Source organism: Corvus hawaiiensis, chromosome 5 (assembly GCF_020740725.1).
Source record: "Corvus hawaiiensis isolate bCorHaw1 chromosome 5, bCorHaw1.pri.cur, whole genome shotgun sequence".
NCBI lineage: Eukaryota > Metazoa > Chordata > Aves > Passeriformes > Corvidae > Corvus > Corvus hawaiiensis.
Genome location: NC_063217.1, coordinates 44,493,064 through 44,603,313, shown reverse-complemented (window position 1 = coordinate 44,603,313; position 110,250 = coordinate 44,493,064). Strand labels below are relative to the sequence as shown.

Below are 110,250 nucleotides of genomic sequence, written 5' to 3'. Positions count from 1 at the left end.
TTTAAGCCGATGATTAGGAATATGGATTCCCTTCTTTCAGGATGCAGTCCATGCCACACAAGAGGTAGAGGCCTGAAGTTAAATTTCTTATAGCTGTATAAATTATCCCACAGCCAGGGACTGAAGCTGGCTGCAGAATCAGCTGTGGAAGACCTGGTTTCATGGTCTGAGATCCAGAGTCAGCATGGCCTGCCTACTGCCAATGGTGCCTGGGAGATGCTCCTGCCATAGCAAGCAGCACAGCTGCCTCACTTCTACTAAGGAACTTAAAAAAACCAGACACCGGAGGCATAGGTAAACTAGTCCACTGATTTGTGAGTGTAAAAGAAATATTATGAACTGCACATTGAATCATCATGCCTTGTATTGCAGCTCACAAATCTTGTTTGGTGTGAGACTGGACTGAGTCAAGCTTAAGCTACAAGAAATGACATAGGTCAGTTACTGCCTAAGGAAGCTTTGGAATTGGATTGTTTATAAATGACCCTTTAACTCTGTTGCATAAGAAATTTCATAATTAAAAATGTTATAAAACAGCTTCCTCTTAAACCAGCGTGCACTGCATGCATGCCCAGTTTTAAGGCTGTAACCAGCATATTAGTTCTTGCAATACTTATTTCTAGCAACTAGTGATTATGTTAAAAAAGAAGAAAAACAAGTGACCAGGCTCTCAGATGGCAGGAGAAAATATCTCTTGAGAGAACAGCAACTGTATACTGGAATTTTGCAAGACTTGGCTATGTTTCCATTCAATTATCCCAGCCTTTGCTGGAAACCTGTCTGGCTTTTGGTTCGGGGTTTGGTTTTGTTTTTTAAAGGGGAAAAAAGGCAAGTACTTAGTGCAGTAATTGCTCTAAATCAAGGATTACTGCAGTGAGATCTGCAAATTACATGTTCCAAAGACAACAGTTCTTTTTAGGACTTTATAAAACATGACTACTCTGTTTAGATTTTTTAATGGCTATTTAAAAAGCCATTTACCCATTCTGAAAAATTGTTCCCAATAGAAGTCTTGGCTTCATGTAGCACATTGTCCCAAATACACTGTTGTGAACACTTGCCTGTCTTAAAGACGAAAGGTCTTTCAGCTCTAATAGCAAAGAAAAAGAATTTGGGAGCTAAAAATAATATCTCTGCTGTTAACATACAGTGAACACGCACCACGTGTTGGACTCATTCATAGATCAAAGACCTTTCACATGCAGCAGCTATGGGAAAGGTTAACTAATATGCAAGGCTTAGGATGCTGACATGAGAGCACCTGAAACAGAGTAACCTCGCTGTCCTGTAATATCCCCTGTGACTTGGGTCTGTGTCCACTCCTGCCCTCCCCTGCTAATTGGCATTTGTTCCTGTGGGACCGAAAGAGCAAATTGATGTGGGCCCTCACTGTTCTGTGCCAGCTTGTCAGTGGAGACAGAGGAGCCAGTAAAGATGGCCAAGCGATGATGTTGCTACCCTGGCAGTAAGACTAGGTTTAAATCCTTGTGACACAGAACAAATTATTTCAGGTGAGACTCAAAACCAGCACCAAAATTCCTGATGTGCAATTTAGGCAGAAATTAGAATTTAACCATGTCTCTTTTGGGTGCCTGAGGAGATGAATAACCTGTATTTCCCCCAGAAAATATCTTCAAGGATTCAAATGCTCCTACCTAATAGCTGAGTTAATTATCCAGACACTTCTGTACAAGCATTCACAAACCACTCTCTGCCCCCACACTTGGTTCTGTGCATGTGCTAAAAGCAGTTCTTGTATGGATCACAGCACGGGTAGTCTAGTTCATAAACAGAGCTCTCCCAGTACCTAGGAAACACACAGCCTTCCCCCTCTCCTCACCAAAAACAGCAGACACAGAACAGGGGAGTTGAGCCAGGATTATTTACAGCTGATCCGGCCAACATCACAGGATGGTCTGGCTCCTTAGGCTTCTGGATCACCTGGACCAGAGCCATTTTCCCTGCATTACATAAAAGAACAATCCTTCAGCTAACTTTGGCTTCTTACGCAGCAAGTGATGACAGGTTCACTAATTGTGCTTATAGGGACTCACCAGCTCTACAGAATTATCTTCAGTTGTAGTTTCCACTTTGGATTAGCCAACAGAAAAGGCAGTAACTTGGTTGTACAAGGGACAGCTTGATGGCTGGGCCAATTTGCAGTAGGACCTTAAGGACCCAATCCTTGCTCCAGGCTCTAGGACAGCAGAATCCACAGCATCAGTTGTCTGCACTCCTTTGAAACCACTGCAGCGCACAAGGCTTTGAAGCAACCATTCTGTTTCCTGGTGGCCTCCTGCTCTGATCTGCATGGCAGCTAATTAGGCTAAAGCAAGACTGGCAGAAAATGAAGAACACTACTGAGACTAAGAAATGCCCTGTAACCTGTCCCATCAGGCAGCTGCAGTTTGTTCCCTTCATTTGCAAGGGGACAAACATGCAAAGCCGCCTCTCCTCCAGCACAAGGGACTAACACAAAGTAGAACATTAGAGGGGAAAGAAGTAAGTCCACAAATAGCCAGAAGTCTGTCAGCTATGAATACATTTCTTCTAAGTCAAGTCAGTGAAAAACTACTGGGCTAAAAATGAAGTCAGCCAAAAGGAGAGCAGCTGTAACAGGAAAATGATTGGCTGTAAACACATTCTGAGATGAAACCAAAAACCTAGAAAGTATGCCCCAACGCATTCACTTTTCCACGACACATCAGGAAGAGAAACTCTGGATTAATGTATGAATTTACCCTTTGAGTCTCCTCACAGATACGAAGCTCAGCTTTAGAAAGCCAAGCAAGCAAATGGGCATCTGCCCAGGAATAGGGGTGTATCTGCCAGAAACAGGGGAAACAAACCTCTTAATCACCAGGCTTTGGCCAGGTCAAAACAAGGACTGAAATACAGCTTCCCATCCTCCCAGATAAACAGTCATACCTTCAGGCCATGGGATTTAAATTATATCTTCTCTTTGGCTGGGACACTCCTGAACAACCATGCCTTCACCGAATCACAGATGTCTGCTCAGCTGAGATAACAGTCTCTGAATACCTGGTCTGGGAACCTTAGAAAACTAAGGTTTTCTTCTTGTGAATGATGTTCTACAAAACACATTTTGATAAACTCACCCATCCCACCTTCCAGAAACCCAGCACATACAAATAAGCAACAGGTTCATTAACCTGTCAGCTATGGAAACCAGCATAGACCACCAGAGCTAGGAGAAACATTTGTTTCACACTAGAAGAACTCACCCAAGAAGTGCTCTGTCCTGTTCACTGTGCTGAGAAAAGGTAACTGACATAATAAAATCTTCAGCAGAATAAGAAAAATAACATACTTCGAAACTTAATGATGGTCAAGAGATTTATTTGGAGAGGCCATTCTTTGAATTCGTATGAATTTCCTACAGCTAAGAAAAGCGGCTAAAAAAACCTACAGGATATCTATCCGGCTGAGTTAGGACATCTCTGTCTAAGAGAGAAAAAGCCACAGAAACAAGGACTCAGATCTTGACAAAGGAAAATACTATAGAAGGATTAAGTTTTCTTGGCATCTGCCTGTGAAAGCAAAGTGCTGGGTAACAAAAGAGGAGACAGCACATGGCACAACATGGGAGTGACTACAGCCCTTGACTAAAAAAAGCCTGAGATGGACAAGATTCTTACATTCTAGTTGCTGCTTTTGCTACCCTGAAATATGTTTCCTTTTTACTCTTCTCTGTGAAATGTTTAATTTTGTCATGACTAACATCAGCAGCAACAACTTCTTTCATTCTACACTCTATTAATGCTAAATTAATGGGCAGTAATCATATTTGCAAACAAATCATGTTCCAGAACAGTCACTACTTTTTTCCTGTAAAGACCTGCTAGCTTCAAACTGCACTCAACTTTTTATGACAATATCCTGAAAGAATTCACAGTCAAAACACCTTAATCTAATAACCCTCAATAAATTTAACCATGAATGGTTTTAGTCACTGTTTGAAAATTCTAATTTTATAAGGAAGATTTCACGGATGGTCTAAGTTTCCCTTTGTGTGGGACAGGTATAACTGCGTGACCCAGAAAGCAAACCACCCACAGCACTCAGTTAATCACTGAGCAGCCTAATTCTGCCAATACTAGTACTCTAAAGCAGGGACTACCCATATTTAATTGTTTAGTAAATGTGAATTTACTGAAATTACATACTGAAACTGAATACCACATAGTTTCTCAATATTCAAGTAGTTTATTCCCTTCTTCCTCTAGTCCATTTGATTTCACTTCTACTCTAGGGTTTCTCTCTCCTCCTCCTTCTCTCTTGTATTTGACTGACTCCTCTGCTCTTGGCCTGTCCTCACTGGCAGGAAGAGTTCCCTGATGATGGAACAGCATTGCTAACTGCTCTTGCCCATTCAGCAGCAGTTTCCTCTTTCCAATGACCTAATGCTGGATCTCCTATGAACCTAAAAAAATAGACTTAAATCTAGCACAGGTCTAACACCTATACTGTATTTTCATTCTGTCCAGTTTGGAAATAAATACAATTTGAAGGAAGAAAGGGGAGAAAGACTCTTTTCTAGACAATTGAAGGAAGAATTTCCCTGCATATCTGCTCCCCAAGCACATTTGAAGGATGGTACTTCCTTAGCTCCCCGGTATGTTGTGAGGATCAGATACAATTATATGTAACTCATGTAAACCACAGACAGAAGAATTAAGGGATATTTTAAATGAGATGCATACAGCTACACTACAGGTATAGTTATGGTAACAGCTACCACACAATTATATAAACATGGAATATACTGTATTTATCAACCAAAATTCAAAGAATTCTTCAGATCACCTTACTCCAGCAGTTGTCTCACTAGCTTAACCCTTTGCCATTTTTGGGCGGGAGTTAGCTCACTTTCAGAGGCAATGGCAAGGAAACTGAGACAGAACAAAGCACAGAGAAAGCTGATGGGCGCGGACTTAAGGGTTTCACCTGAACTATTTTATCTTGGGTTCCTACTGCTAGTGTAGCATTACCCTGCCACAACCCCAGGGAAGTGTGGAGAGACCCACGCTCAGGCGGAGGGTGTAACTAAGCAGAAATAACAGCTCACAAAAAGATGAAATGGAAAAGTGCAAACACCAGTTCCAACTACCCATCACTTCCAGCTGAACCATGAAGACTAGGCAGGACTTTCTCACCTGTCCCTTTACCAGATTTCATCCAGTTTCTTTTAGACATTGTGGCCAATACTTGATTAAATTAAGTGACTTGCAGATGACATCTCCTAACCAGGAAAAGCCTGCCACATTCTTTGCAGCATGGAGTAGTTGGGGTTGAAGGATGTCCTTGCTAATTCACATTTTGAAATCACTTCTAGTCAAAGGTATCTAAAATCCTCTAACACATGCTGGATTTCCAGCTGCCAAATATCAAACTTTGTTACTTCTCTCTCCATTCCCTGGCAGATTCAGCAAGTTCTTCAAAAAAACTTCCTTGCATGCAGAAGGTAGAGAACATGGCACTCCTTTTAGATTGATTTTTAGATTTTATTTCCCAATTTCAATATAAATCAGTTGTAAGCTGAGCTATGTGCCTGTGGACTAGCACTACTCTCATAATATGAATTACATGAAATTCTAAGTCAAACTGATACCAGCAATAGCCAAGCCCAGTCTTACCTGTCACTAAAACAGTTAATTCCCTAAAATACAATAAAATGTATGAAAAACTTGCTAGAAAAGCTAACTGCACTGTAGAAAAGCTCTGCCCTTTGCTAAAAAGCAATGAGCCTGGGGGTGAAGATAGTGCCTATTGTACAATCATTTGACATATTCATCACTGTTTGCCATTATTTTCCCCTTCCACTGCTACTTCAAATATCACATGTCAATAGGCTAAGCAATGGTTTCAGCTGTAAACACGTGCAAATAGCCTTTAGAATATAACTCTGGTCTTTGAGGTAAACTATATGTTCATCTTTTAATCTATGACAACCAAATGTCCTTACAAATTTAGATCCAAGTAACAATACTGGCTTCAGTTCATAGATTTGCCAGTTTAATGTCAACTTAGGCAACAATAGCTTTCAGTCTTGGCCAAAAATAAAATGTTAAGTCTCTAAGAAAGAGAAAGACTTCTTCCTCAGTTTTAAGTAATGCTTTTGTTTAAAGCAAAAAAAAAAATGGTATCAGGAAAACCACTCGTGAAATTCACAGCATCTTCTCCCTGTCCCCTATATTCTCTCCTATTAAATGAAAAATTTTTAGTTTTAAAACCCTCATCTCTCTAGTACTAAATAAACTAAATTCTCCCAGTATCTTGTCTCTTACTCAAAAGTAAGCTATTTAAATGCCCATCATCAATGTCACACTTCAGACACACTGCCATTTTCCCAAAAGCCCCCTGACTGGTTTTAGAATCCACAGCCTCATTCAAATCAGCTCCCTCTCAGCGAAACATTTCCCTGAAGTCTATTTCACCCATGCTCCTCCTCAAAGGACTCACAGAAGTTTTTTAGGGCACTTAAAACATTATTTGGGTGTCCACTGCTCACTCTCTGACACTGATGTCACAAAAGCACTCAGATCCATCCGTAAGCAGATGGGATAGCCCTTTGACTCCAAAGAAAGTGAAAGGAGAAGGTGAAGAAATCAGGAAGCAGTATTTTTTTCAGATGGTTAAAAGCACAGTCTGATTGCTACTGTCTGAAGTTACTAATTAGCAAGAGCAGAATTTTGTTCCTGCAAGTAATTGTGCACAAGAATGTAGACAAAGAGGAAACAGAGGAAGAAAAGTATTAAAGTTGCTCTTTTCTTTCATGTTCTCCCAAGAATTGATGGCAGGTGGGAGAACTTGCCATTAAAATCCATGCCAGTTCTTTTCTAATATCCCCCATTATTTTGGGAATTAAGTTCAAGATTTAAAAATAAACTAGGACCCCCAAAATCAGGCTCTTCAATAAATACTTTTTTCAAGTTCTTAGAGGGATTTCAGTGCTGAGAAGAAATCATAGGAAGCTAGATGCCTCATTTGTTTAGATGTTCTGGAAAACATCACTAGGCTTCCAGCTGAAATAAAAGGCTTTTAGAAATTTCACCCTAAATTGCAATGAAGAAAGAATTGCAACATCAGCCGTAAGGAACCCATTAGCTCTCTTGACATCTTCAGAGAAATAAAGCAGTTGTCAGAAACAGTTTACCTTCCACAACCTCTTTAGAGAAAACCAACAACTAAAAAGCCTGTGAAATACAAATGCAGTGTATCTTACACCTGCTTATGCTTGTGGCTTTGTAGGAGTCAAAGCAGCAGAAAGTTAATGTAAAGTAGGTGAAGATTCTGAGTTGAAGCAAGGGCTTCCTTCCAATGACTGCAGTGCTCCCATCCAACTCAGGGCACCACTGTATGCCAAGGAGTCAGGGAAGAGTGGTCCCTTCATTGGATTGTGCATTATCTACATAGGTCCTGCCATGAACAGAGCAGAGAAATGTCAGCCTGTGCCCAGCCAAGATCCACTTACTGTAAATGTGTGGTTTTATCAATTTCTATTGCACAAATGTTTAATAGATCCATTTGAGTATGCAAGGATAATTAAGAAAAAAAGGGGGATTTTATTTGGTGCTAATTCACCACGTGCAAATTCCAGCTGTTTACTGTAGACCTACCACCAAGCATACACTTCTTCCCACAGCTCATCAGAAAGCCTCTTGCTGGTGAAAGTGGTTAATCCACAACATTTTTGTTGCTGAAGCCAAGACTCCCAAATGGGGGGTTTAAGTTACTAATGACAAAAAACTTGCATTCTTTAACTAGTGAATACTGTAAGCGTTTGTCCATTTACAGAAAACCACCCTAGAAGTGGTTGCTGGCAGAAAAATTGGACCAGAATAGAAGAAGCTGTTACTAGGCAGGACAGAGATGCATGAAGCAAAGCAGCAGCAAACAACAGGCTAGGAAAAAATCCTGTTATCTGGCAGCATGGGACAGCCAAAGTAAGCGACAAGTTCCTTAGTGCCCGCCAAGCAAAAGCCTTGTGCTAAAATATCCTCCTGTGCCTTGGCCAACTTGCTGCATCTGACCCCAGGCTGGAAACAAAGCCTGGCCTTACGCCTCAGTGTGATGCCTCATGCCACCACACCACAAAAGAAATGGCTCCTTTAATAACTAGGCTTGAGGTTTTGTATTATTCCTGCCCCAGAAGCAACCAAAACTTCCAGCCAGCATTAGAGCTTTATGGTGCTGGTTTCTCTGCAAAGAATGCACTGCCGTGAGTTATTTGCAATTTATGGAAAACCAAATAGAAAAACTCCAGGGGAAAAAAAGAGAAGAGTGAATTGAGCAAGTGCAAAGCTGCTCCATGGGCATACAAACCTGAATCTGACTAATATATCATCAGTAAGATCTGACATCATCATAGACTGTTCTGTGATCTCATTTAATTTAAGACTCTGCATAGCATTGCATTTATGAACTAGTTTACTGGATAGTAAATGGTATATAAAGAGTGATTTCAGTTTTGACGTGAACTTTTGAGAAGATGATAAAGCTCAGGGCAGATCAGTCTACAAATCATCTTTACAGTTACCAGATTGTGGCTCTACTTAACCCTTCTCTATCACAATTCAGTAGAAGCACATTCCTCTGGCTGTGAACAACAGGAAAAGCTACTGAAGGAACATATAACATGAAAAGATCTAGCTCTCAAAAGAATCACAGCATTTGCTTTTGCTCCTGGTCTCAGCTCGTCCAAAAAGCACACGGAAAAGGCATTATTCAGGTCAGTTTTATAATTGCTCACATGGCTACAAACTGTAGTGAATGAAAATACTGAGACGTGGGTCACTGCTGTGGTACTAGTTGGTAAAATAAGAGTGTGCCTCTACAGGTGCAGCTACAGGCGCCTCTCTTGAAAAAATGAGCTCCAAAACTGTCAGCAGTAAATTTCTAGGGAAAGTTGGTCTCTACAAACTACAGAAGCTGCTTCTGGTTTGCCCACATCTTTAAAGTCACTTGGTACTGTAAAGCTTTCTCTAGATGCAAGAATAACAATGCATTAAACAACATAGATTGTCTGCCAGTACCTCCGTCCTCTAGCACTCGCCTTCTAGCACCACACCTGGCCACAGGAATACACTGCATTGCATTAGCTTACACCTAACTCACAGCCTTTACTGACCAAAGCTTGGCACAAAGTCAGGAACACACAGGACCTTTTCACACCAAAATCACCTTTTGGGCAGGATAACGAAACACCTCTTTTTCAGATGCCCTCCTCTTTCTAGTAACAGATACAGATTTAACAAGACAATCATATCTCACTACACTTTATACATCAAATTTCTTATTTTTTGCTTCTTCACCCTGATAAACATTCACTAATTTATAGTAAGTGGATCTCCAGAAGAGATTGACTGATGAATCTCAAAAGTTTCACAGATACCTGGAGGTGTGTAAAAGTCCTATCCACAAAACAAGCCACCAAATATGGCATTAAGAAAACAAACCCAAATCACAACCAAATCTCATTCAGAAGTCTTCCACTACCTTGCTTTTCAGAGACCTGATTCACTGCTGGAATACAGGGCTGGTAGTACCTGATCTCATGGCTCTGAAGAGCCAATGTTATATGCTGGAGTTAACTCCTGTTAATCGGTTTTTGAAGGACATTTGCATTGTCACCTCAAAACCCCTGGGTTAGATGGCTTGGGGGACAAATCCAATTCATCCATGAAAGAAAAAAAGATAAATTTCCAAGTTATTTTATGCAATTGCTCAGTCAGTCATTCTTTCTACTTTGTAAAATAAGGCATTGGTTCACAAAACTCTCATCTGGATAGAGCTGAGCGATTCACTTCAAGACAGCTATTCATTTTCAGGGGCTAAACTTCCATCAACAGACAATCACTATAATTAAATAATCTGGCAGTGCTACTTCCCCAGATAAGCTCCTACCAAGGTGATGCTCTGCAAGGAACAAACTCCACTTTCCATTCCAGATTCAAATCCATACTGCAAGCTGGTACCTGTATCTTCCAAGAAAACTAGTCTCCTACAGTAGTATACTGGAAAAGCTCAATGACTTGCAAACACAGATGCAGATTTAGAACTTCAGGACATCTGCACTTGACCCACATATAAGTAGTATTGTGTTCAGTGCCATTAATGAAGAATATTTTGTTTGTTAAAACAACGCCAAATTTCAACTTCTACACTCTTCAGATCAAACTTCACCGCCACCTCTTGCACTTTATACTCCGTAAGCCACTCCTGCAGAGCACCCTCCTCTGTCCAAGATTCTGCTTTCAAGTCCCTGTTTAAAATTTGCTGTGCTCCCGTTTTCTCCCCCGCCATGTCAGCAGCTAGGTTGACCACAGATGGAGCACATTTGGCAGCTGAAATGACCCAGATGCTGAATCTGGAGCCATCTTCCCAGCTGCAGTCTCTGGGCTCACGTCCGACTCCTCAGCTGTTGGCTGTAAAGCTGCCCTTGAGCTGTGCCAAGCATACATCCCAAAGCTTTGACCAAAGTGGGGCAAATGCTCTAAATCTGTGAGGCCTGCTGACAGAAAGGATAACAAAGACTAAAGGTTTTAAAAGTAGGCAGTAAGGGAAATTAGACACCCTTCCCCCCTTTCTCTTCTATCCCTCATATTTTTCCACAATCTCTTTTCCACTATTAATAAAAATTCAAGGAGAGCTGGATGGTGAGAACAGGTCTAATGTACCACATCCTAGTCTAGCAGCAATCTCTAGCAGGAGATTCCCCTTCATCAACACTATGTGCAGTGGAAGGTGGCTCGTGTACCTCTGCTTCGAGTCACAGCCACAGCCAGGGCTGGGAAATAATCTTTACTGAGGAAAAGGTGGCAATAGACAATTCCTTTATTTCATTACGTATTCTTTAAGCTCTCTAGAAATCTTTAAACTATCAACGCCATGGAAATTCTTGTAAAATTCAGGAGTATTTAATATCCTACCTCTGGCTAATTTCCTCATGACCCTGAACCTTAAAAGGGACTTCTACATCCTCCATGCCTCCCATTGATGAGCAAAAGAAAAGGCTTACCTTGTTTCAATGGCTACAGTCATTCAATTACCACTACGCATTCTGATCTAGATTTAAGAGGGAGTATTTGAAGTTTTCACCCTTCACCTCATCTCTACTCATCCTGGCACAGCACTCCACATGCTGATAAAATAAACTATCCCCACCCACCATTAAAGTACCTTCACAGGGCCTATTCTGCTAAAAAGAGAAGTTTCTTCTCAAATAGCAAGTTCAACTTACAAATGCCTCTTTTTCAGGTTTCTTCTATTTATTACTTATACATATACTGTACCTGTTAGAGCTCCTGAAAGGAAAACACTGTTTTAGAGAAAGTTTATTTTTCTAAAATATCACATTTAATAGTGAATATTATTTTGCACATTTTACATTAAGTAGCCTATGCCTTGCTATAAACCTACCCCTCTCCAAATCAAATCATCCAAGTAAAGGGAGCAGTAGCAAATTACTTCTACCTAATGTTTTCGTAAAAAACAAATTGCATTTTTTAAGACACAAGAGTAATACACATTCCCACTTTTAATTACTACTGAAAACAGTAGTACTGAAGCTAACTTCACCCTGCAGTACTTAAAAGTCACTAAACTGAGCTATGAGCATTAAGAACCTTCAATGAAACAGATTTCATATGTAAGAAGTGGACTGTATTTTAGTAAAACCAAGTCAATTTAACAATATATTAGTAAAGGAAAGAGACTGTCTATAGTACTGTTTCTTTCCTTTAACCCTTTCCTTTCAAGACAAGTGGCCCAAAATCAGATGACAAGTAATTAAGAACCAGGATCCAATAAACCAAGAATTTTGTTCCCTACTCAGAGATTTCTTGTGTGATTGTGTACAAGGAAATTAACATCTGTCATCCTCAGTTTCTTTATATGCAATCTGAATTAATGATGGAAGAAGGAGGAAGAGGCAACTTGGCATTAAATAATTATTCATAATTTCTGTACTTAAAAATATACATATAAGCACTTAGTACAGAAAGTAAAGGAACACTACTACCGAGTTGAACTGGAACACCAATCCTCACGCCTACTTGCTCTGCAATACTAGGAGAAAAGGTAGGATTTGATGCACTCCCACCATGGACAAATTCAACTCTGCTAAAACCCAAGGAAATCAAGTTGCAAAACAGAAGTTGCCTCACACAGCCAGACACACTTATTTATTTACACAGCACAAACTCCCAACTGCAATCCTGAAAGTACTCAACTACAGTAGTAGTGTATTGTGTAAAAATGACACTTTAAATAGAGTCAATTTACAGGACTCTAGAAAACATTCAGAAGCGTTCACCAGTGTCCTAGCTTATGCCCTGAGAACATAAATCACCTAGAAATCTTCATTATGTTCCTACAGCACCTAGCAAAAGTAGGCCCCCAACCACTAATTGAAAATGCTAGAAAACCCCAAGACAAATCATGAGCTCTGCTTTTAAATGCTTTATTGGGAACCTTCTGCTATGGGAAACAGCCTGCCATTGCGGGATTCTTTATTTATTTTTAAATATGTCCTTCAAAACATTATTGTTCGAGGCACTGTAATTTACACCTACAGATTAGCGGTGCACTTAAAAAAATCCTAACAAAACATCCAACTGCCTGTCCAGGCTGCGTTTGCCAGCGTGGGAAGAGACTGCCACCCTGTGGGCTCCATCCAAGACACAACTGCAAGCCCTCAGACTCAATACAGAATTGCTGAAAATTTTATTTTTAAGAAAGGGAGGTTATTTTTAGGATTTTCCCCATCAATATAATAATGTTTCAAATACATAAATTCACTTGTCATTCTGTACTGCACCTGAGAAAAATCAACATTTCATGAAGGCACTGTACATAGAAAGATTTTCAGAATTACAAGAAATAAACAATCTACCAAATCAAGCTTTGACCACAGTTAACTAGTGCAATCACTCAGCTCACAAGTGAGTTATGTTCTAAACGCAGCTTGTGCCACCCTTGGGAAGGTTTAAACACCTGTATTATGGCAACACTGAATAGCATATACAGATAGTTTAACACCTCTTGAGGTCTGGAGTTCATTTGTATTTGTAAAATCCTTCTCCAGTCTTTTTACCCAGCTTCTTTTCTTCTACCAGTTTATTCAGGAGTGGGCTGGGTGCAAAAAGAGGATTGTTGGGCTCTAATGAATGCCATCCTGGAAAGGAAGGGAAGTGGATGAATTAGTAACAGTTCTGTTTATATGCAAAGACAACAGAGATCTGCATCTCCTTAGAAAACCATTAGAAGGTCAGAAAAGTGAAGAAAGACTGGAACTTATTCTAGGCTCTCTGAGACCCTTCAGTACAGCTTCATAAAGCCCAGATCAGTATTGACAATTATGCACAAATCTAACAATTAGTCTTCAAGCTCAGTGTTCTCCAAACACCTTATAATCTCCACCACTGAGGATTTTTTAAAAGAATTAAGGAGAACTTTTGAAACATATTTAAGTACAAAGAAATAAAATAAAGGCTCTGCTGAGAAGAAATTCAAGTGCAAAGAAATTCCAAATTGAGTTTCTACCTTTGAAACACACAGTTACTTAGAACAATGTAACACTACTCCACAGTACTGACTAAAAGCAAAAGAAGTTCCACTGAAAATGCCATCTTCAAAGTGACATTCTGGCTCAGAGGATGTTTAAGCTGCTCATTCAAAAAAACACAACAACCATCAATGAGCTGTCACCAATTATGTATGTTTTTGTTACTGTACTGACATTTACCCACTTACTAAATGAAGTGAGAGGGAGATGGTTCACTTATGTCCTTTGAAGTATTTACTGGGTTTCTTATTAATTAAGAATGAAAATATATGGCTGGTAGAAAAAGGATAGGGGGTTTCAACATTTGCTGCTTTTCAACAGAATTTCCCACCTCCAGTAGATGTCACTGATCCTTTTTAGTTATATAAAGTACCATTAACGTTAATACTATTACTTTCCAGTAGCACCTGATGAAGTCAGCAAAGCCACCACTGTTCTGTCCCCATGTACAAAGGGTACAGGCACGCAGTACAAATGCTGCACTCACACAGCATTCTGAGCTGAATTCTAACTCCTTTCTCCTCAACAGTTCAAAGGCTATACCATAAACATTCAGTTTAAATAATTAAGAGTCACATTTGCATTAGAACATCTACAATTTAGCTAAAAAGGGGAAAAGCAGAAAAAAATAAGCATGCAGTACCATCTACAATGTATTTACTGGTATCCAACCCAACATAGTCCAGCAGTTCAAATGGACCCATGGGATAGCCAGCCCCAAGCTTCATAGCAACATCAATATCTTCCTTTGATGCATCTCCTAGAGAAAAGATTGACAGTTTGATGAACAGAGAAGATTCCACATCTCCTTGGCACCACTTATAAATAATTAACATGGTGTTATTTCACCCTGGTGCAGCTCTTCACAGAAATCTCTGCTTGTTTCACAGCCACAAAAACTGGAGTCAGCATACACATGCTGAAGCATAAAGCTGAACCTCTCACAAAAGAAAATTTTAAAAAAAGCAAGCCCTGCAGGCCTGCTTTCCATTTTCCTGGCTTCCTCTTGCATTTAAATACAGAGCACTGCACTACTGATGGAGCCACAGCTACTGTGCTGAACCTATCAGAATGACTAAAGGAAGGACTGGTCACTGAAGAAACAAGAGCTTCTTTTAGAGGCAGCAGAACAGAGTAAGTAAGGAAACAACTCAATTTCAGCTTCGTCAGATCAGCAGCAGCTTTTGAATGATGCACAGGATGGAGCTACCCTTACACTACAACTTCCAGAACACAAGTGATATCCAGCTGATGGGTAAGGCAGGCACGGAGAGGGGAGCAGGAGCAGCTGAGTAACATGTTTAGCTACAGCACCTATCACCAGGGGATATCTGTTGGGATCAGAGATGGCAGATAGGAAAGACCTGAAATGACTGTGCAAGTGCAGTTGAATTCATTAATTCCAACATTATTTAAAAAGAAATAATCAAAATTATCAGAAATTTGTTACTTCTACTTCAGTCTGTGCCTATAAAAATACAAATCCTGCATTGCCACATTGTCACAGTTAACTGTAACCTCATTCTTTAGCTGCATACATATTTTAGACTGTCATCAAAGCAGATGCATCTCTACTACATACTTCTAACTCATATTTTGATAAAGGCAGTGCATTTTCTCTGCAGATCCTATAAAAAGGATGAAGTTATACAAACCCCAGAGGTACTTGTTAAGTAACCTCCGTGCTCAATGCGTACAGGTATTCAGGGTGTCCGGCAGCTTGGCAGACATAGCCTGTGCAATTTATACACCTAAGATCAGAGAACCTTAGAAATAAATTTACAAAATCTCTTGTAAAGGTAACAACTTCAGTGACAGTTCTGTATGAACTAATAATTTATCTATACCTCCCTTTACTCTTTAAAGCCGACAATGGTTTTTTCAAGCCTCATTTTATTTCTGAGAAGCTGCGGAGAGTAGCCTTACCTAATTCTAACATAATTTCAGCTTCCCAAATTCAAACACAGCTAAATCCTCAGCTCATCTGCAGTTGATGTCAGTATACATACTTGTTCTATCAACAGATTTGTCCCACATTGCTAAACTTGGGACTTGGCCACACTAAAGTTTCATTATAATACAATAAAAAATAATAAAAGGGCAAACAAGGGCTATATCCCTAGTTCATTCTAGTCTCTCCTAGTATAAAGCAGACTTCCACAGAAACTTAGCTGACTGCTTTTTAGTTTTTCCACTAAGAACAGAGAAGTACAGACCACTAGACATTAATATTTACAATATGTCCCCTGTTTAAGTCATTGTTAATATACTAAAGGTATTTTGCGTATGCAAAAGCACACACTTAACAGAATGAGATTTTGTATAAATAAAAACTCAAGGACTAGCCCAATAAAATGGCATTTCAGTGCTCGGGATTACCAGGAAAGAGACACAATTTCATTCTGATGTAGATGACAATCTGGCTCAAGTGTCTACTCTGAGAATAAACACAAAGGATATGATAAAAATTTAACCTGATTCACTGGAACATATGAATTAAAAGACAGCCATCAGCCTTCTCAAGACATCAACCAGCTTTTTAAATAGATTTCATTAGAGTTAAAAATTCACAAATTAACTTTAACAAGTTTGGAAATATCATACTGTGGGACAAAATACAAAAAGAATAAAGATTACATCAAAATATTGCTTTGCTTAGGCAGAAAGCAGTCAGTTTTAACATACAAACTCAGTGACTGTTTTCTTCTGCATTTAATTAAAAGTTCTGTTGTCTCCTGAAATATGCACAACGATACATGTCACTTAACAAAGGCACCTCTTTTAAACACACTGAAACACCCACATACTTTATTTAAAACTGACTTTTTCTAAAAGAATAATGCCCCCTTGCATTCATGCCTTTGCCTTTCAAGTCATTAAATTTGCTCTTTTCTTCCTTTGAGATGTAATTAGGTACATCTGTTGATGGATAAACAAGTAGTGGTGTTGATTTTTTTTTTTTTGGGGAGATCAAACCAAAAGAGATTTTTAATATTTAAAGCATATTTGGTGGAATCCTGAAAATGGAGTGCTTTCATCTGTAATAAAGCAGTGATTTCAAAAACAAAATGTTTCAAATGACATTCTTAGTACCACGAAGCTATGAGCAGAGCACTTGAAATAAAAGCAATTATAGTCTGTAATTTCATCTTTATCTACTACATTCATTATTGGCTTCTTTTCAAAACAAGCATCAATGCTTTGAAAAATTCAGTGGTTCTTTGGGGATTCATGATTATTTCTACCTATGTATTAATGTAAAAGAGACCAGCAGTGAGACTGGAGTTCCTGAAGAACCTATGTCTAAAAAAAAGTACACAGAAGGGGAACAGGAAGTTTTACGTGGCAGTAGCTGAGCCCAAATCACTTCTGTGCCAGTAGTGTGACACTAATATACCACTTACCTCAAAACTGGTGGCTTCTTTCACAAGCCCCATATAAATGAACTCAGGAGAACTTTACTAATAGTCCCATTATGGGATTTTCAATCACTTTTATCAACATCTCCTAGGAGAGAGAGGGAAGTTCCTGAATAGCTGGCAGAGGATATTTTTACAATGGCACTACACTCACCTTGTCACCTCCAAGCCAGAAATATTTTCCACCACCAGGAATTTCACACACAAGTAACTAGTACCTTCCAACTCTGCATAACCTGACATTTCAAAGTGAAGGGAAGGCCTTTCCAGTCGCATATGTTGGCTCATATTTAACATTCTCTATTCACTTCCAGCCTTTAATGTCCGAAAATTTTGAGGGAATCCCAAGACTTTTCTGAAGCAATGTAACATTTAGCAGTGTTAAATGTCAACATTCCCTGAATCCAATATCCCACCAAGTACCTCTCTCAAAAAGTCGAACAGCTTCCATCATATACGGCACTAACAGACGGTTTACAATAAACCCTGGAGTATCCTAGGAAAAATAAAATAGGAATCCTAAGTAAACACGCTTTACCAGAACTATACTCAAAAGCTACATGACAAATGAAACAGGAGGATGAAGACACTTACTGTAGCATTACTTAAGAGACTCTCTGAACTGCATTTTTCATGTCACTTATCCGGTCAGTATTAAAGCATAAAACATTGCGAAATTCAAATAAGGAATGGCACATAAGCAGTCATCATGACTGAGCACAATAAGACTACTACAAGCCCAAAGCAATTAATCTTAAAACAATTTAATGTGGACAGTCTTTTCTTTATCAAGATTCTAATGATACAATTTCCTGAAGGATAGGAGAGAAGCAGTTCTTCCCTAGCAGGTTTTTTTGTGTGTGTGTCCACAACCAGAAACACTCCTGACTAAATAGTCTACTTCTCCCTCACTGCTCACTGGTGACCCATACTTTTGAAAGTTAGGATCATTTTTACAGCAAACATCAACACTAACAATGAAAAGATAAGACACATGCTATCAGAAGGTAACAAATGAATACAAAACTTCTTTTGCACAAGCATTTATCAAAAGCAATAGTACAAACACAAGAGAAAGAGCTTTGCAAATATAGCGTTGTTTTGTATACTACTACTGTTTCAGATGTTTATTATTCATTCCATTTTATCTCAATATTTAATCCAGAGAATTCCAAGCAATGTTTCTTCTATAAGCAAGAATTTAAAGAAAAAAAAGTTCAGGAGTGAATACTGCATTATTCTCTATCCAAGCTAATTTATAACAATTCATCCTATATTCTACACATTGCATACTGCAAAACTGTGACAGAAACAGGATAAAAGTCAACTGGGACCACAGAACAATTTAGCCAGAATTTAGAGAATATAGCCAGAATTAAAGAATACAACCAGAATTAGAGTCCAGCATCCAGATGTTTAACACTGGTAACTACCAGATTGCAGGCCCTTCTTATGAGCAAATGTCTCCTGGGAGCTGTGAATCTCAAGGCAGTAGCTTGCATAAAGCTATCCAGACCACAGCTTAATGGATTCAGAAAAAGTGTGCTTTGGCAGTAGGGTATTCCTCTAGAGAAGAAAACCCAAAGCTGAGAAGCAATGAAGATTAATAGGCTCCTAGTTAGTGTAGTTTTAAGAAAAACTTGCAATGAGTACACACCATGGAGGATTCATCCAACTGTCTCACAGTACAAGAGGCAGCAGTCTTGTCTCTGGCATGGCTAAAGATGAGCTCCTGCTCATGCTCTCCAGTCTAAGTTTTTGCAGAACTTGAAAAAAAAGACTCCATAACAGTAAACCCTGATGCTTGTGAGTTTTGCTGCTCCAGACAAGTTGTCTAAAGTCACTGAACTTTGAAGACTTTGTGGCAAATGTGGGTGTTTTGTCAAACTGCTTTTAAAAGAGATGACAAACTGGACAAGAAACAGCCTGGAAAGTTTTGAAGTGCTCTTACAGCTATTCAAACCCACCTCATTAAAATTACCAGTCTACAAGAACAGACCCTCCAAACACTATACAGTCAAAACCTACTCACCTTACAACTGACAGGACTCTTTCCTACTGCTTTACTGAAATCCACTAGTGATTCAAAAGTCTTTTGGCTGGTCATTGGAGTCTTGATGACCTGGGTAGAGGGAAGGCAGAGAAAGCATAAGCATATTTATGAGCAGAATCTCATTTCCCCATTACAGCAATGTAATCCAGAACACTCTTCCAGACATTCAAAGAATGTTTTGCAAAAAAACCAACTTCAATGGATATATATGTAACAGACACAGAACACTATTTTAACAGCATTTCACAATTACGTGTTTCTTTAAGACACTTTCCCACTCAGCCACTATGGATGGATGGTAAAAGGGACCATTCTTTGTGAGCACACTTAAGAGATTACAGTGTATCAAAACAACTTTAAAAGCTACATAGTCTCTGTTGTCTTGGGAAACACAAAGACATCACTCTAGAGAACCATTTGAACAGATGTAGTTCCTGATATAACAGGTCGCAACAGCTACCCCACCTCACTACAACCTCCTCTCAGGAAATTTTAGGGAGTGATAAGGTTTCCCCTGGGCCTTCTTTTCTCAGGCTAAACACTCTCAGCTCCCTCAGCTGCTCCTCATGTGAGTTACTCTCCAGACTTGTCACCAGCTCTGTTTCCCTTCTCTGAACATGCTCCAGCACCTCAGTGTCTTTCTTGTAGTGAGGGGCCCAGAACTGGACACAAATCTTAAGGTCACCAGTGCCATGTACAGGGAACAATCACTGCCCTTGTCCTGCTGGCCACACTATTTTTGACATAAGCCAGGATGCCATTGGCCTTCTTGGCCACCTGGGCACAGCTGGCTCATGTTCAGCTGCTGTCAGCCAGCACTCCCAGATCCTTTTCCTCTGGTCAGATTTCAGCCGCTCTGTTCCCAGCCTGTAGCACTGGAAACATTGAAACAAACACGACTGACTTTGCTTCAAAAGTCACAAGGCAGTAAGATTTCATCTCCTGGCATTTTCTATCGATTCGTACACTAGTAGCAGCAGTTCTTATGAATAAGCCTGCCTGCCTGAAATGACGGCTATAAACAGCGCCTCTGTTGGCAGTTCAGTGGAGAATTCTGGAGCCTTGAGACTGAAGAAGTTACCTCTGTCTCTTAAACTTGCCCCTCAACAGAGACTGCAGCACCCTCTAATCACTAGAGGTAGCTAATTCCAAATCAGAACAGCTGCAAACTGAGATCAGCTCTGTCGATCTAACAGAAATCCTACTGCTGACAATTGCACTGCTGGGCTGCAGTTGTTACTATGATGGAAGGTGATCATAATATCCCCTGTAAGGTGTGCTCACAAGACACTCACCTCCACAAGCTTCATCATAGGCACAGGATTGAAGAAATGGAGACCACCGAATCGGTCCTGCCTGGTGGTTGCGTTTGCCATCTTTGTGATTTGCAAGGATGAAGTGTTGCTTGCAAATATCGTATGCCTGGAAATAAGAAATATATAGACTGCATCAAGGACAGTAGGAGACTGAGGCACTAAACAGAAATATTGGTTAACCATCCAAGAATTCTCAGAAATATCCCAGCAGTTTATCATGGTCCTTTTGCTGAGGTCTAAGCACAGGAATGACTAAACAACCACTGCAAAGACCGTGTGAGTTTCTGATTCCCGAGGAATTATATTGAATACTTTTATTAGGTGCAAGAAAAAAAGACTGCACAAGTAGAAAATTTTATTTAACTCCCCAGATCCATTCCAGGTAATTCCTTCAGCAATCCTGGAAACCTAAGGGTATTTTTATTTGTTGTTCAACACATTTACACAGTTATTGAAACCCAATCAAATGCCATGTCAAAAATGCACTTCGGAGTCTTACGGGAAATTTGCAATCTACTTTGTTTTAAAATGACCAGTGATAGACATGATGAGCAAACCTACCCACAGAGCAAAGATTTGATGGGAAAAAAACAGAGAAAAGGTAAAATCTGCCATGCATAGGACACTGCAAAGGATACACAAAATGCCAAGAATTTTAAGACATATATGAAGTCTTTTTCCAGACTTAAACCAGATTTACTAACTGCAATTTATAATGGTTTGGGTATTTTGTTTGTTAGGATTTTTCTTCCCAAAAATATCTCAAAACCTCAACAGCTCCACTATAGTGACATCACACCAAAAACTTACAGAAATGGCTTTTTCTTCAAATCACAAAAATCAGAAACTAAATAAGAGATGAACACCTACCTTCCATTCTGGGCTGCATCCTACTATCCCTTCAAAAAGTTATCCTACTAGACTCAACAAATGTTTATCTACATTGATATTTTGCTTACATTGTACTAAGATGTAACTGAGCTTTACAACAGAGCTTTCAGAAAAATTATGTCCAAGCCATGGGGACATCTTATAGTGGCATTAAAAGAAAACATTTCAGGACAAAAACACCCACTTTGTTTTCCATTTTTTATTATGTTTTCTTTTTCATTATAGTGAAGGAAATAAAAAATCCTGAAAGTTCCTGTTTACTCTTCTTACAAATATTCTTTTGTTATCTCTCCAGCATAAAGTGGCTTTACATTGCTCTGAGGTGAGGTACTAGAAGGAGCAGTCTGAGTTTCATAGTTCTGACCTTGCAAGGTCAGTGCATACAGAAGTCACTTATCCTCACCAAAAAATTGCCACTGTACATAAATATTAAAATAGTCATATAAAAATTAAGCACATTGATTTGTGAAATATAATCATTGCTAGGTTTATATCTGAGTTCAGTAAGAGATATTGCCTCAGTAGCTCTTCTGTGGGTGAATACTTGCAGCCTCATACAACATAAAGCCTTGGAAAAAAGAACAGCATTGAATTTGCACTGTGAAGAAGTGCATTTGAGTTACACTTTCTTCTCTGACCAACCAACTGATTTCAGTTGAGTTTAAAATAGAATTTTCATGCCTCTGTGACTTAGAATTACACAATCCATGCTTCAGGTGACAGCCGAGTTAGGAGGCTTTGGAAAGCCAGTACTAGCGAAGCCATAGCGATGGCTTTCCCAGCACCAGTGTGCTTTCTCTTGGTGCCATCTAGTGGCTCAGAGGAAGACGTCAGAAACAGAGCCCAACACAAGAGAAATCGACCATTCCAATAAACCCGACTCATGCAGTCCAGCTGCCTTACACAGCAAACACTGAACAACGCTTCATTTTGGAACAGTTTTATAACATATTCATTCTAACACAGTGAACAGCTGAAAAAATCTGGCCAGGTCCAAGCTGAGTTTCCACATCTAAAGGTAAATCCTAGACCAAGAAATACTGATGGGTATTCCCACATCCCACAAAAAAACAGAAAGCAAGTACCAAAAAGTTCTTAAAGTGGATACCCAAAAGTTCTTTTGTCATATTTGTTATGACCCTGTTCGGAAAAGTGCTGCAGTGTCTACAAAATCCTTGCCTGACCTTTTTCAAAATGAAAATGCAAGACTGACTCCATTCAAGAAAAGGAAAACAAAACTGAAGAGAGGGTAGCAATGCTTTAGTCTGCTCCAAAGATGATGACCATGTAACACAGTAATATATATCAAATATGGTGAGTATAACACTGAGAAGAATAGAACATACACAAGGAATTTTGCAATGTTCCAAGAACATAAACCTGTATGCTCTCAGACTGATGACACCCAAGAAACAGCATCCACTATTTCACCTGGACAGTTACCCAGATGAAAAATACCCTGAGTTTCCGAAGTGCTCTGGGGTTGCCAAATGCTCCTGGCTTATTACATTTGTCTTAAACACTTAAGAGAAATTCTCCCCCCACTCACAAATACAACTTCTCTCAATAAAAAAATAGCTTTCCCATCCCCTACATTTATAGATCCACTTTCAGAGGAATTACAGTTATTTTATAAGAAAAGGAAGAGGAATTAAGTTAACTGTGCTCTGTTTTTTCAATGTAATATTTTAGTTTTTTGCACTCACCAGGCTTATTTATTTTCCCTGGAGATGTATTCATAGTGCAAAAATGGGAGATGAACAAGTACATGTTGCAGCTGAGGAAAAGCATGAGCCATGAAATACAGCACGAAAGAAGAAAAATGCAGGGTTTCACAAAGCTTATGTTTCACAGGCAGAATTCATCATCTTGTCAGAACACCTGTCATACCTAGCCCCTCACATTTCCAGCTGCTATCATCCACCTCTGTGGTAAGTCCTGAGATTTGAATGAAGCCAAGTCCTCCCTCCACAGCAGCCTGGTCTTTCCTGGTCTCTGCCTGTAACCCACACTTCAGAGGGCCATCAATGCCCAGAGCCCCTCAGAAGCAAAGCTCCTCCTGAGCCTCAAAGCTGTCTTTAAACAAATCCTGTCTTTGTTACCAATTAACCACAAGTCTACCACCCCCTACTGAGCTGACAGAACTGTTAGTCCATATAATAGGTTTGTAAATTTCGAACTATTCAGTCTTAGAAAAGGCTGTAGAATGCTTGCACTGACATGGAGAGCTTTCCATTCTAGCACAGTGCCATGTGGGATGACTAAAGCCTATGGCTTTCTTCTAACACATGGAAAAACACTAGACGTTTCTGTCTTTCCCCATATTACTCACATGATCTGCAACTCTATATTCTCTCACAATTACAAGTTCCTTTTTATATCCAATAGCTAATATTTTAAACATCTGACTACTAAGTTCCACTATTTTACAGGTTTTTCATCTAGACCTTCTACACTGCAACCCATTTTCTTCGCCATTCACTTCACTTCCTTTATCCTATACATAAGTTACCTGTATGTTTATAATAATTTCCAAATATCCTCTTAAAAGGAAGGCTTCTTGTCTTAGTCATTTTTCCCAACCCTGCAAAATCAACCCTTTTGCAATGGGCAGGAGCATATTTGAACAATTTCCAGTATCTTTTAACACTGTAATGTAAAATTCAATGTTTTACAGCAGCTATGCTGACGAACAGCTCAGACTTCTGAAAAATAGCCTCAGGTGTTCCAAACACACATATTTTCAAATGAGTCCCTATGTCCAAGTCTCTATGCCCACATTTCCTTGCTGACTGGTTTTAGACAGTTTGCCAGTTACTACAGTCTAATTTGCTCATTAAATACTCGAACAACCAATGGTCTGTTTGCACAAAATAAGCACAATCCAACCATAACAAGGTACTCTCTTAAATGTGAAAGGCAGCTACTTTCTTTTGTGTGTCAGGGCAATGGCAAGTTACCCTGTGCTCAGTACATGGCTGCTTGTGATCATTTATTGTTTTCAAAAACACCAGGTAATTTTAATTACTGACAGTATGAGAAAGCCTGAAAATCTCCCCAGGCTGAAGTCAACTAATGATAACATCGTTTCTCCCCTGACATGATATTCAAGGCACAGCTTGCCCAGTTGACAGGCTAGACAGTCTAGAATACCTCTTAGCCAATACCCCAGACTTACTTGCACTAGTTAAAATCTCAACTTGCAAGCAGTCAAGGTCTTGTGGTCCTGACTCATCAGTTACAAGGCTCAACTTCCTGAGTCTGCACGCTCACCTTAACACCATTTTTGGATTTGGATAGAATTCAACAGTAGCTTCCAACAGTTACCAAATACAGTTCAAAGACATTTCCAGGGACTTTAAGTAACTAAATGAGTGTTTACTAAAATACTATTTACCCTTTTACACCACACACAATAACCAGCAATGAGCAGTTTCCAAACTCTTGTAATACAAAGTAAACTTAGTTCATTTAAGACACTATTGAGCTGAGACTTCTTAAAACCCGATTATGTCAGGTGTGCTGAAAAGAAATTTTTTATCACCCCAATTCCCTATTTAAGTATGGGAACACAACATTAACCATAACCCACAACAAGTATTGTACTGGAACAAGTTCATTTTACGGTTCTGCATTTGCAGTTGGATTTAGATTTGAACTTGCCAAGTAGATGGGCAACCTTAATGACTAAACACACCTGGAACAACAAATGAAGCAATGCAACAAGCAAATGAAGCAATGCAACACACCTGAGAGTGTTTGGAACTGCACCTAGCACAACAAGTATTCCACACCAACATGACAGTCTGGAGCTAGTCTAAGAGAGAAAAACTCATTTTTAAATAAAGCAGCTAAGAAAATAGAGAACTAACTGCAAGTATAAAAACAGAAAATAAAATAGTCTGAGTTTCAAAATGTAACAGGAAAAATACACATACTCTGGGGCAAACTTATCCAGACTCTTGAAGAGTTGATTTTTAACTTCCAGGTTCTCCACAATGGCTTCTATCACCAGATCCGTGCTGTGGACCACTGATGCTGCATCTGTGCTTGTTGTGAGGTTCTTCAAGGTCTTCTTAATGAACTCAGCACCAGCCTGAAACATTTTCAAGACGCTGTAATGTCTGTTTACAGTGATTTAATTTACTTTTATATGAAAATCCCCTTATGTGCTCAGGTGCTTTTGACCCCCCAAAAATGCAGGCAGTCTGTCACATTTCCAAACCAATGAGAAAGTTCTAAGTGTGTACAGGTACAATGCTTTCCACTGAGAAAATTTTCCTAGCCAATCAAATCTGGTTTTGAAGCAAATACAATACTTTTAAACACATTCTTTTAGGAAGACCATTTGCTGCAGTCCAACCTTCAGCACAAGAGGCTGAGTGATCACCTGGTTGGTCAATCAGTAGCTACAGTTTCAGTGCAAAAGTGGGGAAAAAAATGTTTTCTCACTAGTAAATCTGTTGACATAGTTTGTGAGGGCAGAAATCAAACAGAAATGCAAGACTTTCAGCCAAGGGTAAATGGAGACATAGTACCAATAAAAAAACTCTACATGGTAGAATATCATGTCATACTAAAAGTGCAAGTATTATATGGACAGTTTTCTTTTTGATTAAAAGACTCCCCATAATTACATACGTACGCTCTACTTATCCTGGCATTTCCATACTCCTGAAAACAAGCCCTTTTCACTCCCTTTGCCTGCTGCACCATTTCTCTGTGAGTCATCAATATCAGTATACATTGTATATGTTAATATGTATCAAAAGAAGAAATGAAACTGCTGTGGAGTTTAGAGAAACAAGCACAGCAACAAGTAACCCTTAGGACACAATGTTAGACACATCAACAGCTCCACAGTGGCTCGCTGTGTGCAAGTCTTACTCAGCAATGCAAATACAAAGTTAGACATCTAACATGTGTCACTTGAAATGCACTCTCATTTCCTTTGCAGTAATCCTGTGCCCAAGTGCTAGGAGGAAAAAAAATAAAATAAAAAAAGACTCCTTACTCAGGTATTAAGATAATATTGTTACTATTTGCTTTTGGACAAAATGGGTGCATTCCCAGGGAACCACTCAAAAAACTGCTTGCTATCAAGTTAGGATGAATAATTTGACTCCATTTCACACTTAGCATCTGTTTTAAAAGATCACTAAGTTGGTTTAAATCTTTATATCAAAGCTGGAGTTTACTAAGGAAAGGAAACGAGGTAAAACATCTTTCAACCTCCCTGAATTAAAAAAAACCAAACTGAAAATCCAAGTTCTTTAGCACACAGTGAAGAATGTTTTCTTTTTAAGCATGCTCTATAATGCATAACTGCAATATCAGAACTTCAATATGGCAGTTTTTATTCTCCCAAGTTTTCCTAGAGGAATAAAGAAGATGTCAACCTCAGGCTTATCTGCAAACTTCTTCTTTGTCACTCTCTTCAAACTCTCTTCAATTCCTTTTGTGGACTTTTTAAGGATTTCATCTGACTGGTCTACTAATACCACAGTGTGACCACTGGCTGCTGCAACCTGAAAGTTAAAAAAAAAAAAAAAATTCAACATCAATGTCATAAAACAACCAACCATATTGACTTGTGCTGACAGACAAATGCCAGGCAATAATTAGGCAAAAGAGAGCTAAAGAACGTTGAACTAAATGCACTTTACTAGAAAAATCATAAAAACCTGTACACAGCTGGGGTGAAGCTGAAGGGATAAAGGTCTCAAACAGCTTGAGGGAAAAGGAAAAAGAAATCCCTCTTTCCCTCACAATGTCTGCAGAATCTTGTGTCTGAAGGCATCTAAATTATGTGGCCATGACTACAGAACAAACAGCTGTCTTGAAAGGAACAAGCAGCTTAGCTGAGATCCTTGGATCTTGTAAAGAAAAAGGGCTGTGGAAACCAAAACTGGAACGCAGGCAGGGTGAGCAGGTGGCACAAGGGATGACCAACCCTGGGTCCCCAGAACACAGCTCTGCTGTCAGGCCATGAGCATGTCCCTGCAACAACAGGAAGGTGACAGTGGAGCTGGGGAGCAGCAGTGAACATTTGGCATTCCAGAACTCTGCACAGACCGGAGTGGCTGCAAAGCCTCCTTACTACACACCTGGTACAAACACTGGCTCAGCTACAGACAGCCCTATTGGATTGCCTTTTTGGTTGGTATTTAAATTGATTTCAAACGTCTAATATCACTTTCTCACACTGCATCAGCATATTAAAAATCAGCTGTTCATTATCTGTTACTTCACTATTAATTTAATTATGTTCCTCTTGTTAGTGAGCAACAGCCTACCTCCACTTTCAGAATCCCTGAACTAACAGGGTTGTAATTTAGTAACTGTGTAAAACAGATGTTAAACCATGGTTCCACTGATGATTTTAAAGTCACTCAACTTCAGAGCAATCTTTTACCTTGCATTTAACCTTACACCTGGCAACTAAAAACCCTCGTGCACCCACAAGACCTACTCCAACAAAGCTAGCTGAAATGGAAAGTACAGATATCTCACGAAGAAAAGCATGGTGATATTCTCATCCAATTTGCCTACTAATCCAGCAAATAAAGAAATGCCAGATTGCCTCTGGAGAGCAGCAATAGAGCTTTAACAAGTGGTCAGTCTGCACATGGGCATTTCTTTATCCAACTTAGTTTTTTATTTTCACTATGGTTATCCCATAAAAACACCTGAATCATAAAAAAACCACTTAAACCAAGCTTGTATTTCTACTCCTAACACTTCATCTGCTGCTGATTATTTGTAACAGTGAAGCAAGACCCTTCAATGTTCAGATGAAAAATCATTACCAAGCACGTTTATAAGAGATGCTTCACTGAGGATCCATTTATGACACCATCACTGACCAGCTGGTGAAAAATCCTAGAAAAATTAACACCTCCCTTTCCCCACCATATTTACATGGACAGGAAGGAAGAAAATGAGACAAGATCATACCATCTCCTTGCAACTCAAACAACACTTGCCTAGACTCTACCATCCAATGATCTTAAGAATGCTAAAAACATGAGTGCTGAGGAGTCAATTAATGCTTTTCTCATACAGAAAAGCTTTTCACAGGGCAGAATCAAAAATTACAGCTTTCAGCCATACATTTTAGCAGAGGTTTGCTTCACCTGACGGTATGAAAAAGCAAGCAGAGACACAGTTTCTTAAGTGTTCAAAAAGGGATGAAAAGCAGCTTTATCAACAGGGTGCAGGGGAGACACCACTCAGTGTTACAATGACCTCTGCTTTGAGATAATTTTGGATTGATAAATTGGAGGCAGATGGTCAGCAAAACAATCCTGGGTCCTTAACAGTATAGAGGCCTGCAACCCCTGTTACTGTCAAATAGCAGACATGTTTCTCTTGACAAGCTGCTCTCTGAAAAAGTGCAGTCTAACAGAACATGAAGATCAGCTCACTTTCCGTGGAAAACTATAAGCTTTGCATAGTGTGCATCTTCCTCAAACATGAGAACAACTTTTCAAAGTTGTTCTTTGATGCTTCCTTCAGTAGAAGCCTCAAGCTCTACTATCAAGATACAGAGGAGTGTTTTTATCAGATAAGAATAAACAGCTAGTTATTTCCTTAGAAAATAAAATAAAAAAAAAACAACTCTATATTCCTCTTGCTAGAGATTTGCCAGGTATGCAGGAAATCTTCAGTTCTGAGAAGGAAACCTATTAATTCATTAAAATGAAGAACTGCTATTCATGAGCTGCAGCTCCAGTCTCACTATCCATTTCCACTTGGGGATGTCTGCCTACTTCCCTTACTCTTGTGAAGTTTGTGAACTACGCTGGTACCCTGGGCAACAGGCTCTTTCTCTGAATTAACTAAGTACCTAAATTTTAGATCACTGAAAGGACTGTCCAGTTTCATGTCCCAAAGCTATCAAGTTAAAGGTGAACTTGAAAGCCAAAGGCCTGAGATCAAACTTGCAATGGAAAATAAGTCCTATTTAAATATTAACCACTTCATAATTCTGAATATATGATAGATATATGCTCATTTTAGTGCTGCATTCTACTGGGAAAGTGTCACTTGATCTGCTCCCTTGGCAAGTTAGAAGAAGCTTCTTTCTGGACCAACATTTTCCAAATATTATTACACACTGTTTACAACTAGTCCACGCACTGTCTTAAGAACCACCTTAAACAAATTAAACAAGCAGCCTTGGTTCCTCTCGCCAACCCGTCTGAAGACGTGCGGATTAGCAAGAGGAGGAGAAGTGTGCAAGCTGAGCAAGCAGAGAGCAGCAGTACTTTGTACCCCGCCTCGGCAGCAGTCGAGCCCAAACGCGCCGCAGTCCGGCAGCGGAGCGCAGGGGCGCGTCCCGGCCACGGCCGAGCGCCAGCGCAGCCACTGCTTCCCACACGAACACAGCCTGGAAAGGCACAGCGCGAAGGAGTTTGAACACGGACTATAACACATTCAGAGAAGCGCTGGGAGGGTTGTTTTGATTTGTTGTGGGTTTTATTAATGTTGGTCCGCCGGCAGACCGCTCGCCCTCCCTTGCCTCGCCCCTTCCCGCCCGCGGACAGCGCGGAGCGCAGCAGCACGGCCGGGCTCGGCTCCGAGCGAAGAGGCCGAGCGGAGCGCAGGACGCGCAGGAGGCGCAGGAGCAGCAGCTCGGGAGGGACCCGCGCTGGCCGCAGGGCTCGCACCGCGGCCCCGAGCACTCGCCGGGCCTCGGCCGCCCCGCGGCCGCCACGGCGCCTCCGCTCCCCCCCGCCCCGCGGCCGGGCGGCCGCACCGCGCTCACCTGGGCGACGCCCGCGCCCATGAGGCCGCCGCCGATGATCGTGACATGCTTGATGAGCAGCTTCTTGGCGGCCACCGTGGCGGCGTCGGAGGAGGCGGCGCGCACGAAATGGCGGGTGGCGAAGGCCATGGCGAAGGCGCGGAGCGAGCGGCGCGGCCGGGCCGGGAGGGGCGAGGGCCGCGCTCCGCCCCGGGGGGGAGGCGGCAGGTCCCAGCTGCCCGCCGAGGGGAGAAGCGCGTTAGGTCTTTCACCTTCGCTACCTCTGATTCCTTAAGAGCCAAGCGGCAAGGCCAAGGTCAGCACTGCCCACAAGCTGGCGCTGGGCCGGCGGCCGAGGCTCCGCTGATGCCCGCCCTTTGTCTCAGAGGTCACCGCGCTGCCCTCAGCGCTCACCTTCCTGCTGCCGCCGCTCATGCTCACAGAATCGCAGAATTATTGAGGCTGGAAAGACCTCCGAGACCATCGAGTCCAACCCATGACCAGACACCACCATGTCAACTGGACCATGGCACCAAATGCCACATCCAGGCTTTCCTTAAACACCTTCAGTGACGGTAACTCCACCACCTCCCTGGGCAGCCCCTTCCAATGTCAATGTCAAATCACCCTCTCTGTGAGGAGTTCAACCTAAACTTCTCCTGATACAGCTTAAGATTCTGTCCTCTCATCCTGTCACTGGCTGCCTGGGAGAAGAGGCTGACCTCACCTGGCTACACCCTCCTGTCAGGGAACTGTAGAGAGTGATAAAGGTCTCCCCTGAGCCTCCCTTCCTCCCGGCTGAACACCCCCAGCTCCCTCAGGCTCTCCTCGCAGGACTTGTGCTCCAGACCCTTCCCCAGCCTCTTTGCCCTTCTCTGGATACTCTCTAGCACCACGATGTTCTTCCTGTTCACATCATTAGAAGCTCTCTCTCCACAACAAATGTTTCTTGACTAGAAGAGGACATTATTTCCAGTCTAGCACAAGATATATAATAAAACAACAACAACAAAAATTCTTCTGTTACAAACGCTAACAGCTGAATCTTATCAGATGCAGACTGCCCTGATTTTCCATCTAATTTGTTTATCACCAGAAAGACCTGCACTTCAAGTCAGCAACAGCAGCAGCTGACAACACAGCAATTACTACTTGAGTTAGCATCAGGGTAAACATTAAGCAGCTTGTTTTATTCAAATAAAGTAAGTGTTGTATTCTCATATCTCTGCACTTTGTACCACAAACCTACCTCAAAAAAATTCATTTGGATTAGGCAGGAGCAGGAAGTGGCTGTGGAAACAGCTTTACCCAGAGACTCACCCTTACTGAACTTTGTGTATACAAATGACAGCTGAGTGGTAATTAATTAATTTTCCTAAAAAAAAAAAAAAAAACCAAAACCACAAAAACCCAAACAAACCCAAAAAAAATAAACAAAACCAGCAGTATGCCAAGTAACCTGCAACCTGAAGCCAGGGCATAAGACACAAGATTTCCACCGACAGCTGTTGCTCCCGAGTGCCCAGCTCCTGGTTAACACCAATGTTGATACCCATCTCTTCCCCAAAAGCACTTCAGTTGACTCCTGCTCAGCCCACCCCCTTCCATGAGGAAGAATCTCCTGCTTTCCCCTGAGGCCTCTCGGAGGCTCTTTGCCCTCTACTTCAGGCTCCCCCTGGGCACCCCTTTCCCCCTCTGCCCTCCACCTCCCTCTACGCCAGGAGTCCAAAAAATACTACACCTCAACTTCTGCCCAAAATTTTCTTTCCTGCAGACTGCACATCTCCTGCTGACAATTCATATGCTCTTTATCTTCCTGATCTCTACCCTTCCCTCTTCTTTTATTCTGGGTAACAGTGTTTTTAAAACATAATCTATCATTTGATCATAACATGCCTGGCAGTGTTATTTTCCTAATTTCACTTTATTTCCCCACCTCCTTCCTCCTCATCCAAAGCATTTTTAACATTTTCTTGCTCAAAAGCTTTTTCTGCAAGATGTAAGATGCCAAACACCACAAGTTCAGTAAGTGGAACTCATTGAAATGACTACGCAAAGCTGTGAAACACTCACTTGGGAATTACTTTATTCAAAACAAAAACACATTGAAGCAAAGTAATTTTAGAAATAAAGTTAGTTATTTACAGCATTCAGAAACAGTCACTCACTTACATGGACATATATTTTTCAACAAGGAATTTGAGATGCTTCCTCTGCTAAAAAAAGACAGGGGGAGGATACATTTACAAACACAAACCAAATCTGCTACCGCTTTACAGTTTGCCAAAGATGGCAACACATTTTGAAAACCACAGAGATTTTGTTGCCTTTATGCTATTGTTTAGCTATTTTTATGGTATCCTGTGAAAATTTCAGTGCACCTGGAAGGTATGAAAGGCAGGTCTTTATTGTCATTTCCAACAGCATCCTGTATTCTAGCAGACCTTGACATGGTTAGAACTTCTCACCAGTAATTTCAGCTTGTCGCACGATGCAGCATTTGATTACAGGTATCACCAAAAAACACATTCTCAAAGTAGTTTTTGTAGAAGGCTAATTTTTAAAGGATAGTTTTCAAAGGTGACATTTTAAACTAAACTCAGCAGGCAAAACAAGCACTAATATGTACAGTTTCACATACCAAGGGATTACGTGAATAGCATCTTCTTTGGAATCTGTAAAAAAATACTAAAGTGCTTTTCAAATGTGTCCTCATTGATTAAAAGGACAGGTATTTTGTACAAGTCACCAGTTGCACACCAACATCATTATGTTGTTTAAGGAGGCATTTCAACAGAAAGATAAATATTATCAGCACTTAATTTTAGCTTCTCAATTAAGCCTAATTTTAGGATTTCCAGACAAAAATCCTAACTCTATAGAATGTACTTCTTCATTGGAAAATACAAAATTAAATTAAAGAAAGTGCTTAATTCTCCAGTACTGTGACGTTTCAGAGCAAGTTCACTAGCATTGGTATCAAACTCAACTTTATATTGTACTAATTTTTCAAAAATTTCATACCAAAAAACCCCAAACCCATAAGCCTATACAGTCCAAAGCTAACCTATCTAAGAACTGAAAGTTCTCACACAAACAGTGGGAGAACAACCAAATACATAATTCTGAAATTAAGGCACTCTGTTATTCAAAACAGGTAACAGAAAACCTTAATTTAAATGCAAAATAACTATCTTACAGTCTTTGTTAGGCACTACCTGGATTTTAAAACTTCAAGGTTAAAAGTGACAAAACCAGACATTAAAGCTGAAAAGTTGTCTCTTCTTTCACAATTTAGGTTTAGTTTCTGCTATGGAATACCCAATTCTAAATGACATTCAAATTCACATTCCAGTCTTGTAAACTTGACATTAGCAGGGCTCCTGGTATTCTCTAGATCTCCAGTGAGGGGAAAAAACATCTTTAGAAGAGTATGTAAGAACTTAATTTATGTGATATGAAATTCTGATAGATCAAAAGGAGTGCAAAGAGATTTAAGAATGATTAAGAACATCCATTTAAAGGTTAATTGTTACATATTCCCCCCAAAAGATCTCTTTCCATGTTTGAAATACAAGGCAAGACTGAATGCCCTGCTCTGAAACAATTTACATGAGGTTTCCTTGGCAGCTGGTTTGACAGTGGTTACCAGCACTAAGATTCTGCATGTGAAAAGAGTAAGGTACTGATACACTAATACTATATGAACTACAGATATTTTTACTCTATAGGGAAGATAACAGAGAGAGGCATTATATTCAAACCTCAAGTTTGTCAGCTTCCTTCTGTTCATGGTAAATGTGTAAGGCCTTCACCTGTACTGCTGGAGTGACACCGTATTTGAAGACTCCAGTTCCCAAAGCCAGAGGTTGTGGCAGTACTGTCCACACTGCCTGTGGATGAAAAACCTGAGTGCAAGCCTTGACTTCAGGACTACACATGTAGCGTTGTCCCCAGTGAGCAGCTGCTGGCCTCGTCCAGCCTGCAGCCACTGCTGCCATGAGGGAAACACTGAATGCCAAGAGGCAGCACAGATGTCTTGAATATGTTTGGCACCAGAGAGAACAAACTTCTGCTGTTTCTTGTTAGAGAATTCCACTCTAGTTTATAAAACATCTGCATCCAGATACTGCATACTCATTTCCTGTTGAGAATATGGCATATCCAAGGATTCATTTGGCCTTAAATCCTGGGTTTTCAGAGTTGGTACCTGCTTTTTTATAGTGAGCCCTGAATGTCAAGGATGCTTGGATCCAGGAATCCAGACTGATTTGATCCAACCTAGTACACCTATGAGTTACTCGCAAAAAAGAACCCTCCAAGGTTAAAAGTAATGTCATTCATTAATTTCCAAAAAGTATATGTAATTATTTAAGCTCAGTTACAATGTTTCTTTACACAGAAAATGCTAACAATCTCTCATTAATTAATACTCTTAATATTACATGATGTGCTTCATTCCTTTGGTAAATGAAATGTTTATGTGCTGCTTTCAGGATTTTTTACAATTACCATTTGCTAGATATAAATGTTATAAATGTATATTGTTATAAATGTAACAAATGTTTTGGACCATTCTTTCAAATCAACATTTGACTAACTGATAGTAATAGACAAAGCTTAAGCCCACCAAGTTTTAATATCAAATTAAAAACTATGCTGTCAGTTCATTTGTGGAATGCAACAGTTGACAAAAAAAATCTTCTCTTTCCAGAAATCTAAATGGATCATTCTCACTGGCTAGGAAAGCCTACGCAGTTGGGGTTTTTTTCTGGAAAGAAAGTAACAAAATGAGCTGGAAATAAAAAAAAAAGAGCTGCATTTTAAAAGTGCAGTATTTCTGTGCTTAATCTTTGTTGACGTCGCATCATTTCTTCAAAGCTATTATGTTGAATGGACATGGAGCTAAAGTTAGACCAAACCTTCCCTCCATGGATGGTTTTGCAGCATTTTCAGGGTACAGAAAGGTAAAACTTTGCATTAGACTTGCAAAAATCAAGAACAGCTCCATTTTTGCCAACTGCTCTCCCATGCACACACGTTTACCTACAGAACAGTTAGAAGAGATGTATTACTGGCTTTATACAGTTGACCTGTTTGTTAACACACACGTAATTCCTGTGCTACCATAGTCCAAAACAGGCTCAAACTACTATTAAGCTATGAACTCTGAAGCTCTGGCCTCCTGCATTTGAGTCTAAGCTTTGCTCAGCTGTACTACTTCATATTAAGAGTATTTACATCCACAGCAAAAGCAGTATCAAAGGACAATTTATAATTTCTGTCTGGTGACTGGCTATTTAGGAACCCAAACCATTTTGCCAAGCCACCAACTGTGATAATAAATCTACTTCTGTAATTGGTCCTATGTGCAACTTTTACATCTCTTACCCCCAAGGCCCTATGCTTGAAACACCACCACCCGCCCACCCACCCAACTAACGACTTCACGTGGATTGTCTTACCCATTCCAAAAGGAATGAATGACTCTTTTTTTATTAGCTGGCCATTTTCATCCAGAAATCTTGATGGTTGAAATTCATCCGGCTTCTCCCAAATGTTAGGATCTCTGTGTACTGACCACAGGTTGGGCACAATCACACTCCCCTTAGGAATAGTATATCCCTGGAGCACTTTAAACAAAAGCAGAGACAGAGATGTGACAAGTTGCTAGAAGGAAACATGGGAAACATACCATTAAAAAGACAACTAGAAGATGTCACAAAAAATTATATCGATCCCTAGCTGTGGGCTGCAAATCTAGCAAAAGCTTAAGGCAAAGGTGATCTCTGCTACCCTGCTTGAGTCAGAATCACGCCGGCCTGAGGAGCTGGAAAGACATCAAGTTACACCAACAGCTTCTGCAGAGAGAAAGAAGCAGCAATTGTCAGAAATGCACTCTGCAACATGTCAATGCAGTGACCCACTTTCCTCCTGCTCCTGTGCTGTCACAGAGCCCCACCACAGTCAAAGGATGGATTTTGAATTGCTGTCACACAAGGGTTTCAAAATGATTAGTTTCATTTCAGCTTGTTGCACCTCACTGTCCTGCAAAACAAAACATTTTAAAAAGCAGATCAATTCAGTAATGGGTTTAAAAGACAAGTATTGCTATTTCACACTGACTCTAGCCAGTGCTCAGCAATATTTAGAAATCACATTGATGAATTGGAAGAGAATATTTCTTAATGTTTTCTGTACATGTGGAGGTCAACGGTATAAGCCTTTAGCAAACCAACTACTCTAAAGTGATGTTGTCAGACCTCTGTGTCAGAATGCCAAAAACAACTCTGCTGTTTCAGGTACAAAGGTGGAGTCTCAGTTGCCAACTATGACTAAGCACATTAGTCAGTACCAGCTGACCCCCACAGAAGAAATCACTCAAGATTAGAAAAATCCTGCTGGATGTCAGGTCAGACATGCTTCTTACACAGAGGAGTATGTCAAGGCCACCTACTCCCTATACAGAGCATTTTACATATTTGTTTTACAGATATAATATGTAAATGAGATCTTCGTAAGTTATCACTAGCTGTCCCATCAGATCTGCATCCCCAGAGGAAATGGTGTAGTAACAAGTCTCTAGAAAAGCTTACCAGCAGTTTCTGAGGCCATTCGAGGAATTGAAAGGGGAACAACCACAGTCATTCTCTGCACTTCCATAATGGTTGCCTCTGTGAAGGGCATTTGAGCCTTGTGAGCAAGAGAGGGGACTTTGTCACGTCCTAGAACTGCTTCGATTTCTGCATGAACCTTTTCTATTCAAAGGAAGCAAGGAAAATAAAGAAGTCAAAAGACATAATACACGAGAAGACATCATCTCAATTTCATCTGACTATGTTTGCTTCATTGTTTACAAAGATTTCTCAAAGATTACTTCAAGATGTCATTCCCAGTTGAAACAGCTATGCCAAAATTAGCCTTAGGAACAGACTCAGTTAAGATAAAAATGACCAAGCACAATCTTGACAACTGTCAAGAGTAAAGGTACTGAAATGACAGACATTGCTAGCCCTTTAGTATTGGAGAAGTACAGGAAAAGTCCTGCTGCTACTCCAAATGTATTCATAATCTTACTGCAGCAGTTTACCTACATAGTAATTTGAATGATGAAAACATCAAGCTTTCTGCTCTGCAATTAAAAACTTCAACAGTAAGAGAACTGCATGCAGTGTGTGCCTGAGTGTCAGGTGATGGGAAAGTTTTTCACGCAGCTGCTTTAGATACTTCATTCTGGAGCAGGAATTCTGGTGCTGTTACTGCAAGCATTGAAGCTATTTAACTCATTCTTGCCATCTCCTACTTTCTATTTACAGAACCTAAACTCAGCTACGTCCCATTTACCCCAAAGACAGCAGCAGATGCTCCTTTCCCACAAAGTCCTTCTGCAAAGTCAGAAATGTTCATGAGCTTATCTACTTTCTCATTCATGGAAAGCAAAAAATACCAAACTATTTACTTGCCCCTTTCACTTCACTGAAGGCTCAGCATGCAAGTAATTCTCTTCATAGAAGTTTCCAAATTTCAGGATTTGCTTCACCTATGTATATACAGGATGATGTGCCTTTTCTTGCAGGTAACTTGCAATCTGGCTACACCACAAAAGACAATCTTGAAAGAGGAGACCTTGGAACTAACCTTTAATCAAAAATAATAAAAGTCAGTTTTCATTTTCTACCCTTTATATCCTGCATGCGTTGTGGTTGTCCTGCTTGCCTTTTCCAACCAAGCAGCTGATACTCTGAGTTTTTGGTCTTTTCTCCTCTTAGCAGTGATACAAGATTAAATAAAAGCTCAATGAAAAAAACTGCCCCCACTTCCCGAGCAGCATCCACAAGTGCTTCCTGAACTGTGTCTAACGAGCCGCTGCTGCCACCTACTGGGTTTGCCAGAAGAAAAGCTCATGCATTAGGAACATTATAAAATACAAAAAATACAGCAAGGGATGTGCTGACAGCATGGCTCTCCAGTACCTTCTTTGTGGAGGTTTGCTACTTTTATTAGGGAGATACTATAGCCCTATATTCAGGCATGCATGTCCACAGTAATCTAAACAAATAAATAAAGTTTTCAATAGATAACAAAAAATGAAAAAATTAAGCTGTCTCATGCTGAATGTCACACCAATGCTTTAACCCGAACGACTCCTTTCTATACGCTATAATAGAACTGTACAGAGAACTAAGCAGAGGAACTATACAGAGAGCAGCCAAACTGCTGCTCACATTACCAGCCGCAAAATGTAAACTTCAGCAGTCTCTGCAACAGCATGTTATTTGAACTGCTCCACTACTTTTCACATATTTAAAAATCTCACACATCTTCAGAAGCCAAGGACCAAAACAAAGTCAGGGAACAGAACAAACTAAATACGTGCCATGACTTCACCATATTGTCCATACACATCACTCTCTATTTCCCTGTAAAAAGCAAAACTATTTTATAAAGAGAAAAAGACTTTTTTTTTCCTCTGATAGCCCTTAGTTTGCCTTTCCATGTCTGCAAGCAACTTTTGCTACTTTTAAAAGATACATGATTCAGGTATTTTCTCTAGGGAGGAAATACATTTAAGAGAAATGTATTGCTAGAAATAAACAAAAAAGAGGCCCATACGTAACTCCAAGGTAATCAGGATGTAAGGAATGGGATACTAAAGGTGATACACTCTGGACTACTGAGCATATTTAGATTACTTGACAAGAGCCACAACATAAGGAAAGAGGAAATCAGACAGAGGTAATGAAACTGTTAAGAGGTCAGCAGAAAAGTGAAAACTGACCAGCACATACACATACAGTACCAGGCAGAAGAAAAAGAGGTTAAAAAACCACAGAACTCTTCTAGATTCCATTTGTTATCTAATCCATGTAACTGCATATCAAGTCAAGCAGTGATAACACACAACATCAAAACCAGAAGAATAAGCCTATGCAATAAAAGTTTACTTTACATTTGTCCCCAGTGAACTCTCTCTCCCATGTACAGTACTGGTGCCCTGTTTTGCAATCTTTTGTCAACAGTTTGGTTGACTTTGTGCAATAAACCATGATCTTGACCTATTTAAAGAGATTTTTCCAGGCAGATCCAACTGAGTAGATGAGACTACTCAGGGTCATGTCCCACTTAGCTTTGAACCAAAGACAGAGATTCTGTTAACTCTCAGGGCAATCTGTGTCACTCCTTTGCCATGTTCACAGGGCAATTTGTTTTCCAAGTATCTGATTGGAATTTTCTTGTTGTTTCCACTGCTTCCCTTCCCTCCACTGCACACCTCAGGGGAGACTGCCTCCATCTTCTTAGCATCTTTTGATCAGATAGTTGTAGACAGCATAAGGTTTCCCCTCAGTCATCCTTCCCTAACACTGAACAAGACCATTTTGTTCTGCCTCTGTTTTGTGGTCACATGTTCCATGTGTCTTCCCCCCCCCGCCCCTCATCATGCCCCTCATCATCAGCAACCTACCCAACTACCATGACCACTCAAGACTGATGGGGAGAGGCCCTCTAATGACACTGGCAGATGGTGCTGTGCATTTGTGCAAGTCCAGTTTGCTTAAGCTGTCTCTGATTTGATCTTCCTCTACAATAGGTAGTGTTTCACTTCCCCAGACTGTCACTAGACTCAAGAACCTCCCTGCTCAGGGAGGCATAAAAGCAGACCTTACCACTCCGGTCTTCACACATCTTATATCACTACTATATGCCTGGAATGCCACAACTGCCAAAGTTTTTCAAACGTGCTAAAGTTTTTCTGGAACTGCTTGGGAAAGATAAAATTGTCCAAAGACAGAAGAAATTCACAGATTAAAGGGCCATTTAGCACTTAATATATAGCACTAACCTAGAAACCATGCTAGCACAGCAGGATAGAAGATGTCTGATTACACACCAGCCTTCAAATTATATGTACACACAAACCATTGGCACTCCAAATGATTTCTTCACTGCCACTGTTTGCTTCTGTTTCTGAGAATCCATCTGGAGCTTTACAGTCTGGAATAAATCACCTAGAATAAAATAATCTTACCTTGTACTTCAGGGTAAAGAGACATGTAGAGCAGGCACCACAGCAACGTGTTGGAAGTAGTATCTGTGCCTGCGATGAAGAGGTCACCAATGATAAAAAACAGATAATCATCATCAAAACTGCTCTCCTTGTTGTTCTTCTCCTCTTCCGCATGGATGAAGTACATATCAATGAAGTCCCTGGGATTTGCTGCATCCAGTGTATTCCTGTGCTGGGCAATTATTCTCTTCAGAAAAGCAGTAATATCTAACTCAGTTTGCCGAAGCTCCCGGAAAGGCCCAAAGGGAAGGTAGTAGAGCCAAGGGAAGATGTTGACCAGGATCATGTAGCTGTTCACGCTCAGCTCCAGGGCGCGGGCCATGTTCTTCAGCATCGTCTTGAACTCATCATCTTCGTAGTTAAAACGCTTGCCAAAGGCCATGGAACAGATAACATTGGACACTGCATTGCGAATGATTGGGAAGGGATTAAATGAATCCTTTCCATGCTTCAGCATTTCCTCCTTTATAAAGTTCAGCTCCTCAATGATTTTAGGCTCTAAGCTGTGTCTCCCTACTCCAAAATGACGCAGTGTTGAGAGAGAGAATTTCCTCTGTTGCTTCCAGACAGGGCCATAAGGTGCAAAAATAACACCTGAAAGGAAAAGGGAGAGTCTGAAACCAAAATGCCCAGTTTTCAATAAGAAATAGACAGGCCTGCAACCCAAGAGCCAGAAGAGAGGGAAATGGTAACAGCAAATCTCCCCCAAGCACTTGGCTAGGAGCTAAAGGAAGAACACAAGGTTCTTTATAATAGCTTTTGGAAACACTGTCTCTCCTTTTCCTAATCAGTGAAATGAATATCCAAGTTACATCACTAGTTCATTACACTTTGCAAGACACAAATAGATCGAGAAGAGGGAAATGTTAGTCTGGGACATATGTTAGATATAGCCTTTTCTCCTCCACATCCTGAGACATGAACTCCTTCAGCAAGGCACAACAGAAGACATTAAAACACAAACTGATTTGCATTTTTTTCCCCTTCATGTTATACAAACTTCTCAATACTTTTTTCATGTGTTTCTATTACAAGCGAGCTTTTTCTTTATAATAAAAATACAGGATACTCACACTGGGAGAAATACTCACACTGTGAGAAAACTGGGAAGGTGAAGACAGGTTCAGAGACACTTGGCAAAAACCTGCTTGATTTGCATCCCAACAGTTTTGATGGCCCTAGGCAATTGCTCTGCATAATTGTGTCATTATGAAACACCGTTTAAATTAAATCCCTATTACTCACTTACAAACAGAAACATCTCTTTTGTTGAATCAAAAGACCACACCAAAGACACCACAGGGTAACAAATACACAACCTGCTATTTCTAATGTACTCCATGGTTAACCTGAGAAAGTTTAGTCATCAAACATGACCTAGTTCTGGATTTGTTCTTCTAGTAAAGTGACACTACGTTGTTTTTTTTCTGAAAATAAAAAGTTACTTTATAAAAGCAACATCAATTCTTCTGTCAACTGCAAATCTTAATGTTGAATTTAAAAGGAGAAATGGCCATAAGAAAACAGAAGTAGTACGTAAGTACTGGAAGATGCACCATGTTTCAATATTTAACATTACCTACATTCCTATTACAAGTTAATGTTCCTAGCCCCTAATGCTAAAAGAACACAACACATGACCTAGCTTCAAACATCCTAAACAAGAACATTAGGAAGAGTCAAGACAAGCCCAGAATCAGCTGAATTTCATCTTCTCTACATGAAGACATTCCTTAGGCAATCTATTCAAACACCCACTTCCTGGTCCTTCAAAAACAGAACCAAAAACTTTCCAGATTTCCTCTCTCAACTGTTTCCTGTTAGCACTGGTGTCCTCAAGTAGGTTAAGTGAAAAAACAGGTGTATTTAAGGCTGAATTTGGCCATGCACCAACTTGAGTTTCCACGGTTTGTAGCTGGGTTGTGAAAGAAACATGGATTTCTTGGAACAAAACCATTTCTATCCCTAAACAAATATTTCCGAAACACGCTATGCATCCACAACCTCTTCCCTTTTTTGTTGTTAGGAAAATGAGGTTTAGGATCCAAATACTTTCATAAAGAAAACAGACCTATTGTCTTGAAGGTAAAAGAGACTCCCCTAGCCCCACAGAAAAGCTAACACCAACAACACACCGCCCCCCACCCAGTGAGCCTCTCCAGCAGCCCTGCAGAGAGCGTGGGTGTTTTCTGATGTCCCCAAGCCCCAAACTGCTGCACAATACTAATAACTGATTTGTAAACTGGGAAAGAATAACACAGGAGAGAGATTAAGGAAGAAGAAAAGCATAAAGATAGAATAACATAGGTAAGAGAAGAAAGCAAACTCTCAACTGCATCACTACCAAGCTATAATAATGGAACAGTCCTTTGCTGATTTCAGAGAAAATCTGCCTGCCCTAAAAGGTCACGTTAGTCAGCACAGACATCTCTACTTTTAAACCACCCCCCCCCCCCCCAAACAACAAAAAAAACCTCCCCTGCAAACAAACTAAAGCAAAGCAAAACAAACAAACAAAACCAACAAAAAACCCAGAAGGAAATACAATAATAAATTCTCAAGCAACAATAACCAGGACTTCATGCTCACTATAGGGGCTTAATTTCTACGAGCTGATAATGAAACCCTTTCAATACAACCAACAAACTCACATAACCAGAGAGTTCATTTTATTCCCCATTTTAGATGGAAAAGATTAAAATCCTTACAAGACACACATTCTGGCAAAGGCTTACTTCCTCTCCTCCCTCTCCCCCCGTTTTTTACTGCTAGCTCTAGTGTTGCTACAATACTGGGAACATTGACAAATACAGCAGTCATGACACTTAATAACATTCAACTTCTGTATTGTCAGACATCCACATCTGGATATGCACAGGGCAGGGCTATACAGGCAGACAACCACACAGACTCCATCTACTCTGCAGAGTCAGTCTTTGTTGCCTTTCGTAGCTATAGAATACAAAAAACTAAAAATACTAAAACCAAACCACAGAAATCTCTTTTCTCTCCTCAGTCTACTATTTCTCTTCCTGCAGACATATGTGCAGAAGACTTCAATTAAGAATTGACCTCTACCTTCTCCCTTAAGTTCTTATGGCTCTTTTTATCCAGCCAAGAAGGCCTCCCTCCTTTGCTAATCAAGTTGCTGAAATGTAGTATTTGCCATTTCTGATACTTCTACCTGCTCTCCCCCAGGCACAATTATTTTATTTGCATCTTATACGCAATAGAGCCACAAAGCTCAGATAAGCCCCTCTCTTTTCTACCCCATACCTGGCAGGGCAGCTCAGGCTAAAGACAAAACTACATCAGCAAATGTAGCTTACAAGAAAATAGCTCTGTAAGCTCATATCACTTAGCTCACTTACAGAACGAAGGAACCCAAAGACATGTAGGAACCCAAAATGGACACTAAACCTCCCAGAGCTGTAGCACCCAATTTGTGGGTGGTAGACCCGAAGTTACACCTCATCCTGCTTTTACTGCTCCCTTTCCTAGTACATACTAACACAACTGTCACTGTCCTGACCTGCAGCAATGCCTCACCCATGAACTCCTGAAACTATGCTCAGGAGGCTCCCAAACCAATCTTAAGAGGCCTCCAGTTTGAGTGCTGTAACCCATCTACCTCCTTCATGAACCACACACGAAAAAAGCAACACTCATTAGCACAAACGCAGCATCGCAGAGGTTCAGTCATCTCCTCATGCCACCACTAAACCCAAGCCAGCACCTGACAGCACCTGTAACTTCCACTGGCTTTTGGAGAACCAGCCTGCGGGGGCAGTGGCCCTCCACTGCCCATATTCACCGACTCTTCCCTTTGTGCACTCAGAGCACACCATCTCTGAGGTGCACTCTACAGTACTCCTGCATCTGTGGCAATTCAGCGTGCTGCACCAGCTAACACAAGCACTACAGAACAGCTAGGGATGTTTTATGGACAACTGGGCAGAGCACAGCTATGGTGACTTTCCAGATAAAACCAAACCAAGAAGCAACACAGTGTCCCTGCCACAGCGCAACACAGACAGGCACCGTCCATGGGCTTGGTTGCAGCACGCTCTGGCTGTGGACAACACGCTCCTGGTACTTTCAGCTCTCCTGGAGCACCCACTGGTGGAAGCCGCCAACTGCCCGGGCTACTCTGCTTCACCATATTCAAAAAAGTCTGACACAGAACAAGAAACAGATGAAATTCATGGCATTTAAGGAAAAAGAAATCTGCCATGAGCCTGAACATGAGGTTTTACAGCACTGCTAAAATTATCTAACTCCTCTACCCCTTTCCTCCTCCAGTTCTTGCTAAAGTACTGTACCTAAAAATACACATGATAACAATGTGCCAGTAAGATCTGTCTTGGACCAATATCATTAAACCAAGATAATTCATCTTTTTTTTTTTTTATTCTTTACACTGATTTCAGCAATGGTACCTGATAGCATTTTAATAAACATGACCTAGGTCCCTCACTTTCTTCTCCTCTTTACTAAAGCAATTCTGGTACAGGGAAAAAAAAAAAAAAAGAAGACAAATGTTTCAGGTACTTAAAAAATAGATTTATCTAGCCTTAGAAAAAATATAAGTTTCACAACAAGCTAGCACACTAATAAGCCTTCTGTTACCTCCTAAACTGAAAAACACCTTCTAAACTGAAAAAGAGTGAGTAGATTTCCATAAACACTGAGATCCATAATGACTTAAGAACTAAACATGAAGAAATTCTACCTGCAGTATTGCAATCATGTGTTTAAACTCTTCATGCCTTTTTTTTGGCAAAAGCTAGTAACTCTCCTTTGAACTCTTAAAAAAACCAAAAAAAAAAAAAAAAAAAAAAAAAAAAAAAACAACAAACCCAAAAAAAACCCAAATCCAAATACGCTCAGTAAGCTTTGACAAGCAGAATAACACATTCGCAAACATCACAGCAGCAGTAGTTTGCAAGCAGGCAGCCGTATCAAGCAGACCATGTCACCAAGTGCCATGTCTAGTCTTTCCTTAAACACCTCCAGGGATGCTGATTCCACCATCTCCCTGTGCAGTTCACTCCATCGTCAAATCACCCTTTCTTTGAAGAAATTCCTCCTAATGCCCAACCTAAAATTCACCTGGGGCAGTTTAAGGCCATTTCCTCTCGTCCTGTCGCTTGTTACCCAGGAGACCGACCCCCTCCTGGCTGCACCCCCTTTACAGGCAGTTGTAGAGAGCGAGAAGGTCTCCCCTGAGCCTCCTCTCCAACAGTCTAAACCACCCCAGCTCTCTCCGCCGCTCCTCAGTCCTTTTACTGTACACAGATCTAAAGGGATCAGGCATTTCAGCCACCCAAAGGTGCTCTGTGGCGCACAGTACAGCACCGCCAACTTCACGGGGATGCTGCACGTCCACCTCGAGCCAGGGCGAGTTTCTCTCTGAGTGCTTTCTGTCAGCAGCAGGGCGAGGGACACAAGCGAGGAGCAAAAAAGCAAGTAAATGGTTCAGTCCACAATTCGCGGGAGTTATTTATAAATTTCGGCAGAGCAGCCACGGTCCCGAGCAGCTCCCGCTCCGTATCGCTCCTAAGCATCACCGTGGACATCGCCGGGCGTGCGGCAGCTCCCGAGCGGGGCTCGGGGCGCCCCCGGGCGCTTACCCTTGTGGTGGGTGATCATGAGGACGATGGGCACAGAGGGCCGGTCGCTGAACACGTCCGCCTTCTGCACCAGCGCCTCCCGCACCGCCCCGAAGGTGTTGAGGATTATGATGGGGCGGTTGCCCACGAAGAGCCGGAAGACGCTGCCGTACAGCTTGGTGAGGCCGGTGAGGAAGACATGGGGCGAGAAGGCGGGGGAGAGCCGGTCGCCCTGCACCTCCACCGCCCACCTGCGCAGCAGCGGAGGCGGCAGAAGGGCGAAGGCGAAGTTGCCCACGAGCGGCCAGGGCGCGGGGCCCGGCGGCAGCCCCGACAGCTCCCGCGGCCGCCGCCGCAGCAGCCAGTAGCAGCCGAGCCAGCACAGGGCCACCAGCAGCAGCTCGGTGGCCGTGGGCGGCCGCAGCAGCCACGTCCAAGCCGCCGAGCTCGGCACCGCCATCTCCCAGGGCTGCGGGAACGGCGGCCTCGCCTCGCTACCGGCGCGTAGCGGTTTAAGATGGCGGGGGCGGGGGGGAGGCGAGGCCGGCGGCGCCCTGACCCCGGCCTGCCGGGCCTGGGGGCGGGGAGCGGGGCCACGCCCCGACACCGCCCCGCAACAGGGGACAGAGCCGAAGTTTATGGAAGATGAAAGATAAGCACGTATGTCGAGCTCGTGCAAAAAAACCACCAAGAATAAAAAACAACAAAATCCCCCCAGGACTTGCTTTGAAATGCTCCTTACGCAAACAGCTATTTTTTCAGCGGTTTAGAAGGGAAGGAAATACAGATGATCCTTCTGCCCCCTTCCCGAACACAAAAAACTGGCAGTTCGAGGTGATACACCGAAAGTCTCTGTTTTCAGACCCAAGGACGAACCTAGAACCATGTCCCAGCTCTAGGTTCCATAACTGCTTGGCAAATGCAGAACAGCACAGAGACACTTCGAAGAGGGCTACTTACATTTCAGAGGAAAAAGCCGTGCAGCTCTCCTCCTTTGCCCCAAATAAAAAAATAAAAACCCCCAAACACAAAACACACCCAAACACCTCAATCCCCCCGACCCACCCAGAAGTGGTTTTGAGGGTAACTTTCCACACCCTATAGTACACACACCTTAGTGCACTTTTTCCAGCTGATCAGCAATAAAAAATTTAGGCCCTACGAGAGGTAATTAGATGTTGAAAAACACCACTGTATGGTCTTCCCAATAATTTGCTGCAGCATCAGTGGGTTTAGTAAGTGCTCTTGATATCCCCTTGGTAACAGAGAAGAGTATTCATGCTTTACCCACAATGCTCCTTCTTTAAAGTGATCCCCCAAAATAAAAAATACACAGAATAAAGTGCTTATCCATTAAATAGGGTGGTGTTAAAAAAATTATTATTTTAAACAGTTGAACATTCAGTAAAGATACTGACAAGTTGCTCGTAAAATAGTGGCTGAACTGTATTAAAAACGTTTTATTGCAATTATACAGAAGTTACAGCAATTTCAGAAATACATAAAGCTTCAAATGGTCACGGTCAGTTTTCCTCTAAGCAATTAAGGCAACTGTCTCTTTAATCTAAACAGCAAATAGACATTTTCTCAGCCATGAATTAAACAAAAGAGAAAAACTAAGAACAGATTTAAACTGGCAGAACAGAATCCAGCTTTTATTTTGTCCATATTTGGCAGAAATTCAGTGGTTAATTACAATGTGCACCAATAAAATGCATCTATTAGAAAAAATATATAAAACCAGGTGAAAATTTAGCTGAACTAAAGACATTTTAAATCTGAGTCTCAAAAAAAAATTAAATTCTGTAGTGTGAAAATAAGAAGCTAAACTATTCAGCACAGCTGAAACACATTACTGTTTTTGCCTGTTTTCTTTGTACAAGAGTAATTTAGCCTCACTTCCTTCTCAGTCTAGTCAAGAACTAGATTAAAAAAATGCCTTCCTTCCCTATGTATGCAGTTGAAATATTGGTTTCAGTGGCATATAGCCAATTCTAGGGTGTCCAGAGATTAAATTCCACATAAAATGAGATTAATTAAAAAATTTTATCGAAATTAATGTGATAAAATGCAACTTTTGCTCTAAGATACCAGTACATAAGTGGATGTTTCAAATTAAAATAATAGTTGTTGCAACATTAAAATCAGTTTCTCCAATTTAAATTATAACCAAATAGCCTCTTTTTAAAGCATGAAATTAACAGCAAAATATATCCAAGTACTTTACTAATATTCTGCATACCCCAAAAAACAACATATACAAGTTTTAGCACTACAGTGCTTTCCATGGAAATTATTCCTCCTCAGTCCTAGCATCAGTGTAATAAAATGCACACTCCCTTTAATTCTGCACTTAACAAAAAACTATTGTCCCAAACTGAGGAATCAAAGCATTTGGGTACTCCACTTTTAACAGGTCAAAAACCAACTCTATGTAACAAGCAAACAAAAATCCCCACCAGAGAAGAGACTGGCATAAAAATAAGCATAAAAATAGAACAGTTCAAAGGAACTAATTTTTCTTTAAAGATAGCCAAGTTACAGAGTTAAGGCCCAAGCAGAAGCATTGGAAGTTTAATGAACACAGTAAACTCTTGAAAGCAACATAATATTCTTCTCTCAAAATTTATCTTAGTCTTTGAATCCTGTCAATGCTTAGGACTGTTGACTAGCTGTTCTCTGCAGCTGCTGACTTAGCACCCATTCTCTTCAAGTACGGGCTGTGGTTTTATATGCTTTATTTGAGCTTGCAGGCAACTTTTGGAGTTTTATTTCCACAGGCACTTCATTCATAAAAAACACTCTTCTTGTCAAAAGCACATTGAAAATAGCTGAAATTTCTGAGTTACACTAGTGTACTGAAACATGTTTCTGTAACACAGCAGATACTAAAGCTAAAAAAACCTACTTTTGGTCAAGTGCATGTCACATGCTTGCAAAGGTTTTGTTTTTGCAGGGCATGGAAACATGCAGCCATTTGCCTCAGTATTTCCATAAATATTGCACTTTTTTTGTAAATGAAAAAAAATACAGTCCATTTTCTCTGAAGCATCTAGTAATCAAGATAGGAAAGTTATATTTCAATGTGGCTTAGGACTACTATGGATGACTTTGTTCAATCTTTGGCTTTTCCAAGTGTCCTACTCTTAAAGCAGGCACTGAGACAAGTAGGAAGACAATCCAGACTATTGTTACTAGACTATCCACCTTCACTCAAAAACCCCACCCAGCCCTGGTTTTATCCTAGATGGTGGGCTTGTTTCTGCCTTTAACTAAGTTACTCTAAACATGGAATATTCTTTGCACTGACACACAGGTTCCATCAAATAGATCTTAGAGAAGCCCGTTTATTTCTTGAAGTACTAGGTGCAAGTGATTGAAGAGAATTTATTCTAGCATATGAAGGACAGCAGCTTAGTGACCAAAGACTCAGGGTGCAACCACTTCAGAGCAGACAAGTGTGTTGCAGTGTCACCAGTGTACCTGGACATGGCACCCGCTCCACACATTCACGTGTCTGGATGAATTAAGGGCATCATGCTCATTTAAGAGCCAGCTACAGCAGGATTGCCATACCTGTCACAGGCAGATACTTTCACAACTGCAAGCTGGGAAGGAAGGGGCCTTTAACAAGAACTAAAGGCTCGGTATTCTCTGTGGATAGGAAGTCCCAAAAATGCCTCTCTGCAAGATCTGGAAGTGCACTGTCTTTCATTATCTACAATAAAATCATAACCAAAGACAGGAGGGAAGGCAACAATAGCTTCTGCAACAGAAGGCACAAGATAGTTTTTCATCTTAAGAAAAAGTTGCATGTGAAGCTTTCAAACAAAGCTAGAAAGTTACTTTGCTCTTTCACAATATAAACAGTCTAGTTTAAGGTTCTTTCATGTGTTTTTATCATGTCCTACTATGAACTGCCTTGAGAATTATGTTTTCACTTCTGTTCTTTAGATACAGTTACATGGTCATGTTCATCACAAGTTGTTTGAGTTTTTTTAAGTGTCAGCATCTACACTGCATAATCAATGTCCTCCTAATACAGCTTTGTCCATTTCACATCCTTTCCTCATTCTACAAGCCTTCAACAGTGATGAAGCCAGAGAATGATTTTCTTTAAACTAGCCTGTCCCTTAATCCCACCTAGCACAATTCTTACATTTTAGACTGAGTTTCAGAAGATTAGCTATCCTAAAGTGTATGAAAACTTAGAATTGGACATGTAATTTAGAATACTATACACTCCTAATGTTTTCCTGCATTAAAATACCGTTTTTTGCAGTTTTTATATAAAACAGAAATAGAAAAGGGTTGTATTTATATAAAAAGCATTTGGAACAGGCTTAAAATGTAGAGAAATTTAGCTTTATTGAAAAGGTGTCATAACAGCTTTCCTTAGTGTTCATGTGTAATAAGAGAATACCAGCTCTTAACAGTATCTGAGATTATTAGCACCATAAATGGATAGAAGGTTTTTGATTTTTAAAGATCTGGGTGGTCATGTAAATAGTCCAACTGTATTCATTAGTACACAGGCTGACCATAAAAAATTTCAACTTGTATGTGCCAAGTAAACTACGTAGGACAATTTCTTTAACATGTTTTTACCAAATTCACAGTCAACAGTGAAGTGATCATGACAGACAGCACCTTTGAAGAGAAAAGCTACAAGATGCTCCCGTTATTGCTTTTTTTAAAGTACAGCTAGTGCAATAGCTGGTTTTGGTTTGGGTTTAACACAGTGAACAGATTGCAACACAAATCACAGCCTAGCTCTAGTATCTCTTGCACGTATACAGCACACCATAACACTCAGTTATCTAACAAAGTATCAGCTATAAAGTGTCATCCTGGAAGTTTTACAACATGAAAGCCAACTCTTGCTAATTGTTAACAATTCATATGAAATTTGCAGTTTGCAAAGATCAGCAGAAACTACAGCACCGAAGGTCTCTCAATTTGTTATTGTAGTCTGCTGCACAGTGTTTGCAGAACTGGATCCTAAAGCTACAGAACAATGCCATCTTACCAGCTTCTCATCATGCATGCATTACAGCGTTCTTATATTACCATGTAGGGTTCCTCAGCAGCCAACACCCTTTCTTGCCTAGTTCTTCCCCAGTTGAATATACAACTCCAACTGACATACAGAGCTATGGATACACAGGATCCAACCTAGGAGAAGTCATGCAAGAAAAGCTGTCAGCTGATAAGGATGAAACCATGTTGCAGCCAAAGTGAGGTCTTGTGCTGTTTTTGGGGAAGTCTTGAGAGTTCTCAAAGTCCTATGGAAAGCACAAGAACCACAGCCATCAAACTATTATTTCTGCTTTTACTTTCACGTTCCTTGGTACAAACTCTAACCTAAAAACCTAGCAGAACCTTTTTCACATCTCACACATGTTCTCCTGAATCACAAAAATAAACACAAATGAAAATGTGCTAAACGTTTAAGGAGCAAGAATTGATTCCTGAGGGGAAAAAATGTATGTCCTAGCATGTTAGGTTCTGAAACTAGGAGCAAGAATTGATTCCTGAGGGGAAAAAAATGTATGTCCTAGCATGTTAGGTTCTGAAACTAGAAATTATTTTCAAGTACAAATTGTGCAAAGATGTGTCTGACAAGAATGCCTTTCGGCTTTAGGGTTAATTATGAGGCCTTTTCAAATGTTAATCCTACTCTTCCCGTACTGAGCCATTTAGAAAAGACAATTAGCAGGCGTAGTTAGACAGGAGTCCAAAGCAGCACAGGCTTCAGCATAAGCAGCATTTTGAATAGCAACAAACTGTAAAAAAAGTGGAATGCCAACCCAGTTTTACAGAAGTAACAAAACACTGCTAAGTTCCTCAAAATGTAAGAGGGGTTGGAGTTTAACAGTATTGCTTAAGGCTTACACACAAAGACTTCAATGGTAGAGGTGAAAGTAAGCAGAGATAAATCTCCTCTTGATATTCTCAGCGCTCCAGCCATCTTCAATGAAAAAAATAATTTAGAAAGCAAACAGGCCCACTCATCTTAAATGTGACTCTCACTCGAAGTAACACCCAATTGTATGTTCTGTTGAATTAGAAGGCACCTCTCTGATGACTGATTTTACAGAGATCTGCCTTTTCAGCCCCGTTTATAATTTTGGTTTGTAAGTGACCTTCACATTTTAGGTATTGCCACCTTTAGTACTGTGCTGTCAGTCTGAAAGAAGCTCAAAAGGACAGGTAAAGATGGCTTACAGCTGTCTGTACTGTACAAGTACAATGTGGTTTGCCTTCCTCGAGAAGCCACTGTGTACTGAATCCAGTATTGCTTATGCCACAGAGACCCCTCTCCACACACATGTGCCTGCATCATGCCTGGACCCCAACTGTTTGAGATGCTTTTATTTCAGACTCATTTCTGACCACCTTTTCTCTTAATTAAAAAGCAACCACCCCCCCTTCCCCCCAGTCATCTTCAAACATATTTCAGCAAAGATGCTTTGTGAAAATTGATCTCAATTGGCACAAAGGAGATTTTTCTTCAGTAATTCTTTGCAGTGTCACAAATGCTAACCTCCTAAAGACCATATTATGCTGAGAGAAAATGCAAGAGCTGACATTAATATTATTTAGGCACAGCTTGAAAGAAGAGTATTTCTCCTAGAAGAAACCCATGCACAGACACCTTAGGTACTGTATCCAAGGGATCTGCATTTTTCCCATTGACATTTACCAGAACTAAAACCAGTTATGTTTAACCATACAGACAGCAAGTAAAGGACAAAAACATTCACTCTTCATCTAGCAGAAGGACTGGGTCAACAACTACATAATCATTTGAAAAAGTGCAAACATTAACTATAATAGCATAATACAGCATCTTCTTTCAACTATAATACAGATAAGACTGCATGTAGGATGCAGCCAATATAATAATTCAAAAAGCCACACACTGCTCCTCCCAGTAAGAAGTGGTCTGCCCTCTCCTTCCACCTAGTTTGCATCTTAAAGGTTTGTACACAGCCAAGAGCCACAGAAAACAAACTGCTACCTATTGGCTAAACTCCAAGTCCTTTGCAATTAAAACATTTTCACTGAAAACAAGTCAAACCTCTCTGAGTTTTTAATCCCTGATTTACAATAGAAGAGAAGGAATCCTCAACACCAGTATTTCAGACACACAGACCGCACAGTATCGTTACTTCATATTTAAACATCATTCAGGCATTGAGTGTTTTGCTAGGAAAGATGAGTTCAGAACTGAAATATGCAATACATAAGCTACCTGTATCTAGCCTGACATTCTTACATGCTACTTTCTAGGTTAATAAGATTTAAACATATGGTTAAATCCATGGAAACTTAAGCCAGTTAGAAAAAAAGCTTCAGTATGTTTTAAGCATTGCAGCACTTTGTTACTGTTTTAGAAACTATTAGTGACAGCTTGAAGTAACAACTTACAAAAAACTGCTAATAATATTTAAGTACTTTAATCCCCAAGCACCTCTCACTGAGCTGGGTTTTGTTTTTATATTGTAAGTTATGGATGAGAACCAGCACAGATACACAGCTGTACTGTTGAATGACGTGCTTAATACTGCTGCTTCCTTGTAAGTCTGGGGTTTTCTCTGAAGAACTGTTACACAAACAACTCAATTCTACATTTCTTAGAAGTTAGGTGTAGCTTTAGCTCAATTTTATGTAAAATCATCTATTTCAGTGTTTTCATCTTCCTTCTTTTTCCTTATAAATACTAGAACAAGAGCCTTTGTCTCCATTCTGTTTCACAGCATTTCTCTTTGGATTCTAAGAAGCATCATAAAGTAGCACATGCAGGCTTACTTATAAGCAAAGTTACTTCACTGGCATGGTAGGATATTTTTCTCATGAGTACTTAAGCAGCAAAATTCATTTGAATGATGCCTAACAGGAATATTTACTTTTAAGATCCCTCTTCTCAGTAACTGAATTTAAGATATTGATTTTACAATGCCTGGAATAGAACACTTCAATACAGAAGTGTTCAATCTTATAGTATCACTCTAATTTTGTGTGCCCATATAAGAGTTCTAGGTAAATCCAAAACATGTATATTGTAAAAGTATCACGATGAGAATGGAGGTTTATAACTATTAGATCTGCCAGTAAGGAAAAATGGTTCCAGTTCATCTGACAGCTTGGACCCATTTTCAAAATTACCCCAGGAATCTTTAAGATTCAAGGTTTATGAGTTAAAAAAAAGAAAACAACCCCAAAACAAAACAAAAAAAAACCTCCAAAACCCCACTAACAAACAAAAAAAACCAACACAGAGCAATGGGAAAATTCATTTAAAGTTAATGGAAAGACTTCACCTTGCACTGAAGTTAATGGATCTGTTTCTAGAACAGTAAATCATACTTCACATCTACTGCAACAAGAAAAATTTGGGTTAATACCAAACAATTTAGGATAAACTGTCTAGCCAGAGGCTACTGATAGGAGAAAGCCAGAGATTGAACAGATTCCAATTTAAGAGCCTGGTAAATGGATTTGCAATAATCCAATTAAGAGAAAGGTCTCTCATCTCTGTAAAAGACTTTCCAGTTCTGTCTCTGTTGCTGAGCTTTATTTCTCTATTACATGAAGGTAATGTGTTTTAACATAAGTATTTTTTTTTTTTAGTTTCCTTCTCTCCCAACTGTTTTTTTGAGGAGGGCAGCAAATACAGTAGTAGAGTTCATAGCAATGTTCAGCACAGTTATTTTTGCTACTACCCCACCTGTGGCGATCTTTCCAAGAAGAAAGCAATGAAAGATGACTAACATTTAGTACCATTTACATCCACATGGGAGTGCTAAGGACGTACCAAAAAAAGTGTCCATTTACTGTGCTTTCAAGTAAACATTCATCATTTCTGGCATTAGAAGTAGGCATCTGTAGCATGACCACTTAGCAGCACCCTTCTTTAAATGCTCAAATTAACATTTTTAAATCCAGATTTAAATGTACATTAGCCATTTTAAGAAAGCCCATCACCATTTAAGTCATACTGATAGGTCAGGTGTACAAGTGTAGTGCTTTTTTTAAGTGTCTGTAAAGTTCAACATGTGCATGCTCTTCAGTAGAGAGGAGCACATTATAGTCACAGTAAAGGGGCAGCTCATGTGACATCTGTAAGAAATATTACTGTAACTAGGAAGAAATAATTAGTGACATACTGCAAAAAATTGGGCATATACAGACCAAATAATATACTGATCTCTTGACTGTAAGCCTAAGCAAAAGTCCAAGTTTCTCCTTTTTACCTACTGCAATCTTTTGCCTCTTAGGATGAAACTATAAGCTTCATGGTATTTGTATACAATGATCACCAAGATCTTTAAATTAGTAAGTTTTATGTAGCAGTTTTGGTTTGTATTGGATAAACTACTAGAACAGTAAGAACTAGAATATACCATTACTTACCCATTTTATCACCTTACATATAGGTCTAAAGAGTCTTCAAATACAGCTATACCATCCAAGTTTGTAAAAGCAATTAAAAGCTATTGAGAGCATAGAGAATTGGGGCTTTCTGCTAATTAAACACACACACCCCTTTGAGAGCTTTCATACAATGGATAAATATTAAGCAGTTAAGGGAGGACTGAGCCAGAAGAGGAATCAAGTATTTTGAGCTAGAGCTGCTACTTAAACTTTCCTTTTGTATTACAATGGGAATCTCTATCAAATTCAGCAGCAGAATGAAAGCTTACACAGCCCAACAAAAGCAGAGACTTTACTTAGTTCTATTTCATCACTTCCACATTTTTTTCTTTCAGAAACAGGAATAAATGTAAAAAACCCCAAACACCTCATCCTGAATGAGGAAAGCCTGCTTTGCAGATCTATTATAGAAATCCCACTGAGACACGGTGGTGGTTATGCAGATAATTAGATATCTAGGCTATCAAAATGTTTGTTTTTCAGCCACCAGATGAAAACCACTGCTTAAGCTCCTTAGGTAATGCTTTTCATCATGTGATTTTCAAGGCACGGTGACCACTAATGAAATTCATTCATAACTCCTAAAAGATAGTATTACTACAAGTGGCTTAACATGGCCATATTTAAGGTATCTCAAAGCTTAGGTTTTAGCTTAAAAAATTATGATCTATGAAGTAGTACTGATATAACAAGTATCTTGCAAGATTTACTGACTGGTGTTGAACAGATTAATTTATATGATTAAGGATTCAAAAATGTTTTGATACTGGCTTTTTAGCTGTTCAAGGTCTGCTAGAAGCAAGCAAATGAAAGCACAGATATGCCCATAAACACACAACTTCAGGGGCACATTATCAGAGTCTACTAAGCTTATTTTAAGTAACAAAACCAAACATTAGCAGAATTTCTTTCTTAGCTAAGTTTTTCCAAGGATGTACTGAAAGGAACATTTTTTATTGTATTATTTTGATAATGCACAAAAATATTTGAAACGCACATCAAAAATATTCTCATGTACAACTCAGAGCAATGATCCCCTTAACTGAAGAAAGATTATATTTGAGTACTCTGTATTTAATTTTAAAAAACAACTTGTCATTATTTAAATTGCGTTCACACTTGTCACTCAGTTCAAGACATTCTTAAAATACGCAGCATTTCCTTTATATTAGTATCACCTCAACACTTAATGCAGTTTTATCTTTTCATTAGGTTTTACTGATCATCTGAAAATAGTATTAACTGCAGAAATTAATACAGAATATTAATAGCTAAACATGGTGTGCTAATTTTCTACTTTGCTTTCACAACAATACAAAAAACAAACCAACAAGAAACAGGTAGCTGTTAATCTATGGTTTTGTTACATGTTTACCCCATGGTAATATCCCACATTCTCAGCCAACTTGTTTAAATAGCCATTTTAGCTGGACTGAAGCCCTGGGTAAAAAAGGGAATCTACATGTGAGTTCTACCACAGTGTCATTTAATATGAAATTATTTTAGGTTGCAATTGAAGAAATGCTGCTGTTGTAGGTATTTCAACCTTAGCTTTTTTGTTTGGTTGTCTTTTTCAAAGTAAGTCACAGAAACATGTGTCCAGAGGTAAAAGAAAAAAAAAAGAAATTCAATGAAGAACTATGGCTCCCAAGCAAGCCTGCTACATAGCTTCAGCAAAAGATTGCTACTAAAATTAAAATGTTTATTTTAAATGTAGCCTCATTTTGGACCTGGCCTCGCATTCCTCAAGCAGGTGAGAGCTGTAGAACTTTTGCCTGCATCAAGAACTTTATGATCACTATTCCCAGTAAATAATTTTGTTTAAGGTGTGTGCTTTTGTGTATATATGCATCTATATACACTGACAGGCACTATATAGCTATATACACAAGGCCAGCTGCAATTCAAGATTGACATTGAAACTGTGTCCCTTATTAAAAATAAAATTCTAGGCTCCTTGAACTCTGATGTTAGCAGCTATTTCTAATTTGCAAATTCATCAAGTAGCACAACTGTTTAAATATAAAATTACTAATAAAAATGTAAAAATTGGTATGTAGTAGAATACATGGGAGTTAATGGTGGTAAGTAGTATTTTAGAGTCATAAGATATCCAAACCCACAGTGTATAAAAAAGTCAGACTCGCTTCCAGCTGTACCAGTCACAAAGGCCTTACCTTCATTAGCAAGAATAACGCAACAAACCACTTCCCACAATTGTGTTATTTTTTTTATACACCTCAATACACCAGTATCGTGCTTTTACATTTTAGGATGTTTTTGCCCTTACGCACTCCAGAGCTCTGAAGACGAGACTTTTGGGTGCTTCTGTGGATGAGTGAGAGTTAGTAATGGAAATGTTACTGTGGTCTTTGGCACCTCTATCTCATTAATAAAGCAAAGTCCTGCTCCATTTTTTCTTTAATAAAAAAATCCCATCAGTGGTGCATTTCATTAGCACTGAAGAGTAGAATAGGTCTGTACAGCCTCATGAGAGGAAAACATCTGAAATAGCAATATATGAATCTACAATTGTCTTTCCAATCAATTGCACAGAAGCTTGGTCCACTTCTTCAGTTACAGTCCTCTTAAGAACTTTGGTTACAGCATTGATGTTTTGGTAAAAAAAAAAAAAAAAAAAAAGAAAAATCAAAACCGAAAAAACCAGAGCAGATGCTTTCCTTCTTTTCTTCAGGTAGATTTTTCATTGTCCTCTCCTGTCTTCTGAACCCGTGAATACTTTTTACATGAAGATTTGAAGCAGCTGGGAGGCCAAGATATTGGCCAGGAAAAACTGCAAGGAACAGAGCCTTGCACATTCTTCTCAAAGAAATAAAATATTGGATACCACCATGCTCGAGAGAGAAAATTCGTCTGCGAAGATACCTTTAAAGTCTGTATTGGAACAAGCATGTAAAGAGGAAAAGGCAACTGTCAGTTTAAAGGCTTATAATCAATTACATTTGAATCAAGAAAACAGAAAAAATGCAATGCATTTGCATGCATTTCTGCAAAGACTGAGTATTTAGCCTAGAAAACACAGAATTTTCCATTGGAATAGTCCAAATGCATACTACAAACTCAGCATCTTTAACACAAAGGGCTGCTTTGTTGCTGTACAAAATTTGGGGCAACAAAGCACTCAAGTCTTTTTCAATATGAGTGCTTTCAGGCATGTTGTCTTTCCATTGATGACTAATAGTTGAGAATTAGATTAAATGGGCCTGAGAGCTATGCTGCTACTTCAATGTGTTGTTGAAACAACTGCAGCAGATACCTTCTGAACAGCATACCTTTAATGACATTTACAGAATAATTGTCACTAGAATTTTAGTATTGTCTAGGTAATTTCAGTTGGCCAGAAATTTTATTACTCAAGTACTGTTTATTCATAAGCTGAGACAAAGAAGGGCTATTCTATACATAAACTACAGCATTAAAACCTCAAAGTTCAAAAAATATTAAGACAAATTAATATTATTTACAAATAACAATGAAGTGAAACTCCTTGCCCATTCTGTTTAAACTTCAATATGGAACCTCTATTTTTATGCTGAAATTAAGAACTAAGTTTAAGCTTTAACAAATGCAGGCTATACATTGATTCTGAAGGTATTTGCCACTCACCTTTTCATTAGCCATTGAGTGGTACCACCAGAAGAGCCGCGTGGTGATATAGTAGGCAATGATGACATCTACGGTATAGTGTTCATGAGCAACCAGGATACAAATGATGCCAGCAGCACTCATTAGCCAGCAAATTAAGTGATACCACCAAAAATGACGTGGTGAATCTGTGAAACAGGGAGGTGATGGGGAAAAAACACAGCAAAAAGCCATCTATATTATTATAGCAATCCACAAAAGGAAGGAGAAAAAGATTAATTTAAGGTTACTAAATTTGAAAACATAATTCATATCATGCTGGTATAAACCCCCTGCTTTGACACAGAAAACAAGACTAATAAATGACGCAACCTTACTGAAGTGTTCTTACTTTTTAAACTGAACGCAAGATGAGTTAGTAAGAAAACACAGCCACCCATTTTCTAGTCAAATTAAGTTCTCCAGTTAAATAGTTGCTAGGATTTGGGGTGCAGAGGAAGAGACAGAATTGAGGCAAAACATACACCCAAGTTAAATAACCAAAGTGTATTTAATCTTTTCTTTTTACAGCCTATACTCGATTGAATTCAAGTGTCTAGAATTGATACAACCTGAGCAGAGATGACAGATTCAACAGAAAAAGACACTCATTTTAATTCTTAAGCTTTAACTAATTTGCATGAAGCCTCAGATCTGTGAAACAAAATACACTGTACAGAAAAGAACAGTATGTGAATTTATATCCTTTAATGAAAGATTTAAAAATGGGAGTGAAGCTATTCAAAATGCATTTAAGCCACTTCAGTGGAAAAGTTCTCCTGTATTTCTTTCCCACTGAAAAATGCCTTGAGTGTCACAATGACCATTCATAACTTCTGACAGGCTAACTGGCTTCATTTCACTCACAGTGGGAGGTTTTGGCACCTCTTGCCTTGTCGGGCAATGGCCAGCCTTTACTTCCACACAATACCAGCAGAAAAGTTACTGATCTCAACAAGCCTGCCCAGTAGGCTCTCAGAGGCCTGTGCAAAATAGTAACTGTAGGACCACTTTTTGGTGAAAGTGTCAAAACAATAAATTATCTTAACTCTCCCCAAAACACTGCAGATAAAAAAAATCAGTAGGTGGAGATCTTTTTTTTAAAATAAGAAGCTAAGTAATCTCAAGAAGCTGATGAAAACAGCACTGAGCAAGACAGACATACCAAGGCTAAAAATACTAAAAATATGCATAACTGTTCTGGTGAAAAAGGTGGAGTGCAGAGGAGTAAGTGAAAAAATGGCAGAGTATGAAAGGAAGAACAGAGCAAAAACTCCCCTAAGCCAGACATAAAAATCCCAGAATGCATCTTATACCAAAGACAGTTATCGAAAGAGCAAAAAAGCAGCCTCTAATTCAGAGCAATTATAGGGCTTATGTCTTGGTTCAGATAACATTTTGATAATTATATGGGAGGCAAAAAACAAAGCTATGCATTTCTCACTTACGGAGCACTGAAATGTTCACAACTTCACTGAAATACATGCCTAACAACTGGGCAGCAGTCAAAGGGCTTATTACAAAAAATTGTATGATGCAATTTTCCCAATCCCTTGTAGTATAAAATACAGGAGTAAAACTAGCCCAGAGAATACTGCGTTGTCTTCATCTTTCCTGGTACAATTGAGTAGTATGTGAATAGCATTAAAATGCAATGTAACAGACAAAACAAGGCAAACAATAACTATTATTAGGCTATTTTCCTGATATTGCTCTGGTAATTTTGATGAGTTACAAATGCCATTCCCCCAGTAGCATTCAATTCACAGGAAAGACCTAGGTCTAAGAATCATCAGACTATAATCAGCATCTTAAATCCCTGTTCAAAGAACATCTCAAATCTACAGATTTGGAGTCTATCATATTCAAGAGGCCCTTTCATATTATGTTTTTTGTTTAAGGCAGAATGCAGCACTGCAGCACCTTGTTCCCTCAGCATTTTAATAAAAGGAAGGCATCCAACTAATGCTGGTTAGTCTTATTTTTGTTTCAGTGCGAATTACACATTCCCATCAGCCAAACTAGCATTTGCATAGTTTGGGACACAACAGTAGGAGGGAAGATTCCAACTCCAAACATGTGAACTGAAAAGGGAACTCCCCACTACATATTCATGAGCAGCCAAGCTCCCAGGATAGAAGCACTGCTTACCATGTATTAGATTTAGAAGTCAGTCCTCAGTTCTCTAACACTTTAAGAGATACTCTGGGTGCAGCACAGAAGATTTTTTCCTCCCATGCCCCAGAGCAATGTAAAGCAAAGGGGGAAACCATAACTGCATCTTCTGCATGCTTGCCAAATTCTTATCAACTACAAGAAGCATTAAGTAGAAGACTCAAGCACAAGACATCCAAAGAGCATGAATTAACTATTCATTGCTTGCAGTAACTAATGTACAGCACACCTGAGAAAAGTAACTTTGCTTTTGGATGCAGTGTAACTGTGCAATGATGCTGTGTTCAAGCCACAAAATTCCCTACAGTCCCCTGCAGCTAACCCGCACAGAGCTAGTGTGCATAATTAACTACAGTATGTTTTATCCAAAATTTGAATAACCTGTCAACAAACGATGAAAAGCTATCTTGTTTAATCAACCAATAAACACTTACATAGAGATGACATGTTTAGCCACATTAAGCCCTTAATTAAAGCCCACAGCACTTTTAGTCAGCCTTACCCACAATCCCTGAGAAGATGATGGAACAGCTCACCCTTGAGGCCACCACTTAGCATGTGGAAAACAAGGTGATCAGGAGTAGTTAGCATGGAGTCACCACAGGGAAATCATGCTTAACCAGCCTGATTGCCTTCAAAATCTGGACAACTGGCTGGATAAGTAACAGGAGAGAACTGCATGTTGTCTATGTGAACTTCAGAAAGGCTTTGACACTGTCTCCCATGATGTCCTCACAAGCAAAGCTGGACAACTAGTGAGGTGGACTGAGAACTGGCTGAATGGCAGGGCTTGGAGGGTTTTTAATCAGTGGCACAGAGTCTAGTTCAACCCAAAGGTTCATACTGCACCCAGTATTAACTTACTCATCAACAACTTAGTTGAAGGGATAGAGTGCACCCTCAGCAAGTCTGCTGAGGATACAAAGCTCAGAGGAGTGGTGCTGTGCTGCCCTTCAGAAGATCTCAGACACTGAAGAGATGGGCAGAGCAGAACTTTTTGAAACTCAGCAAGGGCAAGTTCAGGGTCCTGCACCTAGAAAGGAAGAACCTGGTGCACCAGTACAGTGTGGGAGCCAACCTGCTGGAAAGCAGCTCTGCTGAGAGGGTCCTGGGGGTGCTGGTGGCCAAGCTGTCCATGAGCAGTGCCCTCATGGCCAAGAAGGGCAGAGCATCCTGGGGTGTATTAGTAAGATCATTGCCAGCAGGTTGAAGGAGGTGGTCCTGATCCTCTGCTCAGCCCTGGTGAGGCCACATCTGGAGTTCCAGGCTCCCTAGTACAAGACAGATGTGGAACAAGTCCATTGGAGGGCTAAGAGGATGATTAGGAAACTGGAGCACCTCTCTTATGAGGAATGACTGAAGAAAATAGGCCTGTTTAGCCTGCAGAAGCATGAGAGGGGACCTCATCAGTATCTCTAAGTATCTGAAGGAAGTGTGCCAAGATGACAGAACCAGGCTCTTCTCAGTGGTGCCAAGCAATAGGACAAGAAGCATCAGGCAGGAAACAATGCACAGGAAGTTCTACCTAACTGTGGGGAAGAACCTGTCTACTGTGCAGGTGACCATGCACTGGAACAGACTGCCAAAGAGGCCGTGAAGTCTCCCCCATGGAAACACTCAAGAACTGTCTGGACAAAATCCTGTGCAATGTGCTCTAGGGAACTCTGCTTGAGCAGGAAGGTTGGGCTAGATAACCTACAGTGGCCCCTTCAAACCTTAACCATTTTATGATTTTACTACAGCCATGGTTCCATTTCCACTCAATTTGTGTTTCAAACCCATATAAATACAGTCTGTGTACAAGTTGATAAATAACTTTTGGAGGGCAGTAGTTTTACATGTACTTTTGTCATTTGTTTTCCCAGTACAACAAATATGAACAAGGAAGTGCATTGAAATAGAACCACTTACACTCTTTGATGAACAGATAGACCAGCGTTAGTACTACAGTGTGTCCACTAAACAGGAAGTCTCCACACAGGATGTGTGATCCAGTTATGGATAGACCACCACCAGAAATCAGTCGCAGGATTCTCTGAACCTTTGCCTGAGAGTCTCCATTCAACTAGAACACCAGAAAGAAATATAAATTTTAAGATACACCATAAGTGACTCAAGTACACTTCTTGCCCAAACACATGTAGAGTCAGGAAGACAGGGATAAAAGGACAAATTATTTTCATTTTCACTGGCCTTCTTCCACATATTCTTAAACAAATAAGCATGCATTTCAAAACTGACAGGCGATAAAGATCAGTTTGGTAACACTAGCATTCTGTCTATGTTTTCCCAGGTTATTCTAAAATATGCATTGTATGAGAATGAGAAGCAGAATATACTGAAAAGTTAAAAATTAAAAATCTGTAAGGTCAGATCTCTCATGACAGCAGTTGACAGAATGTATGAAACCAATTCAAAACCAGTACAACCGTGGATACCAGTTCTGTTACTCTGCTCAGAGCTGACCAGTGTTTCTAATGAGTAAAAACTTCAAACTCACTTCATCTGAGATTTAGTTACAAACTCAGGACATACTCGTATTTGGAGGATGTACATTTTTAAAGCATGCATTAGGACCAGCTCTTTATTTCTCACAGATAGTAGGCAAACACTCAGTTTTACCTAGCTGTTAAAAATTAACTCTAGGAAAAAAAACCACAAGAAAAACAGATGACTGTGTTTTCCATAATCAGAAAAATACTCATGTGACAAAAGTAATCCAGAAGAATTATCATCAAGTATCTTTCCACAGTTCAAGTAATTCATCCTGGTTTAATGCTAGCAAAATGAACTTTCAGCAGAGACATTTGCATTTTCGTTTGATTACCTCTTCTCACTCCTCAATACACAGTCTACTACATAGTCATTCCCCAAGCTATTAGAAGAAAACCATAAAATCTTTACAGTAGTGACCATTAAATAAAGCATTTTCAAACAGACACTGATTCATAAGAAGTAATTCATCCACTATATCCCTAAGTTGTCTCAAAGTAGTAGAGAACAGCCATGTTGCTGGAATTCAAGACTAGAAATCCTATCAAAGAGGTGACAAATTTATCCTCCCACTAAACTGGCAATACTTTTTTTCAGTACAGCCAACATGATAGTTTGTTCCAAGGAATTTCAAGTCTACGACTTTTTATTAGTAATCGAAAGTGGGAGTAACAACTCTTATGTCACCACTTAACTCCAGTGTCATTAAATGTTTAAAATATTTTTGTAACACTATTAGCACATCCATGTTTCTATACATATCAGTTCATTTACACAGCTGAACTCGTTTAAGTCACATTCCTATATATTTTGCAGGTTGGAAGCAGAGACAGGTAGCTGACTTCAGGTATCGTGATAGCTCTTGACCAAATAGAAACTCAACAAAGCACATGGGTTTGGGTTTCTAAAGGGATACAGCAACATAAGCTTGTATATCAGCCTATAAATTACAATATTGAACTTGGGTATCCCACCATATAAGAAAAAATACTGATGCAGTATTAAGAGTGATTAGCTTGAGCCTCAGAAGCAAGTTGATTGATTTAGTAGCAGCACTATTTCAACCTAAGATGTTCTGCAAGGGAGCACTCAACTGCATCAACAACTTGAGGCTCTTTCCGTATCACACAAGTTTTGGTTTATCACTACCTATGTTTCTGAAGACATCAACTGAAAGTAATTTGTTATTAAGTAATACCTGAAACACTACCTTCAATTTGTTCTAAGGAGCCATCAGGACTGATGCAGAGACTAGGGCAAGATGCAAGAGGCAAAGGCTCTTACCTTAGGCGCACACTGAAAATGCATTCCAGGCACAGGTAAGGTGGTAACGTACATGGTAATACAGCGGTACAGATACAAAGTTCCTATTATAAAAAAGAACCTGCGTCCCACTATTGATCTGAAAGTAAGGAAAGGGGGAAAATGATTGAGTACAAAGTTTACGTGCAGGATATTTAACTTTTATGGAGCTCTAGCTTCACTAGGTAGCTAAATCCTTAGAATGAAAGAGCAGCTCCACCCCAGCTCTTCACCATACACTTCTCTGAATCAATACTAAAAAGTCCTTTGTCAGCTTTTAGTCTTGTTAGCTCCTTATAGTGCAAAGCTACCACCAATTTAACATGGCCTCAATCTAACTTACAGGTGCAGTCAGGCAGTTTTCCTCAACTCAATGACCTTCTCTTTTTAGTACCATACTATAACCACATTCTTGACTTAAATATACATAGCTTAAGCAAATGAAGACACAGGAGAAAACTTCTATTTAGCCGTAGAGGACAGTGGGTTCTTCCTCAAATTTGGAAGAGATTCTTACATCATCACAATTTCCTCAGTTTAAACACCTCCACATCAGTAAACAAGCTTTGAAAGGCCCAATTTCAGAATAAAGTTGACTAGTACAACATAGGTGTCAGAAATCCAGAATTAAAAAACATTATTCAATAATCAGAAAACCTGTATTTCCATATCTGTCATAGACACTAGAACGTTTTGTAAACAAGCCATCCCTTTGTTATTTTCCTGCCAGCCCTATTCTACAACATTGTTATAGATTTTATTGTACAGAATCACAGAATAATGAGGTTGGACGAGACCTCCAAGATCGAGTCCAAACCATGCCCTAACATGTCAACTAGACCATGGTACCAAGTGCTATGTCTAATCTTTCTTTAAACCTTTTACCACCCTCCCTGGGCAGACCATTCCAGTACTTTATTATTCTTTCCATGAAAAACTTTTTCCTAATATCCAACCTATACCTTCCTTGACGCAGCTTGAGACAGTGTGCTCTTGTTCAGTCAGTTGCTGCCTGGTGGAAGAGACCAACCCCCACCTGTCTACAATCCCCTTTCAGGAAGTTGTAGAGAGTGATAAGGTCACCTCTAAAGTCTCCTTTTCTCCAGGCTAAACAACTCTAGTTCCCTCAATCTCTCCTCACAGGGCTTGTGTTCCAAGCCCCTCACCAACCTTGTTGCCCTCCTCTGGACACGCTAAAGCATCTCAACATCCTTCCTAAACGGAGGGGCCCAGAACTGTGCAGTTTCTTGTCTCCAAAGTGAGCAATAAAAATATACAGCAGAGAAAAGACAATACTGCTAACTTACTTGTATCTAAGAAACAACCACTGGAATATCCATAAGCCAAGTAGTATCATTCCATTTATTTCTGATACAGAAAAAGCCCATTTCACACGATCAATGTAATCAAAAAATTTGTCAGGTAAGGGAGGGCTTAGCTCCTTTGGAGGTACTCTCTCATGGACCACAGTGATCATGACAGTTGTTAAAATCAAGTTGAAGAGAGCATAGACAAAGGCAATGCCTGTTTTCCACCATTCCAGAGGAAATTTGTTCCTAGATTCAGCAGGCATAGCAATCTGGATGTAATCAGGATACTTCTTTGCTGTTTTTCGCAAGCCATTAGACAAGCCCTTTGGTTTGCTAGTGCCATTTTTGTTCTCTTCACTGACTGAGAGAGTAGGTCGTGAGTAGCCAGTAGAAGTGTCATTTGGTTGACCCTCCATATGCTCTTCAAGCTTTGCTGTCTCAATGGTATTCATTTCCAAGCTGTATGGCCAAAGTGTGTTTGTTAGTGACCAATTTCCGGGCTCTCTGAACTTTGTTCTTCCTCAAAGTCCAATGTTCTTGCTCCTAGATGACTTCTGTAGAACACTAAAATGCGTCCATTGTGCTTTCAAAGGAATTTGTGAAGACAAATCTTTCTTCTAGAGCTGAATCATCTGCAAAAAAAACCCCAAAACACTGAGGACCTTCATAACTAGTAATGTGACAGTGAACAAAATCTTATTCTCAGAATAGGCATTTTTTAAGTATTTAAGTTCCATCCAAATCTACTTACAAACAGTCAAAAGGCAAAGTAGAGGTAGATCATTACTGTGAAATAATTCAAACTGACTCCTGCTGAGTAATTTGATAAATCTCATATCAGTTTAAGAACTAGTACCAACTTAGGCTTGGTTTTTTTTTAAAGGACAAGATCCACAGACTTTAATGATCATGACATCACTTGCTTTATCAGTTGTCAGAATTAAGACTAATCCATATTTGCAGCAACATTGAATTTTACTGCTTAGAGATATTCCACGCAAAATATCCTGGTTTTGACCACAGGGTTGCTACAGATATTAATATGGGTTGTCCATAAAAATCAGACAAATTTTGTTAGTTCAGGTGATGGGACAAAAAACAGAAGGGCATTACAGAATTTGATTTTGCAAGGTATAAATTAATTTAGATTCATCTAGAAAATCTACTCAATAGATAGCTCCATCAAATTTCATTAGATCTAAATGAGGATTCCATCAAGTCAAAAATGCGTTTATATAGCCACTGTAATACCCACTAAATGTCTGAAATTTCAGATAACTGAGAAATATACCCCTGGATTAGATTCTTAGTTATGGTACACTATACACAGAACAGATGACAAACAAACCTGTGTTTGTCCTTTAGCTACTTAAAAAAAATCTATTTAGATAGTTTTTAAACAGGAACAAATAGGAGTCATTATTACTCAGGATTTATTTCAGGCTACATTTGTTAATTCATAAAAGTTTTGTAAGATAAAACAGGTAAGCGTGTATGTTTTATAACAACATTTTCAAAAAGGAGAAAAGAATGAAGTTCATCTCCAGAGAACAGACATTGCTCCAGCAAAAATAAAGGTCATTTCCCCATCTTTAAAGTTCCTTGAAACCACTTACTCACCATAGTTGTGATGTACCTATTTTTCTTACTCTTCAGCTCCTATGGCAAAAATAGTATTACCATGTAAAAATTGCTTCCTATCTACCAGCAAACTGTAATTCTCTTATTTTAGTAGTTCCTCTAAGAGAAGTTCAGCACTGCTACCCCTCACATCTCTGCATGCCAACACAGGCTGCCAGTTTACCATACTTTACATAAAATTAAGTCATCATGATGGCAGCTAGAGCTGCCAGTCTCCCTAACCACACACCACAGAATTTGTCTTAAGAACATGCAACCTGCTTAGAGGACAATCTAAAACCAAAAGAGCCTGGAAAGTTAAGTGATTGTGTTTTGGTCCCTCCAGCCTCATCCCACCCAAACAAAGAAGACATTTAACATGGTCAGCACATAAATGCCACTGATTTCCTGGGTGCTGCTCCAACCACTGAAAAAGAGAAGGGGTAACAGTTCAGATCCTTAACACATGAGATTCATACAAATAATACTGAAATAGCTAAGAAGCATTTCTAAATTTATCCCTCAGCATTGTTTCTGAAATCCACTGTCATTTGTTGACCTTCTCTAAATTCCTGATCAACAAGTGTATGATAACTATTCACACACAGCACATACAAACAAACACTCAAGAAAACAAGTGGTGATTTTGGATGTTTTTTCTCCCTCTTAGCAATGATATTGTGATGATCTCTGCATCTCTAAGTACAGGGCATGTTTAACCCATCAGCCAGGCAACAGCCTCTCTGATGCTTCCTACAACTAAAAATACTCTTTTAGAGCATCTACAAAACCAACAGCCTTACTCAAAGCTACAGCAGAATAACATTTTAAGTTTCACAAGTCTTTTTCTTAACACACACACTCTTCTATTCCTTCTGTCTACTAAAGCTAAGCATATAACAGAACACTTTAGTGACAGTATAGAAAATATCTGAACCTGTCTACTTGCTTATGCTTTGGAATCCATGTACCTAACATTCATCTACTAAGTCAAGACCCCACTTCTCACCATTGTTACATATAGAAGTCACTGAGGCAGCAATCAGCAAAACCTGGTAAATTTTACATCCTACGCAGTTGAAACATTATTAGAATTACACATTTACTGAGAGCGAACTACCTTAGTTATTTCCTTCTCTTCCCCACATATACCTAACACCACTAGTGACATAAGCAAAAGAAAGATTTTACTTTCAGATGTTTAACGACATCCAACTAAGCCTTAAAGATCAAAGGGTATCTGACGTGCAGATGAACAATAACCTAAAAAGTAGAGTGGTGCTCATGTTCTCATATTAACTTATTAAGCAAAACAATTATAGCTACAGCTTGCAGGAGAAAGTTGTGTTCCTTTCTGGTACTTTTAAAAGGATTTCAAGGCATATTGATCTACCATTTCTGATAGCTCATCAAGATTATTTCAAGCAGAGTGCATACTGTGGTCAAAAGTTTGTTTACATTGATAATTAAAGGTGCTACATATCATCTAATGAGAGATCTGTAAGAAGGTAAGTGCTTCCCTTTATAGTACCTTTTCAACCTCTTTCTCCCATAGTCTAAAAGAAATTAGCAAGCCTATTGATGAAAAAGACAAAAGCCACTCTTGAAGCTTTCAATCCCTTGCTGCCAATCTGACTGGCCAGAGAAGTGACAGATACAGAACACCAACATCCTAATCATCCTCTGCTACTGGGCTGTAAAAGGAACTCCCCAGAAGTACACACATTTTTCTGCCAAGTTCCAGTCCCCAATTCAAATATCCATTCACATCCTCATAAGAGGTGTGGTTCCTTCTAGCTTCATGTTGTCCTTATGTTTAGTTAGATAAAATATCCATTTGATTTTTTGGTCAAATCCAAAACATCCCCCTATCAAAACCAGAAGGTGCCCATAAACTTGCTGGTGGAAGGCCTTAGAATTCTTCAGCAACCAGGCAGCAATGCTTAGATCTAGCCATCTTGCCAACACCTAGGTATGAAAAGCACACCAAATTGCTCTGAAGGAGTAACTACTGGGGAAGTCTCAAACTCACACAAAACTGGCCAAGTACCCCAAAAGGATAAATAAAATTCCTATAAGGGATACATCTAGGTTTTAGGAACAATTTTTATTTTTGGAACCACTTTTATACCTTCTAAAAATAAATGTTACCTCATCAAGAAGCAGAACTTCTTAACCAGCAGCTTTACGGCAGAAATCATAATTGCCTCAAGGAACAACCTATTTCAAAGAAAATCTTAGGAATTAAAAAGATGCTAAAAGAGGAAGGGTCCTAACTTTTTCTTCTGAGCTCCTACTCACTCCCATGCAAATAGCTCCCTTAGTTTTCTGCACCTCCATTTGACTGTCATGTGAAAGAAAACAGTTGACAGGGGGCACAGCTTTGAGAAAAGCATAGGAAAGCCTGTCTGCATTTGGCTCTTTATGCTAGAACTTAAGAATAACATGGAGTTTTATTTAGCTTGTTAGTCATCCAATTTTTATGTAAAGGTCATTTTCACAAAGTTAGCTCACAACTGGTATTTCTCATCCAGTATTGGAGCTTCAACATTTCTCAATATATGTTTATTTCTGTAATTTAAGAAGGAAGGACTGAATAGTCACAATTTGCACAGGGTTTTCAAATAAACAGTTCTTAACCTGCTGTTTCAATACTATTGGAAAAAGAGTATCCAAAACAGTGAGACTGATCTGTTCTGACAGTAAGAGAAGCTATACTTTACTTTCATATACAAGATGGGAAAGATTTTTAGGCAGTACTATTTTTAAGCATCATTCACTTTTGTTAAGACTGGCTTAAACATTTAATACAGCTGTATTCTTGTATTTGGTAGCTGCAGAAAAAGGGTGTGTAAAAAAGTACAATTTGAAGTAACATGAGAGAATATTTTCATATATTTTTATCTACAATTACTGGGAAACAATTGTTAGTGAGACTGTGTTTCAGTCAGTCAAATTTTTAGGACTACCCATGGAACTAGAACTAAAAAAGAAGCCAGGATACTGCTGTTATCTAGACAGCAATGCATAAAAACTTGGTTTTAGGGGTTTCTCCTTAATTTTTATTTTTGAGAGTATTCCAGGTCTCAGTTAATTTCTATAGTATCCTTTCTCCTAAGCTATATGTACATCTCACAGCACACAGACCACTGGGAGGAATAAAAAAGAAACCTATCACCACCCAAAACCTCCAAAAGAAAACTGCTGTGATGCTGAAGAACTGCAAGTAGAACAAAGCTGGATTACTGAAGAACAGTTCATTATCATCACATTAACTTTTTAATAAAAAGCATTAACTACTTACTACATATAAAATTCTTTTCAGCAGTAGAAATAGAGCAGTTACTCCCTCTACCTTGAGAGGGAGATTTTGCAAGTCCCTCATTTAGGATTATTAATGTACCAACAGAAGACATCTTTTAAGGACTAAATCCCTACACTTGTCTAAATAGAGGAGAAAAACGTCAAGGTTACATGTTATCTATTTATACAAACCAAGTTTTATCACACCTCTTAATAGTAAAAAGTATGTTAGATTCCATTTTCCTAGTAATTCATTATCCAGTGTGTTCTACAGAAGGCCAGGTTTCTAAAACTGTATGTCCCAAGAAACACAAAAAACATTCACAGCATCACAGAATGGTGTGGGTTGAAAACGACCTTAAAGACTAGCCCTCCTGCCATGAGCAGGGATGCCCTCCGCTAGACCAAGTCCTCAAAGCCCCATCCAACCTGGCCCCACTAACTAAGCAAGCAAGGGGAAAAAAAAAGTATCTTTAAGCTCTTTTATAATTTTGAACACTGATGAGCAGGTTTCCCTGAACTGCATGAAGGCATCTTCAAACCCTTGAACCATTTGGTCCCCAGACTCCAAAGGACTGTATTTGGTAAGTAACAGTCTGATGTCCTTTAAGGGTGTCACCATGACATGCCTAGATTTTCCTTGTGATTATTACTACCCTTATCTTTCAAGAAAGAAGATCACAATAGTTGTCAAATATTTGCTATCTTTTAGTACTACTGTAACTCATTCTGGAAATAATCCACATATATATGACAAAGTTGGTTTTATTTGCAGGTTAACAGTCTTTCCAAAACACGTGTTTTCAGAATCATCAGTCATACATTTTTAGAACCAGCAGAACAAACAGAACCATTCAAGCTAGAAGAAACCTCAGGAGGTCTCTGGGCCTCTGGCCAGGATCAGCAATGACTCAGGGTTTCAATCCAGCTGTACTTTTTAATGCTTACAAAGATTCACAACCACCCCACACAGCCACTTCCACCGCATGGTTGTTCTCACAGTGAAAGTTTGATGGGTTATTTCTGTTGTTTTAGTGTTTTGGGTTTTTTTAATGGTTAAATCTACTGTATCTACTTCTTATTAGAAGCTACAGCCTTTGTACCTCATTTTCCCACTACTGTGAAGAGCCTGGCCCCAGTGTTCCTGACGGCATCCTTGCAGGTATGAAGGGGCTGCAGTCAGGTACCTCTTGAGACTGCTCTTCTTCAGGCTGAAGTAACTCAGGCTCCCCCAGCCTCCCCTCACAGGGCCTGTGCTCCAGCCTCCTGACCACCCTGATGGTCCCTCTGCTGGGCTTGCTGCCAGTTCATGCTTTTCCTGGATCAAGGACCAAAAAACAGATACAGTATTCCAGACACAGCTAGGTAATACTGAACAGAGAGAAATAATCACTTCTGTACAAATAATGACTATGTTCCTATTAAATACAGCTCAGGACAGTGCTGGCTGCCTTAACTGTCAATGCACATTGCTAAATCTTTTTTAAAAGAGCCAAAAGAAATATTAACATTATTCCAACATTAAAGTCTAAAACCTAAAGACTCCCTCACAACTTCTTCACTCCAGAAAAATCAGATTAGGTCTTCTTCCTGCTTAACCCATACTCTCTAAAATGAGACTGTTTCAGTATTTCAGAGCTGCACAAAAAAGTCTGCTAACCTGAAGTAGTATTTAACCTCTGAATCAGCTGCTTTTGAATAAAGGCAAGAAAGGTGCTCTACCACTGCATATTTTGTAACATTGCAAAAAGTGTCTGGCTCATAACCTCCTTCTACTCATTAGAAAAGACGATAAACACTGTACAAAGTGTGGAAGTCACTGTACTACCTCAGTCTCACCAGGCAAAAGAATGCCAAAAACAAGTGCCAAAATAAGCCTCCGGATCATGCTTTTATGTGCAGGCTGGCTTCTCATTGCTATGCTTGCATTCTGCTAGAGCTTCACAGACACTGCTGAAAAGCCACTATCCAAAGCAAAGTTCTTCTCAAAGAGTCAGCAAGGTCTAAAGATTTGTTAAGAGCTTAGCAGCACATCTGATGCCTCACATCTTTCCTAGCTGACACGGAGTTGCAGACACTGGCTGTGAGGGGGGGGGAACCAGCACAGAAGGCAGGAACATTTTAGCCTGTTTTGTAAAATCCTCCACCTAGTTACCAAGGGTAAAGGTTGCACTTCATAATGGAAAGTCAGACCCAGAGATTAGTCACCACTTTCAGTACAGGGCAGTGAGGAGTCACAGTGACTAATGTGTGCTTTAAAGTGACTGTGCTACAGCTTATCAGCCATCAGGCAGCTAGAAGAGGAAGTCACATACTCAGTAAATTTATCAGTGATATACCCTCAAAATACTTGAGTAATTATTAAGAAGATAATGCCTGTCAAATTTTTCCCCTATGCTACTTCCAAAAAGCAGTCCTGCCAACTCCAAAATAAGATATCACATTTATGAGAACATTCTAGTGTGTTTTCTGCAGCAACAAGAACCCTCCTCCTAAAAGTTTAAAGCGAGATGACAGTAATTGCTTAAATCTGCAGAGCATTTACAGTATCAGCAGTAATACATGTGCAAGTTGCACAATCCAGAGAAAAGCTACTTTAGCACAGAGGTGTACACAAAGGCTCATACCTCACAACTCACGTTTAAACAGCCTGAAACAGACAATAGTCCTTGCAAAGCACATGACTGTAATGCTCACCCCACATGAGTTCTTAGGACAGAGCATATTTAAAACTATGTAGTATCATACTATAAGCTGGTTTCACATATCCCTCAGTTCATCTGGCACATTACAAACTGTGATTCTGTACATAGCAGCAACACTTGCTGTATTCAGAGGCTCAAGGAGTGAAAACATCCCCTTTCAGAAACACCAATATCTGCACACCCACACACCCCCTTATCTTAAGGTATTCTGACCAATGTTTTTCCCCCTATACCAACAACAGAAGTCTAGCACACCTCACACTGCAAAACTGGTCAGGAAAGAATCAATGACTAGCTTCCCCTCTCTTCTCCAGAAGAACAGCTTGCTCAACTCTGTGTTGATGCAGTTCCCCGGAAAGCTTTATGAATATTAGTTAAGGTGGATGATGCTGACATAATACATCATCTACTGCTCACAATACACAGAGTGACTGAAACTCATCAAGAAACATGATGTAGTCCCTACTTTGGTCTTCCCCTCTACCTTCTTGCCACGCCTACCACCAAGCAGCAACAGCCTAAGGCTCTTGCATCACAAACAGCACCCCCAGTCAAATAGAGATGGGAATACACAGATCTCTCATTCAAGCCGTTTGTTTACAGGCTCAGACATCCAAATCTACATCCAGCTTATACCCTAGATGCTTCCTTCCCACTTCCCCCCCCCCCCCCCCCCCAGCTTTTCTTGACACACTTTCAGAACTAAAACCTGGTAAATTTAATTCTAACACCAAGAAGTTAAGAGTACTGACCAATTTCAGCACTTACCATGATCAATCCAGACGTTTACTTAGGGGATTAGCAGAGCAGCAAAGAACCCTTTCATAATATACTCTTCAAGCTTCCAGTTTGCCATAAGCAAAATTGTATCAAGCTTCCTATATGTAACTGGGTTTTTCACTGAAGTTCTACACATCAGCTTGAAGCACTACACAGTTAAAAAAAGGCATCACAACCTAAGCTTCCAATGCAGTCCCATGGTTTTCTTTAAACTCGAACAAGTATTCCATTAGCTCAAAGCTTTCTATTAATAGAAGAAAATACTTTCCACATTATGCTGACAAGAAAAAACATTTCCTTTTTATATTATTTAATTCAGGAAAGACACTGTTTAACTTTAAATACTAAATACTTAAGTACTACGCACTTCAACACTTCCTTCTTCATTTTTGTTTCTGCCACAGACTGACAAAAGAACAGTCACTTCCCTAGGATAATCTCTTCTCTTGCCTGGCAAACTATCTCCCCACAATACAAGGTATCACTGTTAAACAAATTTTCTGAGAGGATGGTAACAGTGGGACAGCAGTGGAAAATAATAATTATAATCTAAAACCTTTCTGTAATACCTTTCCCAGATATTTTGCTATCTCCATTTCAGCCTCACCCTAGAGGTCAGAAAAAGAGGCCAAGAATCCTATTAATGTGTTTTTACTGCCCCTCACAGAGCTACTATTTAAGAACCTAACTAAACATCTCCAAAATAATTCAAACCTCCCTTCATTATTCCCTGCTGAACTGCAGCCTTCGGTAAGAACAACCCTGCATTGAACACCAGGGCAATAACAAAATTTCTTTATGCCAAGCCGCTCATGAGACTCAGCATAGAGGCTTTCACCATTCACAGCAATGCTTTCGTTTATTTGCCTTCCCCTTTTCACCTAATAGTTTGAGAATTCTATTGCTTCTTAAAAAGCTTTTAAGAAGGATTTAAAGAACCAAGTTAGTCAGAAAAGAAGGAAGTTGGTGATGTTCAAGTTCCCAGTTACTAAAACTGCAGAACTAGAACTATTTCTGCAAGAAAACAGCTGAATAGTATCTTTAGCATTGCTCCTAAAAAGCCATCATTAAGAGTCTTACACTAAGATCACACAACTGCTTTATAACATCTACATCTTGCCCATGCACACACAACATAACTAAAAAGGTACAAATTAAATTAATGACTGAAATTACATTGATCTTATCCTACCAATTGGTAAAACCTGTCATGAAAGTACTGAGGTGACTCTCAATCCACACAGAATGATTTATATTACACTGTACCATCACATACCTCAAGGAGCAACTTCCACACCTTAAGCTACGTGTTGTGCTCAAGGAAGGCTTCCGGTCATCACTGAACCTGTTATCTTTAGAAGTATAAGCAAGCAAATGATGACTCAAACCAAATAAGCCTGAATGTGAAGTGGAAATACAAGCTGGCCAATCAAACTGCCTGCTAAATGGCATTCATACTAGCTGCACAGTGTGCTGCACTGAACATAATTTATTTTCCATTTCTTTGTTTAAGTAACACTACTGTCACTTTAAATTTTGAGTCAAGATACTATTGCCACAGAAAAAAAACCACAAGCTGGAAACCAGGACCACCTCTGACCTTTGTCTTACTGTCCATGAAAATTTTTGGGACAGAAGTAGTAAAGAGTGTGTGATCGAAAAAGACATTTCAGGAAGGACATTTGGAAAAATTGATTTCCAAACGTATATCATAATTCTTGGTCACATTTTCATGGGAGGTTCTAGAACTAAAGCTTACATAAAAATAGAAAGCATTTTATTAAAATTATCCAAAAAGCATTTTATGGTATTCTTATCCTGATGTCCAGCAGAATCTACATACACATTGATTTGGGAAGAAGAAGGGAGGCCAAAGAGGTGCCACATCAACTAGCTGAAATGCGGAGGGAAAAACAAATTCTATAAACCATTCCCCAGTCAGAACTGCAGCCAACAGAACTGTTTAAGACAAAGTTAAGTCTCATCTCTAGACTCCCTGAGACCAGTGATGTGAATGGGTGCTAAGTAACCATGGTGTAAAGTAAATAAGTGGTGAATCAACCAATTCCACGTGATCAGTTACAAAAGTCTAAGGACAGAACTAAGTCTTCAGATGGAACTAGTACCAATCAGTTTTAAAAGAAGAGAATGCAGAATGTGGCAAAATTAGGGCACAGTAATAACAATTATTCTGGTCTACCAACTGTTTTTTCCATGAAGGAGGTCACTATCTTACTACATACTGCTATTTCTGCTGCACTCCTGCATAAGTTTTCCTCAAAAATACCAAATATGTCAAGAGACCTGCATCTATCAGCAAGGACAGATCACATTCTGGCTTTAGAAGTAACCTTCTAAATTTAGGACAAATTGGCATAATCTAGAAAAATTGTTGTCTAGAGCATAACTTGAAATCTAGACACAATAGTGGCTTCGATTTCAAGAGCTTTCATTAACATAGCACTACAGCAACTAAGGCCACTCTTTAAGGTACTTACCTAGCTAAATACAGGCCAGCACAAGGGATTGCACAACACAGCCTCTGCTAAAATCAGCTGTTCCAGGAACTGCTCCTGCATGGTCATTTTGCAGCTAGAGCTACTGCACAGGCCTTTGCTCTCAGCTACTCTCCTCTGAGTATCATCTTGCCAGGAGTAAGACAGCACATCCAAGTAGCAGTGGCACCAAGACTGCCCTAAATTCAAATCTGTTCTAGAGAGGCAGCAAAGGGAATGAAGAGAAGTCTCACAGGGATTTATCCTAGAAGGTCCCCATGTCAGTTGTACTTGAGCACTACTTTAAAAGGTGGGTAAGTTCACCATTTCAAAGGTGCACAACTGAAGCACAGAACAGTCACATGACAAGACAATATTAAACACGTGAATACCACGCCTCACATGACAGACACTGTGTAACAAGAAACACCTCCACAGGAGCAGTCACAGGTACGCCGAGGAGGGAGGCAGCTGCCTTCTAGACTAATGCAAGCCAATTAAGAAGAAATCAAAAAATCCACATTACATTAGGCTACAGCCACAACACATGAGGTGTGCTAAGATGTTAATGACAGCTGGAGCAGACCAGGAAGATGGCCTGAAACATTCCATACCAATCCCAGCTCAGGGAACCTCTTAACACTTCTTTATCAAGACAACATACAAAGATGGGGATGGTTCAGGACTAGCCATAAAAGCTGCCACCCAGAAAGGCATATTTTATTTATCTGGAAGCAGAAGCCAAGCTGAGATACTAGCATAGTCCAGCCCATGTTAAGCTGCTCCACTCTGAGTGCAGAAGTATTAACTAGTCAGTTCATGCCAATAGTCTAGGCCATGCATTTGTAACTTATGAAAGGTCAGTGTTAATTTTATTTAACCACATGAAGTGCAGTTATCTGTATTGTAAATCCATATAAACAAAGACAGTGGATCACAAGTTACCCATGCATTGGGTTTCGTTGGTAAAGAACAGAAGAAATTTATCTGAAATCCCAGAGCAGATCTATTTTCTCTCCCTCCTAATACTTTAACTTGAAAAAAGTAAAAAAACTGACAAAAAAGAAGTCTTTTAACACAAGGAATGAAAAATGCTGTTCTAGTATAAGACACAAATTGAGTTAGAATTTCACAGTTTAAGACCTTCAGACAAGAATCTATGCCCTACAGCACGTATATTATTCCTCCCCGAAACTTTCCAGATGAGCTCCGTATCTCATGCAAAACAAAGAACACAAAAGAAACAGGATTTATACACTGCTGTGTTACATTACAGCAAAGACTGCAAACAAGTCAGCCCCAAAAACAGGTCCAACCTCTGAACAAATCTGATTGCCTTTTCAGGTAATGCACATTGTGAGCTGCCTTAAGTATTGAATACTCAGATGTGTGGGTCTTATGCAGAAAAGAAGTGCCACATCTTTAGAATGAAGGCATCTGCCAAAGCCTACATTTTCCTACATTCCTGAGACAGCTTTACAGACTACACTCAAACAAATTATGAATTGAAGTTTAATAGTTCAATTCCAACAGAGTAACTACCCTAATCTAAAAAGGATTGTTCAGAAAATGTTCTCAGCTTCCCAGAGTTTCCTCATGTCTGACAGCAAGATTTATAAAACAGATTTAAACAGAATTGACACTTGTTCAATTCTGCTTCTATAGGACAAGAGCATAAACCGATCTCTTTCTGCAAGGAGTCAGTCAGGACAATCACCTGAAATGTCCAGGATAAAAATTTGCAGTAAAATTCCTTAAGCATATTCAGACACCAGAACACTGAATATTCATACACACATACTGAGACACTTTCCAGGAAGAACCTGAATTGCCTCTAAACCCTCAACATTTGATCTAAGGTGCAGACTTCACAGTAGGCAATTGAAAAAAACAAACACGAAACAATAAATAAAGAACAAAAAAACCTTCCAACAAACACCAAATAAAAAACCCTACTGGAACAGGTACTGTTCAGTCTAACTATACAAACCACTTTCTTAACATATACAGGAAACAGAACACAAGATAAGGGGCTCACACACCCACAGACTCTTAGAGCTTTAACTGTTAGGTAAAAAGCTACACATTCTTTGACAGGCACTAGCATGAAAATCTGACATACAGCTTGGTTATCTGCAAACGTATCTCATGTGCAATCACTCTATGGGTGCTGCCTGGCTAAGAGGCAGACCCATCTAAACAGACACAAAGGTCCTCTCAGACAAGGCTAGACTTAACATTTTATCAGGCTGTATATTAAGTATCAGGCCAAAACTGATTGACTAGTTTTGGTGCCTTGACATCCACAGGAAGAAGGAGAAGGATCTGCTGAGCTAAGGTATGTGTCAGTTCTTGGGTACATCTGGTTTACATACCTTCAGTTCCCCAAACAGACTTGCTTCAGGTGAAACATCTTTATCTGTTCCCTCACGCTAACTCCGACATTTCGCTCATAATGACTTTGTGTCAAAGATGATGAGACTTAGAAGATATCAATCAGCAGCCACTCTATAGCTCAAACAATGCCCAAGAAATTGTAAGTGGACTTTCTCTGTACATGTACTTCCACTTCACATAGCTGGAAGTTTAAAATGACACAGAACTGGGGTGGGCAAAGAGAGAAGTAGAGGCTGCCTTTGCTCTTTAACTCAACCTTTGAAACTGTCCTAGACCTACAGGACTCACAAAAAAAGGAGATAAGAGGTGTGGAAACAGTGTTTTAAAACTGTCATAATAGGGACAAGACAAAAACATCACCCTAAATAACAATACATTTTCTGTCCACCAAGACTGTCTTTTACTGCATTGAATCACACTACTACAGATACACAACACCAAACATACTGTCCTGCAGTTTACAAGCCTCTTGATGAAAGAAGAAAGCCTTTTTCTCCAATTGAAAACACTATAGAATATCACTATAAATACATGTCAGTACCTTTTTCACGTTACATTCTCATCAATGCATGACCAAATCATAAGCTATGTAGTATCAGTCTAAAACCTGCTGACCAATACAAACCATTAAAATCAGAAGCACCTTCACAATAGCATTATGGAAGATTAATCAAGATAATGGTTCTTTGAGCAAATTATGGAAGCCTAAATACAATATTCCTCCTGTAGCCGGCCTTGTAACTGCAATAGAGACTTTGCTAATAAAGAACTTTTTCTGCATGTTACACACATCACAGTCAAATTAAGCTGTGTTGCCTCTATCACATGTTCTATAAAGGCTTGCAGTGCTAAAAGCTTTGTGCCTGATTCTACTACCACAGGATGCAGAGGGAGAACAGGAAGAAAGCACATGTGCATGCACACTCAAAAGGAGTTATGGGTAAGGTAAAAGAACATGGTTCTAGTGTTTGCCCTTAATGCAGCATAACAGAACAGAAAGCTTCTGCTTTCTTGTCACTCTTCTCTGCCCTCCCAGCCTTTGAAGGGGAATAGGATCCCATTTTAAATTCAGTCACTCAGTTCTGAGCTCCTCAAACATAAGAGAGCGAAAGAATTTAGTCAAACTGTATGATGTTTAAGAGTTCATATTAAACTTTCTCTTAGTACAAATTAAGGAAAAAACCCAAACCAGAAACTTTTTATGGGAACATTCATTCTGCATAGTAAAACTGACCCATGCAGCTTACCTTGTTCAGATTGTCCAGTGACTAGGAAGTAATGTACACAAGAAAGCATTAACTGCCTGCAATCTGTAAAATTATGCTTTTAAAAAAATCCAAACACTTCATATCAAAGAAAAATACTTTTAGAGCAAGAAGTATAATTATTTAGCCAAACTACTTGAGCTTTGCTATTTGACAGGTATTGTGCCTTGTGATGTTGTTGGTCAGCTAAGACTTATTTCGTCCATCTTAATTTTTAAAAGTCAGTACAAGCTACTGACTTTATCAGAGAGAAACACATTATTCTACCCTACTTCACATAATTTGTTCCCAACAGAAGAATGAAAAAAATGTTACTTATCATAACACTTATGCCTGTTTGCACATATGGAAATAGATGAGCCATTTTTTTAAGACCCGCATAGAGGAAGGTGATGGTAATGACCATGGTTACTGCAGAGGACAAAAAGGCCAGTAAGAAAATCATTCTCACTGGAAAGCACTTGCCATTCAGCTGTGTAGCATTCAGTTTCCAGGTCATAGTTATTGCTAAGAAGATGAATTCTGAATAATCTGAAAATTCAGGATACTATCACTGCACTGGACAGAAGTTTAAACCCATAGCGCTAAACTCTTCAGTAAGTTGCCTTAATATTAACTTCCAAATTAACTTCTAAGTTCACTATGGCACCTTGGAAGGAGCAACGTCTTTAACACTTTTTGCTCCAGAGCCAAATAGGATGCTACAGCCCTTCCTCTCAAGACTGAAGTCCATCATGAAAGTTAAAAGACTTCTAGGAAAACAAGCACTGGAATGCTGTTTTTCTATGTTAGTGCAGGAGCACTTTTAATAGTCAATAGTAGGATTCAAACCATTTCAGCCAATGTGCTCTCTCGCAGAATGGAAATAGACAGTTTCACTTCGGAGGACGGACCACCTTTAGCTTTCTGGCACATTTTCCACATCAAGTAGAGTTGATTTTTTCCCCCCCCCAAAAATTTCAAGATCATTCCCATAGCTGTGTGCAAAGTATACACATGCTTTTAAAGCAATTTGCAACAATTCTGTGAAAAATTCTGCATTTCAGTAGCTGCAGCTTAAGCAAGTGTATTAATTGTTAATAAAAGGCTAATTTTAGAGGCCAAGTTTTGGCCTCTAAAAGACCAAGATGGTATGCCAGAAGACAAGAATGAGCTCTTGTCAAGTGACACTCAAACTAATATACAAAATCTGAGTAAAATCAAATGAAGACAAGCTCATGGTTCTGAGAGTGGCATTGTAAGGAACTCTTACCTTGCATCCTTACAGATTAGTACAGTATTATAAAAACGGGAAAAACCACAAGCTTTGGTAGCACTTTTGTCAAGCTCCAAATACAAAGGAACTAAAAGTAACATGAGTTAACTTTTTAAGCCACGACATATTGATAGTTTCTATACAAGCCTGAAAAAGTTAACTTACCAGAAAAAAACGGCACTTATGAACTAATACAAACTAGAGTCATAAGAATTAATTTCTCTCAGTATTACACAAAAAAATGCCACCAAAACAAAAGAGTGCTTTCAGAATTTCAGTTTAAATGCTTTTGGTTTTTTACTGAAATTGTAATAACTGGAATAACCAGAATAACTGGCAGAAGATGAAACAGAATTCTACATTAAGCATTGTCTTAGCACTGTTAAGACAGTAACACAGCTCTACAGTTTCTAAGATGTCCTTTTGAAGCAACTGCAGTGATGGGAGCAGTCTGCTCCAATACAGTCTGTGTTCAGTCTCAAACCAAGACATGGGCAGTGGTATTTGGCATAAAGCATTTACAGAGAGGGAGTGCAGTTTCCCATCTACAAGGCTGATTTGGGGAAGTAAAAAAGAAATTAAAAAATAATCAAATAAACTGTAATTACTGTAGAAGCATACTAGAACTATCAACAAGCCATAGGATTATATCATGCCCTCCAGATGAAAGACCGAATTAATGACTATGAGGCATGACCTTCTCTACTGCTGCTTCTCTTCAGCAAATTATGTCACCTAAATAAGCAGGCTGTCTCATTATTTCTGATTTAACAGTAGTCTGGAATATTAAATGGAGCATACAGAGTTGAATTTAGTTTCTTGGATAGGACATAAGCATAACATGGCTGAAACTGGGGAAAAAAAGTCTGGAGACTCTGTCTCCTTATTTAGCTCTGCTCCACTAACCAATTCTCCAGCACTAGAGTGGACATAAGCAGGAACTTGGGTGTGTGCATAAGTAAACATTTTGTCACTGTTATGTACATTTCACATGACTGAAACAAACTGTGAGAATTCATTCAACACTCATCACACAACAGTTTAAGATCTCAGGAGGCTAAGCAGAATACATACTCCAAAAATAGAAAAATGAGAAAATGCAAACATATTTCAACATTAAAAAAACAAGTAGTGAAAGCAGGTGACTTCTTAATAAAGGACTTTTACACATGCAAGTGTTCTATTAAAGATTTTCTGGGGAGGTAACATATGCCAAAATACTTGTAATAATACTTCAAGAAATGAAAACCATTCCCATTTGCTTAGGGCTTTAAGCTAGGTCTTAAAAGATCCAGGTTCTAGAAAAGCTGTGCCAGAAGCCTGTTCTTTGAGGCTGGACAGATTTCTGCACTCTGATAGGATTAAAGACTCCCATTTATTTTATAGTTAACTCAAATTAAAAAAAAAAAAAGAGTAACTAAAACCAACCAACCAAAATAAAAATCACTGATGTATGGTCTAGCAAAACAAAAACCCCTCCAAGTTAGACACTACAAATGCAAACTCCAGTAAGTTTTGATGCTCATAGTGACACTTTTCTATCAGAACTTGCATAAAGACAGAAACTGAATAAATGTACTAATACTGGGCTTTTTTATTTATATGGATTTAGTCCATATTAGTACTTGAACTTTACCCTTGGAATATTTAAATTTACAGTAGCAGCAAGACTGACACAGGCCTAAGATATCAACAAGCAGTCTAGGCAAAAAGATTTTCTTTCCCAAATGCATGGAAGTTACAGAACTTTACATGGGCCATACTGGTTTATGAAACTAACAGGTAAACCTGCCTCTGAAACATATTTCACTAAGAACATTACTAATTGCCTGGGGACCTTTTGAAAACCACTGATCATAAATTGCTGCAGGCAGTTTGTAAATTCTCAGATGGGGGATTAGAAAAAACACCTTAAATATTCCTGGGGTTTGTAGCTCACTTTCGTTGATTTCTTTTTTGATATCCATCTCTTCCACCATCAAAGTAATCTTAGTGTAGTTGAAATCATTATTTGTACTCCAAACTTTTTTCCCAGTTTCAGCCACGATACACTTAGATCTTATCTGAAAAACTGAATCCAACTCTGTATGTTCCATTTAAGATTTCAGATTACTGCTAAATCAAAAGTAATCCCGAAGGAATTTAGTTTAAATTTAGCCATTCTTAAGCAAACATATTCCTAAGTGCTCTGCATCAGTTCATCTTAAATCACCCAAATTAAACTGATGCAACTTTTGAAAACATCCAGTGCTGAGCCCAAGAGGCTCAGCATTTCCCCAGGGAAGAACAGGTATACAACCCTAACCCAAATCGCATCAGCAACCATAGACACAATAACACTGCAAAGCTTAGTGCGAAGCTTATTGCATGGCACAGAATCCTAGTAAGATTCAGCCTGAGGAAATCTCTACATATAAAGAAAAGGAAACAGAAGACTACAGAACAGCGCAGAAAGAGATGAATTCTGAAGGCCAGACGAAAAGCCAGGAACAGGAAGACATTGCAATGTGCGACCGCAAAGCTCAGACTTTGGCACCCTCACAGGGCCACAATATCAGCAACTTTATTTTTGTATACAAACTTTAAAAAAGGTGAGATGTCCTTGAAATTTATACATGGCAGTTGAAAGTTAACCTGTTATCAGCTGGAGAGGGTAAGCAACAGCAGGGCTAAGTGACACCTGATTTTTTTGTTCAGGTACCTTCAAATGAACTGGACATTCTCCCATTCTAGCGTTACATATTGGAGAAACTATTTTTCTGAAAAAATTAAGTAATTAAATACTGAATACATGCTTTTTTGCTATACAATTCTCTTGTCAGAATGAATGCAGTGAAGTTTTCCTGATAAATCATGCTCATTACCTTCTCTGAGGATCTAGACCTGAACATTGTTTCATTAAGAACCGTTCTATTGGCAATGATCACCTCAACAGCCTCAGATACTCTGACAACTGTTTCTTCATCTGTACAACAGACTAGACTCCAACATTTTTTAATGCCACCAGATTGCAGACAAGAGGACCCACCTGACACAGTGAAGCAGAAAGTTTTACTCAGCAACCACAAGCACCACCTCAACACACAATAGTCTGCTTATTTTACAGATACTGCATATATGTTAGCTAGAGGGTAAGTACCATGTTTCCCTAAAGCTGATTCACTTTCACTATATATTTTGGTCCTATTAAAATTCCTATCAACAGCTATAGACTTCCAATACCAATTACATTGGTAAGAAGTACTTCATTCTTTGTATTACTCATATCCCCACAAGATTTTAGGGAAGAGAAACAGTGGTAACTGTTAGTGTTAACTTAAGCAAGCATCCTCATACAGGAGACACTTGTGGCTATTAACATTCTTGAGCCTCACCAGAACAGCTGAGTTTCAGTATAGTAAAGAAATGTCCAGAATAGACCTTGTGTTTGAAAGATAAGACAGAGCTATTTGTGTTACATAAAACTTTTCCATTAACAGCTCTTAAGGTCTTCAGCATCTGCTGGGACAGTGGTGCCTGGATGCCCGACGTTCTTAGTGTGCACAGCATCTTTGGGGACAGTGGTGTCCATGGTACAAACAATTCTCCCAGCAGAGAGAGATCTCTGAAGACAGTGGACGTAGTGTTACATTAATCTTCCCAGCATCTGGCGGGACTAGTGCAATACCATAGCCATACTAAATAATATGTCACAGCATCTATATTGTCCACTCGCCACAAACAGTATCAAGTAACACTGCAGGCCAACAGCCCACCAAAATTAGAAAAAATAATTCAAACAAAAGATTAATGCAATTTTATTACAAAATTCATATCTTCAAAGTCTACCTCTGTTCCAGGAGATTTAAGTGCAATGAGCTACTTCTTCGAAAACCTTCTTTTACATTTTCTGTTCCTTAAAAAAGGCTACTGATTTTTTAAAACCATTGCTTGTTTCAATACTTATTTTGTTCATCCTTAAAAAAAAATCAATACACTATTTTTCAGTCTTCATACCTTTAGTATGCTATATTCATACACTGTAAATAAAGAACTCCAGTTTTTAGAATTAAAAATACTTGAGATTAAGTCTCTTATGCAGCTCTTCCAGAGATAGGGAGGTATGTGTGTAGGCTGGGGTTTTTTGCATTGATAAGGAAATCTTCAGTTTTTCACAATACTGCATCCCCGATATAACACTTCTGATGTCTACTTGAAACATTAAGTTTTGAATTAATTTCTGTCTTACAATATCACAATTACAACACTCTTTTATAATGCAGAAAAGTAGATGCTTATCAACATACCAACCATGGCTCAATATTTAAAATTCAGGGGTAGAGGCATTCTAGATTGAGATTACCAACCCATGATTAAAAAACAATCTACTTTTGCTCTCTTCAAGCTGTCATTTCTCCATTGTATAAATTCACTTCAAGGACAGCACAGAAATCTACCTCATTAGGGGCCTTTATCAGCTTACTATTGTTGTCCCCTTAGATTTTCACCTAAAGTTTCTCCTGATCACCACTTGATTTGTCCAATACCCTCTAAGACTGACATACTACACAGGGTACACCGGAATATTTCTCTGGAGGATAGAGACAAGTATGTTTTTCAGTAGAATGTGATAATCCATGTCTGACTTTGAACTAACAACCTAAAAAGAAATAAATATGGAAGCAAGCTCATTGACCTTTCTAGTAGATTAAGACCTGGACTATTTAAGATAGGGCAAAATAAGGAATAAAAGCTACTGGTTTCACGGCAAGAAAGTATTTAAGGCTACAGAGCCTCGAAAAACCTGCCTTGTCAAATTATAATACACCTAAGCAACTACATTAAATATAATGAAAAAAAGCAAATTGATTTTGGACAAACCATTTAATAAATGTGATTTAAAGTGAAGATTGCCAGAAGTCCTGTAAGGCCTGCTGTCTCAGATGAAGTACCATGCACCTGCTCAGTTTATGCTAATACTTCTATGGAACCATTCACTGGTATAATTAACTGTGCATAAATTAATAGTTGTCAAGTGATTTGAGGACAGATAGATATTTAATTTTCTAAGGTCTTCAAAGGAAATAAAATGTTTATAAATGGATAAAACTGAACAACAGCTATTCTACATTGTATCCTAGTCTTATTACCTTGCCAGAAGATTAAGCATTAAGTACTTTTCACAAGGATTTTAAGCTAAATTTATGCCAGAAACATAACATTAATAGAAATGCACCCTGCCACTACGGCAAGAAGTTTAGTTCAGCAGCACTTCAGGGAGTTTAAGAGTGGCTTCAACAGAGCACATATGCAATAAGGAAAAAGCCACCTATAACAAAACACCTTTACAACACCCTTATGATCCTTACAACAACACTATCTTCCTGAGCTGAAATCCCACATTCTGAAGTCCCCTCCTGAGCAGCTAGGTATGCGGAACTGCTCTAAGGGGTACGTACACATTGCCCACACCAAAAACATACAATTTAACTCAAAAACTAGGTATGTTCCATAAATTACATATTGGCAAGAGAAATTAAAACAGCAGGTGTCCTCCCTAGTTAGAGGGGCCTCAAACTCTAGAAACTGAAGAGAACACAAGCGTGGGATTGCTCTTCCCAGTCTCTATCCAGTTGACACGTGTAGGTCTTCTGTGAAAACGGTTCTCCAAGTGCGTACCTGTGGTATGCCACACTTTTAATCCACCTGTGCCGTTCCCAACTTACCTACTCAGCTGTACATGCAAAAGCTTGCACCGCTGGCAGTTCCCCCTCCAAAGAAAGTCTTTTTTGGAGCCTCAGGGCTCTGAGGTTTGGGCTTTGCAGTTCCTTATGGCCAGACACTCCCACCAGTGAGGTAGCAGCAGGCAGAAGCAGCTAGAAAGTTTGCCACAATCTCTATCTTCCCCTGCAATTTGCTCCTCTCCCAGCCTCAGCCTCTTCTCCTTCCTGGCGAAAGGGACCGGCTTTAAGGGCGTCGGCGGAGGCGACACTTCTCGCAGAGGTTTCCTGCCTCAGCAGTGCCGCAGCTGGAAGGGCTCTCCCGCTGGAGGGCGGCTCCGGGCCGGGGGGCGCCAGGGGCAGCGCTCGTTCGGAGCTGCGGCCGCCGCCGTGTTTGCCGCGAGCCTCACGCTCGCCGCGGTGCTCCCTGACATCATTCATTCTGCTACGCGCACGCCCGCCCACTCCATTTCCAAGCAGTGACTCACCCCGGCGCTACCGCCGCCGCCGCTGTCCGGGGCAGGGCCGGCCGGACCGGCCGGACCTCTCGGAACCCCCGCCCGCCGCACAAGGTGCCGGCCCCGCCCGCCCGCGCGCCCCTCCCTCCCCCCGCCCGCCCGCGTGCCTCTGCGCGCGCGCGCACCGCGCGCCGCCCCCTCCCGGCGGGGCCGCGCGCCCGGAGCGCCCCGGCGCGCGCCTGTGCCAGGGCCGCGGGGGTTCGGCGGGGCCGCCACAGCCCCGGGCGGGCGCATCCCCCCGGGCCCCTCTGCCGTGCCCGCCTGCTCCTCGCTCAGCCCCGGCTCTCCCGGGGAACGGCTCAGCCCCGCTGCCGCCGGGCAAGGGACGGGTTAGTCTGCAAAAGGGGACACCCACACCTGCACTGCCCCCCGGAAACGCCTGGTACGGGAGGGGCGCGGCCCGCCCCCGCAGCCAGCGCGAGGGCAGGTGCCGAGGCCGTCCCCGCAGCCAGGCCACAGCCGAGCGCCGCTGCCCTCCGCAGCCACGGGCTTCCCGGTTTTGCCGGGGGATTTGATTTCCCCAACTCTGCTCACGTGACCGATGACTGTCACTGAAACCCCCTGCTTCTCAAGTGTTTCACCCCCGCCTCTGGACTTGGCGTTCCTTGCGGTTTTGTTTGGGGGGGCTTTGTTTGGTTTTGTTGGGTTTTTTTTCTTTCTTTTTTTTGCGGTGGGGGGGGTATTCCCCCCCCCCCCCCTTGTTTTCAAAAAGAGTTCCCCCATCATTACGTAGCAGCCAGATTTTGTTGGGAGTTTTCCAGTGTAAGAAACACGTGATTGGCGGGGGAGGAAGGGAGGGGAAAGAAGGTGTCACCTCATCCTCACCGAAACACACCTGTCCTGCCTTAGTCACCCGGCTCCAGCGCCGAGCGCGCACATGACAGAGCGGCGGCCCGGCACACAGCACTGGATTCGAGGAAGGCACCTGACCCTCTGTTCATCACACCCCTGGAAAGCCCCCTTCACCCAGCTATTGGCTATTCTGCTTGGGTTGCTCACACTTTGTTTTTTTCCACAAAAGCTTGGGGGAAGGGAAGAGAGAATCTCCTTTATTCCAGCACAGAGTGGAAAAATTTTCCGCACTCTCAGATTTCTGTGGGACAGGGAAACTACTCTAGTCCAACAGTGACAGCCAGAGCACTGCTACAGACAGAGTGCCAGGATTTCCAAGTTTTATCTCCTGCAGGCTTAATGCAAACAGTCTCTTATAACCAGATAAACAATTCAAGGCTACTGCTGTTCCTGTTGCTAAGTGAATGCACATACACACCTGTAGTGCCGAACCAAAGAAGTCTGCTGGAACCTCACAGCTCTCTTTACTGCCACTGTGATCCCCCTGCCACCCCTCCAATTCTCCTAAGTGGGTAATGGCTTCTTTAAAATGAAATCTGAAAAAAACCCAAAAGTACCATGGGCAGGCGATTTGTTTTTAACTGATTACAAAGATATCTACATGTGCCTTATTGCGTACACAATCACATGCATGCCTTTGCAGAATCATATCTTACTTCAAGCTGTTATAAAGAGAGGATAATAACTGACAGAGTAATAGACCAAGAGTAGAGATAGCAATGCAAGTGAAAAAAAGAAGCATCTATAGGAAAACATACATATACATACAACAAAGGCTAAACAGAGGCCTCCCCTAGTTTTCCTTAATAAAAAAAAAAAGAGCCACTTAAATAAGGTTGAAAGCAAAGACTGGAAACTTTACTGGCATTTTTCCAAATTTAGATAGATCAGTAAGCTGAAACACTGGCATTACTCTTAAATAATATTCTCTGAAGCACTACATTTGAGTAAGTAAAAAATAGCAGTACATTTTCTCACTCTGCTCAAGGCTACTCTTCACACCCAACCCCACAAGCCCATCCATGCAGATAAGAGGCTGAAGTGAAGAGCTCAGAGGTGGATCTGTGTGGAGCAGTTTGCAGGAGAGGGTCTTTAACTAATCTGATAACAACTGTTTGCAAGTCCTGCATAACAACAAACCTTTGAAAGCACGCAGCATATTTGTGAAGTCACAAAACTCGCCAGAGGAATTAGCAGCACATCTCTTGATCTTTACTTTAAACTAGATTAACTTCAGAAGATTGTTTTCAGACCGGAATTACATGAGAGATAACACTTGCAAAATGATAACTTATTTTGAGGAAAAATAAGCCTTGCACACACATACACAATTCCATGGGGAGATTCACATACAAGCCACATTCTCCTTCACCTCCCAGGGAGGCATATGAGAGGGAGAGAGTGCAGAAACAGAGTTTTGAGGGGAAAAAATAAAATTACTGTTCCTTTCACTTGGAACAAACCCAGCATCTTTTTCATTACTGTTTACTTTTTTCCCCTTTCATGAGATCAGCAGGGATATTATTGGAAACAGTAATTCTATAAACGAACACAGACAGCCTGTGCATTAAAATTCTGACAATTTCCAAAGAGACACTTGAGCAGTTTTCAAAAGCAGCTACCACCAGAATCCTATTTAGTTCTGCCATGGGAGAACTGAAGCTGAAAGATTGGGTTTGTGGTGGGGGGAAGCAAGAACCATATAGAAATTTCTAGTTCAAGCTGACTTTACAGCTTATAGACAGAATAAACAGTACTACTACCAAAAAAAACCCAAACAAAACAACAACAACTAAAAACCTCCAAGCTTGTTTGTGTAGCCAAGCCATAGCAGAATTCTGTGCAGAAATTTGATAGGGAAAAGATATGTACCTGTGCTCACCCTAAGGTTCAGAACTAATTTACTGTATAAGTACACATGTTCTAATGAGACTCACATGTATTTGTAGCCTTTACTGCAGCTGTATGAATGGCAGATGAAAAGATACATAATTTATATTGAAGCGTGCCATACACTCCCATAATTACACTCACAATTCTTCCTTGCCTTTTCTTCAAGTAGCATATAAATCAGGGTAATCATGCAAACTACTTCTATTCAGGTCTAACATTATATTCTGTACCCTGGTTCTCATGGCAGCCCTCTTATATCTGTAAAGGTGCTAGTTGATACTTCTTCCTTAAAACAGATGAAGTAACTCCAGAATGATTTATTATTCCCACTCAAGTATGAAAGAGTAAAACACACTAAAGCCCAGTGTAAGTAGATTATACCACAAAGAGATTCTTCATCAGCATACACATTTGCTAAATCCTTAAACACTACCTAACAAAAATAAGTTCCACAGATTTGGAATTAGATGCATTTCAGCAATGACATGAATTCTAGATCTCCAGATTATTACTTTTGATTCATTCACTAGTTCTTTTTCATCATCAAGGGCTTTGGAACAAGGAGAAAGCTTACCTTGTAAGTTCACCATTAATGTCACTATTTTTTGGCAACTGAACAAGTGGATGAAAAGATAAGCCACAACAGAAATCATAAGACAAGTTTTTCCATCATAAGCACCAGTTCCAAAGTACACAGTCTCACCCTGCTACTGGAGAGGCTGGGGCCTTAAGAAACATGTTTATAAATCATCACAGATTGATCAAGCACAAGTTCAGCTGCTTAGATAGCAACCCTACCTTAACAGGTCAATTCCCCAAAAAATAATTAAAAAAACAAAACAAACGAAAACCAAACTACTACTCACTATAAAGCACTAAGCTGCCAAGCCAAGCACTGCCATCCTAAGCACACAAACGTCGCTTAGCGCTACCACCTTGCACGAAGAGCCCGCGAGCAAAGCAACCCCAGTGACGCTCACTGAACTCACTGGAGTCCGCCCCGTCCCCACGTGGGAAAGCCCGGAGAAAGCGCTCCCCGCCGGCTGCGCGAGGTTACCTGCGGCCTCCTGCGCTGGCCCAGCGCTCCCGTCCCGGCCTGGCCCGGCCCTGCTGCCCGACTGGCGAGGCACGGCTGCCGCCCGCCCTTCCCGAGCTTTCAAAGGAGGCGGGAAGCGGCGCCAGGCCAATGGCAGCGGGAGCCCGCCCGCCCCGCAGGTGCCCGGCTGGGCTCGGGAGGGAGCGGCCGCCGCCTCCGGCTGCTCTCCTAGCGGTGTCCAGCTCGGAGGCATCTCTGGAGACAGCAGATGCTTCCTCCAGCCACTCTCTTTCAACTCCCCGAGACTTACAAATCCGTGATTATTGTCTCCCGTTTGCCCAACCTTGCTGCTTTACACAGTTTACGTTCCTCAGAAATTGCTATATTAGCTGTTTTCATAACCAACAGCTAGGCAAAGATACTGAGTTTTTGAAACTATTTTTTCAAGGGCTTATGTGTTATTGAGAATGTCCCTGGATAGTTTCAGAGAAAAAAAAATCTGAAGGTTTGTACAATTATACTCCCTGATAAAGCTCATGAGAAAGAAAAAAAATCCGACTGGATTTAGACTACAGATTTTTTTTTTTAACAAAGCAGTAAGTTAAAACAAACTTTGTACTTTTCCCTCACTATTTCACTTTCATAAACAGAAAAAGCTTACCTCGAAGTTATCCTATTTTTTCCTTTGGATATATTGTGGGATCATAGAATCATAAAATCATAGAATAGTTTTGGTTGGAAGGGGACCTTGAAGATCAAAGTCCAACCCCCCTGCTGTGGACCTTCCACTAGACCAGGGTGCCCAAATCCCCATTCAGGGATGGGGCGTCCAGAACTTCCCCGGGCAACCTGTTCCAGTGCTTCACCACCCTCACAGGGAAGAATTTTTTTCCTAATATAATTAGGAATGGGACAGAGCAGAGGGGTGTCTGTTTTCTTGTTTGATTTTGGTAATTCTTTCACTATTCAAACTATCTGAAATCAGACACTCTTTAGAAGCTGTGAAATAAGAGATCTGGTTCCGTTTCTTTCAACCAGTTTCCTTTAAGACTGAAGCCAAAAATTGATTTTCTATCTGAAAATATATGCATTCAAAATCACTGTCTCCAGCTTCAGAGAGCTTTCTATACACAACAGTGGCATTTCAATAAATGCTTTTCTTGTATGAAGCAAGGCTTTGGCAGATACAGGAAGAGTGCAGGTACTTACTTGACAGAGGCTGTAGGGGGGAAATGGAAGTTCAGGGAACAATGAAAATAAATTCTAATTTATCATCTCTATGCGTGCAAGGTGATTCTAGGAAACTAGATGCAGGTAATACCAATCTGAGCAATGCTGCTGACAGACCTGAAGGACAGGATACCAACCAGAGGGACCTAGACAAGCTCCAGAACTGGGCCCATGGGAATTTCATGATGTTTAGCAAGGCCAAGTGCAAGGTGCTGCACCTGGGTCAGGGCAACCCCCAGTACCAACACAGGCTGGGAATGAACAGACTGAGAGCAGTCCTGCTGAGAAGGACTTTGGGGTGCTGGTGGGTGAGATGTTGGACATGACCCAGCAATGGGCACTCAGCCTGGAGAGCCAAACGTGTCCTGGGCTGCATCCAAAGCAGTGTGGGCAGCAGGGCCAGGGAGGGGATTCTGCCCCTCTGCTCTGCTCTGCTCTGGTGAGACCCCACCTGCAGTGCTGCATCCAGCTCTGGGGTTCCCAGCACAGGAAGGACATGGACCTGTTGGAGTGAGTCCAGAGAAGGCCACCAAGTTATCAGAGGAACGGAGCACCTCTCCAGTGAGGAAAGGCTGAGAGAACTGGGATTCTTCAGCCTGGAAAAGAGAAGGCTTCAGGAAGACCTAATTGTTGCCTTCTTGAAGGAAACTTACAGAAAAGATGAGGCAAGATTATTTACAAGGGCATGTAGTGACAGGACAAGGGGGAATGGGTTTAAATTGAAAGACAGTAGGTTAGATTAGATATTAGGAAAAAAAATCTTTACTGTGAGGGTGGTGAAGCACTGGAACAGGTTACCCAGGGAACTTGTGGATGTCCCATCCCTGGAGGTGTTCAAGGCCAGGTTGGATGGGGCTCTGAGCAACCTGGTCTAATTGAAAGTGTCCCTGCCCACAGGGATCTTTAAGATTCCCTTCCAAGCCAAACCATTTTATGGTTCTGTGAAACTGCATCAAGCAGAAGTATGGGAAATGTTCTCAGTCTCTTTTGGAAAACAGGTAACATTTTTGGAAACAACTAGAAGATCAGAAGAATGATGCTAGGCAGCTAAAAAGGCTTATTAAAGCTTTTCTGTAACATCATAAGGATTTCTGGATATGATATTAAATGCATAAAAAATAAGACTGCTGTGCTGTAACAATTGTCACAGAGTCAACTGACAGGTGAATTAGCCCGTTTTCTTTGCTTTTCAGCCTTATCTACTATATCTTCTCTTCATGCTCCTGAATAGTTTTCCTCTCTAACTCCTCTGATCCCATCTTTCCTATGTAGCTTTCTTTTAATTTCTCAGCCTTGGATTTTTTTTGCAGCAGACCCATATTCTGAAACAGAAGAGTTGGGCTGGCTAAACTTCTGACTACTAGACAACAACCTCTTCAACAAAAAGTTTATAGGGCTTTCCCCCAGTAATGCAAAACAGAAACCCCTAAATTTTAATATAAACTGAACAGTAGCTGAACAGATCAATAGATGATCTCCATGTGTCTCTCTGTGTGTGAGCTGGGAAAGGAGAAGAAAACAGAGGGAAAAGGAAGAAAGACTGGAACATGAATGAGCAATACAAAACTGCTAAGATTTACCCCTCTCCACTGAAGTTTAGGAGCAATATAATTTTTGTATCATTATCTTACATTTGAGGATTCTATTAATATGAGAACTTTTTTTTAGAAAAAATTATTTTTAAACCTAAGCAGCTGACACAATTGCATGAGGGACAGGTGGCCTACTTTAAAAAAAAGTGACTGCTGTTATCATCTGAATGTAAATTCAGTATGAAACACATGGAGAGATCTATTGTACTAGGGTAACCTCCTGTCTAATCTGCTGTCCTGGCTCTAGTAGCAGGCAGTGCAAGATGCTTCAAAAGAGGCACAGCAGCAATATCAGTAAAACCTGGGAAAAGAACAGAAAGGAACAAAGCATCCTTCTGTCCTAGCTGCTTATCTACTTACCCTTCCAAAGGAGATGAATAGATAAATTAAAAGTGGAAAAGACCTCTAAGATCACCAAGTCCAATGGTCCACCTACCACCACCACCATGTTCACCATTAAACCATGTCCTCAAGCATCACATCCACACATTTTTGGAACACTTCCAGGGTTGGTTCCTCCACCACTTTCCTGGGAAGTCTATTCCAATGCTTTACAACCATTCCATGAAAAAATTTTTCTTAATATCTAAGATAAACCTCCTCTTGTGCAACTTGAGGCCATTTCCTTTTGTTTCCTTTCTGCCTAGCATAACAGGAGATGCATTTTCTCCTTTTACATAAAAAGACCAGCAACCAACAAGTAGATTTTAATGAAGTTATGCACTTAACACCAAAAGACTGCTGCTTTTGGTGCATTTTTCTTGTTCACAAGTTGTGATGCTCCTCAATTATGTAATACCTTAACACAATCCCATGCCTATTTCTCTAAGGGTTTAAGAAAGTTTGAGGAAAAATACTAGAAGGTATACAAAATAATCTCAAATGAAATTTTGCTATTATTTTGTGCAAGACCGTAGAATAAAGTCTGACTGTGAAATAATGGCTAAAGACATTCTGACAGATATCCTTCAAGTAAGCGAATGAATCATGAACCTAAAAGGTAAAGAAGCTAAAGACAGAACTGACTCATATATCAATTCTGAATTTCAAATAGGACATGTTTCTTTGATATGCTGTGTATTAGCAGGGCTTTAACATGTCTTCTTTTTCACAGGACCCAAAAGATAAGTGAGTTTGGTAAAAAGATGTATGTAGACTTTTGTTCCACTGTATTTAAAATGTATTCAGAAGTATTTGGGGCTTATTCTTACTTGGGAGCAAAATGCCCTGGTGCCACTTAATAAAGTCATGGCTAAGAGATTTAGTGCAAAGGCCACAGTCAAGAAAATGTTGTTTAATGGATACCTTTTTAGACTGAAAAGCCTAAGTCTTTATGCCAGTTTCTATGTATCATCACGCAGATATTATTAGATGGCTTCTGATGGCATGAAGCCAAGGGATCCAGGTATTGTTATGTCCTGACAAATGTACATTTACTGTCATAAAAACATGTTCTAAAGTGTCTTTTCCTTTGATTCATATTTTTTAATTGATTTGGAGGAGGATGCAGAAAGGGTGAGTAAATACAGGGAGAAGGGTTCTTCCTATCTGATAAGAAAAAGGATGAAGCATCTTCTCAAGTGTCTAGCTTGAGAAGAGGGGCAGATCTCAGAACAGATGAGGAAGCTGATAGTTTTCCATGAAATATCTCAATGGCAAACACAATAGCATAATCTGGACTTTCGGTGATACAAGTTTATACATAAGCAGACCTCTGAGACGTCTTCATTGTCAAGAGTCTAGATTCTTGTTCTGCTCTTATAAATAAATCACAAGGAGTCGTAAATATAGATATCTACAAGTTTGCACACACTAGGAAAGGCAATAGAAAGTAAGATGGAAATGGAAGTATGTTTGGTAATCTGATGTTAATGGGAAGCTTGTATCTAGTATGAATATAATTGATACTGATTAATTATGCACCAAGCTGATTTAGCATTGTGCCAGTTCAGGGATAGGCATAAAAAGTATGAAAGCATTAAAAATCCACAGTGTAATAGGCTTTGAAGAAGGAACTGTACTGAAACCAGAAATATGAGGATCCTTAGCTTCCTTTCATAGTATGAAGAAAAGCAAGGCATGTATTATACTCTGGAGAGTAGTACTTCTTTCTGACTCAGGAGTAACTCTGTGACTTGTGGAAATACTGTAACAACTATGAGAAAGTGGTGGCAGCCACTGCTCTGACAATAACATCCCTCGTAAGTTACTGACCAAATGTAATTATTGAAGAGAAGAAGCTTTTTAACGTCTGCCTGAACCAAAAGCAGCCTTTGTTGATCACCTCAGAGAAATAACTCCAGACAAGTATTTTTCTAATCCATCTGGAAAAACTGCAGTACCTGTGGTCTTTTCTAAGGCAAAAAAACCCCCAACAAACGAAAACCAAGAAAAAAAACCCTCTGCAAATATCCAGTATGCATTCTCACTCAAATACTTTATTTCTACTTTCCTTGATACTTGTATTTTCTAAATATTATTTTATAACTTTGTTGATTTCTTCACAAAAATGGGAAAGGCTAATGAGAATACCAGAAAAATATTGCAACAAGAGAGACCTGTGCCACAGTAGGCAGTCCTGGCTAAACATGGTACTGTGGTCACTGGGACCACAGTTAATTAGCACCTCTTTCTTTACCTTTCTGCTGGGGCCTGGGACACGTCGGCTGGGAATAGCACAATCCACAGCACTAGAAAAGTATTTTCACATCACCCAAGAGTTGTAAGTGGAGTCTATGTACTGATTTCTGAAGATTTCATGCTGCGGTGGTTATACAAGTTGATTAAACATCGTATTTAGAGGTACTGAGAATTTTTTTTAATTCTCTTTTTAAAACCTATTGCTACTTAAATTTGAAATGCCTTACTTTACATCTTAAGGACTTGTTATTTTGCTATCATATGGAGACAAGTAGAAGGACAAACTAGAAACAGTCCTTTATATACATGTCCTTGTTTGTGATTCTGACTCGTGTTACAGACAGAAAGAGAGGGAAACCAGATTTTTAGAGTAGGCACAGGATACCTCCAGCAGCAAAAAATATTAAATCTGGGATGTAAGGTGGAATACAAGTGTCTTATACTCCTTCTATCTCTGGAATCATCTGGGGATTAACAGCCTTTGAAACAGAGAGTCCTTGGCTAAGAGATCATGATCTAACTCACACTGGGCATCCTGGGAACAGAAGAAGAACTGGAGCCCACCAGTGGCCAGTGTCAACCACTTCCATTCCACTCTTTTCCTACACATCACAACAGTCCATATGCTGATGCTAACAGGTTTATGATCATGCAGTCCTTTATGCAGACATCAGCTCCTGGGGTAATTTTTGTTTCCTGTATATTTGTCTTAAAACAGTTGCATTATTTACTGGTCATTTGCACACTTACATTTTACTTCTTATAATGGATTTGTGGCAATAACTCTGAGACGGAGGTTTTAAGCCACTATCCTTTAAAAATTGCCAGGCAGGCTAGGGCACAAATGGGATGAATGCAAATACTGCTGACTGTGACTGCCCAACGAAGCTTAAAGGAAATGCATTTGTTCTACTTAGCTAAATTTTCCTTGAGACTATCAGAGCTACATCTCACTTTCTGTCCTTTCAACCTCCTCCTCAAAGTCACCTCAACACTCAGTTCAGACCAGACTGCCCAGAACTTTGTCCAGTTGGGTCTTGAAAACCTCTGAGACCTTGAAGTCTCTCTGGGAAGCCTGCTCCAATACTAAAGTATCATCATACTGAAATACATTTTCTTTGCATCTAGCTGGAACTCCCTTTCTCCATATCTGATTGCTGTTTTTCATTCTCTTTTCTTTTCCCTCTGTAGAGCCTGGCATCAGACTTTTGGTTGGTAACTTTCTCCTGAGCACTGGAAGGCTGCTCTAGGCCTTCACTAGGGCTTCTCTTCTGACAAACTTATTGTCTACTTTAACTGAATGTCTGCTAAATCTGTAAAGTGTTTTGGGAGGTACTGGATAAAACAATCCATGCAAATCCATAAAGTTCTACAGGTCACTGATAGTATTCTTGAAATCCTACTAAATTTCTACATTATAAAATATTTAGAAATATGTGTGTGGACTTAAAATTTTTTAAGAGAAATCAAACATTTTAAAGAGAAATACAGGATCATATTTTATGATACTTAGCAACCAAGTAGGTGGTGTGTCATAATTGCCAGCTCTTTGTTGACCTAGGAGGGAGTTTCCAAAATAAAATGGAAGAAAGCCCCGTATCTCTCTTACTGTATTTTGGGATAATGTGGAAAAGGCTGAGAACAACAATTTATCTTCTGCAGGATTCAAAATGACTACTTAAATTTTCTTAATCAAGAATAGAAGCTGTAGTATGAGAATAATAGTTATAAATACTTCATTTTCACACTGACTATCCAGTTATAAAAACTTTAATTCTTACTGATGGTAGAATCCAAGTCAGTCATTAATGTGCAAACTCAAAGTCTTGAGGGATATACATTGTGACTGCTTCTCCTCCGCCTAAATTTACTATAATTTTCCCTGTTCATTATTATTTTCATCATCCTCCTCTGCTATTCCTTCCCTGTGCTCTGCAGATTTTTGAATGGCTGAGGTGCTTTCTGTATATTCTCGCTTTAATTCAAGGTTTGTATGACCTGCCTTCTTTTCTTTATACGACTCTCGAAGTGACAAAAAGTTGAGATTTTGTTCAATAACTTAAAGACTTAAGTCAGTAGGAAAATGAAGATATGGTTATTTTTTCCCATATTTTAAGGGTGTCTTCTTTAAGTGTTAACTTAATTTTCACATAATTTTAATGTTTCCAATCTTTCTTTGAATATCAATATGTAATTGATTTTTCTAATTTTTTAGAAATTATTCAGTTGATTTTTCTAATAATTTCTTATTAGTAATAAAATATTCAGGCTTTTTGTCTTTAGGCATCCAGGCTTTTGTAGAAAGGAAAATATGTACGATTTTCCCAGTTATTAGATAAAAATGGGATTGTCCAGTAGTGACTTCTCCAAGGTTCAGCTGCGTATCAGAAAGAGGATGAGGTTTTCTGACTTCAGCTCACTCATCTATATACCACAAGCAAACATCACACTATTTTTTATCAGTGGGAAATCTAGTGCATCTAGAATAAATAAATCTTGGAAATTTGAAATAAGCTCAGAATGAAAACATACTAGGATAGGGGGAGTACCTGTGTGTGTGCTTGCAGAGATGTGAGACAGATCAGGCCTCTGGTGTTTGGAGTATGAGAAGAAACTTCAGAATCAGAAAGTGCTGGAATAATCCATTTAACACAACTACATTATAATATTATTCCAAGAATATTTCAGAGGGAAAGAAGGCCACATAAGCCCACAGTGTTATGCTAAGCTTTTTTAGCCTGCCAAAAAAGTAAAATACCAAACTTCATAGAAGACAGGGAACACTGTAGATCTAGTATTTGTCTTAGGATTTTTAAATATAAGACTGGAATTCCATTTCTAGGTCTGCTTTGCAATGTTGGGCAAGTTGCTTCTAATTATAGTTTATATATTTTTTCACTGGTTTTTGACAGCCCAGTTACCAGGGGTCTGTGACCAGCCTCCTCTATCCAAGATTTTGATGGGTTGTGACTGTATTTGGAAACTCTCAAATAAGTTTATACATATTTTTTGGGGGGGAACCCGTCCCCTAATTTTTCTTCCCATTGATCTGTCCATTTTAAAAAATACTTTTGAGATGCTTGCCTGAAAGTGAAGACCTGGAAAACTGACTGTATGTCTGTACTTGTGTTTCTGACTAGGAGGAAAAAGTTTATATAATTTTTTGACTTCCCAGGCTATTTCATGAGTATATACTAAACAGGTTGGTTGTTTTTTTAATATACAAAGTATATACAAACTATATATTTAATATACAAAGTACATTGCTTGTGTTGTATGTACTGCTAATGTTCGCTCAGCTAAGACATGGACCATAGCATCCTAAGCCCTAATGGATGGACACTTGTATTAGTTGCAATCATTACAGCTTTTAGAAAACCCCTTCACAGTTCACAGAAATTAATTTTATAAGGGAAACTGCAGGGATCTCTATGTTTCAACAATATATCCTGTATGGTCTCTAAATAAATAAATAATAATTGAAAAAACACCTTGACATCCCTTATACCAAATACAAACATCAATAACAGCAATGGAAAAAACTTGGATTAAAATAATGCTTCTTTCCATCTGAAAACTTGTACAGCAGTTGTGGATATTTCCTGAAATTACATTGACAGCAGCACTGAAAAAAAAGAGATTCACCTTGCTAATGACCTCTGTTTTGGCAAGATAATAAGTATGAGAAAAAGAGGAGATCATTCTTACCATAAACAGGAAAAGATGCTTTATAGCAGCAGCCTTTGCTAGCACCTCTAAAATTAACTCTGGGTCAAGCTTTCCATGAGAAATGCTTTTTTTAGAATTAATACAGAGCAGCTTAACTACAGACACATTAGAGAATATATTTTAAACAAGTCAGTCTGGAAACCAGGTTTTAAAATAGTACACATGGAAACAAAAACATAAATTTGTATGGAGTATCCATTTTCTCTTATAAATTTTCTGGCCTAAAGTTCTTCCCATCTTTCCCTGTGAGTGGAACATAAGGTAATTTAGGCCACAGTTCTCTTTAAATTGTAGCAGAGGTTAGGTTAGAAGGCATCTCTGGAGGTCATGCAATCCAACCCATTGTCAAAGCTGGGCTAGTCAAATATTTATTTTCTCTGAACTTTAAAAAAAATTATGTATTTCATGCTATTTTTGGAACAAGGCAAATCTTTACTATATTATCTTACAGTGATGGGTGGTAAACTGCATATACGTGTTCTAGAAAAAGGTTGTGAGTCTTCACAATAAAAAACATGAATGTGTGTGGTAAATGTAATCTCTCTTAAGATGTTGCTCTTTACAGCAACTAATCACTTACACTGATTTCCATCCATTTTTTAAGATTGATCAGTTAGATTCCAGATAGATATTAATGTCAGTTAAATTTTCAGATTAAATGCTAAGGCATCACTGTATTCTAGGTTCTCCTGTTTTCTGTTTGGGTGAGCTGCTTCAGTTGTAAAACTTAAATCTCGTATGTAGAACTTCAAATCCAAATAATTCTAGACAGAGCCAGCTATCATATTTCATATCAATATTAACTTTTGAAGTCTAATTATAACAATATAAAGACTAATCTAAGTACTTTGTAGAACTTGAATATTCACAGACAAAGGCCTTCCTATGCATTTTTCTGCCTGTTTGTAACCAAATAAGCCATTTGAGCCAAATAAGTGTAGGCCATCTAAATAACTGCATTTCCTCATGCCCAATTTTCTTTTGTGCATAATTACATAAAAGCATATATATGAAAAAGTATGTATCAAACATCTTGCTACCCTCATTATGAAAATACAGGTTTTAACTATTAGCATATTTACACAGATTTAAAATAGAAAAAAACCCTGAAAAATGAATAGCCATTATTTTTCCCTAAGCAGAGCACTGAAAAGCAATTTTTTCTTTTCTTCTTGTATCTAACTTTGTAATTAGAAGAAAAATAAAAGAACAAAAAATCAGTATTAACTATTCAATTAATGGATAGCTTGTATGAGTTATAGAAAATAATCTGTATTGAAGTGGTGCATATGTTTGCAATTTGTTCTCCAAAAGGAACACTATGGCACTTTGCAGTAGCTGGCATATACAGCATATGTTTTATATCTGCATTGATCCTTTGTGGTATCTTGCAAAAGAGGTCTTTAAATTATTCATGTCTAAACCAAATTAGATTCTAGAAAAATACCTTTAGTGAAATACATTTTAAGGGCAGTATAATGGTAAGGTCAGCTGGCTTAACTATAGTGATTTCTAACAATCATTCAGTTGCTAATAATACCTCAGTCACCATGTAAAAAACACCCTAAGCCACTGAATATAAAAGCAGTGGTGCAAAATAAGTTTAGATAACAGGCCTCAGAAGGCACCTTAATGGTCTATCTCTTTGTCCCAGAAGTACGAGCCTATTATGTTCTTTCAGGGCAGGAAACAAAACCATGTGGATAATAAATGACCAGTCCTAGAGCCTTGAGACTAACACTCTCCAACACAGTGAACAGTGTCATACAACATGTCTATTTCCCTGAATAGGGGCTGCACTATAAAGCAATTTAATGAAATGATCCAGGTTTGCAATTTTTTAAAGGAATGGAATTAGGCCTTCAATGGGCATTCTGAAACAGTACTGGCCAAAGTCAATAGTCTTCTGGGGCTCCTCAGTTTAACAGTGCAGAAACAAAACCAAGTTTGTAAAGTGCTCATCTGAATGGTTAAATGAATATGTAAACACATTGTTTATAGAAAATATATACATACAAGAACTGGTAATATTATTTGAATACACCAGTAATTGTTATCACTTCCTCTGTAATGGAGGATACTTGAAGTACTGGGGAGGGAAAAGGTACTGACAGCTCAAGAGTAGGAATAAGCATCTGTTAGTCTCTCTTGGCCAAGAGATTGCTACACAGATACTCATAAAGAACTGCTACAGTTTTAATTTGTTTTTCTTTTCATGAGTGTATCCAAGCCTATTGTGCAAGGCGTTGAGCTGCCAGCAGGTATAACTATGCTGTCTCCTCAGGCTGAGGTCATCCTGAGTGGCACATAAAATAGCTGAAGTAGTGTAGCTGTTGTAGCACAAGAACTCTCTGCCAGCGAGTTGTCCAAATATTTACCTACCTTTACAGGCAGCTTTTACAGCTGACATGAACTGCTTGCTGCCATGACTACGCTGTTTCCAGTGGCTGAGCTAGTTCATTTGAATCTAGTTTGAGTTTCTCTTTAAAAAACTCTCCATATCTCTACAAGGTTTGTGACCTTAGTTACCAACATGCAAATTTTTTCTGTTCACTTTCTACAGCATGTAAAACATTGGATTAGGATTAAGTTAGATATATCAATGAGAAAAAATCTTACATATAAAACACTATTACTCTGTGACAATGGTAAAGGGATTACATGATAAAACTGTAAAACCAGCTGAATTTAAAGGTGCTTCTCAAGATGTCTTAACACCATTACCTTTTCAGGAAACACTCAAGGCATTCCAGGATTTCAATTTGTGCTATGGAGAGTCTTAAAGTGTTTAGAATCTGCAAGTAAAGTCTGCACTGTTCCATTTTGTTGGTGCTTTGTTTTGTTTTTACTTTCCTGTTATGTATTGCTCCAGATCTAACATAACCCTTTCTACTGCTTTAGCATAACACAATTCATGTTACTATAATTAAAGCTGCACTGTTGAACTGGTGAATGGGTTAGATGCTGGATGTAGAATGCTTGATTTCAGTTCTCTACTCTGTACCAAACTCAGCTGTCTTTACTCACCCTCCATTTTAGTGAAGCATGTCTGGAAAGACCTGTAAGGAGGGAAGAGACCAATAAAATGTATGTTAATTACTACAATACAAAGCCCCCTATTTTTCAGTTACTTCATAAACTCCTATGTAACTTGCCTTTAGATAGATCACATTTATAAACATAAAAATAGATCAACCTTGTTCAAATTGTTATGGTTTATTATTTGACTTAAATGCCCTATTGCAAACTTCCCTTGGATTGCCTGGTTCTACATATTCTTCACTATAAACTCCTAAACATTTATATATTAAATATTTGTTATTTATTGTTAAATATCTATATATACACAGACTGACATTCATGCAGCTAACTCTTGAAGTATTAAAGCCATGTTCCAAAGTTGTTAATTTTCATATGAAGGAGATGCAGCCAAATTGCAGATTATGAAATTCATCTTGTCTGGTCTGGCTTTTGAAAATGTTGGTATTTACTGTAAGTCATGTAGGCTTTCTTTACCCAATGTAAAAGGACTGAAATTAAAACATGCCATTCAAAAGCAGCTCAGATAAATAGTTTTCTCCTCTCTTTCTTATAACTATAGCAGAAGAGCAGGCAACTATCTTAGTTCTGATACATTCTCAACCGAAGTTAAATGAGATGAAACTTACCCTATCAGACAGATCTGGCTATTCTGAAGAACATGTCAAAAGTAGTTTATTTTCTTTGTCCTAAAAGAGGCAATGAGGTACAGCTTCAAATTAAAATAATCTGGCACTGAAATTAGTGAACAGCAAACAGTCTCTCACTTCGAATTCAGTCTTATTTTTTCCTCATAGTCCATAGAACCCACTCAATTTTTGGTATTGAGAGGGAACTCTTACGATCTGGATTGCTGTCAGTGGTGTTCTCCAACAGAAAACTTCTTTTGACTGTTTTTAAAGTGGTTCAGTGTGCACGCACATAATGTTTTGGCTGCACTAGTTACCAAGTTGAGAAGTTTTCAGGCAGGATCAGTATTTGGAGGTGTATTACGTTCCAAAACATACCTTCTTCAGACATCTAATAAGGAACATTGGAAGACATAAGGACAGTATTGTTCCTGAAGTCTTTCTTTGAGCTCCATAGAGGGTCATCTTTGTTTCACCTTCACTGCTACATTTATTAAAGTTCAAATATTCTCAATAATTCTAGGTGGTGAGCTGATATGCAGTATTAGTAGCATGCCAAGTGTTGAGTTTAATATATACATGGTATAGGGAAAGCCATACTATTGGAAAATTCTACTCTCTTCCTTGGCAACTGAGAGCTGAGAACTCCTGATGGGTATGATAAATCCTAGGGCACATTCACAAGTACCCACACTTATGCTCTTGAATAATCTCAGTAAATTATTTAAGTAATTGCAGTTGGCTTAGTGGTTTAACTGGTTTAGAATTACTCCCTTCTTTTCTAAAATTGCAGAAGAGACAATTTGTGTGCTCTTTGCTAGCTGCAACTTTCCATTGCAGAAACACTAAATTTCAGGTGTGCTTCCCTATAAATACCTCCTTTTAAAAGTTCCCATGACATACGGGGATGTCTGCAGGACATATCTATCAGTGCTGCCACACACCTATGCACATTGCACTACAATTTTATTCATTTTTAGATTCATAGTACAAATTTTACCTGCAGGGAAAAGAGAGTAATTGTCAGAATTGCTTGAAATGCAGCAACAAAACTTCTACTAATATTAGGAAGAAGTCATATAATACAGTAGAATTATTTGCACTAAGAACTCCATTCAGCCCATCGTAGCCTTCTGATGGAAACATTTGAAATTTACTGTTCGTGTGTTTCTGCAGACACAAGGCTTCAAACAGGCATCACAAACTCAGTGTGGTTTCTTCTGTAATTAAAAATATTTTCATTTAATAGCAAAATATTTTTGTTCTTGTTCCAAGAACATACCACTGCAATCCAATGTTTAAGCCGAACATTTTCTTTTAGCTTTCCTCAAATCCTTAGCAGCCAAGCTACACATGAGTTCACTGGATTCTACTCAAGCTTTCCATTATAAACCAAAAAGCTTTCTTATAAATGTAGCAAAGAAGAAAAGTTGTGTTACACAGTAAATATCAAGTCCTCTCTGCTGGAAAAATTTACCGTTTGTATGAGAAATAATCCTCCAGCCAACACCTTGCTGAGATCATTCAGATTCATTAAGGTGTTTCCATAAACTCCAGTAGAACAAAGTATACTGGAACAGCTCTGAGATTTGACTCATATTGAGTTAAATATGCTGATAATTTTCTGAAGTGAAATCACAACATAGGATGTTTATCTTAACCAAGAGTGCCAGTTTGCTTAGGTTGAGAACATCACAGAGAACTGCAAATGTGATACACTGTGGAAAAAAACAGATTAGAACACAAAGTAGGCAACCTGACAAATTCCTAACACAGCAACAACAGAAATCTGCTCTGCAAATATAATTCTATCAGCTGCAATATTAGAATCTGGTTTTGGAAGACATGAGATGCTACAGTCTGGATCCTAGAGAATTAAAACAGGAAAAGGAAAGGAAATCTTCCTAATTCTCAGTTTCGCTTTGTTACATCATTTGGTTAAATTAGATCATCTGTATCAGCTGCTGCCTTCAATGTGCCGCCAAATGAGCAGAAGCACTACTAGTCTATCTTTTTTGTGTTTTGAATTGTTTATTTAATGGGACCTGAGGTCAAAATTACTTTTAAAATTTGCTAGAGTCATAGGAATAACATTCAGTGTCAGGAAAAAAGGAGAAAATAGGTGTATCAAATCAAAGGCTTCCTTCTCCTCACCAAAAAAAAAAAAAAATTAGATTAAAAGCATATTTTGATTTTATCATGCAAGTACAAGTCAAAAACAATCGTTAGCATGAATTTGCTTTTGGTTACTGTTTTTGTAATCCAAATAACTTGAAAATACAATTCCCCTTAATACTATTTTTCTATGTAGCAAACAAATGGATTTGAAAACTTGGTGAGGGAGTGGCAGGTGGCTAAATAAATACATAGAAATCCCAGTGTTTTGTCATATAATAAACTATAATAGCACTTCAAAGTTTTGGACAGATTTCCTTATATTATGGGTTTAGGGTGTAGCTGTGTGGAAAATTGTAAATGTTGTCTTTTGGTATTTACTTTACAACCCTTTGTAATCTTCAGCTATATTTATAGCTTCAAGTGGGAAGAAATCAAAATTAAAGAGGCCAGCTAGAGCATCCTTTGTAATCAAATACTTTTCCCATTTCTCCTTAAAATAAATGTGCAGCCTGCACATTTGGCTGCCTGAGGAGACCACCCAAAGAGTTTACAAGCCGTGACCTTGCAGTGAAATCGTTTTGTGGAAAAGCACAAGTTGCAGGAACACACAGAGAGAAGTGGATAAACTGGCTGATTTTTTGAGGGGAGAACCAGTAACTTGGCTTTGAGTTGGAGGGTTTAACTAGCGATATGAGGGAAGGGGTGAGGTTCTCATTCCTGAGGCGCTGGGATCGCCACTCACTCTGGCTCAGCGGCGCAGGCCGCCCCGGCCCCTCTGCCCCAGCAGCCGCCGCGGGGCCGCCCAGGGCGCGTCGGGAGCGGTGGGGTTGGGCCGGCAGCAGAACCAGGCGAGGCCGCCGAGCCCCGAGTTCGGCCAGAGCTGCCCCTTATGGGCTGCTGCCCGAGCCAGGCACCGACCCAAAGGAGTTCTGCGTATCCTGGACTGGGGAGAAGGGCGGAAAGGCCGCCCGAGGGGAAGTCACTGCTGCGAGGGCATGGCTGCTGCAAGGGGATGAATCCAGCGCAACTGGCAGCACAACTGTGCCGGCTGCCGACAGCCAGCGACGAGCACCCAGGCAAATAAGGGCACCAAAATGCAGAGCCCAAGGCCGAGGGTGAAAATTTGGCCAGGAGTTACTTGAAAATTGCTTCTGTCGTAAAAAAAGGGGTATTTGAGAGCTGCTTTTAGGTCTCGACTTTGCCCTGTTGCTTACTCAATGCTTAAGGCAAGGTTTATAAAGAGAATTGCTTTTTCTTGGAGTAACTGCACTTCTTGGCAAAAACAGCTAAGCTTTAGGGCAAACAAAACCTTCAGACTTGTGCAGCTGTGGAAGGGTGTCATGGGTACATAAATTACAGGATCTCCTCTCCATGCTGCCAAACACTCTTGGTTTAAGACTTGAAAACTGTTGCTACATAGGGAATATCCCTGGGGAGCAAACTGGGGGAGTTAGAGGTATACAGGAGCCTTACCAAGAGAAGTTTTGGCTCTAGACTGTCAGTATAGTGAAAACAGGCCCTCATTTCCTATAACTGAAACAAAAGACAAAAATCTATCTCTCTTAGCAGCTTTGGAAACATCCCAGAACTGTAGTTGGAAGAGCAGCAGGGTAGGCTGTAGAGGAAACTGAATAGCAACATTTTCCAAAATTCCAAGTAAGACAGTTTGCCTTTTTGCCAGCTAACCTAGGTCCAGGTGATCAGATCACAGCTACATTTCATTTAAATTTTGTTCCTTTCTGATTGGACTGAATGTCCATTTTGCCTTTTGCTTCCTTCATTGCTTAAGCCTTCTCATCTGCTTTATTTCTAAACAGAACACAGGATCAGAAAAGATTTCGTGGACTATGGAGCCTAGTTTCTCTCTGCAGCAGTTAAACAGGTCATACAATCCCATTTGTAAATTTACCATGCTTTCATCTTAAAACAGGTTTGGGGTTTTTGCCCCCATACTCCTTTTGGGAAGCTGTTGGAGCACTTTATGTCCCCATGATGAATCTCCATGATGAATTTCCATGGCAATTTTCTCAGGTGAGTTCATGCTGTGACAAAGTTCTACTTCAAGTATCTTTCCTTTTGGTGTTTCTCTTACCCTCCTTTGTCCCCAGTATAACTGGAGAGAAGTAATAAACATTTTCTCAGATTTTCATTAAATAAGCTAAATAATGTAATGAAATTAAGGTAGCAAGCTAACTGAAATAAAGTAATAAACTAAATAAAATAAATCCTTTTATATATGTACTACCATCTCCCTGGTAGTACATCGTTTTGCTGCAACACATGTATATACTAGGTTTTTTACCTAATTATCTTTTCTAAACTATGAACTTTCATCTGGTAAGAGAAAATTCCTGTTATTAATTCCAAGTCTGCAACCTTGCACTTTGTACACTCTAACCTCATCTCCTTTCAGTAACTGAAGTTCAGTGACCTGTATGATATTCCAAGCCTTTTCTAGTTTGACACTGCCTCCAGACTTTGTCATCAGAAAATGTCATAAGCACACGCTTACGCTATACCAGAATTAGCCATGATACTATCTGCTATTTTTAGTCTCCAAGCTAATCCTAGAAAATTCTGCTGGTAACTTTCCTCCAAACATACAGTTTCCCTTTCAACAAAAGATTGAATCTTTAAATTTGTGAAGACAGTACAATCAGTCCAACACCAAGGAATTTGTGGTTTTCTCTGTAATTTTGATCTGATTTCAGTTAACATGCTTTCTCTAAATTCTTATTTTTTTCTCACAGTGAAGCCTTTCTCCCATTGTGGGCTAATTTTTGATGGGCTAATGTAGAAATGGTTTACTAAGGTAAGCTAGAAAAAGAAGGAATTGTTTTTATCTGGTAAAAGGCCACTAGGTAGATCTGTCATAATCTGTTTGACATAAAATTTTTTTTTTTCACTGTTTCAAATTTCCATTTACATGGATGTGTTAATTGTTCTTTCCCATGTTGTGTGTTTTTAAACCTTTCATACTATAAACGTCATCTTAATAGGTTTGTAGTTTATTTAGTTACTTCCTCTCCTCTTCCATACTCCATTTGCTAATCTTTAGTAATATGATACAATACTTGCCTTATTCATTTAGCTAACCCTCTGCTTTTCAGTTCACCATTTCAGGCAAAGGAATCGATTTTTACAAAATTTTGTCATTACAAAAATAAGCTTGGTAAGAGGTAATGTGCCATTAGGAGCAGAACTGGGGTGCCTGAAGGAACAACTATACAGAACTCACTTGGCTGTGTGCCTAATGGTCAGCAAATTCACAGGGCTTGTATCTAAACTGGGGAATAGAAGGAGGAGCCTCGCTGTGACTATATTTCACTTCAGTTAATTGCTGAAATGCCTGTTTTTCCTTGTCTTTGTTACTAGAAGGCACTGTGCCTTACCAT

The 110,250-nt window shown here is 39.7% G+C and overlaps 3 protein-coding genes across 5 annotated transcripts; all 3 read right to left on the bottom strand.

Moving 5' to 3' along the window:
* Positions 1–12,468: 12,468 nt before the first annotated feature.
* Positions 12,469–30,336, bottom strand: HADH (hydroxyacyl-CoA dehydrogenase). The gene is made up of 8 exons (XM_048305242.1): positions 30,038–30,336; positions 26,667–26,795; positions 25,206–25,363; positions 20,356–20,482; positions 19,040–19,129; positions 17,431–17,503; positions 14,232–14,348; positions 12,469–13,198 (listed from the first exon to the last, which is right to left on the bottom strand). The coding sequence occupies exons 1-8, from the start codon at positions 30,164–30,166 to the stop codon at positions 13,080–13,082; spliced, it is 942 nt and encodes a 313-aa protein (XP_048161199.1). The 5' UTR covers positions 30,167–30,336; the 3' UTR covers positions 12,469–13,079.
* A 1,741-nt stretch (positions 30,337–32,077) lies between these two features.
* Positions 32,078–46,230, bottom strand: LOC125326280 (cytochrome P450 2U1). The gene is made up of 5 exons (XM_048304411.1): positions 45,716–46,230; positions 40,044–40,676; positions 36,613–36,774; positions 35,482–35,649; positions 32,078–35,062 (listed from the first exon to the last, which is right to left on the bottom strand). The coding sequence occupies exons 1-5, from the start codon at positions 46,152–46,154 to the stop codon at positions 34,884–34,886; spliced, it is 1,581 nt and encodes a 526-aa protein (XP_048160368.1). The 5' UTR covers positions 46,155–46,230; the 3' UTR covers positions 32,078–34,883.
* An 897-nt stretch (positions 46,231–47,127) lies between these two features.
* On the bottom strand, positions 47,128–91,968 carry SGMS2 (sphingomyelin synthase 2). 3 transcript variants are annotated; one of them, XM_048304357.1, is made up of 6 exons: positions 91,900–91,968; positions 66,058–66,692; positions 64,733–64,850; positions 62,867–63,020; positions 58,763–58,929; positions 47,128–58,030 (listed from the first exon to the last, which is right to left on the bottom strand). In XM_048304357.1, exons 2-6 carry the CDS (start codon positions 66,510–66,512, stop codon positions 57,827–57,829), a joined length of 1,098 nt encoding a protein of 365 aa, XP_048160314.1. In that variant the 5' UTR covers positions 66,513–66,692; positions 91,900–91,968; the 3' UTR covers positions 47,128–57,826. The 3 variants fall into 3 exon arrangements, with proteins under 3 accessions (XP_048160314.1, XP_048160315.1, XP_048160313.1); XM_048304358.1 differs by lacking the exon at positions 91,900–91,968 and adding an exon at positions 88,068–88,140; XM_048304356.1 differs by lacking the exon at positions 91,900–91,968 and adding an exon at positions 87,586–88,138.
* Between the last annotated feature and the right edge of the window lie 18,282 nt (positions 91,969–110,250).

Bases quoted from the DNA above. Each gene is read 5' to 3' on its own strand.
- HADH (XM_048305242.1), bottom strand. From the start codon at position 30,166: ATGGCCTTCGCCACCCGCCATTTCGTGCGCGCCGCCTCCTCCGACGCC. The intron at 25,364-26,666 runs GTTGACATCTTC...AAAATGTTTCAG, and splicing joins AGTTTGCAGATAAGCCTGAG to GCTGGTGCTGAGTTCATTAA. The intron at 20,483-25,205 runs GTATGTGTATTT...TCTTATTTCCAG, and splicing joins CTGGATAAGTTTGCCCCAGA to GCATACGATATTTGCAAGCA.
- LOC125326280 (XM_048304411.1), bottom strand. From the start codon at position 46,154: ATGGCGGTGCCGAGCTCGGCGGCTTGGACGTGGCTGCTGCGGCCGCCC. The intron at 36,775-40,043 runs GTAAGATTATTT...TCCTTTGAATAG, and splicing joins TCTTTACCCTGAAGTACAAG to AAAAGGTTCATGCAGAAATC. The intron at 35,650-36,612 runs GTAAGCTTTTCT...TTTTGTTTAAAG, and splicing joins AATGGCCTCAGAAACTGCTG to TGCTCCAGGGATATACTATT.
- SGMS2 (XM_048304357.1), bottom strand. From the start codon at position 66,512: ATGAATACCATTGAGACAGCAAAGCTTGAAGAGCATATGGAGGGTCAA. The intron at 63,021-64,732 runs GTAAGAGCCTTT...CTGGTGTTCTAG, and splicing joins ATTTTCAGTGTGCGCCTAAG to TTGAATGGAGACTCTCAGGC. The intron at 58,031-58,762 runs GTGAGTGGCAAA...GTTCCAATACAG, and splicing joins ACTCAATGGCTAATGAAAAG to ACTTTAAAGGTATCTTCGCA.